The sequence below is a fragment of the Sinohyriopsis cumingii genome, chromosome 16 (genome assembly GCF_028554795.1).
Source record: "Sinohyriopsis cumingii isolate HCF-2022 chromosome 16, ASM2855479v2, whole genome shotgun sequence".
In the NCBI taxonomy this organism is placed as follows: Eukaryota; Metazoa; Mollusca; class Bivalvia; order Unionida; family Unionidae; genus Sinohyriopsis; species Sinohyriopsis cumingii.
Genome location: NC_142976.1, coordinates 66,401,974 through 66,546,152, shown reverse-complemented (window position 1 = coordinate 66,546,152; position 144,179 = coordinate 66,401,974). Strand labels below are relative to the sequence as shown.

At 35.0% G+C, this 144,179-nt stretch overlaps 1 protein-coding gene and 2 long non-coding RNA genes across 10 annotated transcripts; 2 read left to right on the top strand and 1 right to left on the bottom strand.

The window, feature by feature from the left end:
* The first annotated feature begins 37,261 nt into the window (after positions 1-37,261).
* LOC149780701 (uncharacterized) lies at positions 37,262-45,425 on the top strand. Of its 2 annotated transcripts, XR_016415118.1 has the most exons (4): positions 37,262-37,470; positions 38,817-38,894; positions 41,760-41,823; positions 44,936-45,425. It is a non-coding gene; the product is annotated as an uncharacterized LOC149780701 (long non-coding RNA). The 2 variants fall into 2 exon arrangements; XR_016415117.1 differs by lacking the exons at positions 37,262-37,470; positions 38,817-38,894 and having other exon boundaries at positions 40,528-41,823.
* Positions 45,426-46,703: 1,278 nt separating this feature from the next.
* On the bottom strand, positions 46,704-88,824 carry LOC149780700 (MARVEL domain-containing protein 1-like). Its single transcript, XM_089937735.1, has 5 exons — positions 88,669-88,824; positions 78,636-78,780; positions 68,840-69,007; positions 59,660-59,758; positions 46,704-52,246 (listed from the first exon to the last, which is right to left on the bottom strand). The coding sequence occupies exons 2-5, from the start codon at positions 78,750-78,752 to the stop codon at positions 52,094-52,096; spliced, it is 537 nt and encodes a 178-aa protein (XP_089793861.1). The 5' UTR covers positions 78,753-78,780; positions 88,669-88,824; the 3' UTR covers positions 46,704-52,093.
* Positions 88,825-88,990: 166 nt separating this feature from the next.
* Positions 88,991-103,144, top strand: LOC149780699 (uncharacterized). 7 transcript variants are annotated; one of them, XR_016415115.1, is made up of 4 exons: positions 88,991-89,050; positions 95,836-95,995; positions 97,325-97,373; positions 100,813-103,144. It is a non-coding gene; the product is annotated as an uncharacterized LOC149780699 (long non-coding RNA). The 7 variants fall into 7 exon arrangements; XR_016415111.1 differs by lacking the exon at positions 88,991-89,050 and adding an exon at positions 89,282-89,385; XR_016415113.1 differs by lacking the exon at positions 88,991-89,050 and adding an exon at positions 89,443-89,884.
* Positions 103,145-144,179: the final 41,035 nt, after the last annotated feature.

Genomic DNA, 144,179 nt, shown 5'->3' with positions numbered 1-144,179 from the left:
TTAGGATTTTAAAGAAAAAGAATGTCCCCGGCTTTCCTCACTGGTTATACTGGCTATTTAAAAAAGACCTTGTATATCTTAGGTATAATGCAAAGAACCTTTAATTCCCTTTATTTTGGTGTATGATTGATGGGTGTACTATGGGTTATAGAGTATACAGCTTGGCCTTACTTCAAATGTGCACCTTTCAAAAAAGTGCTAGCTCTACTTGGTCATTTTCACTTCCTGAACTTCAGAGGTCAATTGTATAAAAAAGAGCCGATAACTTTTTTTACATTTTATATATTTGGTAATTCATTCATTGCACTTTCAGAAGCTGGTATTGTCTAGTCTGGCAAAATTCATTTTCCCTATTTTAATAGCTGCTATGTATAGTGTACTTTAGACTAATTCAGACTGATTTTTTAACACAAGGGAGCAGTCATTTTAGTTAGCAGTGTGCTTAAATCATGTAAAATTTCCAAAAGTACAATATCCAAAAGAAATATCATCCACATTACATTAATGTAGCATAGAGGTATGCAAACATTCTCTCCACTGTGCATGTTTTAAATGTGAACTACTTCACCTTACATACGTCACTCTCTCAAAAGTACATATTATCTGGTGAGTGCCACCATAAAGAAGATGTAGGTATTATTTTTTTATGATTTAATTATGTTTATATGGCTGAAACATTTAAGTCGCAAGCATCAAAACAATCCTTATGAATAATTCTCCTGCCTTTTTCCCCACAGAACAGTATTTATGAGTGTCAGAGTCTCTAACAAGTCCAGCCTACCCCCCCCCCCCATGACAAAAGTGAGCTATTTTAAGAATGCACATTACATTTTGTAAACATAGCAACCAGTGTTATGCTGAATGACAGGAACATGAAACTAGCCAGAATTATTTCTGAGATATGAACAATGAATTTTACAATTAGAAAAGGGAGGTAACTCATCAGCTTCATAAAGGTCAAAGGTCAAAGTGTAAAATATTTGCCAATTGTTTAATATGGAAGAAGCGAATTCACTTTCTCTTCATTTATTTTTTTATTTCATTGCAAATAAATGAAAAGAAACATTTTCACCATATATTTCTGTCACTTATTGCAACAGTTTTAAATTTAAGTTGACTCTATTCCTATATTCTAAGTCTTCTAATTTCCCCATAATTAAGGTCACTACTCACACAAACATACCTCATGGCAAATTATGTAAGCAAGAGAAAAAATGATCATAATTAGCTCATTTTCATGCTTAAATGCAATATGAATGTACCATTTTATTCAGAACATCATACATAATTATATGAAAATAAAAAAAAATAATTGCAAACATTTTTTTATTTTCTTTAAGGTGGCGCTATACAGTTTCGCATTTTGCATAGGGTTAGGATTTTAAAGAAAAAGAATGTCCCCGGCTTTCCTCACTGGTTATACTGGCTATTTAAAAAAGACCTTGTATATCTTAGGTATAATGCAAAGAACCTTTAATTCCCTTTATTTTGGTGTATGATTGATGGGTGTACTATGGGTTATAGAGTATACAGCTTGGCCTTACTTCAAATGTGCACCTTTCAAAAAAGTGCTAGCTCTACTTGGTCATTTTCACTTCCTGAACTTCAGAGGTCAATTGTATAAAAAAAAGCCGATAACTTTTTTTACATTTTATATATTTGGTAATTCATTCATTGCACTTTCAGAAGCTGGTATTGTCTAGTCTGGCAAAATTCATTTTCCCTATTTTAATAGCTGCTATGTATAGTGTACTTTAGACTAATTCAGACTGATTTTTTAACACAAGGGAGCAGTCATTTTAGTTAGCAGTGTGCTTAAATCATGTAAAATTTCCAAAAGTACAATATCCAAAAGAAATATCATCCACATTACATTAATGTAGCATAGAGGTATGCAAACATTCTCTCCACTGTGCATGTTTTAAATGTGAACTACTTCACCTTACATACGTCACTATCTCAAAAGTACATATTATCTGGTGAGTGCCACCTTAGGCGATGACTTCTTTTCGGTCACGCTTTGTAATTCGTGCAAGTAAAATGTTCCTAGTAACTTTTCCCCGTTCATTTATTCCAATTCTTAGACGGTAGGATGACGGCCACGTACTCGTCCAGTGACACAAAACAATTCGGTGGTCTAGTTGGGAATTAGGTATGTAATCTTTGTCGAACGTGCGTTTGGTTTTGCCAATGCCTACCCAATCTCTCGTCGTCAACACTTCACCTTTCTTGGGGATAGCCACAGTCGGCGACATACTAATCAGCGGTAACACGTCGATGTTCTTGAGAGTGTCTTGATGTGTCAAATATTTCCACATGCGTTCTTTCAAGGTGCATTGAAAACGTTATACAATGCTGGCTTTGATTTCGGGATTCTTGGTGGTAAAAAAAGAATGTATCGTTTCTTTAATTCGTTTTTGAAAGCTTGGTTTAGAAATTCTGTGTCATTGTCAGTTTTGCCATCTTACAGGTTGATTGATGACCGCGTTGTTTCAACACATGTTTTAGGGATCGCACTAACTCGATTAGGAAGTCAACAGCACGATTCAAGCAAATTGGAAAATACGTCGATGACATAAAACAAATATTTGTAGCCACGATATTAGGTGGTCAAATGAGAGAACATCGGCTAAATCGGCTTGCCATTGATGATCGATGTTCTCCACTAGGATGCGACTTCTGGAAAATGTTCGTCGAATGGGCTTGTGTAAGGTGTACGTTGCTTGTTCTTTTGACCATCGTTGCACTTGAGTTAAACGGAGACTTTTGAGTCGGGTTTTGGCAGCACGATACAATTTCGGAACTCCTCCGTAACCTGCAGGATGGGCTGGATCGTACGTAGTAAATGTTAGCTAACACATTTTCCATCAGACCTTTTTTAAATGAATCACCCACTCTTTGCTGATGCTAATCTTGTCTTTATGTGGTATTTTCTTGGCTTGTAAGGCTTAACGTGTCCGACGAGCAATAGGTATCGAGGAGGATGTCTGAGCAAGGGTAATCAGATCTTGTTTAACTTATGTCTCCACCTTCCGTTTCTCCTCTGAGGAAGAAGGGGTTGTCATCATCTTTTTTATTCAACAAATTCTGAATGTTGGTGGTGTTGGTAACTTGCATGCCTTGTCTGGTGGAATTTGAAATTCTTCTCCGTTTTCTGTCTTGGTCACTCGGGACAGTGGTGGTTGTGATGGTGATGGACTATTCATCAGGACCTTAAAGTTTTTTCAGAGTCGCTGAAGCTGTTTTGTCTAAAGATTTCTGATGAAAGAGTTGAAGTCGTTGCAACACTTGACTGTATGTTGCGATTTTTCCGTTTCTGACAAATCCCTGAGATCCATCAACGATTGAAATTCTTGTTGTAAATGGGACATCTCGGTCAAATGAGGATTGGGAGGTACATGTGGGGTCCTTTTGTTCTTTCCAACGATGGAATTTCATCCGTCGTTTGTAAGGCAATAAAGTCAGGTTTCGTCCTTCCACCAGATTCGAGAGGATACATCTGAGATCTTTCAGCCCCAGGTGTCCCCTTTATCTTCTTGATCCCTTTTAATTTTTGACCTACCGATTATGGAATAACACCTCTCATGAGTCCTGTAATCAGAGGTACCAACGTGGCTTTTAGCATGAGTGCTAACAAGAGGTGCACAAATCCACCGCGTTGTAGCAACATCTTTTTTTTTTAACGAATGGTATTTTTCTTTTGGACCATTTGGCTAAGAACGTGTCGATTCTTTCTGATGGTAATACAAATGTATTTTTCGTAGGAATGCCTTTTGGAGCACTGGGATCCCATTTTAAGAGGGAGCGAATGATGACACCTCCTAGAGAACCTAGGTTACAAAATTATTTGTGTTGGGTTGGAGTGTTGATTCGGGGATTGGCCAGTTTTGTTAAGGTTACTTTGTTTCTCTCAAGAAAGCGTTTGGTTTGATGTGGAATGTGAATGATACCTTGAAGTAATTGACGTGGTGTCAATGTAAACTATCGTAAGACTTCTCTGAGACTTGCTTCTAAGACAAGATTTCGTTTTCGACTGATACCGTACAAGGCACGAATAAATTTGATGGGAAGATGAGACGGAAGGGACGTCATGCTGACGATGTGTGATTTAGAAAAATAGTGTCATGGCTTTTTATAGATTTATTTTTTATGTTGATGGGAACGTGTAAGTGACAGGTTCTCTGTCTTGGCACCAGTGGTGAAACAGATGGGTACGAAATCGCAAATAATCGGGAGTGGTAGGCTTTAAATCGACGAGTAAATAGACATTAGGGGTTTGAGTGGTATCGTCGTACACATGAGTCAGCCAAGGTGTTCCTAAGTGTTTGGCTAACATTTGCACTTGCGATTTATCTCTAGGACCTTTAAGTAAGACCACGTAATGAACATTGAGACTGATGGTTCAATGGGTTTTGCTTTGTTGAAACACATTTATGGTGATGTAGATGACTGGCATTACGATGCTGCCCTTTGCGCGTAAACCACAGTTTAATTTCTTCTTCATCTTCTAACATTTCGTCGAAGATGACTAGATGAGTTTTACTGTGGTCCGACATGATCGCGTCGTCTTCGTCAGAAAAGCCTTCCACAAACACAATGGAATCACTTTGAAATTCTCGCAGGAGACTGTATGCCATTTGCAACTGTTTGTAAACACCACAGGATATTCTGAGGTGGACGATTGATCAAATGATTTCTATGTTCGATCAAACGTTTGACAAATTCGGTTTTGCCTGAACCACTCGGTCCAGCAATGAACATGTTAACGGGATGGTAAAGATACAAGGCCTCCTAAATAGCACGATTTATGTGTTCGTCGATGACTTTAAACGTAGTGGAAGAGGGGAGTGAGGTAGCAGTGGTAGCCAATGGTAGTCATAGTGCAGGTTATGTCACTTTTGAAACTAAGAGAGACAAAACAAAAGCTGTTGCACTTTCGCAGGACAAATGGTTACATACATCGATGAAATACACATCAAAACGATCAAAGTGGAATATAAACAAGTCACTGTACAATATATTTGGTGACGAAGGTGTGGTGTCCTAGGGACAGTTTGTAATGTCATTAGAGTCTCTATACCACTTGGTAGAGTAACACAGGGGTCCCCCAGAATGGCTTTTCGGTGATGTCGATGTCGATGATAATCGTATCCTGAATAGGGTGGTTTTCTACGATGTTGGGGTTTTCTTCTGACATCGTGGCTAACACAAGTTTAAAAGATACTGTTTTCACTGAACGTTTTACTTTATATTCACAAATCTTGGGTATAGCTTACCACTTCTTCTTTTGTCCAAGCCTCAAAACCAACACTTTTCCAGTCACGTAGATCTGTCCAGTGAGGGTGAAAGTGACAAGCTACTCATAAATGGTCGTGTACAAAAGTTGACGAATATATTTTTTCTCGTATAGGTCGAGAAGTATCAAGATGAAAGCGCAAGGCTTTTAACAGAATGAGTCTCTCATGTACATCTAAAGATGTCACTCTCATGTTTTTGTGGTGGTAAGTACTGTTCGTAATGAGCCCACAAGAAAGCTGGCAAGCGAAATCCCAGAAAGCAAGTCACTAAGACAAACACCACACGTCGACCCCAATTCAATAGACATAGTTTTCGTAATAAGTGTTGATAATTCTCCACAGTCTGAATAGTGTCATTGATTTCCTTCCACGGAATTTGTTGTATCATGACTGATAATGGTAGTGACATGGTAGCCAGTTTTTGTAACCTCTTTTGTTGAAGGTAATAAATATACTTAAGAACACAAGCGGCTTTACTGCAGTTCCGTACCAAAATGGTTTAATCACTAACTCACATTCCACACCGCAGGTTTTTCTTGAACCAAGATTTGTTCGTGTCAAAGATTATGAAATTGTTCAACTTGTCCTATGGAATTCGGTGTAGTATGGCTATAGCTAGCTTGTAAGAAGTAGGATGAGTAGCAGCCAAAGTCTTCTGGTCCTCGTCCAGTTGATCAATGTTTGACCATTGCAATATTTTCAAATGAATCAGTCCACTGATATCATTCAGATACCAGTGGTTCCAACATTGGTGACGTAACGGATGCAATTGTTCTTTGCGTCGGACTTTTGGCAAACTCTTGGTAAATGCTTTCTCTCAGTTCCAGAGGTAGATTCTGTAAGTACTCTTCTAAACTAGACATTCATAGCAATGTCTTTCTTTCTTATTTTTGAGACAATAAGTGTACTGTCTGCACGTACTGCATTGGTGAATCTAAATTGGTTAGACACTAACGTGGACTCCACACACCATACAGAAACTTCCTCTACGGACAATATTTTGTTGTTGTAAAAGATTTTGGTAATCCACTAACTATTCTTCTGGAATTCGTTTCAGAAATTCTACCTTGTAGTAAATAGTATCAGTAGAAAACCAACCCCTCCCATCCTTGGGTAGCTGATCAGTCAGTCCTCTGATAGCATTCAAGTACCAAAGATTTAAGCACTGGTGACGTAACGGACGCAACTGTTCTTTGCGTTGGACCTGCATTTTGACAAACTCTCGATAAATGCGTTCTCTCAACTCCGCACGCAAACCACGAATGTTCTCTTCTAAAGTATTCATCAAGGGATTAATGAGGGCGTTCAACTAAAGGTAGTTAGTGACAGTGTGGAGACCATTGAGCATGTTTTAGGTAAGCCGAATCTTTCTGGTCCCCCTGGTGTAGCAGCACACCGCAACTGAAGCACTTGACTTTATCACTTTCGCCCAAGTAGATAAATCCGGCTCCGGCTAATTCTTCGGGGACAGGTACTCCCAAATATTTTGGCCACATTACAAATAAGGTTTAGAAGCGACTTTCAAAGTCGCAGTGTTCAGACAAATGCAAGGGGAACGAATATTCTTCTTTGACAGATTCATTTCGATGAGAGTACGGTGAAACCCTCAGTAGTTTGCTCAATCATGGATGGTATCCGTAGGGTGGTAGCCGCATGGTTTCACGTGGAGGAGAACACTGACACTGAAAACCAGGAAGTGATAAAGAGTTCTGTAACGAGTGACATAGCTTTTGCATCTGTCAGGTTTGACACGCACAGCATCACTGAAGTAGTCATAACGAAGTTTCCATGATGTCGAAGTGAATCAATGAGGTCACAGCGTACGGAATCACTGTCATCGCAAGGTACACCATCGCACTCCACTTGAGAATCACTTAACTTGAATGGTGTCTGTTTGTTATGATTCATCTTTCTCACTTTGTGTTGGTAGTTACAATAAACTATTGGTCTTGGGCGTTTTCCCTTTCTATATGCTGGTCAGTATCAACGTGTTTATAAGGGAACGTGAAGTAGTTGGAAAGCAGCACTCACTTCTGGTACACGATTTGTTACAGTTTTTCCAAAGATCGACTGACGATTTGGTGTGTGAATAAGCGTACAATCTGACGTTCGTAGGTAGTCACTTTAAAATTTTGATCCTCTCCGGACTCCAAGACCTCTTTCATTACCCTAAACTTCGCCACATGACTGGCGCGATTATTGAGAATTAATCCTTTCACTTTTCACCCAGTGTTCACTTCTCCTTGGGGGTTACGGTATTCGTATCCTTAATTGTTAGGACCGCCACTAGCAAAACGTAGATTTTGTCATCGGGGTACTTGTTCGACCAGGCTCCTAAACTGTCTCCTTCGATGTCAGGGCGATTGATGAAGATGCAAATGTCCGTGTTAAAACACAGTACACGATCTCGTAACAGTTTTGAATCTTCGTACAATTTTAAGCGAGCTTAGGCTATCACGTAAGCCACAATGATGACATTTCCAAATTTGTCAGCCTATACAAAATCAATTTCGTCTTCGTAACTGACCAGGATCAAGTCCTCACGAAGGACGTCTGCGTGTTTAATGTATTTGGTTTTGTCGTGAATCATCTGGAATTAGCGTGAAGGTTCTGTCAAGTACTCCGTCTTTGGTACACACGGCCAATTTTCCCCACAAATAATTTGACATCACACTGGCAAACGATCGCGTTCCTTCGTTTTCTCGATGTGGTCTAAAGTGATGCCCTCCTGGTTCAAGTATTTCTCTTTGAATTACTCTTGATCTCCTGTGTGTGGCACCAGGAAGGATAGCAACTGGCTTCTTATTTCAGTTTCAAAACGTCATGTACGTAGTCTGCGAAAATGCCTTTCTGAGTCTCGTCGCCCTTGTGGTCTTTTTGTCTCTTGGGAAAGTGGTAAATTTTGTACACTTCTAACAGTTGGTATCCCAGGTCGAGAGCTTGAAACAAGTTCACGCTAACCCGCGTTCCTGTCAACGTCCGTTCTTCCTGGGTGTGCTGACAAAGTCGGTCTTGGTTGCACGTTTCGGCACGGGTACTGCACACGGGAAACCTCCGTTTTCCTTGGCAATGGTGAGGTTAAAAGGGATGAAACAAGTTTGTGGGAGGCAAGACTTTACATTTAATCAATCCTTTGTATTGTCGAATATTGTCCAGGTTGATGTGTTTCGTCAGCATGTGTGGGTGGCCTGCGGTAAAATGACAATATTTGCACACGTAAGGATACAGTGAACACACGTCCAAGTTTTTGATTTCTTCTTCTTTCTCCTCGCCCGAGTGGTACAGCAAACAGGTAGCATTTGTCCGTCCTCCATACCAACTATCCCGATTAATCAGAGTGTCCACCAGCTCGTAAATTTCCACGATACCTTTAAACTAGGGATCGGTAATCGTAATCGTGTTCACATATTTCCACCACATGGTATCCGTACTGTTCCAACTTCAATCGCCGTTGTCAAGTGACCTCGTACAAGTCTTTCATGGCACGTTGTAAAAACTGATATTTAGTGTACTGCTGATGGTAACAGATGGGTCATCCGTGAAATAAGCAACAGTAATAGTCAGCATCAGGCAAATTGGGTAGAACGGCATGCTGATGGGCTTCGGTATTCTTTTGCCATTTATCTCATTCCAAATGTTTTTGTTTTTTCCTTCGTCAAGACATTGCTTAGAGGCAGAATATATCTCGCATTTCGATCCACATCGATTGTTTTGCGCTCGATTGATATACACGCAGTCACATTTCTCACAGAAATAACTGTATCCCAGGAATCAAATGATAATGGTAATGACATCGAAATTTTCATCGTGATTATAGATATGAGTGAACTTTCTATCTTTGAAATTTTCGCTTCGAAACAACAGAGGGCTACTTTCACAGTTTAGCCTAGAGCCAAGACAGTTTTGCAATTGTTGCACTTCAGGAATGCCACAAGCCAAGCGATGTCCTTGGGCAGGCCAGCTTGCTGTAACAGAAGTTCTGCTTCTCTTCGTCACTTGGTTCAGTTCGATTGTCGAATGTTCTCCCAGGCTCTTTTCCATTCTATCGTGTCGTTCATGTTGGCATACGTTCTTACCACCACGAGGACCCTGGCTGAACACATCTGGTCTTGAGGGGTGTTAATTCGAGCGATTTTGTGTTTAGTTCTGCAAAGGTCGTTCACCAATAACACTTTTTTTGTGTCCGGTCCATTTCGAAAGAGAAACGTTGGCGATATACAGTGTCGCTTTTCCATCAGTGATGTGAAACTTGTCATTGGATTACTGCATGTGTTGAATCCTGTCAATGCCTTTGAAAGGTGTCAGTTCTGATGGTCTGCAAGACTCGATCCAAACTGTGGACTTCAGACTGTCGTGGTAAATGGAAAGAGTCAAACGATTGTCTTTGGTAGTTAACAAAGAATCCCACAAATCGGTGATGAACACTCTGCTTTGTCCAACTGTGCGTCGGATTGTTTCTTTGAACTTCACTGTGTACATGTAGGTCGTGGTTCTACATTTTCTAGAGGAGCGGATATCCGTCTCTAGAAAGTGGTAATACTTTTCAAGGGTTAATGGGGTAGACTTTGGCTTGACTTGGACTCTCTGGGTATGGATTCTGGATCACTGATGTCATCTTCAAAATCGCAAGCGTGGATTTGTTGATCTAAGACCTCAGCTACTGTGCGAGGCGATAGGTCACGTTTCTGCCTCTTACTTATTTCTTCTTTCTTCACGAAATGATACAATCGATTCATCTTGATTGTACACAGTCCAATGCCTACTATATATCAATGTAAGGCCAATGTTTCCCTATATAAAGGGTCAGTGTCTTTCCTCAGAGTATTCATTTCACTCTCAACCCGACCAGAAAGATGGAGCGAACACAGATGGAATTTCTGATCAGAGCTTTGCGAGGTGTCGTACGAAGGTTTCATTCAGAGAAGCTGACTCACTACTCCCCATCCTTTCGAGATACAAGTTAAGATACTTGCTCTGTCTGTAAGAATAAGGGGCATTGGTCTTCAGAATGTCTACAGCATCAAAGTAAGACAAGTGTCAAAAGAGACAAAGGCCAGGAAACCTGTTATCATAGTCAAGAGAAAGCACATTGCACCTAGACACGCACAGAAAGAGAAGAAAATAAGACGAGAAGAAAGTGAGGAAGAAGAAGACCAATCTGTGACAGTGAAAAAATTTCCAAAAAGGAAAGAGCGAAAAGACAAAGAAGAAGTCTATAAACTTTTCAAAGTGTTGTGTCATTTAATTGGATTGTAAATCGTTACAGAGAATATACCAAAAGAAAAACGTAAGCGTTTCTCCGTTTTGATTTTTATAATAGGAAACTACACTCACGCTCTCACACGCGTTCATTGTGGGGGAAAATACGTTATTTTGATTTTTAATTTATTTTGGCAAACATGGAGTAGTCTCTTTTCGAGAGAAATGGGTGACCCTGAAAAGGACCGTTGTGTTTTCATTTTATGAAAACTGTAGGAACGGGAAATAATGTGATTTAACTGCCTTATCCCTTTGCCACGGTCAAAGCCTACTTCTGGACCTTGTACTGTCGATGATTTGGTAAAAATCACTAGGGTTGGTACCTCTGGCGTAGTGGGACTATGAACAAGGGTGGAATGTTTGGCCCGGAAAGGATTTTTTCTCTTGGGTTGTATTAAAGAAGTCTGTTACATTTGTTTGAGACTCCTTAATTCTGCCAAAATATCTAAGAGTACAGTTACCGTTTGACTTTCACTGGCTTTCTTTTCTCCTAGACCTTGTTTCTTCTCTGCTTCTCCTTCCTGTCGGTTTTGTATCTTCTTCTCGCTGTTGCCGTTGAATGAGAAAGGCTTGTTCTGCTTCTTTTTCTGCTGTAACAAATATTTCTCCAATTCTTCTTTCTGTCTCTGTTTAAAACCCTTGACGTACCGTGAGGAAGGAGACAGCAGAGAAGGTACTAAATCAGGAACAAATCCTTGTGAAGAGAGAACATCCGCTAAATCTCAATTCAAATCGTTCTCTTCTGGATGTAGAATTGTGGTTGTTTTAATAGCCCCTACTATGACATCACTCCTCGTCTCCACAGCCGGATCACCCCAATTCATGGTCTTAGTTTCCGTCATGTGCTAACAATGTCACATTGATTCACTGCACACAGAAGCTAGCGCACCTACATAAGGAATGTAACGTCACAGGCCACTCTCTTAGGATTAGAAGACGGATCCCTCACTGTCACTGAATTTTGTGACGCGTATCAGGATTGGTGAAAAAAACTCAAACTTTTTCGATGCGCTCTTCCACTTTAAGTAATCCCGATTCAGCTCATTCCAATGACCTGTTCTCGACACAAGATGTGGAAAAAACGTTTTATCGTCCATGTTGTTCAACCAAAACTATCCATGTTAAATCATCACGGGCTATTATCCAGATCCCAGAGACAGCCCTTTGAAAACGAATGATCTATCTGGAGTGACAAGGCTGTCTGAAGAGAGTCAGACGAAATTTGAGGAAGAGAAGAACGTGTTAACAAAAGAAGCCAAATTTCCTTTTCAGGGCCATTTGATTGCCTTGAAAAGATATATATTCTCTGTTACCTAATTTATTTTAGTCGGTTGTATAGCTGTTTGTGTGATAGATGTATGTTCATAAATCTATGTTTGTATACTATGTCTATGTCTATATGTCTCTATCTCTAATCCTGTCTCTAACCACGTTTCTATGTCTATGTCTCTATTTCTTCTTCAGGAATATGCGTCTTCGCATTTGTCATTGTTTAAATGGGATCATGAGTTTCTAAGGTAACAACCATTGTTTTTCGAATATGAACACATTATTTATGAGCGTTATTTATATAACTCAAAAGCGATGTCGACACTTTCAAACTTGGAAGTTTGACTTAGATTATCTATGTAAATCCAAAACTTTGATATGTACATTTTGGAGAAGAACGTTGTATTTTTATAAGGACAATACTCCTTCTGAGTTTCCTGAACTTTTTTCTTACTATTATGTAGTGGTGCTACTTTAATGTCAGCTATATATATTCGAAATTATATTCATTACATTTAGCAAACAACCAGGTTTTTCTTTCAAGCATCAAAATAAAGAATGTACGTGTCCTAGACTATTTGATCAAGCTCAATCTGTTCTAAATCAGACAGACATATGTGCAGTTTAAAATCTCGTATTCCAAAATGAGGAAATGTCGGGACCACTAGTATTTCTTTTTAAAAGAAAAATACTCCCAAGTCCCTGGACTATGTATTACATTCCCGCATTCAGAGTAATGTTTGCACTTTAAAATATCCTCTCCCATTACAAGAACATTCTGGCACGGTCATACCCTAAACCAGTTCCGAGTTGAAACATTGTAATAGTTGAGTGATGCACCGGCTAATATGTTATCTTTGTACAATACTACAAGACCACAAAAGAATTTCTTTCCTTTTCTAAATTCCGGATATGTCAAACTGAGGCCTGATTTTTAACAAAACAAAGCATACGGAAAAGGGAGATCAGTCTTGGAGTATTTACATGCTTTAAGAAGTTACATCACTGAATCAGTGATGAGATCCAAAAAACAATTACTTACAATGTATATGTAAATGAACAAAGAACTCGCATAGTTCTGCCACCAATCAGCAAGACAATCAAATTTGATCTGGTACACAATTTAAATTAAACACAATGTTTTCTACAAATGGTCCAAACATGTAGTAAATTTTACTGCTCGAATGTACTAAATATTACTGCTCGAATGTGCTAAATATTACTGCTCGAATGTACTAAATATTACTGCTCGAATGCAGCAAATATTAGTTGCTCAAAAGCACTAAATATTACTTATATGCATGCATGTGCTACAGCAGTGTGTTCGATTAAAAAATTAAATCATTATGGTATCAATACATTAACATTGCATTATATATCGAACAAAATATGATAATAGACTTGCTACTTCCCCACGCAATTTACTGTGCTGGTAAACTTAAAGACATTTTATCAAGAAAGACGTCGTGTGCCATTGGGCATACTTATTGCTCTATGATAACATCGAAACTGCTCGAGATTGTTGTCAAGGTCGTGCAGGGTACGATCGATATACGCATTGACATATAACACAAGTGCACGAATATTTACTCGTGTTTTATCTAATTATTAGAAGAATGGTAAAATGAGTAAGTTTGCGTTGTCTAATGTTCTACAGTATTTCCAGGCTGAAGCAGTTAGAGCAGTAGTATCATCCAGGTTATTTAAATTCCTAGACACCAAAAATCATAAAATGCTGAAATTATTTCTTCAAAGAAGTTTCATTCACTATCATTTAAATAAGCTTTCAAATTACACTGAATGAAAACGAAACCTATTTGAGTGACCTGTATTATGACTTTTATGTACATAGCTGTTCTTTGAAAGCAAATCAAGCAAGACCGTATGAAAATAAAGTACGCTGAGCCAAATGTTAATTCAGTAATCGATCCACACAATTCACAAGCATAAACGAAAATTATTCCCATTTGGTGGAAAGACGGAACCGGTCATAAAGTCTAGAATAGCAGGAACTGTGTGTGCGAAATAAAATAGTAATGTTTATGAAACCGTTTTTATTATTGGAATCATGCTTAAAATGAAGAGTCTATTTAAATTTCGCTCTGTAAAATAATTGGCAATGATTGATTTACCAATATAAAAGAGTGAAGAAGACGTATGCAATGAGTACTAATCCGTCTTCCGACTATAAAGGAAATTAAAGAAAACCTTGGCAGAGTCATACTCTATGAATGCAAGACATATTTAATCAAGCCGTTAATGAGAACAGATTTCATGGTGGAACCATACGGTCTGACTGACAACACGTAAAAGAAAAAATATAAATCACTACTCTCTCGCAACTCCATTGCATTCGAACAAATGACATGTTACGTCCAGATCAGACATATTGCTAACATTATCGGCTTAGTGAAGCCCTAAGTAGAATAGCCGGTAGCTGCATCATCAACCTGCAGAGACGATATTGCAGAAGACGAGTACAGCCGTCTCGGGATGAACGAGTAAGTCTCACCACAGCAGCATTCTATAGCTCAGTAAGCTGTGCGGAACCATTCACCTTTTTATCGCTCTTGCAGGATGCACTTCATGTAGATTTGTAGGGTTAAGCATGGTTCTTCTGATGGAAAAGGTAACCAATGATTCAAAGTCCGTTTTTCTATATCGTAGATGTGTTTTCTATCAGTCGCTGGTGATGGCAACGCCAAACGTGTGGCAGGTTGTGTGAACAATTTTTAGTAGTGTGGACGGAACACCCATGTCAATACATTTGTCATGAAAAGTTGAAAAGGGCCCTTCTGCAGGTTGCCAACTTGTTTGCCTCCGGAATTTGGAGCAGCACTGAGTCACCACTCATCATATATATATATATATATATATATATATATATATATATATATATATATATATATATATATATATATATATATATATATAGTAGGGATTACAAGCCAGGCACAGTAGTACTTCCTAAGTGGAGGGGAACATAATTGTTATCAGCCCACTTGAATGGGAAGTCTCGAGCGACCAAACTGAAAGGCCTGGGTTATATGCTTTCCAAGCATATTAAAGCCATAATAGACTCTTTCCACTTTTTGACTTACTAGTCGCTCTGTCCTTAGGTTTTCACTGAAAGAAATCGCTTTCTTTACATTGTGCTAGCCTAATAAGTATATGATATATCGAAGGTCAACCGTGAGAAATCCCGAACTGTTGTAAATCTACAGCTGTCGAGGGATTACCTCGCCGATTTGTACACACATAAATGTAACAAACTAGAATCTTAAATAAAGACGACCACTGCGAGCATTAAGCTATCTATGCCAGTATTGGTGGGAAGGACCTCACATAGGTCGCAAGACCGGTTGGGGTCTTGTCAAAACTCTCATCTGTGCTAACTTCTTAGCTCCAATTATCTAAGTTACACGAGGCACAAGAGACCATATAATGTAAATAATCATGATTTCGATCTCAATCCATGCTGTCCTACCATGCCATAAAGTAATCTGGTGCTCTTCCAACAACTGGATAGTTTTTGTTTTACCAAATCATTTATGAGCATTGAAATTATTAACTGTAACTAGTGAAATATTAATGTAAAAACATTTTATTGTTTATAATAAATACAAAAGGTGTTAACTGTACACTTTTAGGAAGCGTGACTGAATGAATTAATACATTATTGTAGAATAATCATTTAGAAGTAAAGTAAATAACATTAAGATTGTTATAATTGAAAAAAAGGATATAATATAACATCAATCACACAGATGCTTTTACGATGTTTATCCATAAAGTTTTTTTGCTTAACTGTAGGTGTGTCCATATGCTGCCATTTATTGATTTATAACACGGAATAACACATTTCTTTAAATATTCTTGTACTAAGTTAGTAAACAATATATTTTCAACATTGCAATCTTAAATGTCCAAAGCTTTGCAACATATTAAATTTATTGTCATTTATTGTTTCAGGGAAAGTGCGACATAGAGAAATAAACTGTTGTGAAGGTTTGCTAAACATGCATCATACTACGAATCTATGCTCTTAAAGCCAGCAAAAGAAATGAGCTAAAAACAACAAGTTTTGTACAATTCAGCAAACAATTTATTTCTCTAGAATACAAATTTAAAATTTAAAAAGTATTTACAGTATTGCGATTCAAGTTCTAAAGTCCCAAAATGTATATCACCATTCGTAATGTATAAAGTTCTAATTCAATTTCAGTATTATTCGAAATAATATACAATACTAAATGTGTTGATGTGACTTTAGTAGTCTGTAACGTGGAAATGTGCAAAAGTCTTTTGAGGAATCACAATAATTTAATGTTTCTGTCCAATAACACTATTGAAAAGCATTTTGTATTTCCAGTAATAATAACTTAAATAAATAATTCCACTCTAATGAAATACAGAACACAACAATAAGACCAATGCTACCTAAAGACGTTAAAGCAAGAATGCATAACTTTTCAAGTAAAAATATTATATAAAATATTAATGAAAAAAAAAGAACCAGAAAAATTGGTCCACATTTTATTTCTAGAAAACTCTACGTGGTAAACAGATCAAATATGTTACTAAATTTATAATTAAGAATGTAGTAAACAGCAGGTGCAACAGGTTATTTCATGGTGAGTACCAATGTCCTAGACCAAGACCCAAATAAACATGTTTACATTTATTGATAATGATAATGATATTTGACTCTCAGTCCTAGGGCAATATTGACTATGTACTATTTATTAACATAATGACTGTCTCTAGTCAGATACACAATGAACTTGATTCTGGACAAAATCAAGTCCAAAATACACTTAAATATAACATAAAATCATGGATTAAAAGCTAACGTTCAGTACAAATTAAATATACATAACAAGCCATTTAAAGGTGCAAGCAATAATTGTGATTATCTGTGACTTGAGAAAATGTAAGTGAAACAGATTTAGACACTGCGATATAAATACTTCAACAACAAAAAGAGGGCAACGGAGACGATTTTTGTTCTAGGATAATAGCAATACAACAATATATCCTCATTGTTGAAAAACACTTTTAGATGACTTGTAACAGAAACAAGAAAGTCATCGTCAGTTCAGGTCCCACAGGGATAGGAGAGCGTAATGACTTGTAAATTGTGTCTGTAAAGTGTCTGGAAGACTATGTTACATATAATAATGCAGAAATGAGAGAATCCATAAAGTTCGCATGCCCAACCGTTTGCGAAACAGTAATAACAACAGTTTGTATAAAGAACACGTTTCATATATACATGAGTATCTTTGAGGAAATGTGATGGGGATTTTTCACCAACCACACATAACAACATTCTACCCCACAAATAATAATACTGCATAGTTACAGAATGTAACAAGAGACCCAAGTGGGACTAAAAACACTCATCGGGAAGAAATCTGCCTACCGGTAATTGCGAAAATAAAAGGACAGTTTGACAATAAACACGGGTCAGCTGTATGACGTTTCTTCCAGCTCTATTGACTGCATAAGTTACAAAACAATGTTTTTCTATCTTTATATCGTTATCTATATTTCATAGCAAATCAGCATCAGTTGTCTAGTAATGAAATGATTCTATACAAGAGCACTTAGTGCCAACGTATGTCCAGTTCTGATAAATATTTATGTAGCAACAGTAGTGTAAATATTTCTCTAGGTTTAGTAAGGATAGTCATATTTGATGGCTGAATAGTACCATATTATATAAATATGAAGGTGCTCAAGCTATAGCACATTATGTCAGGTTCGTTCCAGATGTGTTAAGTGGTTATTTGGTGAACGTTATGCACATTTTTTGAATAGTGTTATCAACGGCATGCATATCAGCTTTCCACTTTTATGCAAAATTGAAAGTCCTCAAAGCCATGATTCTTTTATGGAAAATTTGTTCGAATTCGTTGAGGTGTTTTTGACAAGAAGTCGTTTAATGGCAATTGGTAATGCACAATTCAGTACAGGTGGGTGGGGATGGTCATCTGATTGTGAATAAATTAATAGAAAAGTTACGGTAGTGATGATGTCCCGTTTATTTCACTTAAGTATAGTGTAACATTTAGCAGTGTGTGAAAGAATAACTTATGATCAAAAATTCCATACCGTTTCGTTGACAAACTTTAGTGCAGTGTACATCAATATGGAGTCTGTATGCGATGAAAATGAAACATATAAATGTTTCTTTTAGTGGCAATGAGAAGTGGATTTTGTATAAAACTTGGATAAATGGGTCATGAGCTATTTGTCCACAAATACTGTTTGCAAGACAATAGCATAACTCATCACGTATTTCGGTAATAATAATTTGTGGTTTCAAACATTGTCATCCACAAAATTAACAGTCTGGAATATTTTCAAACTCTCTGTTCATACTATCTTTTTGTACATGATGTACATAAACCTATTTACAAAAATTAGTAATTAAGTTATATATACTTTATTAATTAATGAATCTTGAATTCTAACCACTTTCTTGGTATCCAAGTAACGAGTCCATGACAAAATGTACAAATGTAATACTTTGGTCCCGTATGTTCTTTTCATGTCCCCACCAGCCACGCTAATCTGCTCATGGCTTTTCAAAGCACCCCACGTCTTTGCAAATGACTGCACTGTCCAACGATAAAAGCTAATTTACCCACTGTGCAAATATCATACACAAAACAACATAAATAACTATTTATCACAAATATAGAATAATGTCACTAAATCACCACTACTATGTATATAACTAACTATACAAAAATGTCAACTCTTTCCCTATATGTGGCCTATTCGACACATCGTAGAATCCACTGTAGAAAACCACATGGATAGATATATAGATATATACGTCATATTCATCCTCACTAACCATTTTGCGCGATACTTACTTCAACACTCTAGATCAGTGACACTCGCAACATCCAACAGAAGTGAACGAAGTACGTTCTTCTAAAATATGTAACTGTACCTAATCAGTTTACAATTTCGTTAAAATTTGTATTTTTCTTAATTTAAATCACATTCTTACTTTGCGGAAAGTGCTGCTCGCACACTAGCGGAAACACATACCACTATTACGACGGTTCTCATACGTACAAGCCAATTCAATTATTACACCATTTATGCATATATAATGTTTATTTAACATAAGTAGCCAATGGCAAATACTCTTCAATATCTTTAGAAGAGTATAACGAACGAAGGACTGATGATACCTGAATTTATAAACTTTAGTGGATTAATATTTAGAGAACTACGTGCAGTAAAATAAGAGATGGAAAGAAGTTATTGTTATTGTTATTGTTGTGGGGTTGAACTCCATTTTTCAGCACACGATAGGCTATGCATGGCGGCCAGTATTAATGGCGGAGGAAGAACCCGGAAAAATCCCGGGAAGAACCATCGACCCACGAGAAGCTACTGGCAAGCTTTCTCACATACCCACGTTAGCCGAATCCTAGACTCGAACCCACGCAGACAGAGGTGAGATGGCAGTGATCCGTAACGGAGAGCGCTTTAGACCACTCGGCCACTCGGGGCCCCTGGAAAAAAGTAAGATGTAAACCAGCAAATGATAACTGTATAGTATGCATTTCATGAAAATTTCGAAATTCTCTTCATTAATTTCAGTACCAAGTGCAATTGTAAATTCTCTGTGGAAAGTGTGATAGACTTCGGGTTACAGGTATGCATGTAATATTACCGTTAGTCAAGGAACAGTGATGACTGAAAAATACCAATATGGTAGCACACATAGCATATCATCATGGTGTTTACCACGTGTAATTAACACAAGGTCCAACGTATATGAAATATATAACGCTCGTGTCATATTGCTGCGTTTTCATACAGCACGGTAATTACAGCGCAATAGATCAGTGGTATCACAATACCACGATTACATGCGCGTAAAATGCAATATCAAATTGCCTATGTTAGCTCATATCTGAACATTTAAATGACCGCTTATAATAATATTAATAATAGTTAATAATTTATAACTTTTCAATTATTACATACTATACGCGATATTTGTCTATACCACACCCATCCACCCTGTTAAACCTATTCGTATTACTTACAGTACTTGAAGGTATACCTTTCTTTAGTAACAGCCAATATATTTGAATGCGGATCGATATCGTTTATAGAAACATGTAAGCTCTTCGTGTTAGGGTATCGTTATCAGGTTTTCCAGTTTGTTAAGTCATAATCAGCTATTTTGAATAAAACGTAATTTAAAGGTTGATGTTTTGACAATATATCCATATTTATGCAGCAGATTGATATCCTTTCTACAACGTATACAAAGTCGCCATGCCACGGTGCTTACTCTTAAATTTGGTCGAATTATATTATGGGGTTTTAGAGAAAGAATCATTGAAAAGTTGTTTAATTTCAGTCCCAATCACCTATATTACGCATGGCATCATTTACACAAACATGAAAGGCCTGTATTCCACGATTCTAAGTTTGGTTAAAACTGGTCAGCCGGTTTTTGAAAATAAGAAAACAAGTTTTGAGAGATAACGAACGGATTGTCTCGTGTTTAGAAATGGCGGCCATACTTGGTACCACATCAACATTGTTTATAAAACGTGAAAGGAATTCATTGCAAAACTATTTACGTCAATTCGGTCCAATACAAGGTTTTGCAATAAGATTACCTGGACTTATGGCCAGGTGAACTTAAAACATGGAAATTGTCCGATATTTGAAGAAAACTCTTGAAGTCACTTGCTGGTCTATCTGAATCCAAAGGAATACCATGCATACAGTTTAAAAACGACTTAGTGGAGATCTGTCCACATGTAAATCAGAATCAAAATTGTTTTCACTGAGTACAGCACACTGTCAAGGAGTGGGCTATTGGGATGCAACACAATGTATAGTAGTCAGTATGGGCTCCGAAAAAGGCTAAACTCATGTCTAATATTGGTGGATACTGTTTTTTGCAGAATATGTTTTGTGTCATTTTTTTAATGCAACTATTGAAGAATCAATTGGTTGTTATATCAAATATTTCATTTAAGGGGTGATGAAATACTTTATATTTAGTTTAATTGTACAGATAGTGTAGCAATATATTATATTTAGATTTATTTTTTTTTAGTTTTTCAAAATCTTTTCTTGCTAAATCTCTAAACTAAACCACATAAAAAATAATTGCAAAATTTTCTTTACTATTTAATTTTCATTCAATCTTAAATAATACGACCTTCTCAAGGTTTCGCCTTACATTTAATGCATATTAGAAGCGATCATAAATCAATCACAGACGGTTACTAGCGCATATGATTTTGTAACAGTTGCAACATGTTTTATTGGATAAGAATTTATTCAGGTTTGTTGGCAATTCTGGATATGAAAGGTTTTAGTTTTTCCATTATTAAAAGTCCCGTTCATCCAACTTAATGATTATTATCGAAAACATTCTGATTCGCAAGCTTATAATGGTTTTTGGATTTTGCATAAAGTAGTATCAGTTTTTGCTGTGATGGATATATTATTTTAACTTGCAAACATAATTTCAACTCTTTGTCCCTTTTCTTCAATGAATGCGTAGAGTCGTACTCTTAATTTACAAGCCGAGAAAAGTGATATATTTTCTAGTCAGATTTGTTTTGAATTGGCATTTCATTCAATAAATGCTTAACATATGTAAATATTACACCATTTTAGAATGAACCTTTTCTATCCGGAAATTAGCCCTTTTTTGTTTATTGCTGTTATTACTGGAGCTGGGTGGAGTTTGTTTTTTATATATACGTTTTCGAAACAGTACATGTAGTTTCTCAAGTGCTATCTAGGGTAATAATTTTAATTGCAAGTATTTTATAGTGCTTACTTTAAACATTGAAATAAAGACTAGTTTTGTTAAGAGGTAATTCTGTTTTCATCAGAAGACATAACTTTACAAAAAGGATATTTCTTACCATAGAGTCTTTTTCATATTTTAACCGAAGTAAACCTTTAAAATTAGTTACTCCCGCTTGGAGCAACATTTTCTTTTATCAACGATTTAGAAGCAAAGCGTGATAAACAAACTGTTACTGGAATACCGCCGTAAAAAAAGTATGAAAAGCAATATGGTTCAAAATACTCTTTACCTGTATCATAGAGTGTCATGAGATGGATATACATTTGCATATTAACTGAAAATGTTAAATAAGGCGAGAAAATTATTACTATCAAACTTGTTGTCAGTAACATTTGAAAACTGCATGTTTAAATGTATAACTCGGTGTTTTCAAAATTTACAAAGAAATAGCTAAAATAAGCGAATTTACAGAGAGTGTCGATAATGAATACTTGCAATCTGTCCTATTATTCGTTACTAGGCCTACTTTAAATGAGCAAATAAAGGAAAACGTAATAAAGCAAGTCCAAAATTTGTATAAAATATATTTTAGTCTTGTCCCAAATATCATCAATTAGAAAAAAACAAATTTGGATTATCTCTAAAACCCTGCTATCTGGCTAACCTGGGATCAATCATCTCACAACCGATGCATAAGAAATCAATTCCAGAAATCCCCCATTAGACAAGCTTGGGATAATTTCCAACAATTATGTTCTTGCAAAGTTTGTATTGACCATAAAATGTATTTTCAGGCAAAATTGGGATAAATTTCAAAGATCGCTCAACAAATAAGCGTCCGATCGATCCTGAGATTATTTCGTCGGCATAATCCTCTAAATGTTTTATTAGATGAACGTGTGATCGATTCAAATTTTTTCACCATAGGGACTTGGAAGTCATCTAAAACAATGCATTACTTGACAGCTAAAAGTACGAATTAAATCTGGACATTTAAAATCTATGTATAGTATCAAAGCAAAATAGATCATCTGTATTGGCGACAAGCATTGGTGGCAATATCGATAATTGTATTTTTTAAAATATATATCTTTTAAAAATCAAAGTACATTTATAAATATTCAAGGTCATAGTTTTTAAAATATGCAAATGCAGACAATGAATTAAGGGCTTTTCATAATTTAAAATAATGCGGGTTTTACGTTTGCAAGCATTTAGAACATCAGCCAGTGTAAGTTCTCCAAAATCCCTGATGTACAATATCATGCTTTTTCGGGATTATTATCAAATTAGCGTTTATTTTTATTCATTTATTGATCTCCAATTATCAAATTATTGTAAATTATGTAGTGTTTTTCAATTTGACTATATTTTTTATATCTAAGATAGATGTGATATCTATATGTTGATTTTATTAAATCTGGTATATTTTTATCTGACAAACGTCAATACAATATTCTACATTTTGGTGTTGTCATCCATACTGTCCAATTCATTTACTTTGCCAGAGCTTCCTAGCACACTCCCCCCAGTATATGTTATTTGTGTTGTCAACGCAAAACTGTAAAGTGGAGTTATACAAAATATTTCGTAGTCTGAAAGTAAAATATGTGTAATATATAGTTTCATTACTTTATACATAATCGTGCTAACAAGATTGAGACGTACGTAAAGGCGGAGAACAGACAACACGTACTCCAGAACTACATTAACAGTTGTGGTGTTACACATATTTGATTTAATTTATATTTGATTTAATTTATATTTGATTTAAATTTGTGTTTGATTTGATTAAACACTTGATGTTAGGTTGTTTTCTTCTGTTGTGGCAGGTATTTAGTTTGTGAGTTTTTGAGTTTAATTTTAATTTTTCGGATTCTAAAAAGATGAATTCGTTCTCTGAAATTATTTTGTGCTCATACAGAACTTTTGAACAAAGACATTTCTTAAAAACTGTATTTGGATTTCCAAAACCGGAGGATTAATTATTGTGTTTCTACAAGGAACTGTAGACTTCAACACAGTACAGGTTACATCATACGTCATCGCCTTCCATTTTGGATTCTTCGTCGGGACTCGAACTTGAATTCATTGGAACATTTCAATATTAGGACTTCTAAAATATTATTCGTATATTATTCTTGGATTATATTTGGATTTGAGTCTTGAAACCGTAATTTTTGTTTCATTTTTACAGTATTTTTCCAGAGAAATAAATTATTTCTTAAATTTTGCAAAGCTTGTTGTTTTCACCCATTCTTATGTTGCTGTTTATTCGAGCCTAAACACGTAACATAAGAGTGGCAAAAGGAAATGTAAGGCATTTCAAAGGAATATCACGAATACGAAGCAAATCTTTTGGGTAGACAATGGCAGGACTCTCTGACTATCTTTCTTGTTCCTGCTCAAAATGGACATCAGTTTGTCTGGTCCTTCTGTGTAGATACCTGGCATTTTTATCTTTATGTTATCTGCAATTTGCTTCAGCTGAGCTAATGTGGTTGTAATTTTATCCAGATGTTGATGGAGCTGTCTACCAATTGCCTGATATTCTTAAAACTGCGCTGCACAGTGTAGGAACCTTACTTTAAGTTTTTCCCCGGTAACTAATATTTGTCAGCGAAGTCATTGTATTGCTGTGACGGGTACAAGGTACATCGTAAATCCAATACAGTGTTCATCAAATGTCATTTTTTTTAACTGAATGGAAACCATGGTTATACAGGAATATCTCCACAGGATTCCAATAAAACATGTGACAAAAGATCCTCTGTCATAAAGAGTTGTATGTGTCAAATTTATACTTGAAAACCTCTTCTTGCTTCCTTTACAACAACGACAACACCCGTTTCAATGCATTGTTGATTCGGACTTACATTGTTTTCAGATAGGGTCAAATAGTTTATTAAAATGACGAAAAATGTAATTTACTGTGACACATTATGTCAACCCAATCTGGCCGCTTTCTTAAATCACATGTATTTATTAGATTAAGCTATGAGAGTGAAGTGAAGATACAAAAAGAGGGTTGGGGTGCGTGTTGTGCCGAAGAGTAAGTTTAATCTTCTATATATAATTAATGGATCAGAGTTTGGTAAATAATAAAAAGAAACTTTCTTTTCCTACCTTAATACTGGATATATTTCATCTTGTGTTACCAAAAACTATATATTTTAACTCCTGGCTTCGCCACTCGTTAAAATATCATGTTTTGGTACAACACGACAAAATATATACGGATTAACGTACGAAAAGAAAATTTCCTCTATATATTGTTTCTGATGCTGATAGTCTGTGGGTTTCTGAAATTCGCATGATGTTGAAACCAAAAGATCTGAATTCATTTTTTTAATCAATTTTCAAATAATCATCTTGTCTGGAAAGAAACGCACATGGAAGCGATGTGATGATTTATGTAAAAATCATAATTAAAAACATCTAAATGAAGTGATTTAGAAATTAATTCAACAAAGGTTATCTCGATTGACCGCCAGGTGCCTAAATCATACCATATTTTAGGAATGGGCTATATTCTCCGCTCGATTTACGGTGTAAATTTATTGTCCTATTAGCTACAGTTCGTGATATTGCTGATAGATTTATTAATTTCAGATGCTTTAATTATGATCTACAAACAACACCGAAAGCTTCTGACCGATAAATGTTTTATTGGAGAAATGAAATTTACGTAATTTAATTACTAAACTTAAACGCATTAGTCATGCCGCACGTTCACTCCTAGGCCTTATTGTGGGACCTAAAACCGACCATGTCATGCACAGCCATAATATCGAAACTTATAGAAGCAAAAGTGATCATGGTGCAAGTTATATGACTTTTCTAAACAGTTTTACATCTGATCAACGTTATTTTGAGCTTTTTCGGTACTACTGGAAATCAGATTATGTGTCGCTTAACAGTTTATAAGCTGAAGACAAATTGGTTACATTATTTAAAGAGCTTCCATTCCATAGAGACTGCTCTGTTCGCGAATATACTGGTATTACTTAATCTCTATATGAATCAGTGCATCCTTTCATCGCTGGTAACAATTCGAATCAATGCTAAGCTTTGTAACGACTTTCAGTTTTGACGTGTGGCTAAATTACAGTATGAATCGTCACTTAGAAAGGTTGCCAAAAGGACTGGTTGTCTGACAGTTTGGAAAGATTAGAACACTTACTTGAATGCTAGAAAAACATAGTTAATACAATACAAAAATACGTTGAAGAAAATTGCATGGAAAATCTTGACCTACTTTTGGTTCAAAGTTAGAGCTAAGATCGCAAACTATATTGGAAAATTATGGAATATTTGTCCAAAGAAAATATTAATTCAAACAATATTCCACTTGTTGTAAAGTTCGATTCTTCAGTTTTAAAACTAGCGTGTATGAAGAATTCGACAAAGTAAATCTAGTAAAGATTAAATTGAATTCGTTTCTACTCTAGATAGAGGTATTGATTTTGTTCTTGTTGCGCCAAATGTCACGAAAATCATACTTGTATACCGGTAACAGTAAAGGGAATAAACGATTACACGCGTACATGATGCTGAAGAAGCTGTTGATCCTGAAGAATAAGTCAAAAGTTATTAAAAGGTGGATAAAATACAGTAAAATCTCTCATTTTATCACCAAGCTTTTAATGAGATCATCCGTCCATCTGTCTGTCCACAGGGTGGAATTTCACGAAACGTTGAAGCTATATTGCCCATGTGGTAGCCATCTTAACAAACTGATATTGGTGTGTCATCTTTGGTTCCCGCCCCTGGAGTCCCTAGGAGGTGGTCAGATGTCGAACATAAAACAAAAAAGCAAATACAATTATAGTTTCAAGAATGTTCCAACCAAATTTTGCCTATGCAAAAAAAGCAGTGAGATGAATAGAATATGTGGCATGTTTTGCATTATCCATTGGTAACGGTCAAAGGTTGTGAGTAAGTATGAAGTAGGGGTTTATATTAGTCAGTAAAATGCATTGGGTTTTGCTATTTTAGTATGCGCTTAGTTTGTACTATTTAATATAAGCTATCTTTGTAATACGTTCTAAACGTTTCATTACCATGTCCTGTACGAAAACACAACGGGCATACCTTGTACTATTTTCTAAACGTTTAATTACCATTTTGTGTACGGGTATGAGAACAAAATGATGATACCTTTTACTATTTTGTTCTAAACGTTTCATAGCCATCTTGTGAAGGGGTGTGAAAACACAACGAGCATAATATTGTACTATGTTTAACATTTACAAGGGTATAAGGGAGTTATCAAGCAACAACTCTTGCTTCCAAGACACAGAGAAAATACAACGAGTACACTTGTAATTTCATTTTGCAAACCAACAATCTCAGACTTTATAAATAATGGTCAGCAGAGGTTACATCTAGCGTGTTGCATTTGCTATTATGAGATATCCAGTTCTGTTGAGACAAACACTTTTCCCAGCGGTTTTTCAAAAAGTTAAAAAAAAAAATAATTTAAAAACGGTAAACTGATGAAATAATTGTTTCTCTTCTGCTTATAAAATATCAAAAGAGCTTGCATGATTTTAAAGATATTTGACAATTTTTTTAAAAAGATTTATTTAAATTAAGCACATATGATTCTGAAAATAAACTGTAAAAGCCTACTAAAACAAAAAGCATGAAGATGCATAAGAAAAATTGGAATCCTTAAAGTTCTGACCAGTTATGTATGATGGGACAGGGCCGGGGGCTGTTCCCAAATACAAACTTCAGATAGCAAGGTCATAATTTCGATATAATTCTTATACCTCTGAAAAAAATCTTAATGAGGATACATTTGCTGTATTGTGAATTTTCGGTAAAATACAATATAACTGCTTTCGCCCAACCAAACCAGGTAATTTTGTAACTTCTTTTCTGCACACCAATAACCTCAGTAAATAAGGTGGGCTCGTATGGAGATTTCGAAAGATCAACATCAGAACTTAATCTGGCTTTTCCCAATCAAGCCAGGTGGTGATTGTTCGTTTCTGATGCACACGAATGACCACGGTGAGCAACATGGGCTCTTGTATTAGGGATGTGGAAACAGAAAATATAACAAATAAAAGAGAACAGCCATAAACCCTTAAATCGGGTTTTTCCCAGAGAAACCAAATGTTGTCTGTACTGATCCTGATGCACACCAATAATCTCAATAAAAAAGTTGGGCTTTACATGGAATTCTGAAGAAAGACCAGGGACACAAGTAAGGCTTTGCCCAATTAAAACCAGCTGTAGTATGTGACTCTGATGCACACCATTAAGCAAAGTTTAAAAAGTAGGTTTATGTGACATAAATATACACTAGAGATGTACACAAAAATAGCTCCCATTGTTTGGAATTATGAAACGGAATACAAAATCAAAAGTTGTGATGTGAACGCCTGTAGCAACGAAAACGCTGGTGTCAGCGGGGAGAGGCTAGATCTTGTACGGTGAGCATGAACTGGAGCTGGTAAAACTGAGTAGACTTCAGCGTCTATCCATCAGCATGCCATGTATGTTTTCGAGAAAAAAGACAGCAACAAACAAAATAAATATTAGGTAGCCGAAACCATCTTATTTACGGACGGATGGAAGCTATGGTTGTATTCCTGTCCCCGTGGCCGAGGATTACAAATTATACTAAGAACACAGGGAATAAAATATCGTACAATATATGCAAATCACTTTATTATCAATTCAGACTCTAAATAGCATTCTTGTAAATTTACACTTATGATGTATTTAACAATTAAATAACTGGAATGAATCTAACTTATACTTCAGCCACCAGTATAGCTAAACCATTTTTTTCTAATTGCATTATATTACAAGAAGACCCATAATAATATAAATTTGTTATGAATTTCATTGTGGAGATATTGAAATATATAAGTGACATACAAAAGATAGCTCCACAGTACGATAAGCATGTGGTGAAATTACTTCTTGTCGTCATTTACGAAATATATTTGTTTTTATTTTCTTCTTGATATATTAAATATACATCTTTCGTACTGGTATTAAAATAAAATATCTTTCAACGCTTCGAATGAACTTATTCAAAGTTTGTAAATCAAACAAATGTTTTAAAAGAAAGAGCAATCTACAAGTCTTTAGTCATTTATCAGTCTTTCTAATGTGTTATGTATATGTAATTTACATTCTATGTTAGTTAGGTTTTTCAATTTTGTTATATAATTTCATCAAATGCTATTGATAAAGTAACATTTATTGTTGGACTTGACCTTTTCGAAAACCAAGTTTATTATCCACCTAACCTGATTCCTTGATTTTGGTTTCGTAAACAACATGTTTATCCCAAACTGAGTCTAGAACGTTGGAAATTCCCCATGAAATGTCCAGTTTACCTGTTGTTTACAACGTTTCGTGCTAAAATGTTAGTAATAGACTTATTATTATAACTAACATTTTATTTTGTCAACATTATGAACCTTCCAAAAAGGAAACATTCCATTAAATAATTTTGTTTTTTAGAACATGGTAACTGTGACCTGAGGTCAGGTAGAGGACTATATAATCGTGCGATAAGATCTTGAGGCCGAATAAGTTGTTGATGTTGCCGTGTTCAGAAGTTATCTTGGGCTATAATTTATTCATAAAAATTATTTGTTCGCTGGAAACACACAGTATTCATCATCAATAACATTCTTGGAAACAGAGACTGAAATTTATAACTACAATTCAAGTAAGGATTTACTTTGTTGATAGACTTGGTTGCAAAGAAAATACCTGGCACTTTCCAAGAACGCATTACTAGTCACATCTGCAGAGATCATATATAAATGATGATATATCTCCAGATAAAGTTCGGCTCAATATCAAACCACGGAAAATGCTATTACAGTTATTAATAAAAATGGTAAAGTTTTTGTTATGGCTACAAAAGACATACCTAGTGCCTTTAGAGCTTTTCCAGTTTGTCCCACATGGTACTATATTTTTGGCTGTACTTTGAATAAGATGTATTTTTAGGGCAAGTGTCTTCTTATAATATGTAGCTCCACGTGTCAAATTTTTGAATATGTTAGCACTGCACTACAGTGGATGGCGGCTCAAAATTTGGCATTCTCCACATCGTAACAATTTTGGATGATTGTCTGATTTTGAATTCCAAGTACAACACCTGTAAGGAGAAATTCAACAAATTCTTAATACTTTGTAACGATATTGGTATTCTTATGCCTGCATAAAAAGACTTTCCTTTCCAGTCCAATATTGACTTTTTGGACTATGAACCGGAGTTCCAAAAGATGGTTGGTAGACACCCTGTAGATAAAAAAATGCAGAAGTGTTGCAACCAGCTGGCACTCTTCCTCCAAGACCCCAAGCTTACACTTCAAAATCTCCAATCCATAATTGGCACACTCAGCTTTGCATCTGCAGTTGCCCTGCCTGGAAGAACTTTCTTGAGAAGGCTGATTGATCTAACAGTTGGTGTGTCAAAACCACATCACTTCATCTCACATTACATTCATTTGCACAATGATGCGTCCAGCACGATTGGCTTTGGAAATGTGCAGGGAAGCAAATGGTTCTATGGTACATGAGATAATGAATGGCGAGACCAAAATATCTCTCCTAGAACAACATCCCATTATTCTAATCATCAATCTTTGGGCACATCACCTTGTTAACAATTGCTTTTCCTTAACACAGACAACAAGACTGTGGCTGATAATTATTAATAAGGAAGTCCCAAAACCACCTGCCATTATAATCCTGGTTAGAGATCTGGTTCTTGCATGCCTCAGTTGTGACACTATTGCAATACTCCGTCATCCCGGGAAAGAAAAATATTCTTGATGACGCTCTTGCACGGTTGCAGGTGCTAATATTAAAAACTCTAACTCGATACGAAGACCCAGAACCAGTGCCAATATAAACACCTCCAAACTCGATCCACTAACTGACACACTTAACACTTTATTTGATAGTACAATGACATGAATGCCGAAAGCAGCTGGAATCTATATCAAGCTTTCGCTATAGACTATACACTGGAAATCTCAATACCAGTCTCTCAGACTAATTTGGCACTTTTCATTTCTCATCTGGCAAAAACGTAATGTGCCCCGACTACAATATCTTCATGCCTCGGCAACCAAATCTTCCTAGATGTATTGCCATTGGTTTTGTACACAAAATTAATAATGATGCAGACCCCACTAACTCGTTTCTAATACAGAAGCTGCTGCAAGTATGCCACACGATGAGTTTCTTGTGATGATAGATTGCCAGTTGACAAGTGTATTTTAGTTAAACTTGCAAATGCTATATTTTCCCTGTCATTCCATGCCTTCTTGAAAATTTAGGAACTCACAGTGAAGTCCTTTAGACATCATAACCTAATCTGTTGCACATTGATAGTTAGTCCTGAAAAATTGTTAAAGCTACGTTAAAAATTCAATCCAATTCAGACACAGTTTAATAGGAACATTATTGTTGTTGTCTGTCCATTCTCAAATCTCCATAGATACATGCAAATGCGAGGTACCGGAAGCTTACACATGCCCCGTGCAAAGTGGGTGACTTGCATGGTTTATGGGTTATGGTGTTTTCAGCTACCAAATAAAGAGTTTTGTTTTCGTGGTAACATACATTTACATTCAGGTTGGGATAGGTTGGTTAAATCTAGTTAATCGCCTATTTTTCTGAATTTCCTATGTAATTTCATCGATGTCGTGTTATTTCATAAGTTAAAAAGGTCATTTTGAAAACAAATTTACGCCTTTGATTTTCATATGATATTGTTTGCAGTATAATTGTTAACTGTGTGGCATTCATCCACAAATCGATTTCCAGCGTTATCCCTTGTGATGAGATTCTTACCTCGTTACTCTCTTCAACCCAAGCTTTGAAAATTATTAATTTTATAATCGTATTGCTAACATAAATTCTGCTTAGATTTCTTGCTATTCTTTCATACAGACTTCGTTATAAATAGATCTTCTTTGTTTGCATGAAAACGAAATCTGTAATGATTTCACTTCACTAACGATTTGTAATGATTGACGGCTAAATATCACGAATGCAGCTTATTAAAGTATTTTCAATCTTTAATAGTTCTTGGATATTGAAAAGGAAAGTTCTAGTACAACTAGATTATCACTTACACCACTGCAATTTTCAGCCTGAACAGCGTATTTAAGTGACTTTTTGTTGGCGGAAGGATCTTTGGAAGTAAACAAATCAGTAGGAGGACCTTGTGTGTAATCGCAGGTAAATCTAGCGTTGATAGCTCCCAGTGCTGGACTAATAATGGAAAAAATGTTCAAATGTCAAATGTGTATCCAGTGATTAACATAATAAGAAATATGTCGATCCAGTGAGCAGAATTAAAACTTTCGATTTGAGCACTAAGTAGCAATTATTTCGTGTACCATGAAAATTGTAATTGTTTAGATTGACAACAACGCCATATCTAAGATTGAAATTTGGAATTTAAAGATCAGTCTAATTATAGGATAATATTCTACCACGTATAATATTGTCATATTATTAAATTGCAGATTCTCTGGGGTAAACATGTAGAGTTTATATATTGTATTGCTGGCAAGATTTTCATTTCGCGGTACTTATAGGTTACTGCATTTGTATGGGAAAATATGAATGAACGAGTTTTTCGAAAGGAAATACTGCACGACCTTAGCACTGCAGTATATCCATCCGACAAAACGAGTTCGTATTTTCCCATACAAATGCAGTAACCTTTTTATTATATGCTCATTTTTTTAATTCTACCTAATGCTTAATTATTTAACAAAATACACTACAAGAAACAAAGTAACTGAATGTATGCCGTGTTCCAAACTAAATACACAAGCGCAGATTCATCATTACACAACAACAACATTATTACTGCGCAGATAACTCCGCCCAGATACATTTGAACTTAGTCGCGCGCTCGACATAACTTTCGAAAGAAAATGGCGTGCGTAGTTAAAATTGAAATTTGGAGTCATATTGCGAATGAATGCGCATTGCAACTTTTCCATTTGATCTGGAATGAATAGACTTTTCCATTTGATCTGGAATGAATAGATTTTGGTATCTTTTTACGATTCTACGAAATTTCGTGATTATGGACTGGATTTATCTGTGGCAATTCCACATGAAATACATCGGATTGAAGAAGCGAGGGAGAAGCGTGTTGACATCTGCAAATGTGTCTCTGTTTCTGTCATTGATTGTTTGAAATCATAATGTGGGAAAAATATGAAGTCTTTCAATTGCAATTATCAAAAAGACGCCATGGAATTTAATGCTTATTTCATTTTGAGTGCAGTAAAGAGGATGTAATTGCACTTATATTCGAAATTGCAATACAATTTCGAAATGTGTAATCAAGATTGAGAACTTATGACATGGCTCATGTAATTCGGATGTGCAGAACCAAGAAAGTACATTTTGTGAAAATTCATGATGTAAAACTGTAAATATATGTTTTTGCCATTCTTGTCACCAGCTAAAGACGACAGTATATGTCTTGTCACTTGTATGTCATTTGTAAGGACTCTTTCTTGCGTCTGATGTATAGCTAGCCTAAATCCGAAACATTTTATCCTAAAGATTAACGTGGAATGTGCCAAAGCAGTTTGTATGTAGCAGACCACGAAACATCTGCTTTACTTCATTCAGAAACAAATTTAAACAACCACAACGTAAAGCGCCTACTACGCGAGTGTACATGATTTGTTTACAAATCAAAAGTGCTGGCGCCTGCGTCCATTGTTTGTTTACAATAGAAAGTGGTTCCTTTATGCACGTGAATGCAATATATGTATTTGCACGCGAGTTCAGTATTGGGTAATATTGCACTATTCTGACAATATAAAGTTAACGGAGAAAAAAATGAGCGTATAATAACAACATTTCTCGTTGAGATCGTACAACTTTTGCCAGTGCTCTTATTTCACAATATTATCCATCAAACATCTTTTGGGAGGTCAAATTCGTTTTGTTTTGTAAGAAATTTTCAGAGTTGTTTTATATTAGCTGAAAATTGATTAATCGCTAATATGCAAGATTAAATCCGTGCTATAATGAGCAGCAATAAAATGAATGATAATAATATAATTTATTCAGTAGTTTAGGCCACCGGCCCATATTACAAAATACAATACAAGTAAATATGTGCACCATGGTGTAAAGAAGTTAAATATGGTGTTCATCATGAGTATACCTGAATAGTTTTCTATAATCACTGCATTATATTATAAAGATGTTACTACCTCTAAGTATATTATTCGCCATTCGTTTGAGTTATCAAAGACTGTCTAAGACAAAATGCCGAAATAATAAAGTAAGTACGATTTCATATATTTAATATACAACTATGACTCAAGAGGGATACAATTTTTCTACAGACTGATATAGATGATAGACTTCATTACTGTATTTCTTTCTTAAATGGTCATAAACTAAGCAAACACAAAGAAAATGAAATTCAACTTCTACCGAAGAAACAATATTTTTCCAGCATAATTCATAGCACATATTATTATATCTCTCAATCATGCTATGCCTACCTGTCTCTAACTTCAGACTATGTGCTGAGCACCTAAATTACGCAAGTAACTTCCTATGACAATATATTAATCCACATGGGATGTTTTTTGCGGTACTAATTTGGTTATATACATGCTGTAATATACATATTTATGACAGTTGTTGATATCACTTTGCCAGTTCTGGAATGTTGAAACCATAATTCTTTGCAAAAATAGTGAATAAAATGTTTATCGTATCCAACATCTTGATTTAGCCAGACATACCCAAAACCAAAGCGAAGTGACATGCCTAGTTTCAGCTAATATTTTCAACACTTAAATAACATTGGTGTTGGTAGCGTATTGAAGGCATTCTGACATCCTTCAGCCATTATTTAATACGAGGTAGAAAGTGGGTATCGTCCGCACTCCCCTAACACAATCGCAATATTGGTAGTTTTAAGAACACCTAAATACTGTCTGCAAAAGCTGTATTGCACAATTTCAATATGTCTACCACATTTATATCCCCAAATTTCGGACCCCTCGCAAGCAATTGGTTATATTACCGAATCAAAGCTTATAACAGCATCGTCTACACTAAAGCAGCCAAAACATTTTTGATAATTTAAAATTCTTGTAACTGTTTTCTTTGCCGGAGACTCTGTTATCTGCTTAGTTTTCGTTCAAACCAACTTTTTAGTGAAATGAATATACAGTGATGATTATGTAGATAATTATGTAGATGGTTATATAGATGATTATGTAGATGCTAAACCAAATATATATGAACCATCCATTTCCCGAATGCTACTTTATAACTTCCATGTTTTGAAAATCTTGGTTTCCTAAACACTTGCATAAAGAAACAACAAATATTTCTATATAATTATATCGACAAATTGAAAATGTCAGTCACCTCAGTAAACAAAAGTTATGACACTGAAATTTATATTTTTAAAATCGTGATTCTTTTTTCCAAGAGTTTCAATCAAGCAAACTACATTTTGATTTGTTGACATAGACGCCATTATGCAATTATGGAAGGGCATCTGCTTAATTTGTTGAAGAAAATTGTCTCCCTTGTTCTGTACAAATTATTGTTTTATAAATTGAGAGATATACTTAAATTTTACTGAAAACTATTTGTGTTGTGCCGACTACTTTGATTTCATACAGGAAACTTTGAATAAATGGGTAAAATAATCAATAAATCCAATTTGTAGGCTGTGATGCGTTTGCATAAATCCTGAGCAAAAAATTCTGTATTTGCTAAAAGTTTGAGCTATTAAGACCACTTAATGACTTTTTTTCAATTTAAAACAGTTTATTACCGAGATTTCTGTAGGAAACTCATCTCGAATAATCCTATTTTTTATGTCAGTTTAAAGCCTTAATTTAAGACTGTTCATTCCTACCATGCATTCCCATAATCAAAACAAGAACTGTTTTCCGGAGTGAAAGAGTAGCTATCTGAAAACAAAAGTATTGGAAATGTGAGTTTGTCTCGCTCTGGGTCTGCTAGTGTAATGTTGCAAATATCTGCTTTGTGAAGAAGAATCTCTATCTGGCACCGCTGATAAATATGCATTTCTTATTGTGGATGGATTAAGAAATTAAAAGTATCTTTGCATACAGTGTGTATTTTTACCCCTCACCAAAAAGGTTAATATTCAAGTCAGTAAGTTTAGTTGAACATCGATGATTTTATTTGTTGAAACTTGTGGTCAGGGTTGTGCGTTCTCCTTAATATATATATTATAAGACTTGATTAATGCATTGACTCTCGAACCTTTTGTCAGTATTATTATTTTCTTTTATATTAGTCATAACACTGTATAATTATATCAGTTGCATTAGTGAATTTATTAATCTTTGTTAACATGAATTTCGATGAGAATTAAAATATGGAGTCATTACAAATATAGGTTGATATCAGCCTTTTGCACTTCTGTAAATTAATCCTTGATACTATACTATTTTATACTGCAATGAGGATTTAGATATCAAAGACCACAGGAAAGTACATCTGCTTGTATTTTGTTGAAACAACACCAAGTTTACAATATCACAGAGATTTGTCTTACTGGTGGTGTCTTGCATATTTTTGTCGATGAATTGTCTGCACAAATGTGCTATTATGTTGTAATGTAATGAAAATAGAATGTGTCCCGTACGCATTACACGTAGTGTATGATTAGTTCTGTTAGATGATCGTGACATGTATAGTTTTACTCATATGGTCGATTGACCTACGTGCAAAGTGATGGCAGTAAGAGTTCTCTTACCTCATATTTACCTGTGGTGAATCCCACCAGGTACGTACCAGTATACATAGTTATAATTTTTCAGTAAAGTCGCGTTTCACTGATGCCTTTCAAGATGCCGTTTCCTTTACGACAACAGTCTGTTTGCTGTAAGGGTATGTCATACTTGAATCACATGATGCGAGCATGATGTTGAGAAAAAAATCTAAAGGAAAAAATCAGAGTGACAAAAATACCTTAGATTAACCCCATGACCCGTTTTGACATAGGACCCTCTCTATCATAATATATAAGAGAGAAGGTACGGAACTTCCAAATACTTCGTTCCGCCCATGACCCTCAATTTCCTTCTGCTATTTCCGTTTTGTAAGGCACACGACCATACTATATGGCTTGTTTTACTCGAGATATTTTGCTATCGATCAAGCCATCATTGACTTCTCTGCGTTGTACCAAACTGAAGTTACGGGCTCCGAAACGTGCGATTTTCGCGAATTTTTTCGTTTTGGACAAGTGAGTGACATATGAAAACCGATGAAAAGAGCTACATGTACCATGTTTTCAACTCTATGGTGCATCCCTTCTTGAATTACAGAACAATGGTAGATGCAAAAGTAGGTTTTTACTTACCATTAACTTAGTTCAACTTTAGGAATCCTGTTCCATGCAAGAATTAGGCATTGTCTTCCTCACTGCACATACATTGTATACATGCGACTCTATTTTCAAAATAGGTAAACCATGCGGCACACACGTCAACGCCGAAATATGATTGGCTCAAACGGTTATACTTATTATCACATGAGCTTGGACTTGTCTCAGAGTAAAACATCGCACGTTTCGGAGCCAGTAATTTCAGTTTTGGTACAACGCATAAAAGTCAATAATGGCTTGATGAATAGAAAAATATCACAGGAGTAAAACAAGCCATATAGTATGGTCGTGTGCCTTACAATGGGTGGAACGAAGTATTTGGAAGTTCCGTACCTTCTCTCTTATATATTATGATAGAGAGGGTCCTATGTCAGAAAGGGTCATGGGGGTAATCTAAGGTATTTTTGTCACTCTGTATGATTTTTTCCTTCAGATTATTGTGTTTTTTTCCTTTCTTCTCAACATTAAGCTAGCGTCGAGCACCTGTAACTTGAATACGTTATCTTTTCTTCCATCGTTTGTGTTTGATAGGTAGCTATTATTACACGTAAAAAGTAAGTAATTTTATAGATCCATCTTTTTCATTTTATGCCTCCGCACACTTCAACGACGGTTTCCATATTTTACAAGATTTTTCAATTCAGCCAAACGAAATTGTTAATTTAGAAACGGAACGTTAGTTAAAGGAAATATATTGAATTCACTGTCTGGAAACCGTTTGTCTAAAAGGTTTAAGTTCTACAATTTTGTATAACATTAATTAATAAATTCAATGTGTGTTTATGTTTTTCTTGTATTCGTGATGTTTTATGCATAATGAGAAACATAGCTTATTATTATACTATACTGTACTGAATTTTTATAATTCTATTATTTATCTGCATAATACAGACAATAGTATAAATACAAAGGCAAATACAAAAGGAAAATGAAGATTACATTCTATTTTTTTTAAATATTCATTTGTTAAATATATTATTAAAATAATATATGCAATTACTTTAATAGTTTTGTATTATTTTAATTTGTAATTTATAAATTACAACAATGTTGGATTTCTTGTAAAGGAATTGTACAAGGGGACATAATTCAAATTTGAAACTTTAAAATAACATAGTTTAAGGAACACAATATATATTGCCTCAACTACTTAGGCACTGGCAGCTATAACAAAAGTAATTTGGATATAAAGATAATGTGAAATCTTCATTATTGTATCGATATAAAATAAATAATGCATTATAGATATTTAATGAGTAATAAGTTGTTTATCTCTGTTCGTATATTTCTACTTTGATAGGTAGAGTGATTAGCCACATTAGATGATTAGGAATTGTGGTCTAAAATTCCATTAGGTCACACAAATTTTAGGTAACACAATGCTGTCAGATTTATTAAAGTCTGATTCAGGTTACAGCCAGAGCATCATTTGAATTGATAAGTTAGGCTGAATTATGTACAAATTGCCATAACTAGGATATTTGGGCCCCTGTGCAAAGCCTACCAATGAGCGCCTACCTAATCTATAGAGTAAAAAAAATAAAAATTTGTAGGCCTCTTTGATTTGCATGCTCTCTCTATATATATATTTATCTGCATGACCATTGGTCATCATGCTATACCATACAATTTTTCTTAACAGAAAACAGTTTAATTGTTCAGCCATGTGTTTGATTGTGTATGCATGAGGTATTGTGGTGTTTCTGGCTCTTGTATTACATGGTTAAATCTTGTGTATTTTCAGTTGATATTGTACCGGTAAACTTCATTGAAACCAGCTGGCCCAAGGAAGGCATGAATAATCTGGCTAGGAGTTTTAAGGGTCAGTGTATTATGGTGTTGTCTTTGGGTGTGCGAAACTGAGGTTCCGGACGGTTTTTCGACAGACTGGAACGTGAAGCCATATTACAGTGCAGTAGTTCGAATTCTTATTCGTTGTATGAACGACGTGGTATAACAACTTCATGTTTATTATATAAATGATGCGGTATTGTGATTTCATTTACATTATTTAACGGCTTATTTTCAATACGTTGTATGTTATGTGTACAATGCATGATCACATATTCACATGCATTATCTGAACAGTACAGTTTCATAAATGTATAGCTCTTATGTGAATAGCACAGGTTTATAATTTCGTGTCAACATCATAATTCACGTGTATTACATTCACAAGATAATGTTCAATGTAGAATCGGAAACTTCAAAAACTGGATACTTCATTTAGAATTCAACGTAATATAAGCTATGATATGATAATATAAGATTCTTTTAACGTCGGCTTTACTGAAAACAATAATTCAACATAAGCTCGTAGTGAGCTTTTTTACCGTATCATTTTAGAAGCAGTAATTAATACATGTGTAGACCATTGGTAGAAAGTGTTTACTTACTCTATAGTGTGTGCTACTACATCGTGTACTTGATGCTATTAAAAGGGATAATGTAACAGAACCTGGTCTGAACTATGTTGATAGTTCTAAAACGTTTAAACACAACATAAAGATAAACAGGCATACAAAATGTTGAACAAGTTAAAGGGCAACGAAACAAGTATAAAGAGTATTGGTGTGGTTGTGGAGGTATTTAAATAATTGCCAGTTTTGTTCAAATCAGACTAAGCCGTAAAATATCCATTCATTTTGGACAAAATATTCGCTATATATGATATCATCATGTTTATAAAATCGTCCAACAATCAACTCATATGGGATGAATTTCTACGTTATGTCTAGGCTAACCACAATCAACTCATATGGGATGAATTTCTACATTACATCTAGAATAACCACAATCAATTCATATGGGATGAATTTCCACATTACGTCTAGGCTAATCACAATCAATTCATATGGGATGAATTTCTAGATTACATCTAGAATAATGACAATCAACTCATATGGGATGAATTTCTACATTACGTCTAGTCTAACCACAATCAATTCATATGGGATGAATTTCTACATTACATATAGAATAACCACAATCAATTTATATGGGATGAATTTCTACATTACATATAGAATAACCACAATCAATTCATATGGGATGAATTTCTAGATTACATCTAGAATAACCACAATCAATTTATATGGGATGAATTTCTACATTGCATCTAGAATAACCACAATCAATTTATATGGGATGAATTTCTACATTACGTCTAGGCTAACCACAATCAATTCATATGGGATGAATTTCTAGATTACATCTAGAATAACCACAATCAATTCATATGGGATGAATTTCTACATTACATCTAGGCTAACCACAATCAATTCATATGGGATGAATTTCTAGATTACATCTAGGCTAAACACAATCAATTCATATGGGATGAATTTCTACATTACATCTAGAATAACCACAATCAATTCATATGGGATGAATTTCTAGATTACATCTAGAATAACCACAATCAATTTATATGGGATGAATTTCTACATTGCATCTAGAATAACCACAATCAATTTATATGGGATGAATTTCTACATTACGTCTAGGCTAACCACAATCAATTCATATGGGATGAATTTCTAGATTACATCTAGAATAACCACAATCAATTCATATGGGATGAATTTCTACATTACATCTAGGCTAACCACAATCAATTCATATGGGATGAATTTCTAGATTACATCTAGGCTAAACACAATCAATTCATATGGGATGAATTTCTAGATTACATCTAGAATAACCACAATCAATTCATAGGGGATGAATTTCTACATTACATCTAGAATAACCACAATCAATTCATATGGCATGAATTTCTACATTACATCTAGAATAACCACAATAAACTCATAAGGGATGAATTTCTACATTGCGTCTAGAATAACCACAATAAACTCATAAGGGATGAATTTCCACATTACGTCTTGGCTAACCACAAGATAAATAGCAGACAACTTTTACGACACAGAACATTTTTAAAAAATCTTACATTCAAATAGTGCAAGCTATAAACAGCATTAAAATGAAATATGAAAAAAGAAATGCATCACATCATACATACAGAATACACAAAGACAATGATTTTAGTGACAAATCAGACACGTGATTTGAAATATGCAGCAGTGTTTACCAGGGTATCAATGCGTTTTTTTATTTCTGACAGACAGTTGTGATAACAATGAATGTGTAAAAAATAAAGGCAACCAACATAACGTTGGCATTAAGTGGTAGTTATTACTATACATGTGGTTGATAGTAAAGAAATATAATTCTGGAATAAATGACATGGGTTAGTATGTTTGGTTTTCAGTGGTTGTTGAGGCCATAGTTAAAAAGTCGACAAAAAATATATCTGAGAAAATAATGATGTATATGTGGTATTGAAAGATGAGATAGATGAAAGGTTGAAACAAAACAAAAGAAATAAACTTTTAAGACATATCCTCTATCCATTTGACTACATGGTCATAGAGCATCCATCTGAAGAACAAGATCATAGAATATCCATTCAAGTATAAGGTCTTTTTTCAAAGACTTTGATTGACTTTTGTCTTACAGTGATATTCATTTCGATGCGAGGTTTCAGCCAAGGTTCTAGATCATATAACATGGCTGTATGCATAATTTCTTAGTTCCTAACGCATGTTTTATTTGTTTGCCCATTTAAAATTTCTAAGGCATCCGATGAATCATTATGTAGCTTTTTAAAATGTTATTTTTGTAGTAAGAAAACGACCTTGGAGTCTGAGAGTTGTTAACTTAGTTTCGAGTTTGGACGGGTCTAACATGTAAGTAAGTAGGTATTTTATTCTAGATTGTGAAATATGATATAGGCATTAATTTTTAATTCTGCACTATTTAATTTCTATATTCTTTTTCACCCGTCTTTATACTACAGCCTCAATACCTTTTAATTTGTGAATTACATCTAATCAGGGCTGTGGATAGGGTAGGACAACTAGGACACAATTCTGGGGGCCCAGAATGATCAGGGGGTCACCCAATGAAGAGATTTGTTTTTTATTCATAGAAGCCTTTTCATAGGGCCCACAAATCCTTTTAGCAGCCCTGCCTCTAATAAAGTTAGTGTAAGAAAAGCAATGTACATATAAAATCCATTCAAGTTCACTCAGTACAAAAAGTACTCGAATATCATTTCCCACTTTTCATCAGCAACATATGTATTCAAAATCTATCACAACAGTTACAGTTCAGTCAGTTCATTTTTTGAAGGTCATATAAAATGCACTGAATAAACTTTTGGTTATTGTTCTATGCAGAAGTCTCCCAAGTCTCAACTGCTGTTTTCATTAATTTCGTCATTGTCCGGATGAAGTCCAGACTCACAGTCCAAAATATAAGCCAGTCATACTCAGAAATTAAACTGTATTATTTTAATACAGAGTACTCGTGTTCTATTATAATATACATCCCTGCAAATTGCAAGATTATAGTTTTATATTGGAATCATACACACTGTTCATGCACTCTGTGGCTGTTCTACCTGGAGATCATTTAAAATTTGGATTGTACATATCAACCTTTGTGTGCAAAATATTTTCCAGATTATCAAACTTCAACTAAATCATGAACAATAACACATTTACTGCTGTTTAATTTAGTCTTTAATTGCTTTAGGTAATTTCTCATTGCCTTTATTATTGCCCCATTCATCTATTATTCTTTTGGTTCTTAATTTCAAGTTTTTTTTTGTAATGTTCTCTAAGCTCTCTTCCACATACCTTTGGTGTACTTTTGTTATAGAATGTTTTTCATCAGTGATTTACGGAATGTAAAATTTAAATACATGTAGTCAGTTGCCACAATTAGTTTTGTTTACATGCAATATGCAGTATGCATATAACAAATGATCATGCATATTCAATGGCTTATTTTTACATCAGAAATCATTGGTGATGAAAGGTTTATATGCTGGCATCTTCGACAAGATGTGTGCTTTCCTAGTTCTTCTATTTTCTTCTGTCTTTTGCAACTGTCACAATAGAAAGACGGGTGGGGTCTATTATTTCTAAATGTCATGCCAAAATATCACCAAAATGCATGAAAATTGCACATTACATTTGCAAACCCTTTCTTTTTCTTCATTAAATCTCTTCCATATTCAGAAAAATCTTTTTCTTTTCATCTGGAGGGACCCTCACACCCAATGCAAATTTTTAGTTCTAGAACAGATCCTGGTTAGGTGATGATTACCAGTTACTGTCTTGATGCTGACACACATTTGTCTATAGAGGGCAAAACCAGCAACCTAAAAATTGACTCAAGCAGCTTAAGAAAGGTGGCCAGTAAATATCACTCATCTAACTGCTTGTATCTTGCTTCACAGAGCAGCTGGATCAGGCTTATATCCTTAACAAATCACAATACATATTATGTTGGGTCAGGCTTATATCCTTAACAAATCACAATACGATTAGGTGGCAGGGTCCAGTTTCGTAATTTGGCCCCTGGCAAATTTCTTAACTTAAGGCTATGGTGTGACTTTTTCAGCTATTATTGTTTACTATTTATAGATATGGATATATTTGTGAACTAGGTGTTTTGGGCTTGTGTTGTTCTTGAAATTGATGTCAGTCATGTACACCTTCCATAGTTGCTCTGCAGTATGTTGATAGTGAAATACCAATAGTTGGCTAGGAAGAAGAGCTAGCCTCCCATAGCAGTAGACACGTGGGTTCAAGGCAAGCCGAGTATCTCAAAAACGGCTTGGATGACAACTATTCTGAATTGCATCAAACTATTTAGTAGACAATGTTTTTCAAAAGTTTCGTCCAGGGAAAGGGTTTGCGTTTGCACTGTGAGTACTACATGCTGTCAAAAATGGCATTTGGATGTGAAAAATGCAGGTATAAAATAGGGGTTGGGGTGCATAAACCTCTTCTGCTATGAACTGCCATTGACTTCTCTGGTCAAGTGAATACTATTCTTATGCTCTGTTTTAATATAGGTATCTAAAAATATGGACCTTTTTGACCTCACTTGTGTATTTGATTTTTTATGATTTTTTATACTAGGTCACTGATTGCAGCATTAAATTTGTACATAAAAACTGGACCCTGCCCCCTTAAGGAAAATTGATCATTTTTTGATGGTGCAGTCAGCCACATCTATTACACTTTTCTGTTTCTTTGTGTATATTTAAATAATTTTTATGCATTAGCTTTATTATATCTCCTTCCTTTTTCCATATATTACATAGTGTTGTGTGTGATGCTCTTTGGAGAGGGAGGTAACTGTGTTTTGTACCTCCATGTGAGGACTGTTTACATCATGACAAAGTAGCATATTTTGGATATAACTTACTAAATACGAGAACAAAATGGTAACCATAATGTATAGTCTTGCACTTTCTGTAGCTGTCAAGGTTTTGCACCTCTATTTTTATGAATACTATTCACATTTCAATACAGACACACCTAAACAATTGCATAGCATGTCAACATGTATTCTTTAAAGTAATTTAACTCCACAGGAGCAGATAGAATTCAGAGGAATCATACATAAACATACTGTTGTGAATATTGAATGTCACCAGTGGAATAGTCTTAGAAATAATGATGCATATGGCATATTACTTGGTATATTTTGGTGAGAAGAATGAAAGTTTTAGCACACCGACATAGTTTCTACCTTCATGACCCCACTCTGAAGTTGACATAAGACATTCATATCTCACACTTGGGTGATAGTAGAAAATGTTTCAGTGTTATGTATATATCTTGAAATTTCTAGGTTCAGTTAACAAAGGGGGAAAAGCTTAAAATTAAGTGGCAGCTTCATGCATTTGACAATGCACATACAGTTTCTCCTCTGAAAGTCTTATGTTTTCACTGAATGTTAAAAGTACATCAGTATCACTTGTTTCTTTTCTTTTTGCAGGTGTCAGTTTGCATAGTGAGAGATTAGGATTAATCAGTTAGTCATGCTGAAAGAAACAATAGCTTCAATCTCATCCAGATAGTCATTCTGATCTAAGTGCACAAGAGAGTGACTTTGACGGACAGACTTAGCTTCTGCAGTTGTTTTATGGTACGTGCTTATCAAAAGCCAAGCCGGTGATATGCTTTTTACCTTGAACTGGATTTTCCACTATAAATATTTGTTCTATACCTTATCTTATTATTTACTATGATTTTGTAAACTCCAGAAAACATTAAAGTCAGTTGTAAGTAAATTAGTGTCTGAGAAGAAATTTCTCTGTTAAACTGTATTGAGTAATTTGTATATGTATGGTCAATTTCATTGGCTATGTATCAATGAATTTATTTGATATGTCACTCCTTGTAAGTTTTAGGGTCCTACACATCAGTATATCAATATTCCAGCATTGTCTAATGTTAATTGATTAAACTTTGACTTTTCCAGACTAGCTAGACTTGTGTTGCGATTACCCCCCCCCCCAATATACACTCACACAACACTGATGTTGCTATTAGCATCTCCAGAATGATAATGAAAAGTTAGGAACCACTTCTTTTATATCAGTCTAAGAGTACTTCTAAAGTTCATGATTTACTTAAATGTGTGATTTCTTTAAGTTTGCTAGAAGAGTTTAGAGAAACTTTTCACTTCTGTCACTGACACCTAACATAGCATTTCTGTTATTCCCTCCTAAAATGTATAACTTCCAGATCTCTTCCTGACATTCATGAAACATTGTAAAGGAATTTTGATTTTGTACTGATGCTATGGTGGTAAACAAAGACCAAGAGCATTGTAGGTTGCAAACAATTTGAAATCTTTCAAGAAATGCAGTCAGTCATAATTCACAATGTAAATAATGCAGTGCTTTTTGCCGCAAAGAGGTAACTTTTTTAAAAGCATAATACCATTTTTAGTTTTGTGCACAAAAAGTTTTCCTTTATACCATTGTACTAGATAATGTCTAAATATGTGATATGTACACAACTTTTGACATAAGCCATTTTGAGCCAAACCCTTAAGGTGGCAGGGTCCAGTTTCGTAATTTGGCCCCTGGCAAATTTCTTAACTTAAGGCTATGGTGTGACTTTTTCAGCTATTATTGTTTACTATTTATAGATATGGATATATTTGTGAACTAGGTGTTTTGGGCTTGTGTTGTTCTTGAAATTGATGTCAGTCATGTACACCTTCCATAGTTGCTCTGCAGTATGTTGATAGTGAAATACCAATAGTTGGCTAGGAAGAAGAGCTAGCCTCCCATAGCAGTAGACACGTGGGTTCAAGGCAAGCCGAGTATCTCAAAAACGGCTTGGATGACAACTATTCTGAATTGCATCAAACTATTTAGTAGACAATGTTTTTCAAAAGTTTCGTCCAGGGAAAGGGTTTGCGTTTGCACTGTGAGTACTACATGCTGTCAAAAATGGCATTTGGATGTGAAAAATGCAGGTATAAAATAGGGGTTGGGGTGCATAAACCTCTTCTGCTATGAACTGCCATTGACTTCTCTGGTCAAGTGAATACTATTCTTATGCTCTGTTTTAATATAGGTATCTAAAAATATGGACCTTTTTGACCTCACTTGTGTATTTGATTTTTTATGATTTTTTATACTAGGTCACTGATTGCGGCATTAAATTTGTACATAAAAACTGGACCCTGCCCCCTTATGTTGGGCCATATTTATATTCCTAACTTAACAAGTGAAAACACAAAGACCAACACAATTTAAATATTTAATAAAACTGACAAGAGAAAATAAAGAAGAAAACTTACAGCCATATATAAAGTTAAATAAAAGCATATATCACAAAACATTTATGGCAAAATGTTTGTTTTTTGGCTGTTGCTGTTTCATAGGTCCATGAACTTCAATTAAAAATCTGAACATATTTTCAGTAATTTATTAACTTCAACATATTTCAGTAATGTATTAACTCACAATACCTCAGTTTTTAAATAAGTTATATCTTTTTAGCTGTTATTTTGTTCACAATCAACCTAATGAAGCTCTACTCATCACTATCATAGTACTGATGCAGTATAAACCAAAACAGAAATGTCAAGGAACATGCATGCCACACTGCTGTGCCTGAAGAGTCACATAAATGCAGAACTCAATGATAATCAGATTGATAGACTCGTGTAAACAAGGATAGCATTCTGCACTACCAATGTTGTGCTGAGGCATAAAATCTGAGACAAAACAGTTCCTCTTTTTTATAAAGATTTCATCCTGCGTTCATTTAAAAACTTCAACAAAATCAACTGAATTATTAATTACCTGGAAAGTTTGCATCATACTATTTTAAAAAGAAATAAAATAACAATTGGACTAAAGAGTTTACTATCTATAGTAGTATAATTCAAAAGAACGTGTTTGTTTTTAACAACAATCCTTTGGAACTGCCAATGGAGAAACACACTCATTAAAAAAGCCCCAGCAAATTAGGTCAAAATAGTGCAAAAACTAAACTAGCTGGACTTTGATTTTGTTACTGACATGTTCTAACCCAAACCTTAAATTTAAATTACTGACTGGAGTAATTATCCATGCTAAATTACTGACTGGAGTAATTATCCATGCTAAATTACTGACTGGAGTAATTATCCTTACTAAATTACTGACTGAGTAATTATCCATGCTAAATTACTGACTGGAGTAATTATCCTTACTAAATTACTGACTGGAGTAATTATCCTTATTAAATTACTGACTTGAGAAATTATCCATGCCAAATTACTGACTGGAGTAATTATCCTTACTAAATTACTGACTGGAGTAGTTATACTTTTACTATATTACTGAATGGAAATATTATACTTACTCACTAATCGGATCCAACTGCAAACTGCATGGACCCAGATCTGCCATCACAGTATTCATTGGCAGATCTGGGTCTATGCAATTTGTGAGAAGTGATCAGTAGAACAAACAACACAGGCCTTGATTTACCAGTGCAATACATGATGCCAGATCTGGGTTTATGCTGTCAAAGGTTATAAATACATAAAGGTGGTAATTTGGACTTGTTTGATAATGAAAACAGCACACTGCAACCAACTGATTGTTCTTTGGTTTGTACATCACAAATAAAGTTACTGGGACACAACTAATATGAAAGCTATTACTACCCATAGTGGGTGGTCCATTTTATACCTGTTTTGTGATATTTCAATTCAATATAAAGTTGCAAATGGGTATGGATGCACTAGTCATAACGTGAAATCATTAATTTGTCTTCATTTCATACTAAAGTAATGAAAACTTATCATGACACTCAAATTTAACTGAAGTGGGCAGCTTTTATTTGCATGATCATTTACATCAAAAGCTTTTGTGTCCCAGACAAAGATGAACTATGTCAGACTTCAGCTGGACAAATTACACTGAATTTGATGAAACAGAAATGGTACAGTTTCAAGAATTTTGATAAGGTCTGAAACAAATGAACCACAATCTATAAACTCAAAAATGCTAACAATACTAAAAGAATATAACAAAAAGGCTGACATTTTTAATATTTATGCTGCCTTAGATTTTACATCATACAAATACAGAGCAGTTAGCATAATGCCCACCTAACAAAAAATGGAAAAAGTCAGGCAAAAGCTATCAGTAAAAGTAAAGAAAGAAGCAAAAGGAATTAAACACATAAATAAGGGCAAATACAAAAGCATATGAAAGCATACATGGATACAGAAAGTATATGTGTGACACAGTCTCAATCCCAATGTAGCAACACTATGGCTGGAAGCCTATTGTGCACTCATTCCTTTACTGAAAGATACATAATGTATTTAAAAAAAGAAATCTAAGGCATTTCAAGCATTGAACTTTTCATGAGATTCAGAAAATACTGGAAGGCAAAATCTAAAGAAAAACAAAATGAGTAAATTTTGTTACTTTTGAGTATTACATTTTTGTAAATAATCAAAGAATTTAACATTGCTCACATGCTTCTGTACTCTCCAAACATGTATATAGTTTTGATACAATGCATATTTTTATTGTATTTGATCATTAACTGACTAACTTGTTTACCTGCATGGTATGCTGTATACAACTGTGCCAAACAACCCCAAAACAATGACAACAGCAGTCCATAGTGATTAGCTAACCTGGTCAAAGGACATTTTGCTCATAATAATGCCAGCAACTGTCATACACTGTGTGCTTTCTGTTGTATCTCTATAAACGTTCACATTAGTGATACCTCCAAACTGCTGAACCAATTTCAGTAGCACTTTATAGGACATGTGCAATTAAAGTTGTGTTTTTTTAATAAGTTTCCCTTACATCTTTAAACAAGATCTTGTCAGCCACTGTGCAGCATGTTTGTGGGCAAATTGTATAATGCTATTGCCTTGGCACAACATAACTTTTTATGTGTTGATGTGCTATTAAACTCCAGAACAAACAAAAGCCAATTTCTGGCAACTTTTAGGTTTCCATAGCAATTGAAAGTAAAACTTATTTCAACAGTTCCAAAAAAAAAACACAACCTCGCATTATTTTGTAAGTAAAAGTTCAGATCTAAGAAGTACAAAACTATTGTAATTAAAAATGTAAAATTACTTGAATGACATCAAAGTGTAATCAGGTCATCTATATAGTAGTATACCTATAAATATGCTTAGTCATTTGCCTAGATTATGAGGCTATGTAACTAGGAACAAAAAAATGCAAAATTTTTCGCAATATTTAGACACGTATTTTCTGTAATTACTAAACATTCATATCTCAATGCATATGACGTGTTCGAGCAACAAAGTAAAATATGATGGTGAACCATATCTACTCCAACAAACTGCATAGACCCGCATCTGCCATCACAAAATGCACCAGCAGGCATGGGTCTATGCAGTTTGTTAGGAATAATCTGCAGAACAAAAAATCTGATCTGCCAGTGAATTATCTGTTAGAAAATCAGGGTCTATGTTGTCGGCAGTCGGGCTTGACTTATAAACAAGTACATGTGGTATATTTTCCACGAAGACCAACAGTTTGTTATGCAGACACTATTCAGCAGCTTTATACAGTATTATGAAAATGCCATGGACATAAAATGCATTTCTTTACCTACCCTGATTACATTTTTGAAGATGATGTCATATACTATAGAGTTATAACAATAACATAACAGCATAATTGCTTTAACTTTATTCCTAACGGTAACTGTGTCCTTAATGATCTGATGTAAACAACAATTAGTGTAAAGTACTGATGCTATAATTTAATTACTTGAACTGCAGATAAAATGACTACAAATAACTATCATATAACCACTTATAAGTCAACTCCAAACAACACAGACCCTGATTCTGCCACTGCATAATGTGCTGGCAGACATATTCCATGGAGTTTATTCTACAGATTATCCCTAACAAATGCATTGACCCAGACCAGCCTGCACATTATGAAATGCTTGATCTGGGTCTGTGTGGTTTGTACCTGGACTAGACTTAGAAGTTGGTATATACAGTATACAATCCATGAAATAAATATTAATATATTGCAGGGATGGTCCTGGCGTTTAAAAAGCTGTCGCAAAAAAAATCGCCAACCTCAATATTTTGTCGCCAATTTTCAAAAAGTGTCGCCAAAGCAAGTAGTGTACATTTTTCCAAGTGTTAATTTAGTCTATTAATGTAACAGGCAATGAAAATTACAAAAGATGGGTTAGTTAATACTTTAATTACAACAAGCATTAACAAAATGTTACAAAGTGTTACATGAAGATCCGTCGCGATTTTAGGGCTGCCCACTTGTTGAATGCAGTTTCAAAGTCTAATTTTTCACATCTGTACATGCTGATTCTCATTAAATTCTCGAGAGATGAGATGCAGAGCTTATTTCTGGTGTCAGTTTTTATGAGGTTCATCATACGGAATCCACGTTCACAGTCTACAGTGCTGACAGGTGACACTAGTAGTCTCTCAGCAGCACCCCCCCCAATGGCTAGCTTCACAAAGCTTGTAGCGAATTGCTTCCTAACTCCCAAGAATGATCACTGAATGCTGTATAAATTTTCTCGACAAGAAAAATAGGATCTCCATTCCCACGAATGAAATGTACACGAGTCAACACCTGGCAATACTGGACCGTATATATAAGCATAAATTCACACCCAATTTAGGGATTCTTTCACTCCTGTATTTTGAGAAATAAATAATTATTATCAATTATGCAAAACTGTTTTTTTTTTTTTTTTTTTTTTTTTTTGCTATTTCTTGTTGCGGAGTTTAAGTCTCTGCAGCCGTAACACGGGACTGATCGCAAAAGGAAAAGATCAATGAGTAAAATGCTGCACTGGCGACAGATGTAATTGTGATTGAGATTTTTTCCATTTGCTTTGTATTTATACACAGTAGTCGGTACTTCAAAGGTTATCAGTTTTCTATGAAGGTTCAGCAAAACTATTGTATTGGTATATGTATAAAAAAAAAACAGAAGGATTAGCCATACAATTAATTGTATCTGTTCTATTCGCGTCTTCAGAAGTCGGTCAGTTGTAGGTATAGTGCGGTAGCATGATTGACTGTATCGCAGCATACAGTCCTCAGCCCAGATGTCAGCGTAAGCAGATTATGATGTAACAATGCACTGTAAAGATGGGGTTGTCAATAAGAACAAAGGATCGTTTGTGTAACAGATTGATTCCAATGCATTGCTTAGTCAAGTTTGTGGCTTCCTTTCGTTCTGCCTTTTAATTTATCCAGTCCAAATCCATGATTGTATGTACAAGTTAAATAACCAAAAAGTATGTCGCCAAAAAAATCGCCAGATGGGATATTTTTGTCGCCAATAAGGAAAAAAAATCGCAATTTGCGACATTGGCGAAGCCCAGGACGATCCCTGTATTGTAAGAAATTTAACATCAAATATTTACCCAACAATCAATAAAACAGAACACAGAAAATATCCCTTCCTAAAAACAGTATATAGATGAGATATATCTATAATAAAACATAGTATACAATCAGATCCCTTTCTAAAAGTCTAAACTAGAGACCCTAATATCCAAATCAGGTGTCATACCAGATCAAATGTGCAGGAATTTGATCCCCTTGATCAGTGCTAGCAGTTTAAATATACATATATATACTAGGTTAGTACTGTGTTCTCGTCTCGTACGTAGTCTGTGAAGTGGTTGTTGCTGATGCGGTAGTTGTTTCTCTAGTGGTACTGCTAGTAAAACGCCACCCTCGGAATAAGAGGTACGTGTCCACACAATAGACAACGAATGCAGCAAATGTGAAAAACTACAAAAGAAAAATGTGGAAAGTTGTAAAAATGAATTACAAGAAATTTGTGAAAATTTACACAACAAAACTTTAACTTTTAGCCATATCATTACGATGTCTGCAGTGTGGCTGTTTGTAGTAATGTCTAGCACTGGGACATCATGCCTCAGGCATGTAGCATGATGTCCCACCCAGTCACATTATTCTGACACCAGGCTGACCAGTACTAATACTTACCTCTTAGTGCTGAGCACAAAGCAAGGCAGCTGTTAAAACCATTTTTTATAAGTGATAAGTGTTTGGTATGACTTGGCCTGGGATCAAACACATGACCTCCTGAATCCAAGGAGGATGCTCTCACCACTAGGCCACCCGTTTAAACATTAGTGGATGCAGAGAACAATATAAATTTTGATCTTTAAAGCTCTTTTGTTCTAGATGAATTTTTCATAAAAGTTTCCAAGCATATAATATAAATCTTAACAACGTATATTATAAGCCCACCACAATAAATACATGTAGTTATGTACTTCTTTTATGTAAAACCCTCCTTCATTGGTTGGATGCTTGTTCTTAAGCATCTGAAATCTATGTGTCTTTCTTGTCATAAATGTAAGCCATCTACAATATTCAGTCAAAGTAAAAGACACAAAACTCAAGGTTTTTTGAAGAATCAAGTTTCTTTGTACCTTGATACCTAACCCCAAAATAAATAGGTGCCTATTTTGTCTCAAATGCAAGCATTCACAAAGTTTGGTCAAGGACATCTCTTAATTTTACCATCACAAAAGAAATTATTAATTAGAAGCAGCAAGGAAAAACAAAAAAGGTATTAGTATTGATTTGTTGTTGTTGGTGCTGTGGGTTTAATTCCATTTTCCAGCACACGTTAGGCCACAAATAGCAACCGGTATAACTGGTAGAGGAAGAACAACAAGAAAACCTAGGTAAGAACCATTGACCCATGTGAAACTACTGGCAAGCATGAGAGAGGGAAAATAGGTTGACAGATCATGAAAATGTATGTGTGTGTGTGTGTGTGTGTGTGTGTGTGTGCATGTATGTATGTATGTATATGTGTGTTTGTGTATGTATGTATGTATGTATGTATGTATGTGTGTGTTTGTGTATGTATGTATGTATGTATGTATGTATGTATATGTGTGTGTTTGTGTATGTATGTATGTATGTATGTGTGTGTGTTTGTGTATGTATGTATGTATGTGTGTGTGTGTTTGTGTATGTATGTATGTATGTGTGTGTGTGTACATGTATGTATGTATATGTGTGTGTTTGTGTATGTATGTATGTATGTATGTATGTATGTATGTATGTATGTATGTATGTATGCATAAGAATATTTTAAAAAATAAGTGCATGTATATAACCCCAACATGTTCTGTTTTCTTTCTTTTCTTTTGATGCATGGTATAAGTCTTAAACAATAGCTGAAGCAAATATAATAAATTTCAAATTAATTCTTATATCTTATGACATGAAGGCAGCAAAATAAAAGAGTTATTCTCACTACTGTTTTTGTTTTACAGTCCACAGCACTGTTATGCTAAGGGCAATAAAAAACAAAAAGGTTTAATCATGGATTGATGCATACGACTGGGGTACATCTGACCTTTACCTGTCCTTTTATTGCCCAAATCAATCGGTGTTTTCCTTGTTTCATGACCTCTAAAAAATGGAGTGAATGCAAGAGGTAGAGTAATGTGTAATTTTGTGGAAACTATTTTTCCTTCTTTTGGTCCATGTGACTGATTCCTGCCTCAAACGCACGCCTTCCACAATCTGGTCACAGTATCCTGTATACATGTACAGCTTAAGTTATTGCTTGGAAACATTTCTCCTCTTCTTTCAGTCGCTCTGACTTGGATCTTGGAAAAATGTAGCCCAAAACTGTTAATTCGTTTTTATTGCAAATGCAAACTACTTACAAAGTGTGATAATGGCAGATGGCAGGGAACTAGAATCATTGTGCAGAAAAAACATAGGAAATATGGATCGATGGAGAGAAGGATGAATGGACATCATAAAATGGCAATTTTAATGAAGATTTTTACAGTTGTAAGACCCTATACTGCTAAGAAATGCATGTGTGTTTGGCACTTCGAGCAAAAACAACTTACGTGTATGTGCAAATTATCATTTAATCCTGATATTGTAAGTGCAAAAATATGATGTGATGACACGAGATGATTACACGATAAAATTTTGAAAGCCCTCATTACTAGAATGCTTTCTATCAAATTTGATAGATTTCTGTTGAGAAGTTTGTGAGAAGAAGCAATTTCAGGTTTATCTTTTAGTAATAGCAGCCATAATAATGGTGACCCTATCCGATAGCATATCAACATCAGGTGTATTAATACGAAAGCGCTTTCTGTGAGAATGCTTTCTGTCAAATTTGATCTAATTCTATTAAACATGTCTTAAGAACAAAGTCATTTAAAAGTTTTTCAATTTTTAATAATGGTCGGCATTACTGATGGCATATCAGCAACATTTGTAAAAACTTCAAAGCTTTTCATGCCACGATGCTTTCTATCACATTTTGACGAGTTTTATTCAACAATTTTGGAGAAGAAGGTTTTTCAAGGTTTATCTAATTAAGCAATGGCAGAAATATTTGATAAACAATTGGTATCATTTGAAAAGAAATGAAAAGTGATCATACTAGGATGCCTTCTATCAAATTTAGTGACATATTGAGACTTTGTTTTTGATGGAATTCCACCAATAATCAATTGGAACATTTCTATACATTTTAGAGATAATGATTTCTTACCCAGAAATCATCACAGCAACCACATTGTCATTATAAATTTGAATGTTGAAGTTGATCCTTCATGGATTTTGGAGAAGTCATTTGTAGGTTTTTCTATTCTTTGACTGAAAAGTCTCCATGATCATTTCTGCTAAAAAGTCTGTTGCACTGTCTGGAGAAGTCTTTTACAGCATTTTCTATATTTAGTAACAGTGGCCATACTATAATGGTGGATTAAGGATTAAGCATCAAGGGTACAAAATCTGAGACCCCAATCTTCCATGATGCTTTCTGCCCAATTCTAGTCCAATTTAGAAGAGAAGTTTTTGTGTTTACGTCATTTTAAGGTAGGCATCACTGATTGCAGATCAGAATTGAAAGATCTTCATGACAGGATGCTTAACTGACAAATCTGGTCAAAATCAGCTTAGCAATGTTTGAGAAAAAGTCACTTTTTCAGTTTTAACTTTATAGTAAGGGGCCATCCATTTACTACGTACACAAAAATCTAGCAAAGCTTGACCCCTTTCCCCTCGCTGTACACATGCATACATTTTTACATCTCCCAACCTGCATATGTATGCTTGACACACTCCCCCCAAATTGTATAGAATGGTCTATATTTAATCCACACAGAAACCATAAAGGATTAATAATATTAACCCTTAAAGTGCGATATTGTTTTGCAGTATAAGATCCCTCAGTGCTGAATTGTTTGAGAAAAAAAGGAAGAAAACTGCACAGTTTTTAAACTGCATGCATTTCAATAAATATACACAACAGATACACAAACCCTATATGAAAAATGATGGTGGATGTATAAACTTTAAGATTAGCATCAAGGTACATGTGCAAGTTCAACATATTTGCATGTACAGGTGCAAATACAGGTAAAATTACAAGTTTTGACTGTATTTCATCTGTATTTTTGTTTGTTTTTTAATGAAAAAGCTCCAATATATCTAAGAAATGTTATATTCTTTTGTAGTTCAACCATGTACATGTACATGTTATGTCTGTCACAATGTTATATCTAAATTGTGAAAATCACAGGTAAAGAAAAGGTAACAGTTTTGTAAACATGCAATCCATGAATGTCAGAGGTAAATTTAGACGCCTAGAGTCAGTAGCAAATGTTCATGAAAATTTTTCACCTGTTTATTCTGATATATTTCATGTCAACTTGTGCACTTAAAAGAGTCACCCATTGTGTTTATTACCTGTTCAGGTATTATTCTAGCTCATCTGAACTACTACATTCACTCTGTTGGTAATTTACACGAGTGTGGAATAACCTGAAACAATCAGGTACACAAAGTGCCACTTGGCATGTCTCACATCTGAAAGATGTTTGCTTTCTTTTGAATCCCTCATGGTCCTTTCTTCTCTTATTACAAGCAACACAATCACGTGCAGGGTGTGCTCATTTAGCTCCAGGTGCAGCTGGAATAAATTCAGGGAAATGCCTCCCAACGAGGCGTTCAGGTTGCTCACCAGCAAATTTTCGTCCTCTCCTAGTAGGTTCTGACACACCTCCTGCTTCCAGAACCAATGACTTCACTACTGAGACACGGAAATCATGGTGACTTAGTTTCTTCTGCACAGGTGAGAATTTCAGGTACAACTGATAAGCATTTACAATACATACATTCAGTAGATGAAAAAATAGTTTTCTCCACCATTTCTTGGATTTCCTTACTACAAGATTGTACTGGTTAAATTGGTCACTTAAATCTGCTCCTCCTAAGTTTTTCACATAATCCACAATACATGTGGGTTTCATCACAGGTGTGTTTGTAGCAAAATTTGTTTTATTGATCACTGCTACCTTAGCTTCATGAAAACTTGAGATCATATTTACATCTCGTTTGTCATATTTCACCAGTAGCAAATTGTCCTTTCTGCGAAAAATACACTCACCCTGGTTTAGTTTTTTTTTAACCTGCATTGTCTCTGCAACACCTACTCTATTTGTTCACAAGGTTCCACATGCAGAGGTATTTAGCAACTCAAGTTCGTTAAAAAGTTCAGGTAATGAGTAATAGTTATCCATATATACTCTGTGTCCTTTGTTCAAAAGACTAGACTTGCAAAGCAAACCAATCACAATTTTTGTTGTTTTACTCAGCTCATCAGTGTTTAGTTCTAGTCCTTCACAATAATTGTCAAGGTCTCCACCTGTTTTACCAGCATAAATGTGGTAGCCAATACAATATCCACTGCTTTCCTCACACACCTGGAACAGCTTTATGCCAAACTTGTTAGGTTTGGCAGGGTTATAAACTCGAAATTTCAGACAACCTTTCCAAGGGCAGGTAGCTTCATCAAAACTGAGGTTCATTTCTGGTGAATAAACCTCAGCAAATGCTTCAGTTTTTCAATCATTGGGTGGATCTTGTGTAAAGTGTCACCTTGATTGTTCTCGTTGTCTGCCAGGTGTAAATTGCTTAAAATAGCTAGAAATCTATCCCTACTCATTTTTTTGCTGAAGTATGGGGTTGATATCACATCATCAGTAGCCCAGTATGAATCGAGATCAGATTTATGTACCAAACCCATTGCTATAATCAATGAGAAAAAGAGTTTTAGCTGCTCAGGTGTGTCAGGTTGCCATTTCTTCATGCGACTGTTCTCCTTCAAGTCTGTTCCATGAACTCTCTGATCTGCATAACGATTTGTTTGATCTACTATCAAACGCAATAACTTGTCATCAAGAAAAGTCTTAAGTAGTTGATAGGTTCACTATTTGCCATTTAAACATTTAATTTTGAAGTACCAGTGAATGGGGGGTTGACAGGCGTGCCATCTTTTCGCGTCCAGCCAGCATGTACATCCGACTCCAGTTCCACATCTATTCCTGGCTCAAAATCACTCATGGGTATTTCCATCAACACTTTGCCAGCTCCAATAATTTCATCCTCCTCAAATCCTTCAAAATCATTGTCATCATCACTATCAGAATTCAGTATTTGTTGATAGAAATCACCACTGTATTCAGCGTCAGAGATTTTAATTTTTTTTCAGGTACCATGTGCTCAAAAGCGAGTATTTGTAAAACTTCTTTGTTCAATGTTTAGTAAAGTACAACAGAATGCTTGTTACGGACCTTTATAAACCAATCAAATATAGTTTTACAAGCAGTCATGGCAAGTTGAAGTAATAGGATGCGTACATTGTTGCCTACCTGGAAAACAACTTAAGTCGCGACAAGCACTACGAGACCTCGAACATCAGCGCGACTATTGTCGCGACTAGCACTTTAAGGGTTAACATGTTTAATAAAACAGTTCACTGATGTTGAATGTCTGGTCGCATCAAAGAAATAAGCTGCGCAACTTTAAACAGTTTGTCTAGTGACCACTAAAATTCAAACGCAGATGAATAGGTTACGTATTAGACAAATTATTATCGAGGTTTTATCCCACCCCCGTTTCCTATGTGTACGTACATTATCAGTAGACGCCCCCATACGCAAGTGTATGGATTTGGTTTACCCACCCTCCAAGCGTACATACTAAAAGGATGGCCCATTATGGTGGACATATCTGATGGTGAATGATGATCATTTGTACAAAATGAAACTAGTCAATTTCTGTTCAGCAGTTTTTGAGAAGAAGTTATTTAAAAACTTTTCTATATTTAGTAATAGTGGCCATTTCTGATGGTGGATCAGCATAATTTGAACAAATTTCAAAGACTTTAATGCCAGGATGTTATCTTTTAATTTTGGTTACATCTTGCTGAATGTTTTTAGTAATGGCAGTCAAATTTGATGGCAGATTGGCATCATTTTTTAAAAAGAAATCAAAATCTGGTTGAGCGATTCTGAGAAGAATTTGAAAATAATATCTGTAAATAAATGACAGACAATGTATGAAAGAATAAAGACCATATCACAGTACATTTGGCTGTAGGCCAGGTGAGCACAAAATGTGGGATGAGTTACCAGCTTGACCAACTTGTGCTGACAAGTTACTAATTGTGCTGACAAGTTTCTAGTTCTGCTCACTAGAGTGTGTGCCACACAGAAGGATGGACAGATGGACACAAGAATTCCTATATACCCCAGTACTGTAGTGATTGGGATATGCAAAAGACTTTCATTTCTCCATCATTTATCACTGACTGTCAAATAATGGGATGTTTTAGATGATTTTTTAAATCAAATTTATAAATAAGATTAACTGTGGATCCCCATCTGCAACATTTCATTCTATCACTTCTGATAGGCTTTGAAAACATATTTATATATAAATAAAATGTATGCTATCCAAAACTGAAAATATGTATGAAAACAACAACCACACAAAGGAATCATAATAATTTCCTGTCCACTGAATTCTAATTTTCAAGACATAGGTATCTGGGTTATCATAATACAGCATATCCTGGATCCTAAGTAAATACAGTTATAAATCCAATCAGTGCATTATGGATGCACTTACTGTTTATCTGCACCCATTGTGAGTGAATTTGTTTTTGGATAAAGCTACCAAATTTAACAGTATGCTATATTATCCTGGTGTTGCAATATTGCTTTATTCATCAATGAAGACAATGTACCTGATTTCTTTCCTTCACTTTAAAACAGAGTTAATACAAGTTTAAAAGTGGATGAACATAAAGTTTTAAACCTGATAACACAAAATACTCACAGCTGTGGCTCCAATGGCAGAATGGTGTATAGCATTGGCTGCAGCTACTATTCCTGCAATCAACAGCATTACACTGTAGAGAACATAGTAGATCAGCTCCTGTAATGACACAACAGTAGCAGCAGTAGAAGTGGCAGTTTAATTACTAATGATAATAGTAAATGTAGTTCCAATATCAATGAAATTATTTTTTGCCATACTAATGCTTTTTGAAGAAATTCTTTGATAGTTGTTTAATGTTAGTTTTTGACATTAATATATGCAGATGTCAAAATCATGCAAACTCATGCAAGATCTTGATATTAAACAACATAAGCTAGCATGCAATACCAACTACACTGGTCAACAGTGAAATCATTACTGACTTGAAAAGGCCCTAATCTGTAGTATTTTGGTGTGCCGAACACGAATATAACCGTGAAAAATTTGTATTGGCTCTCGTTTTGAAGATATTCATATACCTCATTTTCTATGTTTCACTGTGTAAATTTCTCCAGTAGGACTGCAGCAACATCCGGAATAATGATGTAACATTGCATAATACCATCATGCTCACATCATCCACAGTTGATTGCATCATTTTCTGATGCAATGCAATACTAATGCCATGCGGCTGCTGAAGTAAGTTGACGTCAGCAGTGTACTATACATGTGTAGGCCTATTATACTAATGCCAGGCGGCTGCTGAAGCTGACGTAAGCAGTGTACTATATAAAGCCCAATCAGATAGGTTCAGCATTTAAAATATTTTAGACGTTGTGCGAGACAGTTCAAGCTACTGTTACATAAAACTTATTATTTTATCCATTTACGTACAATAAAGAACAGTAATGCCTCGAAAGTGTGTTAATACCGCGGACAATTTTTGCTATATTTGTGGGGAAGTGACATTTGCCAACCAGAAGAAAAGTATCAATCCTCAAGTGAAGAAGGCATATCATCTTTACTTCGGATGCAAGGTTGGTGACCAAGACAAGCCTTGGGCTCCGCATATATGCTGTGCTACATGTACAACACAGCTTTCACAGTGGTTGAATTGCAAAAGGTCATCAATGCCGTTTGCAGTCCCAATGGTGTGGAGAGAGCCAAGCAACCACCTAAATGACTGTTACTTCTGCTTGGTTCCTCCTCTTTCCGGCGGAATAACGAAGCGAAAGAAGTCGAGAATAGTCTACCCAAACATTCCGTCTACATTGAGACCAGTTCCACATGGTGAGGGACTTCCTATTCCAGAACCTCCAGCAGAATATTCTCTTGATTCATCTGACGAAGACAAAGGTGAGTCGACCTGTTCTTCTCCTGGTCCATCAGCATGCAGTGATCCAGATTTTCACTGTGGTGCATCATCAACCCCACACAGAATAACACAGGAAGAACTAAATGACCTGATTCGTGATTTGGACTTATCAAAGAACAAGGCAGAATTGCTAGGATCAAGACTCCAACAATGGAATCTTCTAGAAGAAGATGTCACAATTACTGCATATGGAAAGCGCCACCAGCAATTGGAGCCTTTCTTCAGAAAGGAAAGTAATCTGATATTCTGTTCCGATATTGAGGGCCTCATGAATGCTTTAAAAATCACTCATGACCCACAAGAATGGAGACTATTTGTGGACTCTTCGAAACTGAGTCTCAAGGCTGTGCTTTTGCACAATGGAAACATTCTTCCATCTATTCCAGTAGCGTATGCTGTCCACATGAAAGAGACATACGATAACTTAAGGCAGCTACTGAATTCCATTGAGTATAACAAGTACAGCTGGCACCTCTGTGGTGATTTGAAGGTAGTTGCCCTTTTAATGGGACTGCAGCAAGGATATACAAAATACATGTGTTTCTTATGCGAGTGGGATAGCCGAGCAAGGGAAATGCACTACATGAGGAAGGAATGGACTCACAGGCAGAATGTAGCCATTGGAGAGAAGAATATCCAACACCCAGCTCTGGTTGAGGCTCAGAAAATCTTGCTACCACCCCTTCACATCAAACTAGGTTTGATGAAGAACTTCGTGAAAGCCATTGACCGGACTTTGCCAGCATTCCGATACCTGTATGAAAAATTCCCTCGACTCAGCGAAGCAAAGATTAAAGAGGGAGTTTTTGTGGGTCCTCAGATTCGAGAGCTTTTCAAAGATGACCGGTTCAACAACTTGCTGGAAGGTGACGCGAAACAAGCATGGAATGCTTTTCGCCTAGTTTCTACAAACTTCCTCGGAAATGTTAGGGCAGAAAACTATAAGGAACTAGTAGAAGACATGTTGATGAAGTATAAGAAACTTGGCTGCAATATGTATCTAAAGATTCACTTCCTTCATTCCCATTTGGATTTCTTTCCTAGCAACTGTGGTATTGTTAGTGATGAACACGGCGAACGTTTTCATCAAGATATCGCAACATTGGAACAAAGATACCAGGGAAAATGGTCCACTACAATGCTGGCTGACTACTGCTGGACACTCCTCAGAGATGCTCCCGAACAGCTGTACAAGAGACAGGCGAAGAAATCTAAGATGTAGTCAATGACTTGATTTTTTATAGGTAGGCTATTACAGTTGACCTTTTACTATTGGAATGCATTTCGTTATGTAAACATTAATTTCTTGCAGATTACAAAAAAACTAGAGCCAATTTTGCAATTTGACTGTCATATTCGTGTTCAGCACATAAAAATTGATAAGAATTGACTAATTTTATTTCAGTAACATGACTTTTGTAAAAATTTGTTGTCCAGTGCTATTTCCCAGTTTTTAAAAAATAATTGAGTCAAGCTACAAACAATATAGACCCTGATATGTCACTGTATAATGTGCAAGCAGACTGGGTGATCAAGCTTAGGCTGGTGATCGGCATATTCCATCCTACATTTGCAGATTTTCAGTAACATTTTACACTACCAGTCTCCCTCTATTGAGTGACTTCTGCCTGCATCAATGCACTTTATGACTCTTTCCAGATGATTTAAGGAATAAAAGACACTTATTTCACTGTACAGGAACAAAAAGGAAATACCAAAAAGGTCCAACAGGCTTTAGTGTCACACATATGACCAGTCTGTGGCTAAAAAGAATTGGTCCTGGACCTCGGACAACTGTAATCTGTAAGCCCTGTATATGACACATCTTTATTATGAAGTATAATAGGCTTAATTCCTTAATCTCTAACAACTTTAACGACAGGGATTCTGAAGGGAAATGGTGATGTCAAAGTTGAATTACTGAGCCATAATGAGCTGTGATCATGGCCTTGCCAATAACAATGTGCTTCTGGTGCAACTATGATCATAAGATAAACCAAAATAATCATTTGAAAATCTAATAAACTTACTAAAAATGTTCAACTTGACTTCAATAATTTCATAATATATATTGTCACATGAATTTAGTTCTCCAATACTATTGATGCTAAAGTTATTTCATGTGTATGTCAGTGTTCACGTCATAGTTAAGTCACAACAATTTGTAAATTTTTGCAGCAAATATATTATACTTCTCTCTTTTCATGACAAATCTATCAAATAAACACCCAAGTAAATCAACTATATAAAAACAATCCCGTACATTCACTTTTTCTCCAATGGACACAGCCTGTTGATATGCCAGTTGAGCTTTTTTTGTGGCTTTGGCAAATATTTATTTAGCCTTCCTTTTTGTCACCACTGACTTTTTTGGCTCAATGTGCAATCATTTCTTTTCCTTCTCAATGACAGCCTTTTTACTTTCAAGCTGGTGCTTGTATTGGCAACATGCAGTGTGCATATTCTGACAGACGGCTACATCTGTTCTCTCATGCAACAAATCTTTCTTCTTATAGTATTTAACTGCACTTTTTCCAGATGCCTTCTGAGCTTCAATTTGTTTGTATGCAGCTTCTTTTGTAGGTGCTGTTCCAAACTCTTCCAACCACGATTACCATAATTCAGATCTTTCTTGCAGAGGTCACAAAATGCTAGTCCTCAAGTGTTCAGTTTCTTTTACAACGACCAACTAAATTTTGATTAACTTTTCACTCCAACCATTCCCATTTCCATATGTCATGGTCTCTCAACAAGTCGGGATGCCATGTTTTGCAAGCTTGCTTCTTCTTTTCATTGCCATCAGTTTCTGTTACATGAAGATTCATTGGATGAATTTAAGCCTTGACCAATCAGAATCTTCTTTACAAGAGTCGTGTGATAACTAATATATGGAACGAATAATTTACAATTATTGTTGCAGAATGGGACAGAAGAGACCATTTTTTTTAAAAAATGGATTGGAGATGATATAAAAAAAACAAACACACTACATCAAGAAAAATCTGATTTAAATCAGGAGAAAAGTGGAATTCCACTTTAAAGTGGAGAAAAATCATGTCTGATATCAGGCAGAGAAAATAATATGTATTTGTCTTTTCTGTCTATAGTATTTAAAGGGCAATAACTCTTGTCCATTACCTCCCCTCGCCACCTATGGCATTAGTTTTATGCTGAGTGAGGCATCATGTAATGCAATGCTTGCACTGCAGGGAGGGTGGAAAGGTATTAAAGTCATCTGATTGAGTAAGTATTCTAGGAGAAACATAATTTACTGTAACATTTTCTTTTTTGTTCATTATGTTCCATGATTACAATAATGTTAGGTTGTTATGTTGTTGTTATAGGGTTTAACGCCATTTTTCAGCACAAGATAGGCTATACATGGTGGCCAGTATTAATGGTGGAGGTAGAACCCAGGAAAACCTCGGAAAGAACCACCAACCCACGAGAAGCTACCCGCAAGCTTTCTCACATATCCAAATTGGCAAAGCCCCGAGACTCTAACCCACGTAGACAGAGGTAATATGGCAGTGATCCATGACAGAGAGCGCTTTTGACCACCCGATCACTTGGGGCCCCAATAATGTTAGGAGAACACATAATAGGCAAAGGGAATGTAGAGCATCCTACCTATATCTCAGTTAACATCTGCAGGAAGATGAATGGATTCTAAATATGAATGTGTGTGATTTGGAATTTTAACATAGCTTTTAACAATTTCTCAGTCATAACGCTACGATGTATGCAGTGTGGTAGTTGATAATAATGTCTAGCACTGGGGTATCATGCTATAGATCACATTATTCTGATACCAGTCCGACCAGTCCTAACACTAATCTCTTAATGCTTAGTGCCAAGCAAGGCAGCTGATAGTACCATTTTTATATCATTGGTATGACTTGGCCAGGGTTCAAACCTGCAACCTCCCATATCCGAAGCAGATGATCTAACCACTAGGCCACCAGAGCGGTCGATTCCCCATGTAGTTAACCCACTCTCCTAGCTTGTGAGAAGTACAATCAGAAACAATGTGATTAAGTCTGTGAAGAAGAAATAATGAGATCATCTTCCCACAAAATCTTTTGGTGAATCTAGTTAAAAGTGCAGAGTGTTAGTCCAGAGTTTGTTCTGATATCAATCAGGTATTGTAGTCAGTTGATGGTCAGGGCAATGCTCACAAAGACTGCTCTTATCTTAAGAGTAGAGATCTTCATGAGGTGATTCTGTTCAAGTGATATATTAGAGTATGCCATGAGCATTATACACTTAAACCACAACGAAAGGGCTTGAAGGGTATGTCCTCTTCTAAGGTTCAGGTGGGAGAAATGAGGCATCTTTGAGTTCCACAAACTGGTTGAGTCCACTTCATATCATGTTTGAGCATATGTACCAGAACTGTCTGAAAGCCTCTTGATTTGTGTCAATACAGTAGTGAGGTCATATGATGACTTCTTGATTACCCTCTGATGGCAACCTATTCATGAATATGAAACTGGGTTGCATCATAAGCATTGCCAAACCATCTATCTGATCAAAACTGACGGTAGGCTGGATCAAGAGACAAGGCATTTAATTTGCTGACTCTGCATGTTGAAGTGAACACTGTGTGGAAACAGGTTTTGAATGAAAGGAGATTCAGTGAGGTCCTAGCTAATGACTTGAATCTGATTTAATTTGGAGAAGTCAGAATCCAGGAAAGACTCCACTTAGGAAAACAATTTAAGTGATCTAGGCCTATGCAAGTGACAGCTGGACAACAAGTCAGAGAGGACTTTGTTATGACCAGGATCCTTTCTATCATGATGATAGAATGTTTCCAAAATCACAGAGTGAAGCCCTTGACAGTAATCCTAACCAAGTTCCCCCCTCCAAAAAAAAACAACCAAAGAAAAAAAAAACAGCTACTTGTGAGATAGGGGCTCTCAAAGAGGAGTGCATTCTAGCTTCTGCAATTCTTACCATTATTTATGCTGAAAGACTGTCTGGACAAGAGATAAATGTGAATGAGAAGATGGTCCAGGCTAAGATGGAACACATGGGTCTGAGGTTGTTTGAGAAGATTTGGTCTGTCTGGGATCTTCCTGGGCAGATCTACTGCTAGATTGAGATGATCAATGATCCAGGATTTGTCTCAGAGGAGAACGGCAATCAGAATCATTTTGTATATATGGCCCATCAATTTATGAATATTCTTTGGAACTATGATTGTGGGTGGGGAGGAAAAGGCCCACAGACCCTACCAACTGAGAGAAATAGTCCCAATGGACCAAAACTCAGGATCTGATACTGAGGGAATGAAGGTGGACATTTTGTGATTTCACCTGGTTGCAAAAACATTGATTAATATCTGTCCCCATAGCTGGCACATTTGATTAAGACCAATGCATGGAGGGACACTCTGCATGGAGTATGTCCCCTCCTTGAAAGGAATGACAAGACAGTGAGTCTGCTGGGAATATAATGTCTCAACTGGATGTCAATTTCACATTGTGTGCATTATCACCAGAATGTTGAGTTATGGTGATTTTGTAATCTCTGTTCGAGGCACTACATAACTATCACTGACTTGTCTGACATGACCTTACTCTTCAGACAGTCACTCCAAAAATGAAAGACTTTGATGATAGCAAGAGACTGATATGGAGACCTGTGCTCTTTGGACCCCAATGGCCACTGAGATTGTTGTTGAAGTCTGGTACCAGATGGACTCCCCCAAAACAGGTCCATTGCATCTTTACACAGGGTCACAGCAAGCTGCAGCTGCTCAGGAGGTATTCCTGTTGTGAGTCATCCTTGTTTGTGCTACTGCGTACAATTAGAAGCATCATTAATATGTGTGGATGTTGCTCATAATCAAATTCATCTGAGGGCTTGATGATATAAGCTTACATACCATATCTGAACAAAACCTGATCAGATATACTGCTCCGAGAATGTTCAAATGCTCAGGCAAACTGGTGCAAACACCTCATTCATATTCACAAATGTTGATCATAATTGAAGTCTCCCACAAAATCTTAATGATACAAGCTTACATTTGATCAAGATGTGATAAAAAACCCAGCTTGCAATCTCAGCCAATCAGATGCAAGATCACTTCATCATTATGTGCTTATGTTGCTTGTAATCAAATTCCACTGAGATCTCAATGATATAAGCTTTACATACCAAATCTGGTCAGAATTTTATCAGAAATATAGCTTCTGAGTTATTCACAAGCTCCACCAGTCATATGCAAGATCACCTTATTAATATGCACACATCTTACTTATTAATAAATTTGTCCAAGATCCTTTAGAAATAAGTATATATTCCAAGTAGGATCAAAATTGGATCAGAAATAAGAATCTCAGATTGGCAAAAATCTCAGTCAAACAGATGCAAGAAGATCTGCTTAATATGTGTCGATTTTGTTCATTATTGACCATGTCAGAGCACATATTTCAAGTTTAATTGAAGTCAGATAAAAAATATGACCTCCAGAGTGGTAACCAGCACGACCAATCAGATACAAGATCTTGCTCTTTACATAGCCAACATTTATCCATGACTCTAAGTTGTAAACAGAATGTTTACAAGCATCTGGGTTCAAGGTCAGCCTTGTTTATAATTAGACTAGGTTTTCTGTTCAAATGATTCACATCTAGGTCTAAATATATCCAAATAGGGACTTGATAAACAAATACTTCATTCATGTTGTAGGTCAATCAGTGGGAATCCATCCTGATCAGAATATACAGTTGTGTTCAGATATAATTTGAGCAGAACTATTTATTAAACTATTCACTGGAATTATTAATATGCTGCTAACTGTTGGAGTCATAAACATTACTTTCTGATTATTGTGAATGCATTCAAAGACATTCTGGATTGCATCACCGTATTACATCAGGACATTCGGGATTACTGGAATTCATTCAGAAGATTCTATATTTTTGGAACTGTAACAGGTCATTTCAAATCAATTGAGATTTAATTCACAATGCTCCAAGCATCTTTTGCATTTTCACTTTTTATTGTATAGAAATAAAGTACTTGTTGACTTTGCTAAAATTGATGGTTTCACATATTTCTCTTATATAATTCAAAATGTAGATTTGTAATAATGAAATAAAGCTATAATACAAGTCTGATAGAAAAAGGATATATAAAATGGCTTCCACAGTGGAAATAAATAATTGTCGATGGAGAGTTGCCCCTACTGTAAGCTCACCAAAAAGGGTTAAGATTCATGCTGAACACTAATCTGTAATGAACTTCTGTAAAATCTAGGCAAAAGTTGTTGTTTTCAATTACTTCAAAACATTGACATTTATTTTGTTTTTGATTGGTGTTTTACAACAAGTCAGCTGGAGAAAAGTGCCTTGGCTAATGATACACTATGGGAGAATTTAAACTTGCACTTTTACAACTTCTAGTCCAGCATACTAATCGATGATCAAATCTATCGTCTGAAAATATAATATCTGTAAACATTACAGCATTATTAGCTATGAACAAGATCAAAAAGAAATTCTGGAACCAGAAAGAACTCTGTGTGATGCTGGAATGTGTCTGACTGTGTCTCTACTCACCATATGCCCCAATGGATCAGTGACTGTATCCCTCTTACAATCAGTTTGAATGGACCAGTGACTATGTTTCTACTTACAATAATTCCCCATGGGCAAAGGGTGGTGTCCATACTTTCAATAAGTCTGAATGGACCAGTGAATGTGTCCCTACTTACAATAAGTCTGAATGGACCAGTGATTGTGTCCTTACTTACTATAAGACCACATGGACATGTGACTCTCCCTACTCACAATAAGTCCCCATGTACCAATGATTGTACCCCTACTTATAATAAGTATGAATGGACTTGTGACTATGTCCCTACTTACAATAAGTCCCCATGGACCAGGCAGCTTGTAGATGATCCTGAACAAGTGGAAGAAGAAGAATATCAGCGTCGTGATGAAGGCTGACATAGTTACAAACTGAACCCAACCTCCACCAAGGGTCACCCAGTACACCCATACGGCACAGATAAAGGCAATTATATCCAAAACCTGCAGTGAAAAAAAACAGAAGCTAAAAAACATGAGTCTGCTCTGCAATGGATTTGATGAAATCAATTATCAGTTTTAACATCTTCATCTACAATTTCTTATCTCTTAACATAGAAGTCATCATTTTCCAAAAATTCAAACTTGAGACTATTTAAAAAGTAAGCTGACATAAAAAAATGAGCTAAAATTCTCATTAATGCCTTTTTATCTGAAAATCAGCCAATTCTGAAAAAGCAAAATAATTTTTTTTAATTAATGGATATATATCTGGAGAAAATGAATGAATGGATGAATAAATGAATGAATGTATGTTTACATCTTTTCTTGACACATTCAATCTTGCATACAAAGACTACCTTTGGGACTGGCAAATTCTTACCTTTATGAGCAGGTAATCTTTACAATAGAGGTAAACTACACCATAATTATTTTCACATGGAATGTGTTGTTCATGATTTTTATGTAAAGGTGATCAAATCAGTGAGGTGACTGCCATAGCAGGGTTGAATGAACAAGATACATTTCCTACTAGGCACAAAATACAAAAAAATATCAATTACAATTTTAAAAAAGATAGTCAGCCTGAGGAACATGAACACTGATGATTCTTCTAGCTTCTATTTGATCCTTCTAGCTTCTATTTGATCCGTCCAGCTTCTATTGACTCATGTGGACATCAAACAAGAATTTCTCAATGGGATTGAAATGTGACTGCTTGAGATGTATTATTGAAGATTTTATGATGCTGACACAGTGGTAACATTTTATTTTTCATTGAAAATCTGACAGATAGCAATGGTAGGCCAGAATGTTGTACCTTTAATATTTCACTGGAGCAAATCTGTACAATTTTATTTTCACTGGAAGTAGGACATATAGTAATGACAGGCCAGAATGCTGAAACATTAATATTTCACTGTGACAACTGTAAAATGTTCAATGATAATCAGACAGATTGCAATGGTAGGCCATAATTCTGCACCATACATATTTCACTGGTAGAATCATAACATTTTATTTTTACTGAAAATATGAAAGGCAGAAATGGTGGGTGAGAATATTGCATCATTAATATTTCAATTCATTTGACAGTCAGGCTAGCTGGGAAGGCAATATGATAAAATGTGAACGCTTCTCTACTTGAGCAAACCCATCAACTTTGCAATAACTTTTTTTCCCAAACATGATATTATTGATAATAATAATAATAATAATGTTATGAATAATAATGTTACTATTAGTATTAATGATCATAATGGTTTAGTTATTTAGAAGTAGCAAAAACATGATCTATGATGTACCATTGTGGTCGTATTGAATGTCAATGTCATAATTCTCACCTAGTATAAACTGGACCACATAATAAATCATACATGTGACATCCCCCAAACATAAAAGTTAGAATCTTTTGCAAAATTGTGGAATTTTCATCTATATCAGTCTCTCTAATTTTTTTCTCTAAATGTTCAACAGTTTAAATTGTATTGCTTTTTATTAGCAATAGGGGTTCTTTTTTTCTCCACATTTCTAATTTATAGTAGAAATGACCTCAAGCAATACCCATCTCTCCTACCAGAGGACACTTCATGGATGCCATCAAAAATGCTTCCTACTTGGTAACAAAGACTGAGTTTGAAACTGTTAGTAGCCTTTACACAAAAGATCTATTCTATTTGATATTTTGTTTTCCCACTGAAGATACATGGTGCGTCTAGCTATGCACAAAAATACACTACATTCTTTGTTTATGTTGGGGGATAATCCTCACTGACTATGGCATCTCATATAAAATACATGTAATATATCTCCATTCTAAACTTGTAGCGGGCATAGTTTCAATATCCCATTTGTGTAACATTTTTGAATCCTAAGTTAACAATGTTACAAGTATTGTGTTATCATTTTTTTTGTTAGACATATCTGTTTGGGCACGGGTTCGTTCAATACAGAGACCCCTGTCTAAATAAATATGATGATATGTGCTCAATGTGAGTTTTTTTCTTTCTGTGTTAGACATATCTGTCTGAGGAAGACAAAGCTGTCTGGGCACTGGGTATTTAAATACTGTAATCCCTGTCTACAAAAATATTATAATGATATATGTTCAACATGATTTTCTTCTTCTTTTCTTAACTGATAAAATTTTAATGGTTTTTATAATTTCCTCCTGTTAATTGGTAAAATAATAAAATAAACTAGAGACAAACAGTCATACATATAATTATATTGTTATAAAGGATGTACAATATATCAATGTAAATTATACAATTTTATATAATGCATTAGCATTAAGTCCATTAGGATACAGAGTATCTAACTTATGAATTCAATAAGTTTCTTTTATGAGTCTATTCATGTCACCATGCACAATATCTATTGGGATGAAAGAAAAATCAAGTAGAGAGTGATTATTGGTGTTAAAGTGTGTTGAAACATTAGAGGAAAACTGAGGATCTCTATAATTTTTTATATGAAAGCGATGATTATTCATTCTCTTAGAGACTTGTTGTAGCTTTTGTCCAACATATTGCATGCTACATTTTTTACAGGTTATTAAATAAATCACATCAGTTGATATGCAGTTAGTGTTATCGCGTAGAGAAAATACCTCTTTTGTATTAGCACTACTGAAAGAAGTACTTTCTCTTATGTTTGCACATTGAGAACACCGGTGTCTGTTACATTTAGATGACGAAAAGTGTATTTTTTTATTTTCTGTCTGTTTAGTTCTGATTAAAAAATCTTGCAAATTCTTGGGTCTTCTAAAAGCGAGAACTGGTTTAATTTTGAAAAGTGATTTGACGCTAGTTTCATTGGATAAATTTAGGAGACTATAATATTTATTAATTATACGACCTATATTAGGTAATGAAGGATTATATTGTATTGTGAAAGGAATTACATCTCTCTCTATTTTACATTCTGCTGTGTTTAAAGCCTCATGTTGAGTAAGATTAAGGGCTTTGTTCAGTGCAGAATCAATTATGTATGTAGGATAATTTCTATTTTGGAAATAAGTTCGTAATTTATTCAAAGAATTTTGTAATTGACAATCATCTGAAATAATGTGTCAGTATCTTTTGGCCTGGCTATATGGTATGCCATTTTTACATCACATGGGATGACATGAAGAATATTCTACATATTGGTGGATATTAGTTTCTTTGATATGAATATTTGTAGAGATAGTGTTATCAATATTTTTTATTACATTTACATCTAAAAATGAAACTTGAGTACTTGATGCAGTATAAGTAAATTTAATTGTCGGATGAAAATGATTCAGGCGATCAATAAATATTTTTAGTTCTTCAGTTGAATGGTTCCAGATCATAAATATGTCATCTAAAAATCTAAACCAAACAGATGGATTAAACTTTCTGTTTTGACGAAAATCTTTTTCTAATTTACCCATGAAAAGGGAAGCGTATGAAGGAGCCATGGGACTACCCATTGCTGCACCCATTATTTGTATGTAATTCATATTATTGAATTGAAAATAATTGTTTTCCAAGATAAGTTTTATTATTTTACATATATCTTTACTAGATAGTGTGTTATTATTAAGATTGTTATCAATAAAATATTTACATGCTTCAAAACCATTTGCATGTGGAATGTTGGTATATAGTGATGTTACATCTAATGATACAAGGATTGAGTTATCCAATAGCTGTGGAATAGACTTCAACTTTTTAATGAAATCAGTGGTATCTTTAATGTATGAAGGAAGTGATTTCATTAAAGGTTGTAAAACACTATCAATAAATTTGGATAGGTTTTCAGTATATGAATTATAGCCTGATATAATAGGTCATCCTGGATAATTCAAAGGTAAATTATGGTCAGGATTTTTATGAGTTTTGGGTAATATGCAGAATTGAGGTGTACGTATGTTAAGAGGGAAAGTATCAAACTCCTCAATTACGGAATTATTATTTTTAGCAATCTCATTAATGCATGTTGAAATATTTGATTTAATTTCTATTGACAGGTTTTTGTCAATATGTTTGTAGTATTTTTCATCATTTAATTGACGTTCAACTTTTTTAACATAATCATCTTGATTCATAATAATAATAGTGTTTGATTTATCAGCCTTTTTAATAATTATACTGTCGTCATTCATTAGATTATGTAAAGACTTAATTTCGTCCTTAGAAATATTACTATGATATTGCTTTTTATGATTATCAGTTAATATCTCTTTTGTGATCACGTCAATATAAAAATCTAAATATGAATCACGTCCACTAGCTGGTGTAAAAGATGATTTAATTGTGTTAAAATAACCCATTTTTTTAGAATGAAAAGAAAACGATTTACGCTCTGAATTATTGCATGCTTTATCATAAAAAAATTCTTTTAATTTTAAGCGTCTAGAGAAATTAAAAATTTCTTCAGCTAATTTAATTTTATTGTGACATTTTGGTTTATGACAAAATTTTAGCCCTTTGCCTAACAATATATAGTCATTGTCAGTTAATATTCTACGTGAGAGGTTTAAGACTGTTTCTTTACCTCTCTTAATTTGTTTACTTCGCTTTGTTTCTTTTTTCCACTCTCTTCTACTGTTGAACCTGTGGAACCTCCTATATTGTTGTCTTGTGATGTCGTCTCTATTAGACTTTGCAAAATCTTTACCAGGTTTGTCAGCGTCTTTCGCATGGTCACTGTTTCCGATTCCCCCCATTTTACGGTTTCTGCGTATGTCTTCTTTGTTGTGCCCTGGGAAGTCAAGTTTTTTCGCTGTTGTTCATTCTGTTGGTTCTTATTTGAATTTACATAATTCCTACTTATGTCGACTCTTTCGGTTACTGAAATTTTGGGAGGTGCTATAGGAGTATTACTTTTCCTTACAGTAGTTTCTGTGGGTTTAGAATACTTCTTTTCTTGCTGTTTAGTACTCTGTTCTTGTGTTAATTTGTTGTTTTTATGCTGCTGTTCATTTTTCTTGCGTGATACTGTGTTGTTTTTCTGCTGCTGTTTTTTCGGTTGTTGATGGATTATATGCTGTTCTCCATTTTTTTTGGCTTGTTTATTTTTCTCCTCTTTACTCTTTCATAAATTGTTCAGTTTTTCATTTTGCTTCAGAAGTATATCATTTTTCAATGAATCTGTTTTTTGATATATTTCTTGGTCGAAACTGAAAAGTCTTTGCCCATCTATTTTCTTCCTCAGTTCATCCCTAACATTTTCCATCTGTTTTCCGACATTTTGTGATATTATTTGTTGTTCTTCTGCTAATCTCTCAACTATGTTTAGCGAGACTTTATGTAACAGTCTGTCGATAGAATCTTGGAAATCTTTATTTCTGCTTCCTATGTATATCTTCAGTTTCAGTCGTAGACCTGATGGAATGATCCCCTCCTCAACACATCTGTTCAAGAAACTGCTGTGGAGGCTGCTTTTCATTTGTTTTTCAGATAGTTTCAATATTTGATGTATCATTTATGACATTACGTAATGACGTAATTGTTGTTTTAAAATAAAAGACGTCATCCGTTACTTTCAAAACATTTCGTGCCTGAAGAAGCATACATTAAATGCGAATTATCGGCGTTTGTGTTGTTTTTTTATCACAACTCCTGTTAATTGGAGTTTATCCACCATGTTGGTCATAGGGTCTCCTCCCCCTCACCCACAATCTGGTAATAATTATTACTGACTACTGGTTCCTTTAGAGTAAATTGTATTAAGCTTTGTTAGGTAAGTCTGTCTTAGTGTAAACCGTTGATATGTGGACATATAACATCTCATTCAGGTGGGGGCTTTTCTAACATGTGAAGGTGAGTGTGTGGGGGGTGACCAAGACTTCTAGACATGATCTTATTTTGTGCGAAGATGATATTTCCAGCATGTGAGGACTAAGTATGCCCCCTTGTGTGGCCTCTATCATGCTTACTAATGAACTACCACACCTCAACAATTAAAAGCTTTTCTTAGCAGAGAGTTCAGCAGACTGAGTTTCTTCCATTATGTTTTTAGTTTCAAAATCTTTTGCAAGCGATTTTTACAAAAAGTCATTATAATACTATTTCACTGTAGCTTTTGTTGAAAATTGTCATCATTGTGTCAAGTTGAGTATTATAAGGCAGAGATTTTGAATATTCCAATGCAGCCCGAAGGATGGACTCAGCATGCAAAGTTATACTTAATGGGTGTTAATCTACATCAATAGCCTCAACAAGAAGTAAAATAGCTGCTGTTTAATTTCAGGGGAGTTAACCCACAGCAATAGTCTCAACAAAAAGTAAAATAGCCACTGTTTAATTTCAGGGGAGTTAACCCACAGCAACAACCTCAACAAGAAGCAAAATAGCGGCTGTTTAATTTCAGGGGAGTTAACCCACAGCAACAGCCTCAACAAGAAGTAAAATAGCTGCTGTTTAATTTCATTACTGTGACCATCTGAGTTTTACAGATACAAGCTTTTGATTAATCTGACTCTCACTAATGCAGTCCTAAGAAGTCTGAACCCAGAGTATAAATATGTAATTAAGGGGAGTTAACCCACAGCAATAGTCTCAATAGAAAGTAAAATGGCTGCTGTTATTTACTGACTGAATTATGATCTAAGGTCATGAATAGTGCAGAAATAAAGTACAATTGCTTAGTCTGCCAAATTGGCCACCAGACATGCATTGGTATTGATGAGTGGTTTGGAATCTGATCTCACCTATTCCTAAATACTGAAATTATTGTAAATAAATCTGTCTCCAACACATCAGTGCATGTTTTGACCATTATGAAATGATAATATCACTTGTGGCTCTTCAGTTATGATCAGCACGTAAGCAATCTGTACAGCATATTTTTCCTCATCAAATCACAACCTTGTCTCCTTTCACCATTTCTATATACCAGGCAACAGTAGAAAATCAGCTGTTCAATCAATATCAAGGAACCAATCAGGTGTGACTTTGCTTCATCAAAATGATCATTTTCTGTGGTTGTCTTGAGCATCTGTGTATTTGTCATGTGACTATCATGAGATAAATATCTCATCTTATCACAGTTGAAGAATGTATTAAATTATCAAATCTGATCAATTTTACATTATAACCCAAATTACTCAGAACACTGTCTACTTCCTCAAAACAGACTGAATAGCCAATTATCCACTGATGTAGTGCAGTAATTCTAAATGGTGACAGGAGGTAGCAGTGTTTTTTTTTCTACATGGACTTTCAAATGGTCAAACACAGGATTTGATGTGGAAACATGCGCTAGGATTGCTGAAAGTTCCCATCAACTGACTAATGCAAGAGCCATTTGAAATACGTGTCTAAAAATTATCAATATGTGTACTGATGCATTTTTGACAGATCTGTTTGCAATAATTTCAATATTTCATGCATAGCTGGGATCATACCACAAATCACCCATCATTATCAATACAGATTCAGTGACTGATTTATCTATCAGAAATGAAGCTTCTACGGCAGAGTTGTCAAACAAATTCATTGGTAAGGCCAGCACACCAGTTCTCTTGTTAGTGTCTAATTTATATGCTTATAAATAGTCCATCATACGTATGGCCTGAGTGAAGTATATGAATATCTAACCTGGCCTGCCAAAGCCAATGGGTTTGACAACACCACACTTGAGTGTTTATAAGCAAGTGCTGACTGACAACTGATGCATGATGGACACAGGGCCACACTATAAGCTCATTTAGCATTAAGGTGGTGGGGAGGGGTGGGTGGGTACAAAAACAGGAATTTATAGAAAAACAAGACTTTCTTGAAAGGAATGACATTTACTGGCTGATAATAATTTCCAGGAAGTCAAGATAAAAACATTTCTTTTCTTTTAACTGCTGATGTGTGTTCAAATCATTTCTGAAATCTTTTAAGCAACAAGAAGTTTCTAAGTAGCTGCCATGGCAGCCATATTGCACGTAAGTTTGGCATGATTTTCTCTAAAGGACAAACTATACATCATTGCATGTCCTTTATTTAAAACCCCATTAGAATGTGATTATTAATACAGGGGAAGTAACAATAACAAGATTTTCAATATGGCTGCTATGGTGGCCATACTGGATATCAGATCAGCACCATTTTAATTTATACCAAGTAAACATCATAAGATGTCATTTGGTGAAAACTTCATGTTGATATGATTATACATCTAGCAATAAGATGGCCACCATAATAGCTATACTGGCAGTCTTATCAGCACATTTAAATTTAGAACATACTAGTTGTCACAAGAAGCTTTTCAGTGAAAACCCAATATCAATATAACCTCCCAATGAAAAAAATAGAAATAAGATTTTCATGATTCCTGCCATGATGGCTATATTGGATGCCAGATTAGCACCTATTATTTACTTCCAATTAGACATTAGAAGAAGTCTTTTTGTGGAAAACTCCATATTGATAATGCCATCAACACAGAAGGAGTAGTGTAAAAGATTTTCAAGATGGTTGCTGTGGCTGAAATACTTCATATCAGATCATTGCCATTTTGATCTGGGGCCAACAAGACACAAGTACTTTTCCTCTCAAAATCCCATTTTGACAAGACTTTCCATTCCATACTTGATGTGAGATTGGCACCATTTTTATTTATTACCAAACCAGATATTTATAACATGTTAGATGAAAACTCCAAGTTTATATGATTTTCCATTCCGAAGTATTGATAACAAGACAGTCAATATGGCTGTCATAGTGGCCATATTTAATGTTAGATCTTCACTATTTTCATTTGAGACCAACTAAACTAGTGAAAACTTCATACTAATAATTCAGGAGTAGCAACAGAACAGCTTTCAAGATGGCCATTGTGGTAGTCATACTGGATGTCCACGTGTCACCATCTACAATTAGGCTGAACTATTCAGTCAAAATAAGACTTCTGGCGAAAGCTGCACACTGATATAATTTTCTGTTCAGGACAAGTAGTTATTATATGCTCATTGTTTTCTCTGCTAACTTTACATTGTCATAATTGTGCAATATTGTTTACCTCTTAAGTCCAAGGAACAGAGGGATGATAATCTGAATGAATGGATGTGACTAGGACATTATACCAGGACCATGTTGCTTCTGTTCTAGACCTCTAATGATTAATTTTAGTCCCACCCAAGGATGGATATAGCAATGTATAATAGGAGACCATGCATTCTGAAAAAAAATTGTCACATAATTTTCTATACTCATACACACACAAACATATATATATATATATATATATATAACTAGTTATACAAATATAGAAAATTATGTGCCCCTAAAATGACCCAATAACACGGGTGCACAACCTGTGGCCCACGGACCAGATACGGCCTATGAAAGTGTTCTGTCCAGCCCTCAGGGCAAATTAAAACAACACAGAAATCTGGCCCGTGAACAGTAGTTATATTAAAGTAAGTAGTGTTTGTGGCCTTCAAGTGATCTTAGAAAATGCAATCTGGCACTTGGCCAAAAAAGGTTGTACACCCCTGCAATAAAAGTTCATGCACTGTATGCAATAACAACTTCAGTCCATGATTCTTTATAACACTACATGTAGTTAAGCAGACTTGAAATACAGCATGATTATGTGTGTCTTTTCCCCCAAGATTCCAAGCAAGTAACTAGAGATTAGAATTACAGTTCCTTAACATAATACTAACCACTTCAACTATTTTCAGGATTGCCTTCAAAGACCTAATATACAACCTATCCAAGCCAATTCCATCTCCTGAGGAATGGGTAGTAGTTATGGTTGTATTCTGCTCATATGTTGCCATGATTCTCCTGGGTTTCAAACAAGCTGATCTGAAATTCAAAAAGAAAAGTTGAATCATTTTTGGGTTGTTTTATTATCCAACAAGAATTTGTTTCTACTGACTTTTAAAAGATTTAAGTACCATAGTTGGTGATACATTATTTGGATGAACAATAACTAGACTTTAAGTAAGAACAAGTTTAATTGGGTTTCAGATTCCTCCCCTGGATGTTATCTGCCCATTAAAAACAGCCGGCCAATAAATCTGAGCCAATCAGATGCTTTCTTTATCAATTTCACTTCCAATGCCATTGGCTGAATGTTACAAAACTGTGACAAATGTTTCAGTGTTACTCTTTATTGTGTATCTTCATACATATCTAATGGCACATTAGCATCATTTGTGAAAGTTTCAATGGCCTTATGCAAGAAATCTTTTTGTCAGAGTTGGTCTTCATCTCTTGAGCAGTTATATTTACATAAAGTTGTGGCAATGTTTTTATTTTCTATCTGTACAATTAAACATGACTACAGAGTATATTTGATGGAGGATTTGCATCAGTTACATGAATTTTTATTATTTGCTTAAAAAGGTTTTCTTTTCTTGGTAATAGCAGCCATATCTGATGGCATATTTGTATCACTGTATCAACAATGAAGTTCTTTATGCCAGTGCTTTCTGTCAATATCCCAAAAAATGCATCCAAATCAAACACTCACAAAGATAAAGCCAGAAATCCATGAAATTCTTGAAATACACAAATCAGTTCTATATAAACTATACTCTTTTAAAAGTTGAACACCATCTCATCTTGAAATCACCACATTTGTAAAATGTGAAATCAAACTTCAAACACACAACTACCAATGTAGAAATTAGACTTGCATTTTTGAGAGTTTTTGTATTTTAATGTTCAAACACACAATTACAATTAGTTGAGCAGATTCAACATCATTTTATTTAGACTCAATTATTGAATGTAAGATATTCTAATGCTATTTAGGTTACAAAATCTCTAGTTTATCATATATGTTATTACGTATATTGGATTTAATTTATATTTGATTTAATTTAATTGTTTGTAAGTTTTAAATTTTTATTTTTATATTTTTTCTTTACATGTCAATGTAATGTAATTTTGTTTACTAGATATTTTCCTGAAAATTCATTTTGACCTGACTCTTTTGTGGAGGCCTAATAATAGAAACTGTTTCTATTTTTTTACCTAGTTCCTGGCCTTGATTGAGGTTCAAGTAAACAACTTTTTTTAAATTCATTTTTAGACTAAATTAGTGTGTGAATGGTGGTGGTGAAATCGAGGCTGTACTGTGCTAAATGCCCTTAGACTTGTAGATATTTTCTAAATCTTTATAGATTTTGATCATGTGACCCTCATTTGGGAATCTTGTTTTGCATCTTGAGTTACTGTATACTCATTGTTGATAGAGATTTTTCTCAGTCTGGGCTTAAAACATTTGATGTCAAGATGTTCATTTGTTTGTGACCAGTCTGGCAATTACATTTTAATGTTTATTCAAATTATTTGGATTCTAAGTATAATCCGTTTTCCTTGAAAAATTTGAGTGTTCATACAGAATTCTTGGACAAAAGACATTTCATTAATTCAAACATCACTTTACAACACCACAAAGGATACAGTATACGTCATTGCCTTCCATCTTGGATTTTTCGTCAAGACTCAAACTTGAATTCATTAGAACATTTTATTATTAGACTTCTAAAATTTATTTCGTGGATTATTCTTGGATATGATTATTATAAAGGAAATTCTTATTTTTTCATTTTTACAGAGTTTTCGAGGGTAATAAATTTGTTACAGTTTTCAAGGCTTGTTGTTTTCACTCTTTCTTTTGTCACTGTTTATTCAAGCCTAAACAAGTAACATAAGAGTGTAAAAATAAAAAAGTTAAAAAAAATCATTTGGATATTTTTGGGATGAATTTTTGGGGTGTTTATTAAACCAATGAGTGAAATCATCTAATTTGAATCAAACACACCCGCTTTTAAGTCAAATAATACGTATAACAATGAACCCAGACTCTGACCAGCCAGTACATCATGTGTATGCAGAGCAGGGTCTGTTCTATATTATAATGATTACCCCCAACAAACTGTATAGCACTGATATAAAACATCATCTACTGGTATGTAAAGAAATATCAATAACAAGTTTTTATATGATAATATATGTGAACTAGGTAAACTGTGCTAACTTAACATTTGAACAATATATTCAGGGGCATTTCCAGACAATAAGTTTGCCTGGAAAATATTCAGCCTGTCCATGCACAATGTGGAAATATCTGACCTTTCATGGATAGGCTGGAGTATGTCCAGCCTATTTCATAATGACACAGGCATTTTCCAGTCTTTATTTTCTGGGAATTATTTCAATATTTACCACTGACAATATTTCTACTGAAATATCTTAGTAGCCACATAACAATAATGAAAATTACAGAGCTGTGTCATTACAATATTTATTCCAGACAATTATACCACTTTAGGTATTATATAATGGGCTCTAGAACACTAACTTGCATCAGGATGAATGCATCTTAGCATCAATTAATTAATATCTTCAGTTTTCAAACTGTAAATAATCATCCAAACTTAAAATCAACATCAGATTGTTTACAGTTTGTTTCTTTACTGGAATGTCTAGTCACAATTCATTTTGGTAGGTAACCTTCGACTTACACAAAATTTGCATTAATGAGATTTCATATGAATATTTTAATTTTGATTATTAATTTTTAAAGATGAACAAATATTTATTTGTCTAAAACAAAAGAAAAAAATCAGTATTTGTCTATGGATAAAAGGAAGGGTATTAAAGTTAACTGAACTACCTGGTATGTATTTTTTCATTAAATAAATTAAAGGCAATAAAACCAAAACTGTTGAGTATGCATTTATGAGCTCTGTATCTACTCTTGAGAAGAACACTATCATGTAAGTCAGAGGCTGCCTTTATATATCAAAAACACAGTTTTCATGAAGTGGAAAAAATGTAAGCAATGACCTTTGAATTTACCCCAAGGTCAATTAGGTATTATCATAGGAAGCATTTTAGTGGAAATGATATACATATCTACATTAAAATATTCATACCTTCAGGAGAAAGAAAGATAACAAAATTTACAAGATGACTGCCACTGATGGCAACATTGGATTTAGGACCATTTACATGTCCTAAGAAGTCTTCAACTGAAAATGCCATATCAATTTGACCATTTACATGTCCTAAGAAGTCTTCAACTAAAAATGCCATATCAATATGACCATTTACATGTCCTAAGAAGTCTTCAACTGAAAATGCACCATATCAATATGATGAGTTATATGTCCTAAGAAGTCTTCAACTGAAAATGCGACATCAATATGACCATTTACATGTCCTATGAAGTCTTCAAATAAAAATGCCATATCAATATGACCAATTCAGGAGGTATGCAACAGAGATAAAAAGACTTTCAAGATGTTGGCCTATGGAGCCATAATGAACGTTAGATCAGCCCAGACCTGCAATTATTTTCAAAAGTAACTAATCTAATAATGAATTATTTTGAAAACTTTTGATAACAATTACAATTTTAATTTTGTGTAATGTAATTCACTTACTCAATGAATTATTTGGTTCATATCTTTTATATACATTAAATGACACAAAATGTGCAATTTGTGTTTTAACAGTCACTGAATAATATAATTATTTTTATAAAAAGAAAAACTTTCCTTTTTCATAATGAAATGTATTTTACACTTTGAAGAAAAGCACAATAGATACTCCAAATTAAACTTTATTTATTATTTAAATACCTACTAACTTACTGTTACTTCCTTTCATTTTTGGCTGGGACTGTTATTCATGAGAGAGGAGACTACAAAAAGTTTTTGACAGCCAATCACTCAAGATCTTTTTAACTCAACATTAATATAATTAAGTTAAAATGTTATTATACCATGTTACATGAATCTTACAGCCATAGCACATGTGATACTGTACCATTCAACTTCAAATACATTTTATGTTCATGCTTAATGATATGGTTTGGAATTTCTCTGACTATCAGGAGGATAAACTATATGTCTTTAGTCTGTTTCTTAAATAAAACAAGGCCCTTTAAGAAACTGCTGTATAAAACATGTCTTACTACATGTATATCTGCATAAAATGTAAATGAAATTTGTCAAAAACTATGTGAAAATATAATTTATGTTCATGTGTAATTATATTGTCTGTAACTTCTCTGATTAAAATCCTGGCAATCTTTAAGAGATGGAAAAGCAAAACATTCTGAAACAAAACATGGCCAATTATAAGACTGCTGTCATAAAAAATTCTATATAATGTAAACACATAATTTTTTCTTATTATTATATACCTGTTCCTTACTGAGATTTTAAAGAACTGCAAATCAGTTTTGTTCGACTTGACAAGATATTTATGAAACTTAACTGTAATAATGCTATAATTAGAACAGAGTCTTAATTACAGGGTATTTGTTACTTTAATTGTTTACATTACAGTACTGGTAATCAAAACAAAGCATATTACAATTATTACAAATACCTGTCTTTACCTAGGAAATTAATCATTACAGATAATTACAATTATTGATAGCAATTAAACCAGGTCTGATCAGCTCCATTTTCACTGCAGAACAAACACATAGAAAAAACAGTGTTTCTGTGAAAACTCCATTTCAGTTTCACAATCTGTTCAGAAAGATAAATGATGACAAGGTCTTCATGATAAACACTGGCAGCCATGGGTGTTGGCAGTGGACACCATTATCCTCTAGGCCATCTGGACCACAACATTAATGTGTATGTCAAGTTTCAAGGCAATCCTCCCAGTGGCATAGGAAAAGTAGTGATAATCAGCAGTTGTCTAACAGATGAATGATGATGTAATCAGTTGACAGCCTAACAATAACCCAGATGACAAGCCATGGCATAAGATTTCTTGACCAGTAGAGCTAAAATTCCTTAAGGATTATAAAATATGTCAGAAACTTAAAATTACAGAATGTAAATGAATGCAGGCTTTCTACAAACTGTACATTAGTGAATAAGAAAAAGATGTAAAGATCAGCACAATAAAAGATTGTCTTTCTTTCTCACTCTTTTTAAAAATAAAACTGGAAGCATCTTCTAATGTTTGCTGCTGAATGTTTAATTCCATTTTTCCATGATGGCTCAAATAAAAATATGCATTGAAAATATGTTTCATTTTCAAGGTGAATTCACTTTAGGTATGAAATAATATATGCCAAACCCTCCTCAAAATTAAATCAAATCTATGTGCATTTAAAACTACCTCTCAAAAAGCCTCTATGTTGAGATGCATGAACCGTCATAAAATTAAATTCCCTCAAAGTACATCGATCAATATTCTGCAGTAAGATTTAAAATCTGATCTGTACACAATCAAACCCTAGTCAAGTTTAGATCATACCAAAGAAAAATCATTCTAAACTGTGCATATTTTGTTGTGAACTTAAGTAACAGGATATTTATTCACCTAATCACAAGGAAACATTAAGGATATACCATTCACTATATAAAACCACATACACAAGTACACTAGGTTTTATATGGACACTCTTGTATTTCAGTTTTTGTATGTTCTTGATGATGATGTTCTTAGTGATGAGTTTACAAAGTTTCCACAAGTAAATTTCTAGAAGTAGCAAAATTATGCAAATAATCTACACTTGTTTGTATTCCAGTGTTTCCCTTACCCTCATTTGCACTTCAGAGACCCCCAAATATTTAGCTTGACCCCAAGTTTTTTTTAATACTCAGTCTGACCAACAGTTTTGACACCAAGGAGATTTTTTACTTTCAGTCTTGCAACCCTAGGGGATATACTGGTATTCACAACATCTCTTTCTTACAAAGATTTCCATGACAGTAACCAAAGTAAATTTGTTCATACAATTTAGGTCCAACAGCCATTATGGCAAACACTAATGGGAACATAGCTAAAGAACAATGTCCTGCAATTGAAAATAGCCAAGTCCATCGGCAAAGAATCTATAATGGCCTTAAATACACAACAATCATAACAACAGAAGGCTAAAAAGTTCATCAGCTTCTTCCTGTTTTTTTTCTTCATGAATCTACTTTGACCAGTTATATATTAAATTTTTCACTAAATTAAAGACCAGAATGTAATCAATGGCTACATAGCTAGCCCTTAGAAAGCTCTGAGTACTGGTAGTCTCCAGCAGCCATTGTAAATAATAATTGTCACATACAGGGATTTCCTGTTATCGGTTTATCGTCCCAAGTTAAGACACACAGATATTGCAACAGGTTAGACATTATAAGACATACAACCACCTCCCCGAAAAACATCAAAATATCATAAGCATTATATAGTTTTAAAAATCATAATATCTTGCCATAAAAGAAACAAAATACATCCCAGTTCTACAGAAAATCCCAGACCCACCAATCCCCTATTGAAAATTAAATGGTCATGCCATAAGACTCTAATTGCATTATATAATTTCTCTGCAATGCAAGGCCTAATTGCTGGCAGGGGACGGCCATGGACCATTGACCGTCATGTGGCTTCCTATAGTTTATTTTGCTGTTTTTATGGGGTTTAATGCTACTTATCAGCATATGATAGGTTAGACATGGTAGCTGACATATTTTGTGAGGAAGAAGCAGGAAGAACCACCAACCCACATGAAGCTACTGGCAAACTTTAAAAAAAAGCATATTCATGTAGGCTGAACTGAGACTCAAACATGGACAGAGGAGACTTGCATGAGTGATCTATAAATGTGAGCACCATTTGGCCACCCAAGGACACTGGCTTCCAATAAACCAAACTGCAATTTCTAGCCTCAGTTCTTGTGATAATTAAAACAATCTCCAGGGGTACACAAGTTTATGGGGTAAATTTCAAAGGGTACACTAAATATGAACATGTCTTACCTATTTGATCATTTGTGCATTACCACTGCATAGAAATAACAAAAAAAGTCATTCTTCATGAATTTATGACAAAATCCATTAACTCATTAACCTTGCATGCCATGTTTTTGTGTCATAAGGATGTACCATACTTCTGACCTCTGTAATATCAACACCAAAATGGATGGTACAACAACAGAAGAAAGATGTAGTTCTGTATTGATATCAAATAAAATAGACTTTCAAGTGGCATTAAAAAACATACAGCATTAAAATACATAATGTTTGAGAGTAAAAAGTGGCCAGGACATGAAAATCATGGGTCCAATACACTAAAAAACAAAGTCCAATTTTCACCCTTCTGTCATCAAAGAAATAACCTATTAGGTGAAAATGAAAAGAATGTCCAGGGGACAATGAGTTAAGGGTTATCTTAATACCAATTGCATGGGTGTGACTGCTTGGGCATTGGGTTTTTCTTTGCTTTTTTTTGTTTTTAGACACTGAATAATATATTTCTGTATATTTTTGGCCACAAACAATGAGATTTTTTACATCTGCAGAAGATTTAGTACACATATGTACAAAGTTAGCCCCTATTATCCACTCAGGATATGTGCTATAAAACCCACTTCAAATGTCTGTAAAGAAGAACAGTTAAGATGCAGTTTGTTTTTCCTTGTGCAGCTGATGATACTGACACAAAAGATGGAGGTTGTTGTTTTGAGGATTTAATGTCATTTTCAGTGCATCATAGGCTACACATGGTAGAAAGTACAACCATTTTAGGAAGAAGCCAGGAAAACCCAATAAGAACCACAAGTCATGGGAAACTAGTGGTAGGCTTTCTCACATAATGAAATTGACTGAGCATGAGAATCGAACCCAAGCGGACAGAGGCGAGATGGTAGTGATTGGTAGAACCTTGTGATTTAGAGCAGGGGTCGGCAACCTAAGGCACATGTGCCATAGGTGGCATGCCAGTAAGTTTTTTGTGGCACGCAAAGGGCAGCCAAAAATCTCAATTTTAACAGTGTTACTGTTACTCTTTTACTGGTAGCATGCGCTTGTTCATTTTGTAATTAATCCAGAAAAAAGTGGCACACTATGTAAAAAAGGTTGCCGACCCCTGATTTAGAGCACTCTGCCATTCTGGACCCCAAAGCTGCAGGCAGAACTTTTTAAGGCATGCTAGTGATAGCTAAAATCATTAACAAAAGAATTATAGACTGTTATGAAGAGGTAAATTAATTTTGAATCCATTTAGGATGAATGATCTGTAGCATTCTCTAATTGGGAAAGGGGCGGCATACATTTTAGAGACACAAAGGAAATAGCAAATAGTACTTAATGCATTAACATTACAAAAAAATTAATGTCTTATTAGCTTTGAAAGTTTACAACATTAACTTTGCATTTTACTTTGAGCTGGGCATGCAAGAGAGGCTTCAGTGTGCAGAACAAAATCAAGACTAAGGGAAGGTCCAGAATAAAACATGAGACATTAACACAAATGATGTGAGTTAAAGAAGAGGGACCTAGGGTGGAAGAATACAATCCAAAGCCATGCATCAGACATTTTTTGAAATGCGACATAAACAAAAGTGAACTATATTGTAGTTAAAGAATATGATATTTGTACATGATAACAATTTTAATACATAGTTAATTTTAAAGAATAATAAATAATTGCAAATAAATAAAACTGACTGTGTCTGTTTATTACTGGCATTTTAATGGACATTTAGCCACTTCAGCATTGTTCTGAGAGGGGACTGTAACTTTTGCTGGTGGGACTCCTATCTTTATCAAGTTAGGAGTCCTAGCCTCCAAGTTTTATCAAGTTAGGAGTCTTGGACTCCTAGTTTTAAAATCCTAATGAAATCTCGGTGTACATTGTGAATGCAGAGCAATTATTTTCAACGAAATTTGGCTCCTGGTAAAAAAAAATATTGTAATGCATTTTGATGGTCTATATTTTCACTAATGGAGTAAAAATAATGCTGTGGTGAAAACTCTGATTGCTTGATAACTCTCTTTCATAATTCAGAATATGTAAGAAATCATTTTTCCTCTTGCATTTTTATCTTCCAAACTTCTGTTGCAACTTTGTATTTTGTCACAACTAAATAATCCTTGTTCTAAAAGAGATCTCCAAAGACTGATATTTTGAAGTCTAGTCGTTTACCATTATTTTCTCTTCTACATTTGTTCGTTTTTTTAGTTTTGCAATCGATCCCTCTTTTTCACCAGTTATTTACTGACTTGGTATTATTATTAGTCCACAGTCCAACCACAAGTTTGTTCTGAAAAGGAATTACAACATAATTCCAAACTAAACGTGTCAACTTGGGCTCAAAATATGTAAGGAAGACTAGATATTTCTGAAAATAAATGTCTCAGTCATCAACTGTAGTCTTGCCATAAATCAGCTGATTTATCAGTTGCACACGTGCTCAAAAACACACAACATGTATCATCTTATCACAAACTCTTATCACAAACTAAGAAAACAACATGTTGGTCAGAAGCTACTTGTCCACAGACAAACATATCTTGTGGTCATCTTGTATCTTGTGGTGAGCCGATGTGCCGTTGCAAATTAAAATCCATGCTAAATAATAATAATAACAATAATAATAATGTACTTGCATACCCAAATAATTTACTATGACATACAGCCATAAATGTATGAATCTGGCCATAGAAATGCTAAATGACACAACTTTTGCTAGTCGTTCTCCAAATATTTTGAATTAATGGCGAAATAAAAAGAATGGAGGAAAACAACTAATCGGCCTGATGTATATTTATATGCATACATGATTTATAGTACGGCCCCACAAACACTTGATTCTGTGGAAACTAATGTGTACACATTAGTTTCCACAGAATCAAGTGTCTGTGTAGGGCCCCGCCCTCCACAATACATTAATACAGCAAGTTCCCAAATGCGGCAATTCAAAATGCAACTTACCATTAACTTTTTAAATAACCCTTAATGCTTCCAAACTGACACAGGAAAAACAATAAACTCCAGCCGAAAGATTATCGCCTAAATCTGCCAAATCTATGTTTACTTGATGACGTACAGGTAAACCTATTATATTTTGTGTTGATGTCTCTTTCAAGACACGAGAGAGCAATTTCTTATCAGACTGTGCTGCTTTTTTTGTACAGAATTATCCCGCTTAATGATATGAATCAGTTATTTAGAAGGTGTACCAGGCAAGTAATTCGCATCTTTTAAGTCAATCATATTGGTGTCTCGCAGAAATAGCAGAAGATCTTCCGAATGCCGGAATGCAAGCAGTCGAAATAGCCTCTGTTGCGTATGCGGAAAGAAATATGTCTAAAATGTATGACGGCACAGTAGTTTACAGAAAAACAAAACATCAGTTTTAGAATATACCGGAAATTTATCTCCAATAAAAGAAACCTAAAATATTTTTTTGAGCTACTTCTTGGATCAGATTGAATGTAGGATTAACTGTGGGACTACGAATGAGGGAAAATGTTAGTCTGGTTCCCAGAACACTTTTCCCTCCATTTTGTCTTTACTAAGAAGAGTAATGAAGTGGAGAGTGTCAGGGAACCAGACTTAATAAAAAAGTTTGTTCGTTTCGGTCAATTATTGTTTAGTAAGGGGCTATCTACCAATATTATGAACTTCTGAGAAAGTGGTGGATGTAAGGTAAGTTGTTTGCATTTGCAGCATGCACAGTGGAGCAAATGTTGATATACCTCTATGTTACTTTCATGTATTGTGGCTAAAATTTTCACTCGATTTGTGGAAATTGTACATGATCTAATCACATGGCTAACTAAAATGACTGCTCCCTTGTGCTAAAAAAAAATCAGTCTGAATTAGTATGAAGTACACTATATTTAGCAGTTATTAAAATAGGGAAAATTAATTTTGCCAGACTAGGCAATAACAGCTTCTGAGAGTGCAATGAATGAATTACCAAATATATAAACTGTATAAAAAAAGTTATCGGCTCTTTTTTTGTTGTTGTTGTTTAACGCCATTTTTCAGCACAAGATGGGCTATACATGGCGGCCAGTATAACTGGTGGAGGAAGAACCCTGGAAAATCCAGGGAAGAACCACCGACCCACAAGAAGCTACTGGCAGGCTTTCCCACGTACCCACGCTAGCCGAGCCTTGGACTCGAACCCACGCAGACAGAGGTGAGATGGTAGTGATCCGGAACGGTGAGCGCTTTAGACCACTCGGCCACTCGGGGCCCCGGCTCTTTTTTTAAAACAATTTAAAATCCAGGAAGTGAAAATGACCAAGGGGAGCTAGCAGTCTTTTTGAAAAATGCACATTTGAAGTAAGGCTAAGCTGTATATTCAACAACCCATATTACATCGATCAATCATAAAACAATATAAAGGGACTTAAAGGTTCTTTTAATTATACCTAAGATGTACAAGTCATAATTAAATAAACAGTGAGGACACCCGGGGAAATTTTTTTTTTTTTAAAATTCTAACACTATGCAAGAAACGAATGCGGTGAGTGCCACCTAAATGAGGTATAATAGCAACTCATTTCTGGCGATCAGCCTCGAGCGATCAGCCTTAGCTAGATTTGCCTCACGAGTTCTCGTATTGGCTGAGGGACCGATCATTCTAGCTTAGTAATATGCATAGATAAGAGAGGTATAATAGCAATTCATTTCTGGCGATCAGCCTCGAGCGATCAGCCTTAGCTGGATTTGTCTCGCGTGTTCTCGTATTGGCTGAGGGACCGATCATTCTAGCTTAGTAATCTGCATAGATAAGGAGCTTCTTTTGAGATAACTAATATACATAATGCACCAGCGAACGTACTAAGTAAACGGAAGAATAATAATAAGAAGAATGCATTTGTAACAATGAGTAAACAATTATTTGCAACTATCCAAACACGATACAACAAGAAACATATATTGAATTACCACTTAACATTACTTTTTTTCTTGTAACCTTACATCAGTATCACTATGTATCATGATATCACTTTCTTTCTTTAAATTTAATTAGTAAACTAAAATAATTAAATGACATTAATAATTAATATGCTGACATATATCAAGAATGCTGACTTTAAATAAGCTATATTCAAAAATCAAATTTAAAATTATTTACAATCAGCTTGAAATTAAATATTTACATTCATTTAAACATGCACAATTTTAAAATTGTAGACTGAAATAAAATAAGTTGACTTACTGGTTTGCGATTTGTCTCACAAGATAACATTCAGTGATAATGAAAGAGTAAGTATTAACACTGCAGTACTCATTAACAAGTCCTAAAACAATATTGATCATTTTGTACATGATGAGGTTACTGTAATTAAAAGGTTGCATGAAGAAACAACATGGGAATTTCAAAAGGTGCAAACATGTAACATGTCTAATTAAGGTGAGTGAAGACATTTGTATAATCTTTATTATCACTTGTTTATAAATAAAATTATCATGCTTTGAACATGAAACAATTATTCCTCTTTTTAATCCACTTTAATTGAATTTGTTTGCTTTTGATGTCAGGACAAGTAGGATCAATTAGGAAATAAATAATTAAAATCACTTGTTATGAATAAATACCCTTAATGTATTTGTAGTATAAATTATATATTTTTAATGAAATTATGTTATTATTGTTATTATTTAATTAATTAATTAATTAATTAATTAATTAATTAAAACATATGAGATTAGTTAGGATTGGATTAATTAAATGCGGAATGAATTGCCCACTGAACTTAGACACAAAGACACAGTGATCACATTCAAGAGTGCTCTCAAAACTCGCTTATTTCGACTGCAAGAACAAACTTAAAGACCTAATAATGTTTCCTACTTTAAATATTCTCAGCATGTTTTTTTAATATTTTCTAATTTCATGGTGTTTGTTTTTGTGATCTTATCATTATATGTTTTTTATCTTATAGTTGTTGTCTAATGTTGTAAAGCGCTTAGAGCTTCTAAAGATTAGGCGCTATACAAAGTCCTCATTATTATTATTATTATTATTATTACTGAATATAATCACTTGGGATAATGGAGAAATTCTGCCAGTCATTAAATATTCATTTATGCAAATATGCAAATGAATTTGGTTGAAACTTTTGTTTTCATTGAACATTGTGGTTTTTTAAAAATGACGTTGACATTGAGACTTGTGCTTCTAGAAATTTAGTATTATGTTATCAGACCGGTAGTGTATATACTTTAACCGTTACTAATAATTCCATTGTAGGTTTCATTTCAGTGCTGATTATTACATTTTATTTTGTTTAATGTTACAATTTTTAAAGTACTATTTGAAATTAGACCGCCATTGGTGGCGTTATCAGTTTTCATGGATTGGTTGAATTGCAAGGTTATTTCGCTAGTAGTTTTATTATAATTATTATATATTATTATAACCTTATCTATGAATTCTTTGTATGTTTATATTTTTTTTATAGACACGTTTTTAAATTAGAATTGAAATTAAACGATACATCATTATACGCCTCATACCCATTTATTACCGTTATCAGTTTTTGTGGTTTAGTAATAAGATCGCATTATTTTATCTGCACGGCAGTACTCGTAATAGTATCTATACTGACACCGTTACTAAGATATAAGTTACATTTTATTTAGGTACTAGCAATTACATTTCTTTCTTATTAATGCACGTTAAGTTTATTACTGTTATTAGTTTTCGAGGACTGGTATAAAAAAAAAAAGTCATTGAAAAACCTGCTGGGGCTCGTATCATTACTTACAATTGACCTGTCATACATGTGCTATATAGTAGTTATTATATAGTACATTGGTCCGAATTTCCTCTAACCATTGCCACCCCATTTTTGATATTTGGACAGTTATATTGGGGAGTAGGGTCCCTACACCCCAACATAAATATCAAAATATCAAAAATGGGGTGACAAGGGTCAGAGGAAATTCTGACTAATAGTATACGTATGACAGGTCAGTTGTAAGCAGCGATACGAGCCCCTGTGGAAAAACCAATATGGTGTGGCCTAGCTTCCGATGATATTGGTTCATTGGTATCTCGATATTTGAACTTTTCGGTTGGTATTTATTTCATCTATTGCACTACATATCATGTACTTATATATACTACGTGACCATAGCCTAGGTTACTAGTTCTGCATCACCAGTTTATTTTGGGAAAATGTCAGGATTGCTGACAAGTACATATTTTATAAATAAATCCATGAATATTATTGTTTCTAAATAATATCCATAACCTATGTTTTTAGATAGAATCAAAATCTTCTTAAAATTGCTATCACTGTAACAAATTGTTTAGCCAGTTTGTTGTCTGATAATGTCCAGTGATGTTATACAAGAGTTAGATCACTTGATTACTGTGATGGTCAAGGACTAGTAGATCGAATCTGTGGTAGTATATAAGAGTCAAAATGTGAAGCATGTTAATGTCGTATTTTGGTGGCTTTCGCAGTTAACAGGTGTTGACTTGAAAGCTGCATTGTACACGATTTATTACTTTTCATTGGAACACCGGTTGTTGTTCAAACAGTCTTAGGTTGATATGTACTTTCATGCTCATGTTGAATGTTCGTTCTCAGCAACAATCCCAGAGCATCTCCAATCATTATGGGTGGTTATTTGCAAATGCATTTCTTTAATTCTTTCTTATAAGTTTATGTTGCTGTATGGCACAGGTGGCATAATGAGTGCCATATAATTAGCATCCATATATATGTGATATCTTAGTAACTCCCCTTTCATAACTAGGACTGTACATAACATCTGTTTATTGTTTGTTTCCCACAGTTATCTGATTTATAGTGGAAAATAAACTCATTTTAATACAAACAACAACAACCAGACTTAAATTATATCTTGAGGGTCATTGTTTTTATTAACTTATTTGCTGATTGCAGACTTCATGACCTGAAATATCATAGCACTCATGATAGTAGTGAACAGAAAATCAAAATAAAATGAAAGAAATAATTCAAATTTTGAATCATTTTAAATAAAAAACAATTGACTGACTCTCATAAATTCTGTGAAATAACTACACAAGTTTTAAGACCCTTTTTGATCGGCTTAAATGGTAAATAATAAAAAAATACATTATACATCTACATTACTCAACTGTGTGTTACAGTAGTAGTTGTAAACACTTTGCAGGGTCTATATACTGGTCCAAATCTGCCCATATCCTATATGTACCAAAATCCATCAAAAAATCTCCTAAAACAAACATTTTACAACCTTGATGGTAGTCGTATTGATATTTTACAGTCAGCTGATCATTCTCATCAGAAGTCTGTTCAGCGGATGCATTAAGTTGAATGATAACTTTATCAGTGCTCATCTATATCTGGTGACAATAACAATCAGTACTGTTCGAGTTTTACGAATAACAAGTCCATATAAATGTACATTTGCCTGTATATTATAGTATGTGTTTTAGATTTTTAACATAGCTTTAACAATTTTTAAGTCATATCGCAAAGATGTCTGCAGTGGCAGTTTATAATGATGTCTAGCACTGGTGCATCATTCCCCAGACATGTAGCATCATCTCCCACCAAGTCACATTATCCTGATACCAGGCTAACCAGTCCTAACACTAACCTCTTAATGTTGAGCGCCTGGCGAGGCTGCTGTTAGTACCATTTTTTGAAGTCTTTGGTATGACTCAGTCGGGGTTTGAACCCACGACTTTCCACATCCGAGGCGGACGCTCTAATCACTAGGTCACCAGAGCGTCACCAGTATAATATATAATAATGTATGTACTGGTAAATCTTGTGATAATGACATGATTAGTCGCTTTATTTTTTCTGTGACATTAATAGGTCATGCATAAAGTATGTATTCATTGAGTGGAGGTTGGGGGTGTTGAAAAAATTCAAAAAGCATTAGCCTGTGTATGTGGCAGTGTGACTGCTAAGTATGTTCTGCAGCGGTAGGGGTCAATATTCCTTGATAACTGTGATGTTTATGAAGAGTAGACAAGTCAGAAACATAACTAGCAGATGAGTTAGATGCAAAGTGGCTGGTATGCCATGTCAGGCAGAGCCAATATCTGCTTAAAATTATGAAGTGTGATATGTTGTAGTTTTATTGCCAATGGTGCACTTTGTGGAAGACATATTTTCCTCTTCATTTTCTGACATGACCAGTTATTTTATCTCATGATTCCGACAGATTATGCATTCCAGACCCTGGTGCCTCATGCAAATTTGTGAAGCCATACTTTACCAGACTGGGACAGTATTGTATTTGGATAGACACATGGATTGCCTTTTTGACACCTATTATCCTTTACTTTTATAAGAGTGAGATTCAGAAGCATGTCTTAAATTTATTACTCTACCTAGGCCAACATGAAATGTCACATGATCGCACACACCTTACAAAAATTGTCACCCGAGAAAAGAACTGTTATTTTTCCTGATTTGGATGATATTGAAGCTGATGATAAAAATTTGAGGTCCAGTCATTCCAAATGATGATAAGGTTGATTATATTCCAATTTTCCACTGTTGATATCAAAATTTTAGTCACTGGCTGATATTTGACTATTAAAGTTAAGGTCAAATAAATATTAGCTGCTGTCACTTGTTTAAAACTATTATTAGAGATAAATATTTACATTTGCCTTAGGAAAGCATTGGTTACGATTTCTGTAAAATTCAAGCTATGTATCACTATTATAGTTGATGTTAATACTTTCCTACTTTCATTTTCAAAGTTTGTTTTACATGGTATTAATTTAAACCTCTGCTTATTTTTAATGACTGTACTAATAACTTCATCTTGTAAAATTTAATTGTCCCAGCTATTCTTGGAAAGGGGGTGGTGACTCAGCAGTGTACATACACAAGGGTGGGATACAAAAATGTATGCTTTGCAATGAGTAATGGGAAAGGGGGTAAAAAATCACCAATTGTTTGCATATGTGCTTTATGGACAACCCCAACATCATTATCAGAATATTATTATTGCCAGTGTAACTGTTCTTGGGTAAAGTTATTGGATCGATTAAATGTTTTAACAGCTGACCATAATGTCATTAGTTCATTTGTGCATGAAATATCATTCTACATTATAACTATTTTCTCTTCTTTTTGTTAACTTTGTTTGCAGATTAGTGTAGATTTTGGCTGATTTTGGTAATTATATGGACTTTTACAAATGGGCCTTGTTACCTGATAGTCAAAAAGATGTTAACATGACCATTCCTCTGATAAAGGTGCATAGATGAGTCAGCGGCTAAGGACAAGCTGAAAAATGCGATGCTGCAAAGGTATATTTTCCATTTGCAACTAGAAGTATGGGTGTGACTGACTATCCCATATTCTGCATGAGACAGAAAAAACTATCTAACGTTGTCTGCCACATCTCATAACATATATGCTATACATTAATGTGTATAAGGGGAAATATTATTTATTTTGTATTAGAGTGGGAACATTTTAATTTGTCATAAAAAATGGTACATTTTCCTTAAGCTATGGATCGGCATTTTGAATTATGTATTATTTTTAACATTAACATGAAAATTTGCAATATTTTTGTGATTACTCCAATACACTAAATCATTTAACCTTCTATGAGCAACAATTATTAATTTTTCCTACAAACACTAAAGGTATCACATGCTGCATTTCTGGATTAAACACATTAATTCCATTATGTCTTAGATATTTCACTTTGAATTGTTTGCATGTAAATATAAGTTATTGCACACATATTGTATTATTATGTGCAGTATTAATTTTAATCTTCATTGGGGGGGGGAGTATTCGTAGTGATGATTTAGTATCATTTAATATTGAGCTTTACATTCTGGGTATGCAGATGAGTTTGAATGTTTATAAACTACTGTTGCTTTTAATTACTGCTGTTCTTGTTTGTTGATAGCCTCTGTATCACAAGTAGAGCAAACTTTTACCTAAAGTTCGGAGTGAAAGCAATTTTTCATTGTAGGTAATAAGTACAGGGAGAGAAAGAGAGAGAGTTAGTTCACAGGCACTTTACTGAGAAAAAAACTTAGTATGATGTATCCTAAAAGATTACAGTCTACCAAGGAATATTACAATTGCCAGAGACAAAGAACTCTTTCGTCCTGTGTCCAAAAAGCTTAGAAATAATATTGTAATAAGTCCCAAATGAAATCAAAGCACAAAATACTGTGATAAAAGTTCATGTAGCAACACAGTTTTGATTCAAAAAGATGATTTGTCTCTGACTGTGCACAGCTTCTAAGTTACAGACAACTGTACCAAAGTGACACTGTTACAAAGGGTAACTAAAATACTTTCCAATCAGTAAACAAACAATATGAGTACACTATTGGGCCAGCAGGAGGGGGGTATTTGTTAAGAAAGGTAGGGACTAAATTCTGAGTACTGACTTAATGTTAACTGAGATGTAAATATTAATCACCTAAATTTTCTGATAGTTACAAATAGGCTTGGTACCTCTTTATGCAATTAAATGTGACCTTTGCTTTATGTTGGTGAAATAAATTATGTAAGATGGGTATGTTTTGATGCATTTTTGTTTCCACCAATGGTATGCAAGGTGTTCAGACATCTAATGCGAAATGTTTCTTTTTCTTTCATTTGTTCAGTGATCCAATAAAGGCAGTGGGCAATTTCGGAAGGATTACAGCATCAAAGGTAAAGTGAAATGCTGCGATAGCAGATTACATTCAGTTTTTTGGGTAAGCTAATCAGAATGACGAATGTTGATTTGGATGTTAAGATTTTTGTTTCTTGAACATACTGGATACTGCACTTTTTCTGCAATCATTCAGGTTCAGTTGTATGGATAACACTCCAATTTCATGTATTTGAATGCAGTTAAAGCAAGTTTTGGCCTGAATTTATATTATGCAAGTTAGAGGCATCATTTGTCTCATAGCAGTGTAAGGAGCATTGTTGACAGCACTTTGATTTTAGTTTACTTTTATTACATCAATTTTTATAGTTTAAACTGCTGAAAAAAATTAGTTCAGTTTATCAGTGTTCAATGTTGCTTCATTACAAGGTATATATTTATGGGATACTTTTTGTCTTAGTATTATATAATCAAAAAATTAAACTAACATTTGAAAAATCTACTACATTTCACAGCATTTTAGAGAGAAAATTGGGGTGGTTCTAATAAATGGATGATCTATTTTGAACATTTACATTATTATTATTGCAGAGGCTTCGTTGTTTATCAGTATTGCTATAAATTAGTGCTACTTGACTTTTAATAATAACTGTATATATTGGACCCAATAAAATAATTATTTCCTGTATATGAACTTATGGTGAAACTTTTTTACAACTAGGTCATATGTTCCAAGACTTAAAAAGTGAAATAAATTTGTGTTTAATTTGTACCCCCATGCTGCATTCAAATTGATAAACAAAATGCTTATTTGATAATAAAATGAAATAAGTTAACATTGTATTGGTATCACTTATTCCTCTCTTTTTTCCATCATGAGCATTAATGAAAATGTATCCACAAAGTCCATATATGTAGCGTAGACATATATACTGTAGTATGTTTCACTTGCATCAGATTACACAAGACACAATGTTTACTGACATGAACATAGAGAAACAAATCGTGTTTGGTTGTGCTCAGAGGTTTGAATGTGTTATCTGATTGAAAACTGGATCCATCAAAATCACAAGTGAGAGTGAAAAAGTGAAATGATTGCTTGAAAGAGTGTGCCATTCACACATGACGCAGTGTTATGTGCAAAATATCCAAGATTGTATTACATACAGTTCAATTATATGACAGTATCTTGCAACTAAAATCTTTATTTGTCACTTTGCCAACAGGATATTAAAGACAAGGATTATTTTTTATTGCAAAGCAAGCTGACCTTGGAAACCGACTTTGGATACTTTTAAGCCGATCATATTTTAAAGGATATCAATAAAAAGGTTTTTTTTTCTTCAAAGCAAGCCGACTTTGGATTCTTTTAAGTGTGCTGATTTTATATATATATATATATATATATACATATATATATATATATATATATATATATATATATATATATATATATATATACACACACACATTCAGCGCACATAGGGAAACTACTTTGCTTCCATTTGACCAGTATTCACAGGAATTTTGGAAATACAATAAAGAAATGAAACAATTTTTAAAGTGACATAATATAGTACTTCGTGCATGGACATCAATGATCCAGGGTCACTTAGATGATTTGAGAAAATAAAATCATTTGATGAATTTGTGAAGGCCAGAAGAGAAGATGATATTGCAGATAATAAGATCATTAACATGGATGAAATTCCAGTGTGCTTTGATCTCATTCCTAGATGGACTGTCAATAACATGGTGGTTGAAAGTGTGAGAATTAGCATGACTGGTGCAGATCTTAAATAAAATGACTTTAGTCCATGCAGTTTCTGCTTAAGGAGAAGTGTTGCCTCCAACTATAAATTTTCACTGTATGACAAAGCTAGAAAGATATTCATGCACTGAAAGAATGGATCATATATGTGCAGGAGAAGGGTTGGGTTAATGAGATGATGCTGCAATGGATTTAAGAAAAGTACGCAGTTTTATATTTTTTAAAATATAAATTTAAGTTGGAGTGCATTTTTCGACATGTAATTTTCAAATGATTTAAAATGTGCTCACAACTTAAGACTGGAAAAGAAACTATGTGTCCCAGAACATACAGTGCACAAAAATATACATTCAGAATTGAGTTGTGTTGTCTCAACATAAACGGTATATATAACTTTATGAATAACAAACTTTTGATTGAGTTGCATAGCTAAATGTAAGTGAAATTGCCATAATGCTTCCATGCTGTTACATACAAATATCAATACTATTGTCACTGTATGAATTGTTTGCTAGTCATTTAAAGAGTGACATATTTATTTCATGATCTTTATATTATTATTTGGCAGCATAAAATTGATTTTTCAACACACTTTGATGCAGTTCACTAAGCTCTATAACTGTTAAAAATTTCACCAAAATGTTTCCAAAAGTGAAGAAAAAATTTGCTGCAATTATACTGCAGAAAAAATGTTTTTCCTTTTCTTGATGAAATCCACACTAAAATCTGTTAACATACAAAATTCCTAATAGTAACTTTTCATCTGAAATGTTAATTGGCATAACTTTTTCCATTTATTATGATATTTTTAAAAAGAAAACTGTTCTGGAATGATTTGGAAAAAAAATCTTTTAAATCGATTCATTCCTTCATAGAAATTCAGAAAATAGAAATTCGTTTTCTGTTTGTTAAATAAAATCATTCTTACTTCGTTCACATTATTTTCACCCATCCATTCATCTTTTCTGGGAAATAGATATAAAATATATGTTATGGTTTTAACTGTGACAAGTAAATCCCAGTCCAGGGGTTACATTATTTGTTTCCCCATAAGGCTTGCCGAGTGGGGAGACATATAATGTAACCCCGCAACTGGGATTTCCTTGTCTCGGTCCAAACCCCAATGTAGATTATTTTTCTCACCCAATATTTTCCTTTAAAAAGAACTCTTCATTAGTGTAATAGTTCATGTGCAAATGTTTACATGTGGCTCATTAATACAAATATGTTTATGAGGGGTGAGGTGTGACCATTGCATCCAAAGTACAGTTTATGTGGATGTTATGTGAAATTGACAATAAATAATTAATATTTATTACAAGAAACTTTCATTTTCATCAGTTTCAATTTTGAAAAGTTATATTGTAAATAATGAAACAATACTGGCTACTCAGCTCTACTGTAGTTATACTTAGCACAAGCTGAATCGAAGAGTAACATCTTGCTTTATTCATGGGTAATTAGAGATCTGTATCACTATCGTATATAACTCTTCTTTTCTTTGGAGGAGGTGAAACTTTTGTGACGTGTTGTCCTTAGTATTGATTGTAAAATTACCCCCATGTATAAAAGACCCTCCAAAACTTTCAAGTTCATGGATTCTTTGAAAATTTATTCTTGTCTTGGAAATATGGCAAGTGATACAGTAAATTTGCTTATGGATTAACGATTTCTTCTGGCTGGTAAGTGCATTATTTGTCATTAAATATTGTAGGTTTATCTTTCAGATCCAGTGCTGAATGTCATTCTCATGATTGAGAGGAACAAAGTTATGCTCCACTGAAATCCATTTACCTGCTACAGATTGCAGATTTACACCAAGAATGTGACCTCTACTTTGTCTGTCAGAGCACAAGCAGAATTCTAAAGTCTTCAACAGCACAGATTTCCAAGAATCACCAATTATTAGTACTAAACATGTTATTTGTATTGCTAATTCACTATACAGTAATACTGAAAGGGATGTACATTTCTGACCACACTTTCTGTTGTTCCCATGATTTCACTCTTCACAAAGCAGTACTGGTTTACTTATGTTATAATGTTGTTCTTTTGCAAGAGCAATTAATAGAGCTCCATTTTTCATTATTGTTTACCTTTCTTGTTTAGCAAAGGCATCTGCTCCAACTGTATTTTACATGATTGTGTTATTGAATAATGGTTAAAATGTTGCTCATTATTTCAGCTTGGTAAAGAAAGTAAAGGAAATATAAAAACATATTACAGATTGCTTTTGATTGCTGATTAAACTTAAATGATGGCAGCCAGATTAACAACTATTCCATTAAAACATACATGGGACCCAGAAAGGCACTTTCAAAGTGGGATACTCACCCATTGATGCAGTTTAGAATTTTCTTATCATTTTAATATGATATCCGTGAAATCAATGTACATATATTTTGTTTTAAACTGCCTTCCGTGGGTACTATGTATGTTTAAATGGAACAGCCCTAAAAGCAAAGCTTACAAATATGGAACATATAGTGAATAAGCTAAATTTGAAAGAATCTGGGGGGGAGCTCCATTATTTAAATAATTAGATTATTATATGTACATGCTTTATATCTTGTACTTGTGTCAGTAATTGGCTTAAAGCACTAAATATGTATATATGTTCATAAATGTATGAAACATGAACAGGCATCAAACCATGGGCAATAATTGTTGTCCAAAGAGTATTCACATAAAATATTTTGGTGGCTATCTGGGTAGAAAGTAGTTGCCTATGGGCACGAAACGGTGGGTAGTGGACGTGTTCCTCCTGTCAAGTAACAAAGTGAACAATATGTACATGCATGATAGAATGTTGCCTTTGCAACAGTAAACCACTTTTGGATACCATAAATTTCATTTATTGAGTTTATAAAAAAATGACATCCAAATGACCAGCATTTCATGGTGAAAATTTAGTCTGATGAATTTCCCAGAAAAATTGTTCTTTTGGTAACAAAAATCAGTTGTGTATAAAACATATACACTGTTGTTTCATAATATACTTACCTAGTTTAACATGTTTTGAAATGTATATATTTTCTGTATTCAGTCCAGACAATTTCATTGAGATTTTCTAATCATGACTGCAGGCCATTTGCAATCGCATATTGTACAGTTCTTTAATGTAAGAGTACAGTATACGTAAGTGTTTCGACTGAACTTTTTTAATAATGGTACAATGTACCTCTGCAAACAAAAAACTTGTGCAGATTAAAATTATTGAGGTACATTCATTGTAAGTGTAAATTTTCTTTTCAGTAAGTATACAGTATTTGGCTTTTAATTGCTTTATAGACTTTAAATCTCTGCACAGTGATGCAGTGAAAGTTACAGTGAGTGTTTGCAAATGAATAATTGAGGAATTTGGCGTACAATATTTATACCCAATAAATGCAGAAGCTGTACTCCAATTTTATGATTAGAAATATTTAGAATTGGCTTTTTGTCATAGCCACCATTATATGGCTTCCCTGGACACTATGAAAGGCTTTTTCCCAGCCTACAAATGCATACCATATCTGTCCTTTAGGTCTACAACAGTGATCTATATGAATGGCAAGTTGTACTGTGTTCTTCATAATTTGCTACCATTTCATTCAGTTTATGCTTTAATAATGTTTTCAAGTAGATAAGATGCTGTACATAAAAGATGTCTTAATTTTCAAAAACTTTTTACCAGTCTTCACCTGCATTGACCCCCATTGTGTTCCAAATCTTATTCAATAATTTACACACCTGGACAGCCTCTGACGAGGCTATGAGTTATATTGTGATTTGTAAACACCATTAATTTCATTGTAACCATAATTAAAATTTATATACTAAGAAGTTGCATTTTTGGTGCTTGAGCTTTTGCATTTAAATAAAGACTTGTTTCACATGTTAAGAGGTCTTGTAATAAGTATTAAGGGAAGAAATGAAAAAATAGCAAATAGCAATGTCTGTCTTAGTTATATTTGAAATCTTTTTAATTGCATGATTTCAAATTCATTTTGTATTCAGATGTTGTGGTCTTTATTGTTTCTGTGAGAAATAAAAAAATTAATAAAACATTTAACATCATACGATATTTCTTTATTACTTGCTTGTTCATATGACCATACTTATAGGCCACACATTGTCATAATTCTAAGCATCCACAATATGTTTCTTCAGATAGGGCAATAATTGAATCAAAAGAAATTATTTTCTTTGAATTATCTGTTTCCATTCTAGAATGTATATCTACTATCTTCTCACAATTACCTTCTCACAATTATCAAATGTATTTTTATCATCAAAATTAAAATAAGTATTAGTCACTATAGTACACAGGCCAAGAAATAAAATTACTAATGGGAAATGATAATTAAGGCAAAATAATTTACTTTCGTTAAATTATTTTCCATTTCAGGAGGTGTGTGTGTGTGTGTGTGTGTATTACAAGACTACTATTTTCTCAGACTACTCTGGTGCTCTGGTTGCCCAGTGTCAGGATAATGTGATTGTGATGCCCCAGTGCTTGACACCACTATAAACAGGCCCCTGGTGGCTGATTGCTTGAAGACGTCACCATACAAGCTCTGGGTTTATACACTCTCATTAATATTACCAACACGTAAAGCCCATAAAGCTACAGAAACCCTAATAACTCACAGAAACCCAGGTAACTGTAACTATATTCCATCAGTATTCAATTCCTACATTTGTATCATAGAAATTATTGTAAGTAAAGGGTTCTGTATTATTGGAGTGAGATCCTCATCTGATTTCTTGACCTTCTCGCATATCATTCTACCATTATTGTTTCTATTCCCCACCCCACCCCAACTGGCACTTCATAGAAAGTCTTTTGACAAAATAATTTCTTGTATTATGTTGGATTGGTAGTCTGCATGCATGACTATAAGCAAAATTCCCATGCTAAATTCAACGACAATAACTGCATTTGTGTTTTCCTCTCCACTTCAGAAGTTACAAATGTAGAAATGGCTAAAAGAACAGCACACTCCTTTCCCAACCACAACCCCCAAGTTGAAACTACAAAACCTTAACTGTCTAATTCTCCCAAGTGCAGGTCCTGTATTGAGGAAAATATGTTGTCTATATCAGCAGCTTCATACAATGTATATATGCTGTCTTACTTTCATGGTGAGAACAGGAAAATGACTCAAACATGAAGGCAATCAACATGCTAACCGACTTAATATTGAGAAAATATTATTTGTTGACTAAGTGAATGACATTAATGTCAGTCAAAAAGAACAAATAATTGTGGTTATTTGTTAAGTGAAAGAGGCTTGACGATTTATTCAACAAACTAAATGTTTCATAGAACTAATGCCATGTTTTTGTGTAACACTCAAGTTCGGCTTTACTATATCTATATATATCCTGAATTTTAAGTTCAACTCCATGTGTGTTTTGATGTAACACATCTAATGGAAAAAAGTTGCCATAAACGCATAAACGTCCACATGATTCGGGGACGACAGATTCTTTAATATTTCTTACATCATCTGTGTAAAACATTAATATTTAACTGGGACACATGCGGCCAAAGTTCAGTCCCATCCGTGTTTGCATTGACTTAAAGAAGAAGGCTTCATCTTTCCTTCAAAACACGTAATACACTAAATGGTGAGCTACCATTGTACTAATAATGAGTGGTTAAGCAGAGAAGAGGTTTTGAAAGGATACATAAATCATCTTCCAGTTATAAAAATCTCTTTTAATCTAAATAGACTTTTAACATAAACAAGATGACAATTAGTTCCATTAAGATCTTGTTAAATAAGCACAAAAAATTACATTATACACAAAATAAGATAACAGTGTAACATGTAAAAGACACATACAATGCAAAGCAGAAAGGTAAGTATAATACACAAGTACAACTACTACTACTACTACTGCTAATATCATAATAATAATAATAATCCAAGTATTAGTATAGTCTGGATAAATGTATCAATGGAAAATACCACATACTGAGACAAAAATGCTTAAGAAAAGAATACAGGTGAAAAATAGCTCAAGTTGATTCACTGCAGAAAAGGTGAGCTTTCATGAATCGTGTTGCAGTTACATTATGATTAAGTTGAAGAGGCAGACTATTCCAGAAAATTGGGCCATGGTAATCAAAAGGATGCTTTCCAATATATTTGAATCTAACATTGGGAATAATGATGATATGAATACAGGAGATGAGTGCAATTGTCTGGAAAGTGTGTATGCACGATGAACTCAACGATGTACTTAGGGTTTGACATATTAAAAATGCTGTAACAAAGAAGTCACTTTTTATTTAGTCCTTGATATAACCAGAAGCCTGTCAAGGATGCTACACATAGAAAATAAGTACTCACTGATAGGAATTCCTTGACAAAATAAGGAGCATTTTGCACCTTTTTCATATTTATTTTTTACTATGTACTGGGGAAAAAGCAGAGAGACTGGAATCGAAATAATCAAGTAGAGAATTTATAATGTAAAGATGCATCTTGAGGAGACGAATCCAATGATACCTCGTTGATAAAAATCAGCTGAGGCATTTTTGAGAAAATTGTGTTCTTGTGACAGGGTTAGGGTTACGGTTTTCCGAACAGATAGTGCCATTTTGGATACCGTATTCACTGAAATACTTGTCTCATGGAATCCGATAGAGAGGTATTTCGTTCATGAAAATCGGTCGAGTGGTTTATGAGAAAATTGAATTCTTGTGATTTCCCATATGTTTATATAGGTTATTGTTAGGGTTACGGTTTTCTGGTATAACGTACGAATGGACCCGGCAATTCTGATGCGCTTTTTGCTGCAGTACGTGTGTCATAGAGCCCAATATATAGGTATTTCTTTCATGAAAATCGGTCAAGTGCTTTGGGAGAAAACTGGATTCTTGTGATTTCTCTTATGTTTATCATAGGTTAGGGTTAGTGTTGCAGTTTTATGGTAATACGTAAGAATGGACCCTGCGATTTTTATGGTCTTTTCACTGCAATACGTGTCTTATGGAGCCCGATAGACAGGTACTTGGTTCATGAAAATCGGTCGAGAGATTTTGGAGCAAAACAAATATTTTTTGTTGTTGTCATGTTGTGATAGGAATTAGGGTTACCCATGAACTTTTTCTGATTATCTCGATACCGCCATGAAATTGTGACATGCAGTTTGCTTTGCTAGATCGGCCTTGGTGAGACAAACATAAGGATGGTTCGTCCGCCTGTCTGCGACCTACAATGACCCCATAATAAAAAATGAGTGTTTGGTACTAAGGTAGCGGACGGATCGTCGGAATTCTATGATACTTATATCCAAAGATGCGTCTTCATGAGAGTAACCCAACAATACCTCGTTGGTGAGAACCGGTCGATGCATTCGTTAGAAAATCGGATTCTTGTGACTTAGGGTTAGGGTTTAGGGTTAGGGTTATGTGCTTCTGGTAATAACGCAAGAACAGACACTACGATTCGAATGCCATTTTTACAGCAATACGTGTCTCATGAAGCCCGAAAGATCAGTACTTGGTTCATAAAAATTGTTTTTAGTAGTTTGGGAGAAATTCAGATTCCTGTGATTTCCCACAGATGTAGCATAGGTGAGGGTTAGGGTTACATTTTTCAGTTAATAGCCTACGAACGGATGGGACGATCTGGATGCAGTTTTCACTACGATATATGTCTCATGGAGCCTGATGGATAGGTAGTTACTTCATAAAAATCAGTCCTGAGGTTGGATAGGAAAATGGATTTTGTCATTTAGAGTTTGGGTTATATATGAAGTAACATCAATATTTCGGTAACTCATGGGATTTTGTCATGTGGTTTGCTTTGCTAGATCAGCCTTGGCGAGGCCTAATTAAAAATGGTCCGTCTGTATGTCTGTACAGCGCCCCCATAATGTGAAATGAGTGTTTGGTGCTGTATCGGGCAGACGGATCATTGGAGTTCTACGATACATATGCCCCTTTTGTCATAAGAGGTTTCCTATGCTGGATAAAGGTAAATCTGTAATCATAGTCAATCATATGGAACTAAGTTTTATCCCTGGTATCGATGACACGTCAAGTACTAGTTCACACCAGTTACACGTATGCAATGTTGTAGGTGCAGAGAACGAGCGAGCGAGACGCAGAGCACGAGAGACAGAAAGCGAGAGCGTGAGAGCGAGCGAGACAGAACGAGAGAAAGGCAGAGAAAGCATGAGACAAAGTGATACAGGGAGAAGATGGACAGAAAAAGCAAGTTGGACAGAGCAAGAGGGAGAGAGGGATTGAACAAGAGAGACAGAGCACGAGATAATGAGCAAAATAGACAGATATAGAGAGCACGAGACATACATATGGAGACAGAGTGAGAAAAAGACATATATAATCTATGTTGGGGTTTAGACCGAGACAAGGAAATGCCAGCCAAGGGGTTATATTATTTGTCTCCCCACGAGGCTTGCCGAGAGGAAGACAATATAATGTAACCCCTTGATTGGGATGTCCTTGTCTCAGTCCATAACCCAACGTAGATTTTTTTTTCTCACCCAGTAATCTCCTTTAAAGTAAAAAGGAACTTCTCACTTTTGCAATATAGTTTACGCGCAAATATTTACATACGGTCCATTAGTACAAACATGTTTATGAGGACTGTGGCGTGACCGCGTCATCCAAAGGACACAGTAGTTATGCGTGAGCCCGCAAGAAATAATAACAACATAAAATGTTGCATAGTATTGAGGTATTATTACATTTAACATATGGATGTTGTATGAAATTAACAAGAAATAGCTAATATTTATTATAAGAGAATGTTTCATTTTCATCAGAACTGATTTAGAAAATTCCGTTGTAAATAATGGAACGATACTGGGCCCACACCTCTGTTGTAGCAGTAGAGGCTATTATTATAACGAAAAGTAACATTTAGCATGTGTTCATGCTTGGGTTATTCACGGGTAATTAGTAATCTATGTCACTATGGTACATAACTCTTCTTTTCTTTGGAGGTGGTGAAACTGTTTGTGACATACTTGTGTTGTCCTTAATATTGATTGCAAAATTACCCCCGTGTATAAAACACCCTCCAAATACGGACCCAAGCGGATAATCATGTGCTAAACTTTCAAGTTCACGGATTATTTGAAAATTTATTTTTCTGTCTTGGAAATATAGCAAGTCCTATAGTGAAATTTGCTTATGGATGTGTCGACGGATAAATGATTCCTTCTGACAGGTAAGTGCAATATTTGTCATTAAATATTGCAAATTTATTTTTGATTCAACTGGGGCACAACGGATATGCTTAACAAAATTAGAATAAAGCATGTTTTACAACACATTTCTGTCTGTTACTAAGTTTTCCGTAGTTGTTAAGAGAGTTGCGAGGCTATGAAGTGTATAGGTCTATAGTCTGTGTGCATAGATCAATGTTTTCTGTCATAGTTCATTTCACACAGCATTGAGAATTTTGTCCTATCTGTAGCACAGTAAATTTTCAGGTCAGCGTCATAATTGTTGCAAACAGTATATTTTTCACACGAAGTATCTAAAACTAGTTAGGTAGCTTTAGCTACATTTAATGACGCTGACCTGAAAATGTACCGAGCAATGCGTGGAACAAACTAGCATAATATCAAAAAGCTCGACATCATATGCATGTGTATCTCTGTCTCTCTCAAAATGGTTTTGTACGGTGTGTTCTCAACGATGGATTGACATAAGTTACTATGTTATTTGTTATATATTTGTTGTTGTTTGATTTTAAAAGAATTACGTCAGGCACAGCAGAAGACAACAAGGGTTTCTTTTTTTTTAAAGTAGTTCTGAGCGCGTGGACACCTTGAGACGACTGGTCTGAGATAAGAAAAGTAAGGTTAGCAAACAACTATATTTTTCTGTTGCATGGGTGAGAAAAACAAATAATAGAAGTTTGAAACTTTTATTATGTATTCCCAACCACAAGAACAACATAAAAGAATTATAAAACATTAATAATTTTCAACAATGATAACATCAATAGAGCGGTTCAAATACAAATATTGAAAATAAAGTTTTACAAATGTTCATCTCATGAAGACGTTTGATGAATTTCACTAAAAACCGATACAATAGATGACAGCTGATAACATGAAAAAGAAACAGTGGGTTAGTATTTGAAGGGGAAATAGCTCTGGTCAATTTCAAGTGGACATCATATAACAGAGCAAAATCAAGACCCATTTATTGATGTGATTGAAATGTAAATAAAAGTTTGGGATTAACAAAAGAATTACTATATACCATGATGAAAAGAGGGAAAAAAACCCTAATACTGTGTAGACTACCTGCAGTTTAAGGAGCCGAGCAGTGAGACCCATTAACTATGTCATCATGTCCAGTAGGAACTGACATGCAGTCACTCTAGAATTAGTACTGGAAGACAATAATAAATAAAAGGAAAACAAACTGTCCAATATACGGAAATATTCTGAACTGGAACAGCTATCAAATCTATTACATCAAAGAAATGAAAAGATTTCCGACTCTCTATTAAGTTTTTTGTTGATTAATACCACAACTGTTGTGTCAGTTACAATCATGAAAATAAATGAAAAAAAAGACATTAAGTGTAAGTGTTTTAGATTTTTAGCGCATCATTAACAATTTTTCAGTCATATCGCAATAATATCTGCAGTGTGACATTTTGTAGTGATATCAAGCACTGGGGCTTGATGCCGCAGATATGTAGCATCATGCCCCACCCAGTCCCATTATCCTGTCACCAGGCCGATCAGTCCTAACACTAACCTCTTAATACTAAGCGTCAAGCGTGGCAGCTGCTAGTACAATTTTATAAGTCTCTGATATGACTTGGTCAAATGTCATTCATTCTTACCAGCATGTACAATACCAGTGCATTGTCTATTTACTGACATGTATTGATTAGGGCTGAAAGCAGCCACAGGTTTTGTAGATACAAGCAATGGAAGCAGACAGTGCTGTTTTACACAAGAACAAATTTCCCTGACTGGAGGATAGGGTTTCCCCCAAAGAATCTGCTGTTTTGAACCAGTCAATTGATTCCTTGAAACCATTTTATGTGCGACTATGATGGCTTTTCCACGGAATGCATCTGGATGGATTGTTTTCTTATAAAGCCTGTGCAAGATGAAGAAAAGTTGAATAAAATGTTATATTAAAAATGGCTTAAAACTAAACCTGACTCTAACATGGAATATGATAAATAAAGAAATGGAACTTCAAAGATTCTTGGCTGCAGATGTTTCTGTGGCACGATGCCAAGAAAGATCAAACAATTGCAGCTTGTAGGGCATGTAAGAAATGGTCCTGATACCAACAAAAACCAGTGGATTGTTTGCAGGACAGGTAATCACAAGGAAAGATGCACTGTTTACAAATCAAAAAGTGCAAAGCACAATACATGTGAATTAAAATGTTTCAGTGAAATAAGTCAAATCTGATAAAGATGTTGTGGGTGATTTTTAGATTGAGTGATCAATAAATACAATTTGAGCCAAACTAAGTTTTAGAAGAATCTGTTTAATTAATTAAAAAAATGCACAACTGAATTAGTTAAGTAGGGTTTTCAGCACAAATAGGAAAATAGTGAAGTAGTACAAGTTTCCCTCATTCAAAACTGGTGATGACAGCCAAGGACCGAAAATAAATATTTTTAGTTCACATTTTTATGTAACAGAATCATGTATATAATACATAATACATTGATATTGTATTGTTTCGAAATTAATAATTCACATTTTCACATTCTATTCAAAAAAGTTTATATGGAGGAAACAAAGAGGTGATTAGTTCTTTAAGAAAAAAAAATACTTTTGTACTTATACTCAAAACTGCAACCAATAAAACTTTGTATCACAGAAAACACCAAATATATAATACAATAAAATTCTAATGCATGTATGGTGCCGAGAAGAAGCAAATTAATTGGGCTAATTTTGAACAGTGTCAGACTTGTTTACCCATACATTTTCTTGTCAGTATTTTAAGCAGTGTCTGTCAGTATTTTCATTCAGTGTTTCTAGCGTCTTAGCACATATCACCTATGAAAACAGGGCACAAAATGTAGACATTATAAATACACTATAATTACCACTATGTAGTATTGCATGAGCTACTGATGATACACTATTTTGTTGTTGTTGTTGTAGGGTTTAACGCCATTTTTCAGCACAAGATAGGCTATACATGGCGGCCAGTATATATGGTGGAGGAAGGACCAGGGAAAACCCAGGAAAGAACCACCGACCCACGAGAAGCTACTGGCAAGCTTTCTCACATGCACACATTGGCTGAATCTGAGACTCAAATCCACGCAGACACAGGTGAGATGGCAGTGATCCGTGACGGAGAGCGCTTTAGACCACTCGGCGCCCCACACTATTCTGTAAAAAACTCCTAGTTTGTAAAGACATTGATATTCAGGCACCTCTGTGTTCTAAGCAAAATCTGCAGATATTGACCATTGAATTAAACATGTTTATATTACAGTGATAAAAACCCACAAAGGAATACCTCCACACACCCAAATTCATGCTGTTATTTACCTCTGTTACTTTCTCTAGAAAATCTGTTTTATCAGCTTCATACATATCCGTAACATTTAAAATAAAGCCAAATCTCTACATTTTACACGCTTAAGGAAGACTTAATACAAAACATTATGACATAAATTGTTACCACCACCCATCCTCTCAGAAAATAATAAGTTCAACTAGATATGTGAAGGCAATCTTATTTATTTCATAAAATCTGATATCAGCTTTGTTAACATTTACAGTAATGGATTGCTTCTAAATAAGTTGTGCAATTTTGGAATCTGGGAGCATATTTGTCATTGCTTCTGTTAACTTGTCAGCTGTGCTCAATGACAAATTCATATTTATGATCAACTCACAGAGAATCGCCTCAGCCCGTGTTATTTGCTTTTGAAATATGTGTTGATCACTGACTTCCTTTCTCTTCATCATTGACAAAACATTTATATTTCCCTTCACTAATGATTCCAATTTTGCATGATTTTCTGATTCCACATGCCATGAACAGTCATACTATCCACCATGTGCACAGGAAAAGTTTATGTTCTCTTTCAGACGATGGTTTAAGGCATGGCCACACAATATTATAGACTGGTAGAAAATGCTGCTTGCTATTTTTAGACTTTCTATTTTCATGCTATAACTTTCTTATCATCGACAATTTTCTTTGTTTAAACAACCGGATGCAGAGAATGTTAAAATCAATGATGTGGCACAGACTGCAGACACGGACGAGGATTGAAGAGATGATACAACAAAACAAAATGGAATAATAACCACTTACAAATTAATTCAAAAATATTAACAATAAATGCATCCTCAAATCGTATTTTCCGATCAATGACCATACCGAAGGACTTTATTCTGTACAAATACAGTAAAATATGGACGGGTAAACAGGTCTGCAGTTATTTCAGATTTTGCAATAAATGCTTCAAGAAACATACAAATCATCTCCATTTTCTTTCTATAAGGAACATGTCTGCACAATTAATGGTTCAAAATAAAGTCTTCGTTAGTGAATTTCACAGGACAACCAGGACAGCAGAATACCTACAATGAAAGAACAGTTTCAACAGTTATAATGTTACTGCAAAAGGAAAAGTATATACATGTTACCCATGCTGCATTTAAAAAAATATAATAGCTTATTGTTTATAACAATTCTAGCATAGTGATGGATAAAATAATCAAATCTAAATATCAGATTTTACCTTCACTGGTCAACTGTAAAAACAGTAGTTACAAACATGGTTCCCATGCTTTTCAAAAGATAAATGTTCAGGTCATTTCCAGGATGAAATTACTTTGTTCAAGATTCACATATGACCATTACTGAATGGAATTAAAGAACATTTTGGATTATAAAACACGCATTTTCTAAATCTAAAGCTGTTTATCATTCAAGACTCTCCAAAATAGTCAGATAAGATGAGCATGTGCAAAACCATGAAATGTATCACACAAAACAAGTTTGACTATACTCATATAAATTGGCATGTAAGTCATTTCAACGTAGAGAATACAAATTCTAATTTTACCATGTTGACCTGCACTATGTTGTTATGTGGAAACAACATAACGAACATCTTCATGTTATACAATGTAAACATTTCCTATCACAGGAGGAAAATAAAATAAAAGCTAAGTATTAAAATATTTTCTTGAAACGAAAACAGTTTAACTTTAAATTTACCTGTTCCAAAAACCCAAACAAAATTTTTCAAACGACCTAACCTCATTAAGATGATCTAGTTTAACATCAATCATTTAAAAACATTTACAAAAAGGGTTGATTTAAATTTTGAGAAAAAAAAGCCTTCAAAATGATAACTGCTGCATAAACAACTGAATTTCTTTAAAATCAAATTGTCTTCTTGTAATTGATAAACCAGTCCCCAAACCTTTACTGATACAGGGGCTCATTTTGCTTTTGAATATATGATAAAAGGGATGACAATTTCTCATTTCTCCTGTGTTCTATTTAAGATCTGAAACCAATGCTTCAAGCTACATGTCACTGTGTAATAGTTTCACACCAAAGTTCAGCTAAGCAATTCAAAATTTTGGACAACAAAATTTGGCTTAAAATGAAAAGCAGTCCATTTTCTAATCCGAATTTCCTATGAATATACAAATCCTATTTTTTACATTTGGTTTTCTAGGTTCAGGTGTGAGGTCCGAGCAATTGCATAAAAAAAATAGGTACTTGCTGCCACTGTGTGGTAGCGGCATATGGTAGTCACTTACCAGTAGGCCTAGCAAATTTAAACTATGTTATATAATCGATAGGAAAATGATTTATTTTCTCAAAAATGGCAAATATGGCAAGTATTATAATCATTATGTCTTTAATCCGCTGACAGACTAGACAAAACTATACCATAGATGAAACATGACCAGGTACTTTCCATTTGTGTTACTAGTCAGATGAATTCAGCCATACATATAATTCTCAACATATCTAATTCAAGAACAATGACAAGAAACCCGTCAATTTCGCAGCAATCAGGCCAGTCTTAAAAGTGAAAATTTTCATGAATTGTGCAGACAAAATGTCTTACTTTAGTCTTTGCAGTTTCCACTTCAGGAGATGAGTTGTCACCAGTGGTAATTTTAACAGCATGAGGAAGCTAAAAAACATTCATGCATCGAGAGCATGGATCGAATGTGTACAGGAGAATGGTTGGGTTGATGAGAAGATGCTGCGGTGGATAAAAGTGTTTTATCTCAAGAACACACTTTAATACATTTTAAATTTGAGTGTGTTCACTGACATGTACTTTTTGAATGATTTAAAAGATGTCCCACAACCTAAAACTCATAAAAACAAACAGTTCACCAAAACATTATTTTAAAAATTAATTTAAGCTGTCCCAATGTGTACTGTAAATATGGTATATTCAATGTTTTTGAAAAGAATATTAAAATAAAATTGATGTTGATAGGTTTTTCACTAACCTGCCATGACAGAACTTTAAATCCACTTGCAGATTCAGCACAATGGCGGACACTGTCAGCCTAGGGGATATTCTCCCAAAACAAACTGCCAGTGTTCAGCTAAATAAAAACAAATTGTAATACATGAACATCTTGGTCATTAATGGAGAAAAAAGATACATACATTGTCCATCTTATAGTTAAATCAATGTATGGCCACAATATTGAAGCCATGACTGATATCTGGATAGGTTGACAAAGGAATGTAGAACTAATATTGTTTTATTATATATATTTATATTTATTCACCAAGGCTATTCAATATTTCCTTTTCAATTTAATTGGAAAAGACAATTCACGCCTCATTTAGAAAGTCTATTGAACTGGCCACCAAGTATATAATTTACATAAAGCTATCTGTATGGCTACCACATACTTGAACTGCAAAATATACTAATTGTTGCAAATGATTACATTTTACAGCAACACTTTCCTTATGTGAGAAATCCCTTTTTATAATCATAATATCCAAGAGTTCTGTTTCTATCTCTAAATGTTTGCACAAAGACGTACAGTAATACTGCAGGACACACACTTTGAAGTTTAACAGGAAACATGATTATCATATCTATAATTAACATCTGTAAAAAAAACATGCATTAAAATGGCCAACTGATTTGATAGAACAGAGACCTCTGGTAAGACAATGCTGTTACACCTTGCTAATGACAAAATGCAGGCTTACTAAGTAGTTTTTTTAGCATGATTATTTAAGTAATGTAATTATCCAAATACTAAATGCTAAATTCGGACCTATCTTAGCTTTTCCCCACTACATCTGGATGATCATGAAACCGGCTTAATTGCTTAAGCATGTTAGTCTTTCAGGTTTCTGCAGGTCACTGTTGTTAAAACTTGCACAATGTTACAGTCCTTTATCTCCTCCAGAAACAGACATTTTAAAATAGATATTGAGTAAATATAATGGGTAAAAAATCCAATCATGATCTTTTTCTGTTCTTCACTCAAAACAAACAAATCTTTTTACGTTATGTTCAAACTAGTTGGCAAAAAAACTGTATTAGAAGTTTGAAAGTGGATTTCTTACATAATGTCACATGTTTACTGTTTATTTCCTGCAGTGTTTTGTGTACATCTGCACAGTATCATCGACTGTCTTAACTTTGCACCAGTCCATGATTTGTTACCCATGTCTCTCGCAACCTTACACCCTTGTTTCAAAATCATTATGTCACCAACTGAATCAACACCTTTTTTTTAATGCTGATAGTAAGTGCTGATTAAGAAATATTTGACAAAATAAAATATAAATATGTACCACGATTACAATAATAGAAAACAAAATGGAAATGTCCAGTTTAACTAATGCCATATTTGCAACAAGTTTGTTGCTCTGGAGCGCGTGTTGGCTGTTTAAGTCAGGGCATATGGTTGTGTTGGTTTTCTTTATCTTTTTATTTGAGGAAAGCCATGACGGATATTGTTTTGAAGGCAAAGGCAAATCAAAACATCTTTAGTATAATATACACTTTTTATACCATGTTATAGTATTCTTGCACCATCCCATTTGTTTCTACCACCTTTTAATATTAAAAGGCATCAAGAATATAAAAAATGCACAGAACCTAGTCATTTCATTCATTGATTTATAATTTTTAATCTGATCGTCACTAGGTGGTTCCCAAACAGTCAACTTATTGGCATTTTCAATCACCGCTCTGGTGGCCTAGTGGTTATAGCGTCTGCCTCGGAATCAGGAGGTCGTGGGTTCGATTCCCGGCTCAGTCATGCCAAAGACTTAAAAAATGGTACTAACACTTGCCTCGCTTGGTGCTCAGCATTAAGAGGTTAGTATTAGGACTTGTCGGCCTGGTGTCAGGATAATGTGACTGGGTGGGATATCATGCAACATGTCTGCGGCATGATGCCCCAGTGCTAGACATCACTATAAACTGTCACACTGCAGACATTATAGCGATATGACTGAAAAATTGTTAAAGCTACGTTAAAAATCCAAATCACACGCATTTTGATTTTGAATCTCTAGCAACATGGTCACCATCTCCTTAGGCCAGTCAATGTTCACAAGCAATGTATGTGATGTAGTTCATCCTCTTTGAAATAAAATAATTCTGTAAATTTTGGATTTACATCTCTTTGAACAAATGTATACAAGAGTTCTTCCTATTTATGGGTTCAATTTGTTTTAGAAATATTAAAACTAGAAATTGCAAATATTGGATATAGACACAGCTTTGGCTGAAATAGAGTATTCTAGAAAAAAGAAATGGACACAGAGCAGTCTGTTTGTTTACATCAGAAGCTCCTGTTTGCATTGAAATACCAATAATCGGACAGTGTTAGGGACCCCTTGGTGTCAATCAGGTTAGAAATTATAAAACATTGAATGAAATGACAAACTTTTGTGAATTTTTTATATTCTTGATGCTTTTTGTCTTTAAAATTGGTAGAGGTTACAAACAAATGGGTAAAGATGCTAACAGGTACACTGGTATTCACCCATTGATAATAACCCAGGTAAAATAATGTATAACCGGGTACCCATTAAAAAAAATAAGTTTTCCAAGTTCAAATCGAGACACAGAAAAATGATTTCAGTTTGAAGATTGTGTTGTGTGCTCATTTATTCATCATCAAAGGGGCTCGTATGGTTCCTTACAATTTACTTATCATACATGTACTATATAACAATACAAGGGAAGACACTTCTCTCCTTTCTCATGCGACCTATTTAAAAAGCAACGCTGATATTTCAGATTGTGTGCCATTTTTCTGACGACCTAAATGCACCTGTTTTGAGTTCCAGATGACACCTACTCATCAATACTTCTCGTCAACAGCAACAGTAAGTACTGATTAAGAAATATTTGATGAAATAAAATTAAAATTAAAAAAAATTAAAGAAAGCACAATAAAAATGCCCAGTTTAACTAAATGCCATTATTGCCTCAAGTTTGTGGCCCTGGAGTGAGTGTTAGCTGTTCAAGTCAGGGACGCTGCTCATATGTTTACTGTGTTTTTTTTTAATACCAGGAAACCTAAGTCAGATATTTTTTGTCACGGCAAATGTAACACAAAAATGTGGTTACCATAACATACACTTCTTATATAATGTTAGGAAAAATTGAACAAACTATACAGAATGAAATTTTTCACTGAAATGTTTAAAATTAAGGGTAAAAAATCTGTTGTTTTAAAACACTGAGAAAACAATTCAAATAAAAATTCATATGTGTAAATGTGTAATTTTTGCGTGATTTTTTATATGAAGCAGTTCCAAGAAAACAGGGGGTTTCTCAATCGAAACAACGTCAGATTCATTCTATTTTTATACTACATACATACTGAACCAGACTAGATTGAAAATAAATGGTGCCAGACATTAATAATAATGATAATAATAATCTTTAGAAGCTCTAAGTGCTTTACAACATTAAACAATACCTATAAGATAAAAAACATATAATAATATTATTACAAAAAAAGTACCATGCAATTAAAAAAAAAATAAAAAAATAAAAAACATGCTGAGAATATTTCAGGTAGGAAACATTATTAGGTCTTTAAGTTTGTTCTTGCAGTTGAAACAAGTGAGTTTTGAGAGCCCTCTTGAATGTGATCACTGTGTCTTTGTGTCTAAGTTTAGTGGGCAATTCATTCCATGTTGGTGGGCCCTGGTATGCAAAAGAGCGCTGTCCATATGACTTTGTTTTCATAGTGGGAATAATGAGTATACGATTATCAGAAGAGGAGCGTAAGTATCTTGCTGGTGTGTACACATGGGTGAGATTGGATAGGTATGTTGGACTAGAGTCAGACAGTGAAATGTAGCACAGAGAACAAATTTTGTGTTTGATTCTGGATCGAATGGATAGCCAATATAGGGTACAGAGCAGCGGGGAGGTGTGCTCTGATCGTGGTACTCTAAGTATGATCCGAGCAGCTGTGTTTTGAACTTTTTGAAGTTTCTGGAGTAGATATTGAGATGAACCAGACAGAATTGAGTTACAATAGTCCAGTCTTGAAAGTACTAATGAATACACAAGTGTTTCAGTGGCAATATAATAAACCCCAAAACTGGGATGAATAGATGTGACTGATGGATGTTATACGACTGAAAAATGTTAGGAGAGGGATTTTGTTAAACTTAAAACCATGTTGCACTGGACTGCCGTTGAGGGACGAACCATGGCAGGACGAGTATAATACAACAATCATCATTTTAACTTTACAACTATTCACGAAAGTTACTATAGACATGTAGGCTAGTTAAAGTGAGTGTTACGCATAAATAATCTATCAATTTCTTTTGTCTCTATTATTGTACCATCCATAACGAAATTACCGTTAGCTCACATGATGACATGCTGCCATAAAGAAAAATAAGTACTTTGTCCAATACCATGGAAAGGATAATGAATGAAAAACAGGTGTGTGTGTGTGATTTGGATTTTTAACGTAGCTTTAAAAAAAATTAAGTCATATCGTTACGATATCGGCAGTGTGACAGTTTAATAGCAATGTCTAGCAAAGGGGCATCATGCCGATGACAGGTAGCATGATGTCCCAACCAGTCACATTATCCTGACAACAGGCCGACAAGTCCTAACACTAACTTCTTAATGCTGAGCGCCAAGCGAGGCAGCTGTTAGCATAAGATGTAGAAAAAATTATAGTGGAGCAAGATCCGAAAATTACAAAGCATATAAATGTTATATTTACCCCCCCCCCCCCGAAACGGTGTCCAGAAACAAACTGTAAATACAGTGCAACTACTAATCCAAATGAATTTAGACGATTTGAGATGAAACTTTAACCGCTGATCCAGATAAGTAGCAGACCCACTTATAACATGGGGTCAGTTGTAGAGTCCATTTTATTTTACTAGAAAGTACCAAAAATCTGACCCGTATTTGTTGAACAGAGGAAATCGTGATCAAAGTTGGTAATTGAAACCTGTTGGAATTGTTATCGATCTCTCAGTGGTTGGGCATCTTGACTATAAAGGTCATTTTTACATAAAAGCAAATAACTTAATTACACAAAGCACTTTATTGACAGTTATTGCCAACGAGATATTAAAATGAGTATTCAGCCATTAAACAGACCAGCTAGCCCTACCTCCCTTAGAGGCTTTCACAGTGTCAAGCAAGGATGGCATAATTTCATATGGTTATGGAGGTCCCTCGATAAATTACACCCTTGCCTATAGCGCAGTCTGTTTTTGGACCCGTGGTGCGCGAGTTATCAAGGGAGTGGTGTATATCGCTCTTTTTAAGCTCATATTATGCTTTTTTGCAACTTATATTAGTAATAATTATGCTTATGCCTTTATAGGGGGTTAGCACATGTGAACCTACAACAAAGCAGTTCAGGTTAACATTTAATACAATTTTTGTTTGATTGGGTACCCAGGTAACTGATTGATAGGACTGACAGGTACCTGGTAGAAATTTCCCAAAATTTTGACATCTCTACATATGGGCGGATATGCAAATAGTTTAGGAATAATTAATCTAATTGAAAACCATACATAATGAAATCTTTCATTTAAATATTTTAATCTAAGAGGAAAACAGCTCTGTTGTAACATAAAAAAGAATCATTAAAAACTTCACTTGGTATTGTATTGTCATTTTTGGGGGATAATTTTTATAATTCTTACTTATAAGTGTATTATTGCAGATAATATGTGGTTGAAAGAAATAAAATATATTAAAGATGCAAATATTAATAATACAGGAACATAAAAAACGATCCATTTATATACCCTGGACTAAATGTCGCATCTTATGTCATGTGGCATTTATTTGGCGAATGGAGAACTTACCAATGGAGAACTCGCTTAGGGAAAACTAGCCCTAGGTTGATTGGTGAATTCACTCCAGGCTGACTGAAGAGAGAGCTAGAGTTAGAGAGCTTCTCTGGAGAAGTGAGAGATCTTACTTGTATACTGATTAAGACTGTAAAATTTATACCTTAAGTGTTCACAAAGAAATCAATCAGTTATCATTAATAATATCAATTCTCAAAGAAGATGAAATTGTCAATAAATACTGGCATAGTTATCACCAATTTGCTTCATGTACCAGTTGCATAAGCTCCAGCAGGTGAAGCTTAAAACGTAGGTAACATTGCATGTAGAAATAAAAAAGCGCTGGATTTTACACCTCAAAAGCATCTTACATAGTTGATTGAGGGGGTAGGGGTGCTGATGCACATCTGTGAAGTTAGTGGACAAACAGATCGAGTGAAGCCTTCAGATACTCATATTTAAGTTATTCTAAGCCAGGTTTGTTTCTATAAAAAAGGGTATTTGGTGATATAATTTCGTTATTACTAAAAATATGAGGTAAATATTAAATTCCAATGAAAATAATTGGGATCATTTAAAATAAATAGTTAAATAGACAGTTACAATGTTTTTTTGGGATGGAGACAAAGCTTATGAGGTAAATTATCAGATATATGCTGAAATAAATGAGGCTGCATTTAAGTTGTTACTATCTAGGATACCACAAAGATTATTATGTTATCTTGTTTTTGGTAAGTTTCAAACAAACAAGTCTGATATAATGATATAACACCACACAATGGTGACATTACCATAGTACAAATCACATGGGTCATGTATGCACATTTACTCATTTTTAATTAAATATAAATTCTTTTAAAATTTAATACTAATTTTATTTAACCAAAGTCTATTCAATCCTAATTACTGAATGCTCTGCACCTTAACTGTCTCCATGAATCTTCCAGACAAATATCTATCGCTATGGACTTTTACAATGGTGGCCATGTACTGAACTGGGGTCAAAATAAGAGCATGTCCAGTGTAATCATCGCAATCGAGGGTAGTACGAATTTGTTTATCAATATGTGTAGCTGTCATTGTGACATCACAGTGCGCACCATTCAATCCAGATTATACTGGATCACACCTTTAGGTTCATTTTGTCAAAATATATACGTACTTTAATACTGATTTTGCCGCTGGGACCTCTTGGGGCATCAAAATAATGTCCTTCCAAAGGAATATGGATCAATAAGAATCTAAATGAAGTGAATACTTGCTACTCAAAGGAATGTAGAATCAAAGTATAAAAAATGGCACCAATTACTGAAATAGCTGGTGCTGAATGCCTATATGTCTTATGTGACTTGTACTATATAAACAAAATCAACAACAGCAAAAAGTTATTCTGCAATGACCGGCAATAATAGTCCAACATACACAGGGCATAAGTAAACACTTGCTATAGAAATGAACAGGTGTGTGTGTGTGTGCGTGTGTCTGAATTTAAGTGTGAGTAAGTCCTAAATGATGTATGTATGTGTATATGATATGTCTGCATGTGGCAGTTTATAGTGATGTCTAGCACTGGAGCATCATGCCTCAGACATGTAGCATGATGTATCTCGGTTATTCGGTAACTGAACAATTCAAGAGGCGATCATATAAAGCGGTATCCATCATTTTTTCAGTTGTATAACATCCATCAGTCACATCTATTCATCCCAGTTTGGGGGTTTATTATATTGCCACTAAAACACTTGTGTATTCATTAGTACTTTCAAGACTGGACTATTGTAACTCAATTTTGTCTGGTTCATCTCAATATCTACTCCAGAAACTTCAAAAAGTTCAAAACACAGCTGCTCGGATCATACTTAGAGTACCACGATCAGAGCACACCTCCCCGCTGCTCTGTACCCTACATTGGCTATCCATTCGATCCAGAATCAAACACAAAATTTGTTCTCTGTGCTATGTTTCACTGTCTGACTCTAGTCCAACATACCTATCCAATCTCACCCATGTGTACACACCAACAAGATACTTACGCTCCTCTTCTGATAATCATATACTCATTATTCCCACTATGAAAACAAAGTCATATGGACAGCGTTCTTTTGCATACCAGGGCCCAGCAACGTGGAATGATTTGCCCACTAAACTTAGACACAAAGACACAGTGATCACATTCAAAAGGGCTATCAAAACTCACTTGTTTCAACTGCAAGAACAAACTTAAAGACCTAATAATGTTTCCTACCTGAAATATTCTCAGCATGCTTTTTATTTTTTTCTAATTTCATGGTATTTTTTTTGTAATAATATTATTATATGTTTTTTATCTTATAGACGTTGTCTAATGTTGTAAAGCGCTTAGAGCTTCTAAAGATTATTATTATCATTATTGCTATTATTATTATTATTATTATTAATGTCTGGCACCATTTATTTTCAATCTAGACTGGTTCAGTATGTATGTAGTATAAAAATAGAATGAATCTGACGTTGTTTCGATGCGAGAAACCCGCCTGTTTTCTTGGAACTGTTTCATATAAAAAAAAAGCACGCAAAAATTACACATTTACACATATGAATTTTTATTTGAATTGTTTTCTCAGTGTTATAAAATAACAGATTTTTTTGCCCTTAATTTTAAACATTTCAGTGAAAAATTTCATTCTGTATAGTTTGTTCAATTTTTCCTAACATTATATAAGAAGTGTATGTTATGGTAACTACATTTTTGTGTTACATTTGCCGTGACAAAAAATATCTGACTTAGGTTTCCTGGTATTAAAAAAACACAGTAAACATATGAGCAGCGTCCCTGACTTGAACAGCTAACACTCACTCCAGGGCCACAAACTTGAGGCAATAATGGCATTTAGTTAAACTGGGCATTTCTATTGTGCTTTCTTTTATTTTTTTTAATTTTAATTTTATTTCATCAAATATTTCTTAATCAGTACTTACTGTTGCTGTTGACGAGAGGTATTGATGAGTTGGTGTCATCTGGAACTCAAAACAGGTGCATTTAGGTCGTCAGAAAAATGGCACACAATCTGAAATATCAGCGTTGCTTCTTAAATAGGTCGCATGAGAAAGGAGAGAAGTGTCCTCCCTTGTATTGTTATATAGTACATGTATGATAAGTAAATTGTAAGGAACCATACGAGCCCCTTTGATGATGAATAAATGAGCACACAACACAATCTTCAAACTGAAATCATTTTTCTGTGTCTCGATTTGAACTTGGAAAACCTATTTTTTTAATGGGTACCCGGTTGTACATTATTTTACCTGGGTTATTATCAATGGGTGAATACCTGTGTACCTGTTAGCATCTTTACCCATTTGTTTGTAACCTCTACCAATTTTAAAGACAAAAAGCATCAAGGATATAACAAATTCACAAAAGTTTGTCATTTCATTCAATGTTTTATAATTTCTAACCTGATTGACACCAAGGGGTCCCTAACACTGTCCGATTATTGGTATTTCAATGCAAACAGGAGCTTCTGATGTAAACAAACAGACTGCTCTGTGTCCATTTCTTATTTCTAGAATAGTCTATTTCAGCCAAAGCTGTGTCTATATCCAATATTTGCAATTTCTAGTTTTAATATTTCTAAAACAAATTGAACCCATAAATAGGAAGAACTCTTGTATACATTTGTTCAAAGAGATGTAAATCCAAAATTTACAGAATTATTTTATTTCAAAGAGGATGAACTACATCACATACATCGCTTGTGAACATTGACTGGCCTAAGGAGATGGTGACCATGTTGCTAGAGATTCAAAATCAAAATGCGTGTGATTTGGATTTTTAACGTAGCTTTAACAATTTTTCAGTCATATCGCTATAATGTCTGCAGTGTGACAGTTTATAGTGATGTCTAGCACTGGGGCATCATGCCGCAGACATGTTGCATGATATCCCACCCAGTCACATTATCCTGACACCAGGCCGACAAGTCCTAATACTAACCTCTTAATGCTGAGTACCAAGCGAGGCAAGTGTTAGTACCATTTTTTAAGTCTTTGGCATGACTGAGCCGGGAATCGAACCCACGACCTCCTGATTCCGAGGCAGACGCTATAACCACTAGGCCACCAGAGCGGTGATTGAAAATGCCAATAAGTTGACTGTTTGGGAACCCCTAGTGACGATCAGATTAAAAATTATAAATCAATGAATGAAATGACTAGGTTCTGTGCATTTTTTATATTCTTGATGCCTTTTAATATTAAAAGGTGGTAGAAACAAATGGGATGGTGCAAGAATACTATAACATGGTATAAAAAGTGTGTATTATAGTAACCAAGTTTTGCTTTGCCTTTGCCTTCAAAAGAATATCCGTCATGGCTTTCTTCAAATAAAAAGATAAAGAAAACCAACACAACCATATGCCCTGACTTAAACAACCAATGCTCGCTCCAGAGCAACAAACTTGTTGCAAATATGGCATTAGTTAAACTGAACATTTCCATTTTGTTTTCTATTATTGTAATCGTGGTACATATTTATATTTTATTTTGTCAAATATCTCTTAATCAGCACTTACTATCAGCATTAAAAAAAAGGTGTTGATTCAGTTGGTGACATAATGATTTTGAAACAGGGATGCAAGGTTGCGAGAGACATGGGTAACAAATCAAGGACTGGTGCAAAGTTAAGACAGTCGATGATACTGTGCAGATGTACACAAAACACTGCAGGAAATAAACAGTAAACATGTGACATTATGTAAGAAAGCCACTTTCAAACTTCTAATACAAATTTTTTGCCAACTAGTTTGAACATAACGTAAAAAGATTTGTTTGTTTTGAGTGAAGAACAGAAAAAGATCATCGATTGGATTTGTTACCCATTATATTTACTCAATATCTATTTTAAAATGTCTGTTTCTGGAGGAGATAAAGGACTGTAACATTGTGCAAGTTTTAACAACAGTGACCTGCAGAAACCTGAAAGACTAACACGCTTAAGCAATTAAGCCGATTTCATGATCATCCAGATGTAGTGGGGAAAAGCTAAGATAGGTCCGAATTTAGCATTTAGTATTTGGATAATTACATTACTTAAATAATCATGCTAAAAACTACTTAGTAAGCCTGCATTTTGTCATTAGCAAGGTGTAACAGCATTGTCTTACCAGAGGTCTCTGTTCTATCAAATCAGTTGGCCATTTTAATGCATGTTTTTTTTTACAGATGTTAATTATAGATATGATAATCATGTTTTCTGTTAAACTTCAAAGTGTGTGTCCTGCAGTATTACTGTACGTCTTTGTGCAAACATTTAGAGATAGAAACAGAACTCTTGGATATTATGATTATAAAAAGGGATTTCTCACATAAGGAAAGTGTTGCTGTAAAATGTAATCATTTGCAACAATTAGTATATTTTGCAGTTCAGGTATGTAGTAGCCATACATATAGCTTTATGTAAATTATATACTTGGTTGCCAGTTCAATCGACTTTCTAAATGAGGCGCGAATTGTCTTTTCCAATTAAATTGAAAAGGAACTATTGAGTAGCCTTGGTGAATAAATATAAATATATATAATAAAACAATATTAGTTCTACATTCCTTTGTCAACCTATCCAGATATCAGTCATGGCTTCAATATTGTGGCCATACATTGATTTAACTATAAGATGGACAATGTATGTATCTTTCTTCTCCATTAATGACCAAGATGTTCATGTATTACAATTTGTTTTTATTTAGCTGAACACTGGCAGTTTGTTTTGGGAGAATATCCCCTAGGCTGACAGTGTCCACCATTGTGCTGAATCTGCAAGTGGATTTAAAGTTCTGTCATGGCAGGTTTGTGAAAAACCTATCAACATCAATTTTATTTTAATATTCTTTTCAAAAACATTGAATATAGCATATTTACAATATACATTGGGACAGCTTAAATTAATTTTTAAAATAATGTTTTGGTGAACTGTTTGTTTTTATGAGTTTTAGGTTGTGGGACATCTTTTAAATCATTCAAAAAGTACATGTCAGTGAACACACTCAAATTTAAAATGTATTAAAGTGTGTTCTTGAGATAAAACACTTTTATCCACCGCAGCATCTTCTCATCAACCCAACCATTCTCCTGTACACATTCGATCCATGCTCTCGATGCATGAATGTTTTTTAGCTTCCTCATGCTGTTAAAATTACCATTGGTGACAACTCATCTCCTGAACTGGAAACTGCAAAGACTAAAGTAAGACATTTTGTCTGCACAATTCATGAAAATTTTCACTTTTAAGACTGGCCTGATTGCTGCGAAACTGACGGGTTTCTTGTCATTGTTCTTGAATTAAATATGTTGAGTATTATATGTTCTTTCTGTATCTGTCTTTCATTTAATATTATTTAATATTTGTACAACAACATTAAAAAAAGTATGTTGTTGAAATCGGATGAATATTGGACTTCTGATATTGTTGTTGGAGTTGTGAAGTGAACACAAATGGCTGAATTCATCTGACTAGTAACACAAATGGCAAGTACCGGGTCATGTTTCATCTATGGTATAGTTTTGTCTAATCTGTCAGCGGATTAAAGACATAATGATTATAATACTTGCCATATTTGCCATTTTTGAGAAAATAAATCATTTTCCTATCGATTATAACATAGTTTAAATTTGCTAGGCCTACTGGTAAGTGACTACCATATGCTGCTACCACACAGTGGCAGCAAATTCGTATTTTTTTTAATGCAATTGCTCGGACCTCACACCTGAACCTAGAAAACCAAATGTAAAAAATAGGATTTGTATATTCATAAGAAATTCAGATTTAAGCCAAATTTTGTTGTCCAAAATTTTGAATTGCTTAGCTGAACTTTGGTGTGAAACTATTACACAGTGACATGTAGCTTGAAGCATTGGTTTCAGATCTTAAATAGAACACAGGAAAAATGGGAAATTGTCATCCCTTTTATTATATATTCAAAAACAAAATGAGCCCCTGTATCGGTAAAGGTTTGGGGACTGGTTTATCAATTACAAGAAGACAATTTGATTTTAAAGACATTCAGTTGTTTATGCAGCAGTTATCATTTTGAAGGCTTTTTTCCTCAAAATTTAAATCAACCCTTTTTGTAAATGTTTTTAAATGATTGATGTTAAACTAGATCATCTTAATGAGTTTATGTCGTTTGAAAAATTTTGTTTGGGTTTTTGGAACAGGTAAATTTAAAGTTAAACTGTTTTCCTTGCAAGAAAAGATTTTAATACTTAGCTTTTATTTTATTTTCTAACTGTCATTGGAAATGTTTACATTGTATAACATGCATATGTTCATTATGTTGTTTCCACATAACAACATAGTGCAGGTCAGCATGGTAAAATTAGAATTTGCATTCTGTACGTTGAAATGACTTACATGCCAATTTATATGAGTATGGTCAAACTTGTTTTGTGTGATTCATTTCATAGTTTTGCACATGCTCATCTTTTCTGACTATTTTGGAAAGTCTTGAATGATAAACAGCTTTAGATTTAGAAAATGCATGTTTTATAATCCAAAATGTTCTTTAATTCCATTCAGTAATGGTCATATGTGAATCTTGAACAAAGTAATTTCATCCTGGAAATGACCTGAACATTTATCTTTTGAAAAGCATGGGAACCATGTTTGTAACTACTGCTTTTACAGTTGACCAGTGAAGGTAAAATCTGATATTTAGATTGGATCAATTTTTTCCATCACTATGCTAGAATTGTTACAAACAATAAGCTATTATATTTTTTTAAATGCAGCACGGGCAACATGTATATACTTTTCCTTTTGCAGTAACATTATAACTGTTGAAACGGTTGTTTAAACAAAGAAAATTGTCAATGATAAGAAAGTTTTAGCATGAAAATAGAAAGTCTAAAAATAGAAAGCAGCATTTTCTACCAGTCTATAATACTGTGTGGCCATGCCTTAAACCATCGTCTGAAAGAAAACTTAGACTCTTCCTGTGCACATGATGGATGGAATGACTGTTCATGGCATGTGGAATCAGAAAATCATGCAAAATTGGAATCATTAGTGAAGGGAAATATAAATGTTTTGTCAATGATGAAGAGAAAGGAAGTCAGTGGTCAACACGTCTTTCAAAAGCAAATAACACGGGCTGAGGCGATTCTCTGTGAGTTGATCATAAATATGAATTTGTCATTGAGCACAGCTGACAAGTTAACAGAAGCAATGAAAAATATGCTCCCAGATTCCAAAGTTGCACAACTTATTTAGACGGAATCCATTACTGTAAATGTTAACAAAGCTGATATCAGATTTTATGAAATAAATAAGATTACCTTCACATATCTAGATGAACTTATTATTTTCTGAGAGGATGGGTGGTGGTAACAATTTATGTCATAATGTTTTGTATTAAGTCTTCCTTAAGCGTGTAAATTGTAGAGATTTGGCTTTATTTTAAATGTTATGGATATGTATGAAGCTGATAAAACAGATTTTCTAGAGAAAGTAACAGAGGTAAATAACAGCATGAATTTGGGTGTGTGGAGGTATTCCTTTGTGGGTTTTTATCACTGTAATATAAACATGTTTAATTCAATGGTCAATATCTGCAGATTTTGCTTAGAACACAGAGGTGCCTGAATATCAATGTCTTTACAAACTAGGAGTTTTTTACAGAATAGTGTGGGGCGCCGAGTGGTCTAAAGCGCTCTCCGTCACGGATCACTGCCATCTCACCTGTGTCTGCGTGGGTTTGAGTCTCAGATTCAGCCAGTGTGTGCATGTGAGAAAGCTTGCCAGTAGCTTCTCGTGGGTCGGTGGTTCTTTCCTGGGTTTTCCCGGGTCCTTCCTCCACCATATATACTGGCCGCCATGTATAGCCTATCTTGTGCTGAAAAATGGCGTTAAACCCTACAACAACAACAACAACAACAAAATAGTGTATGATCAGTATGTGATGCAATACTACATAATGGGAATTATAGTGTATTTATAGTGTCTGCAGTTTGTCCCCTGTTTCATAGGTGATATGTGCTAAGATGCTAGAAACACTGAATGAAAATACTGACAGACACTGCTTAAAATACTGACAAGAAAATGCATGGGTAAACAAGTCTGACACTGTTCAAAATTAGCCCAATTAATTTGCTTCTTCTCGGCACCATACATGCATTAGAATTTTATTGTATTATATATTTGGTGTTTTCTGTGATACTAAGTTTTATTGGTTGCATTTTTGAGTATAAGTACAAAAGTATTTTTTTTTCTTAAAGAACTAATCACCTCTTTGTTTCCTCCATATAAACTTTTTTGAATAGAATGTGAAAATGTGAATTATTAATTTTGAAACAATACAATATCAATGTATTTAAGTATTATACACATATTTGTGTTACGTAAAAATGTGAACTAAAACCATTTATTTTGGGTCCTTGGGTTATGGCTGTCATCATCTGTTTTGAGTGAGGAAAACTTGTACTACTTCACTATTTTCCTATTTTTACTGAAAACCCAACTTAACTAATTCAGTTGTGCATTTTTTTAATTAATTAAACAGATTCTTCTAAAACTCAGTTTCTCATATTGTATATATTGATCACTCAATCTAAAAATCACCCACAACATCTTTATCAGATTTGACTTATTTCACTGAAACATTTTAATTCACATGTATTGTGCTTTGCACTTTTTGATTTGTAAACAGTGCATCTTTCCTTGTGATTACCTGTCCTGCAAACAATCCACTGGTTTTTGTTGGTATCAGGACCATCTCTTACATGCATTACAAGCTGCAATTGTTTGATCTTTCTTGGCATCGTGCCACAGAAACATCTGCAGCCAAGAATCTTTGAAGTTCCATTTCTTTATTTATCGTATTTTCCATGTTAAAGTCAGGTTTAGTTTTAAGCCATTTTTTAATATAACATTTTATTCAACTTTTCTTCATCTTGCACAGGCTTTATAAGAAAACAATTCATCCAGATGCATTCCATGGGAAAACCATCATAGTCGCACATAAAATGGTTTCAAGGAATCAATTGACTGGTTCAAAACAGCAGATTCCTTGGGGGAAACCCTATCCTCCAGTCAGGGAAATTTGTTCTTGTGTAAAACAGCACTGTCTGCTTCCATTGCTTGTATCTACAAAACCTGTGGCTGCTTTCAGCCCTAATCAATACATTTCAGTAAATAGACAATGCACTGGTATTGTACATGCTGGTAAGAATGAATGACATTTGACCAAGTCATATCAGAGACTTATAAAAATGGTACTAGCAGCTGCCTCGCTTGGCGCTTAGTATTAAGAGGTTAGTGTTAGGACTGATCGGCCTGGTGACAGGATAATGGCACTGGGTGGGGCATGATGCTACATGTCTGCGGCATCATGCCCCAGTGCTTGATATCACTACAAAGTGTCACACTGCAGATATTATAGCGATATGACTGAAACATTGTTAATGATGCGCTAAAAATCTAAAACGCTTACACTTAATGTCTTTTTTTTTCATTTATTTTCATGATTGTGACTGATACAACATTTGTGGTATTAATCAACAAAAACCTAAATAGAGAGTCGGAAATCTTTTCATTTCTTTGATGTAATAGATTTGATAGCTGTTCCAGTTCAGAATATTTCCGTATATTGGACAGTTTGTTTTCCTTTCATTTATTATTGTCTTCCACTACTAATTCTAGAGTGACTGCATATCAGTTCCTACTGGACATGATGACATAGTTAATGGGTCTCACTGCTCGGCTCCTTAAACTGCAGGTAGTCTACACAGTATTAGGTTTTTTTTCCCCTCCTTTCATCATAGTATATAGTAATTCTTTTGTTAACCCCAAACTTTTATTTACATTTCAATCACATCAATAAATGGGTCTTGATTTTGCTCTGTTATATGATGTCCACGTGAAATTGACCAGAGCTATTTGCCCTTCAAATACTGACCCACTGTTTCTTTTTCATGTTATCAGCTGTCGTCTATTGTATCGGTTTTTAGTGAAACTCATCAAACGTCTTCATGAGATGAAGATTTGTAAAACTTTATTTTCAATATTTGTATTTGAACCGCTCTATTGATGTTACCATTGTTGAAAATTATTAATGTTTTATAAATTCTTTTATGTTATTCTTGTGGTTGGGAAAACGGCTATTATTTGTTTTTCTCAACCATGCAACAGAAAAATATAGTTGTTTGCTAACCTTACTTTTCTTATCTCAGACCAGTCGTCTCAGTCAAGGTGTCCACGCGCTCAGAACTACTTTAAAAAAAAGAAACCCTTGTTGTCTTCTGCTGTGCCTGACGTAGTTCTTTTAAAATTAAACAACAACAAATATATAACAAATAACATAGTAACTCATGTTAATCCATCTTTGTGAACACACCATACAAAACCATTTTGAGAGAGACAGAGATACACATGCATATGATGTCGAGCTTTTTGATATTATGCTAGTTTGTTCCACGCATTGCTCGGTACATCTTCAGGTCAGCGTCATTAAATGTAGCTAAAGCTACCTAACTAGTTTTAGATACTTCGTGTGAAAAATATATTTTTTGCAACAATTATGACGCTGACCTGAAAATTTACTGTGCTACAGATAGGACAAAATTCTCAATGCTGTGTGAAATGAACTATGACAGAAAACATTGATCTATGCACACAGACTATAGACCTATACACTTCATAGCCTCCCAACTCTCTTAACAACTCTGGAAAACTTAGTAACAGACAGAAATGTGTTGTCAAACATGCTTTATTCTAATTTTGTTAAGCATATCCGTTGTGCCCCAGTTGAATCAAAAATAAATTTGCAATATTTAATGACAAATATTGCACTTACCCGTCAGAAGGAATCATTTATCCGTCGACACATCCATAAGCAAATTTCACTATAGCACTTGCTATATTTCCAAGACAGAAAAATAAATTTTCAAAGAATCCGTGAACTTGAAAGTTTAGCACATGATTATCCGCTTGGGTCCGTATTTGGAGGGTGTTTTATACACGGGGGGTAATTTTATATTTAGGGCAACACAAGTATGTCACAAACAGTTTCACCACCTCCAAAGAAAAGAAGAGTTATATACCATAGTGACATAGATTACTAATTACCCGTGAATAACCCAAGCATGGACACATGCTACATGTTACTTTTCGTTAATATAATAGCCTCTACTGCTACAACAGAGGTGTGGGCCCAGTATCGTTCCATTATTTACAACGAAATTTTCTAAATCGGATCTGATGAAAATGAAACATTCTCTTATAATAAATATTAGCTATTTCTTGTTAATTTCATATAACATCCATATGTTAAATGTAATAACACCTCAATACTATGCAACGTTTTATGTTGTTATTATTTTTTGCGGGCTCACGCCAAACTACTGTGTCCTTCGGATGACACGGTCACGCCACAGTCCTCATAAACATGTTTGTACTAATGGACCGTATGTAAATATTTGTGCGTAAACTATATTGCAAAAGTGAGAAGTTCTTTTTTACTTTAAAGGAAATTATTGGGTGAGAAAACGAATCTACGTTGGGTTATGGACTGAGACAAGGACATCCCAATCAAGAGGTTACATTATATTGTCTCCCTCTCGGCAAGCCTCGTGGGGAGACAAATAATATAACCCCTTGGCTGGCATTTCCTTGTCTCGGTCCAAACCGCAACATAGATTATATATGTCTTTTTCTCACTCTGTCTCCATATGTATGTCTCGTGCTCTCTCTATATCTGTCTATTTTGCTCATTATATCGTGTTCTGTCTCTCTTGTTCAATCCCTCTCTCCCTCTTGCTCTGTCCCACTTGCTTTTCCTGTCCATCTTCTCCATGTATCACTTTGTCTCATGCTTTCTCTGCCTTTCTCTCGTTCTGTCTCGCTCGCTCTCACGCTCTCGCTTTCTGTCTCTAGTGCTCTGCGTCTCGCTCCCTCGTTCTCTGCACCTGTCTCACGCTCGCTGTCTTTCACTCGCTCTCTTGCTCTGTCTCAAGCTTTATTTCGCTCTGTCTCTCGCTCTCTCTCGTGCTGTTTCTCTCACACACACATTGTCTCTCGCTTGCTTTGTATCTCACACTGTCTCTCTCTGCTCTTCTGTTATCTACATTTTGAGCTTCTGTGTACTGTATGTTGTGTCCTGTTAGTTCTAGTGTATGTGCACATTGGTTTTGGGTTTTTCTTTATCCGTATGACCCAGAAAACATAGTTGACACCAATTCTTCACTAATTGCGTTGCACCTAGGTAAATACCAGCTCACGCCTTCCAAGTGATAAGGTGCGTAGACAAACTCTGCAAGCACGTACGTTCAGAAAATGACTATCATCCAACCTGTATTCGTACCCTTCATTGGCGACTGCGCCGCCCCCTCCTGCCCCGGTCATATAAACCCGTTCACTTTTCTAGCCGCATGGCGAAAAAAATCATTTTTTAATTCAACAGACGGGTAATCTCAAGGTCTAAGCCCCTGTACACTAATCATTTACAAATTCTCCAATAAGTAATTATTTGCATTTATTCAATAAAATAATGATATTTATTCATAACTAATATCGATACAACAAACATCCGATCAATAATGTATTTTAAAATTTAATTTCCTTACAAACACGCATAAACATATACACATATGTCCAATCACTATATATATAGGAAAGTAACTGATGCAATAATTTTCTTGACAACATCGTATTCCTGAGTCCTGGGAGTGTTGAAGATGTTAGCAGAAGACAACATTTAATGGTCAGTAATTGTATGTTACATATTTTTCAATAGGAATTATCAACTGCAGATTAATTGAAATTTTATAAAACAAAAACATTGCATACGTGTAACTGGTGTGAACTAGTACTTGACGTGTCATCGATACCAGGGATAAAACTTAGTTCCATATGATTGACTATGATTACAGATTTACCTTTATCCAGCATAGGAAACCTCTTATGACAAAAGGGGCATATGTATCGTAGAACTCCAATGATCCGTCTGCCCGATACAGCACCAAACACTCATTTCACATTATAGGGGGCGCTGTACAGACATACATGAATTTCTCCCAAACTACTAAAACCAATTTTTATGAACCAAATACTGATCTTTCGGGCTCCATGAGACACCTATTGCTGTAAAAAGACCATTCGAATCGTTTTGTCTGTTCTTGCGTTATTACCAGAAGCACATAACCCTAACCCTAAACCCTAACCCTAAGTCACAAGAATCCGATTTTCTAACGAATGCATCGACCGGTTCTCACCAACGAGGTATTGTTGGGTTACTCTCATGAAGACGCATCTTTGGATATAAGTATCATAGAATTCCGACGATCCGTCCGCTACCTTAGTACCAAACATTCATTTTTTATTATGGGGGCATTGTAGGTCGCAGACAGGTGGACGAACCATCCTTATGTTTGTCCCACCAAGGCCGATCTAGCAAGGCAAAACGCATATGAAAATTCCAAGGCGGTATCGAGATAATCAGAAAATAGTGATGTGGCAACTTGGCCAATTTACCTCAAGCAGACTGTCTTACGGTGCTAGTTTGGAAGAGGGGCTTTATTCAAATTTATGTCATACAGGGTCTGTTTGTCACTTGAATCCAAGTAACTCCATAAGCCCTCAAGCTACCTTCATAGGCTAGGTGTCTCAGCATGCGTTTTTACCGGGCTCATTTGGTAGGGCCAATGTCAGCAAGCAATTCAAAGGGGTTACCAAGATATTCACCAAAAAAGACGAAATTCATCTAAAATCCACGGAGTCAAAATTTTATTAGAAAGACTATAACTTAGGAAAAAAATCAAGCTCTCTATCTCAACAAAGTATCAATAGATTTATCTCCTTTAGATCCGTATTTGGATACAGGTATCCTAAAACTCCGATGATCCGTCTGCTCACTATAATACCAAACACTCATTTCGCATTATAATGGGCGCCGCAGGTCGCAGAAAGACATACGCACCATCTTTACATAGGTTTACCCAAGGCAGATCAAGCAAAGCACACCGCATGAAAAATTCCCAAGATCTTGAGAAAATAGTTACTTCATGGGTAACCCTAATTCCTATCACAACATGACAACAAAAAAATTATTTGTTTTGCTTCAAAATCTCTCGACCGATTTTCATGAACCAAGTACCTGTCTATCGGGCTCCATAAGACACGTATTGCAGTGAAAAGACCATAAAAATCGCAGGGTCCATTCTTACGTATTACCATAAAACTGCAACACTAACCCTAAGCTATGATAAACATAAGGGAAATCACAAGAATTAAGTTTTCTCCCAAAGCACTTGACCGATTTTCATGAAAGAAATATTGGGCTCTATGGCACACGTACTGCAGCAAAAAGCGCATCAGAATTGCCGGGTCCATTCGTACGTTTTACCAGAAAATCGTAACCCTAACAATAACCTATATAAACATATGGGAAATCACAAGAATTCAATTTTCTCATAAACCACTCGACCGATTTTCATGAACGAAATACCTCTCTATCGGATTCCATGAGACAAATATTTCAGTGAATACGATATCCAAAATGGCACTATCTGTTCGGAAAACCGTAACCCTAACCCTGTCACAAGAACACAATTTTCTCAAAAATGCCTCAGCTGATTTTTATCAACGAGGTATCATTGGATTCGTCTCCTCAAGATGCACCTTTACATTATAAATTCTCTACTTGATTATTTCGATTCCAGTCTCTCTGCTTTTTCCCCAGTACATAGTAAAAAATAAATATGAAAAAGGTGCAAAATGCTCCTTATTTTGTCAATGAATTCCTATCAGTGAGTACTTATTTTCTATGTGTAGCATTCTTGACAGGCTTCTGGTTATATCAAGGATTAAATAAAAAGTGACTTCTTTGTTACAGCATTTTTAATATGTCAAACCCTAAGTACATTGATGAGTTCATCGTGTATACACACTTTCCAGACAATTGCACTCATCTCTTGTATTCATATCATCATTATTCCCAATGTTAGATTCAAATACATTGGAAAGCATCCTTTTGATTACCATGGCCCAATTTTCTGGACTAGTCTGCCTCTTCAACTTAATCATAATGTAACTGCAACACGATTCATGAAAGCTCACCTTTTCTGCAGTGAATCAACTTGAGCTATTTTTCACCTGTATTCTTTTCTTAAGTATTTTTGTCTCAGTATATTATTTTCCATTGATACATTTACCCAGACTATACTAATACTTGGATTATTATTATTATTATTATTATTATTATTATGTTAGTATTAGTATTAGTACTTGTGTATAATACGTACCTTTCTGCTTTGCATTGTACGTGTCTTTTACATGTTACACTGTTATCTTATTTTGTGTATAATGTAATATTTTGTGCTTATTTAACAAGATCTTAATGGAACTAATTGTCATCTTGTTCATGTTAAAAGTCTATTTAGATTAAAAGAGATTTTTATAACTGGAAGATGATTTATGTATCCTTTCAAAACTTCTTCTCTGCGTAACCACTAATGTCATTATTAGTACAATGGTAGCTCACCATTTAGTGTATTACGTGTTTTGAAGGAAAGATGTAAGCCTTCCTCTTTAAGTCAATGCAAACACGGATGGGACTGAACTTTGGCCGCATGTGTCCCAGTTAAATATTAATGTTTTACGCAGATGCTGTAAGAAATATTAAAGAATCTGTCGTCCCCGGATCATGTGGACGTTTATGCGTTTATGGCAACTTTTTTCCATTAGATGTGTAGATGTGTTGCATCAAAACACACATGGAGTTGAACTTAAAATTCAGGATATATATATATATATATATATATATATATATATATATATATATATATATATATATATATATATATATATATAAAATAAAGCCAAACTTGAGTGTTACAGACAAACATGGCATTAGTCCCATGAAACATTTAGTTTGTTGAATAAATCGTCAAGCCTCTTTCTGTTAACAAATAACCACCATTATTTGTTCTGTTTGACTGATATTAAGGTCATTCACTTAGTGAACAAAAATTTTTTTCCTCAATCTTAGGTCAGTTAGCATGTTGATTGCCTTCATGTTTGAGTCATTCTCCTGTTCTCACCATGAAAGTAAGACAGCATGTATACATTGCATGAAGCTGCTGATATAGACAACGTATTTTCCTCAATACAGGACCTGCACTTGGGAGAATTAGACAGTTAAGGTTTTGAAGTTTCAACTTGGGGGTTGTGGTTGGGAATAGGAGTGTGCTGTTCTTTTAGCCATTTCTACATTTGTAACTTCTGAACTGGAGAGGAAAAAACAAATGCAGTCATTGTCATTGAATTTAGCATGGAACTTTTGTTTATAGTCATGCATGCAGACTACCAATCCAACATAATGCAAGAAATTATTTTGTCAAAAGACTTTCTATGAAGTGCCAGTTGGGGTGGGGTGGGGAATAGATATAATAATGGTAGAATGATATGCGAGAAGGTCAAGAAATCAGATGAGGATCTCACTCCAATAATTCAGAACCCTTTATTTACCATAATTCCTATGACGCAAATGTAGGAATTGAATACTGATGGGATATAATTACCGAGTAACCTGGGTTTCTGTGAGTTATTAGGGTTGCTGTAGCTTCATGGGCTTTACGTGTTGGTAATATTAATGAGAGTGCATAAACCCAGAGCATGTATGGTGATGTCTTCAAGCAATCAGCCACCAGGAGCTTGTTTATAGTGGTGTCAAGCACTGGGGCATCACAGTCACATTATCCTGACACTGGGCAACCAGACCACCAGAGTAGTCGGAGAAAATAGTAGTCTTGTAACACACACACACACACACACACACACACACACACACACACACATATACATACATACATCTCCTGAAAAGGAAAATAATTTAACGAAAGTAAATTATTTGCCTTAATTATCATTTCCCATTAGTAATTTTATTTCTTGGCCTGTGTACTATACTGACTAATACTTATTTTAAGTTTGGTGATAAAAATACATTTGATAATTGTGAGAAGGTAATTGTGAGAAGATAGTAGATATACAATCTAGAATGGAAACAGATAATTCAAAGAAAATAATTTCTTTTGATTCAATTATTGCCCTATCTGAAGAAACATATTGTGGATGCTTAGAATTATGACAATGTGTGGCCTATAAGTATGGTCGTGTGAACAAGCAAGTAATAAAGAAATATCGTATGATGTTAAATGTTTTATCAAATTTTTTATTTCCCACAGAAACATTAAAGACCACAACATCTGAATACAAAATGAATTTGAAATCATGCAATTAAAAAGATTTCAAATATAACTAAGACAGACATTGCTATTTGCTATTTTTTCATTTCTTTCCTTAATACTTATTACAAGACCTCTTAACATGTGAAACAAGTCTTTATTTAAATGCAAAAGCTCAAGCACCAAAAATGCAACTTCTTAGTATATAAATTTTAATTATGGTTACAATGAAATTAATGGTGTTTACAAATCACAATATAACTCATAGCCTCGTCAGAGGCTGTCCAGGTGTGTAAATTATCGAATAAGATTTGGAACACAATGGGGGTCAATGCAGGTGGAAGACTGGTAAAAAAAAAGTTTTTGAAAATTAAGACATCTTTTATGTACAGCATCTTATCTACTTGAAAACATTATTAAAGCATATACTGAATGAAATGGTAGCAAATTATGAAGAACACAGTACAACTTGCCATTCATATAGATCACTGTTGTAGACCTAAAGGACAGATATGGTATGCATTTGTAGGCTGGGAAAAAGCCTTTCATAGTGTCCAGGGAAGCCATATAATGGTGGCTATGACAAAAAGCCAATTCTAAATATTTCTAATCATAAAATTGGAGTACAGCTTCTGCATTTATTAGGCATAAATATTGTACGCCTAATTCCTCATTTATTCATTTGCAAATACTCAATGTAACTTTCACTGCATCACTGTGCAGAGATTTAAAGTCTATAAAGCAATTAAAAGTCAAATACTGTATACTTAGTGAAAAGAAAATTTACACTTACAATGAATGTACCTCAATAATTTTAATGCACACGTTTTTTGTTTGCAGAGTTACATTGTACCATTATTTAAAAAGTTCAGTCGAAACACTTACGTATACTGTACTCTTACATTAAAGAACTGTACAATATGTGATTGCAAATGACCTGCAGTCAAGATTAGAAAATCTCAACGAAATTGTTTGGACTGAATACAGAAAATATATACATTTCAAAACATGTCAAACTAGGTAAGTAAATTATGAAACAACAGTGTTTATGTTTTATACACAACTGATTTTTGTTACCAAAAGAACAATTTTTCTGGGAAATTCATCAGACTACATTTTCACCATGAAATGTTGGTCATTTGGATGTCATTTTTTTTATAAAATCAATAAATGAAATTTATGGTATCCAAAAGTGGTTTGCTCTTGCAAAGGCAACATTCTATCATGCATGTACATATTGTTCACTTTGTTACTTGACAGGAGGAACACGTCCACTACCCACCGTAGTGCCCATAGGCAACTACTTTCTACCCAGGGTGCCACCAAAATATTTTATGTGAATACTCTTTGGACAACAATTATTGCCCATGGTTTGATGCCTGTTCATATTTCATATATTTATGAACATATATACATATTTAGTGCTTTAAGCCAATTACTGACACAAGTACAAGATATAAAGCATGTACATATAATAATCTAATTATTTAAATAATGGAGCTCCCCTCCCCCGATTCTTTCAAATTTAGCTTATTCACTATATGTTCCATATTTGTAAGCTTTGCTTTTAGGGCTGTTCCATTTAAACATACATAGTACCCACGGAAGGCAGTTTAAAACAAAATATATGTACATTGATTTCACAGATATCATTTTAAAATGATAAGAAAATTCTAAACTGCATCAGTGGGTGAGTATCCCACTTTGAAAGTGCCTTTCTGGGTCCCATGTATGTTTTAATGGAATAGCTGTTAATCTGGCTGCCATCATTTAATCAGCAATCAAAAGCAATCTGTAATATGTTTTTACATTTCCTTTACTTTCTTTACCAAGCTGAAATAATGAGCAACATCTTAACCATTATTCAATAATACAATCATGTAAAATACAGTTGGAGCAGATGCCTTTGCTAAACAAGAAAGGTAAACAATAATGAAAAAATGGAGCTCTATTAATTGCTCTTGCAAAAAAGCAACATTATAACATGAGTAAACCAGTACTGCTTTGTGAAGAGTGAAATCATGGGATGAATAGAAAGTGTGGTCAGAAATGTACATCCCTTTCAGTATTACTGTGTATTGAATTAGCAATACAAATAACATGTTTAGTACTAATAATTGGTGATTCTTGGAAATCTGTGCTGTTGAAGACTTTAGAATTCTGCTTGTGCTCTGACAGACAAAGTAGAGGTCACATTCTCTGTGTAAATCTGCAATCTGTAGCAGGTACATGGATTTCAGTGGAGCATAACTTTGTTCCTCTCAATCATGAGAATGACATTCAGCACTGGATCTGAAAGATAAACCTACAATATTTAATGACAAGTAATGCACTTACCAGCCAGAAGAAATCATTAATCCATAAGCAGATTTACTGTATCACTTGCCATATTTCCAAGATAAGAATAAATTTCCAAGAATCCGTGAACTTGAAAGTTTTGGAGGACCTTTTATCATCATCATCATTGGCGACTCGGTCTCGAAAGACCATGCGAATAGCGCCCTTGGGGTGTTGCCTGTCTCTGTTGGCAACGTCTGCTGTGGCTGTGCAGGCCTATACGTGAGTGACAGTCCCTACTGCAGTTGGTGCAGACATACTGGGAAGTCTGCATTACTGTGGTTGCTGTTGCGTTCTTCTTTCTCTTACGTTTCTCTGCCACCAACTGGCCTCTCCTTGCATCAGCGACTGATATGCCATTGTTTACCATCAGTCTCCAGGTGCCTCGGTCCTCAGCCAGCTCTTCCCAGCCATCGGGTGAAATGTTGCATGCCTTCATGTCCCTCTTGCACACATCTTTGAAACGGAGTGAGGGGCGTCCGACTCTTCTCATGCCAGTGGCCAGCTGTCCACATAAGATGTCCTTTGGCAGCCTTCCATCCTCCATGCGTCGGACGTGACCCAGCCATCGAAGGCGGCGTTTAATTAGCAGGGAGTACATGCTGGGGGTTCTTGCACGCTGTAGGATCTCGCTGTGTGGAACACGGTCTTGCCAGCTGATTTTCAGGATGCGTTTTAGGCACCGTATATGGAAGGAGTTGAGCCGGCGTTCTTGCCTCATGTAGGTACTCCACGTCTCACTTCCATATAGAAGGGTGCTGAGAACGCAGGCCTGGTAGACTTGGACCTTGGTGTGCTCTGTCAGCGCGTTGTTTTCCCAAACCCTCTTTGTTAATCGAGCCATGATGGTGTTTGCCTTTCCAAGCCTTCTGTCCAGCTCCATATCAATCGAGAGAGTGTTGCTGATGGTTGACCCTAGGTAGGTAAAGTTGTTGACTGCTTCCAGGGTGACACCGTTGATTTTGATTGAAGGGGCAATGGTGGTATCTTGCACGCTGACATTTGTTTTTTCCAAGCTGACTGTGAGACCAAAGTGCGTGCAGGCAACAGCAAAACGGTCTCCCAGTCTCTGGAGGGCTTCCTCGGTGTGGGCCACAAGAGCTGCGTCATCTGCAAAAAGCATCTCCCTGATGAGCACAGCTCTCACTTTGGTCTTTGAGCGCAGTCGTGCCAGGTTGAACAGGCTCCCATCAGACCTGGTGTGTAGATATATGCCATCCGTGGACGTGTCGAAGGCGTAGGACAGGAGCAGGGAGAAGAAGATCCCAAAAAGTGTTGGTGCCAGCACGCAGCCCTGCTTCACACCACTGTTAATTGGGAAGGAAGTTGAGGATGATCCATCATACATGACTGTTCCCTTCATATCTGCATGGAAAGAGATTATCATGCTGAGGAGTTTTGGGGGGCAACCGATCTTACTCAGAAGTTCAAAAAGGCCCTTCCTGCTGACCAAGTCAAAGGCCTTGGTGAGGTCGATGAACATCATGTAGAGTGGTTGACCTTGCTCTCTGCTCTTCTCTTGGAGTTGTCGTAGGGAGAAGATCATGTCTGTCGTCGACCTGCCTGCTCTGAAGCCGCACTGTGATTCCGGGTACACACGGTCTGCCAGCAACTGCAGCCTGTTGAGTATGACGCGGGCGTACACTTTACCAACAATACTCAAGAGCGAGATACCTCTGTAATTATTACAGTCACTGCGGTCGCCCTTGTTTTTGTAAAGGGTCACAATTGTGGCATCACGCATGTCTTGGGGGACTACTCCTTCCTCCCAGCAGCGGCAAAGTAGCTCGTGCAGTGGTTTAATCAATGCTGGTTTTCCACGTTTGATAGCTTCGGGTGGGATGCTGTCACTACCTGGTGCTTTGTCGTTTGGAAGGCAGTCGATTGCTTTGCTGAGCTCCTCTAAGGTTGGCACTTTGTCGAGCTCTTCCATGGTGGGCAGATTCTTTATGCTGCTGAGGGCTGCATCAGTGACTGACGTTTCTCGGGAGTATAGTTCTGAGTAGTGCTCCACCCATCTGGCCATCTGTTGCCCACGGTCTGTGATCTTCTCTCCCGTCAGGGATTTCAGGGGAGCGACCCCTTTCACTGTAGGGCCTAGAGCCTTCTTGATGCCACTGTACATGCCTTGGATGTGTCCGGACTCGGCACTTCGCTGGATCCCTTCACACAGTTGTTGCCAGTACTCGTTCGCACACTGTCTAGCAATGCGTTGGGTGTTACTTCGGGCACTTCTGAGAGCAGCAAGCGTCCGTTCATTAGGGCATTTTTTGTAAGCTATGAAGGCTTTTCGTTTCTCCTCGATTTGTGGTTCCATCCTTGATAGGTGTGCATTGAACCAGTCCTGGCTGGGTCGTTCCTTCTTGCCAAACGTTGACATAGCTGTACTGTAGATGGCACCCTTCATGGCGTTCCACTTGGCTGTAGCGTCATACTCAGGCAGGTCCTGGAGAGCCTTGTTCAGGGCAGACACATACTCCTCCACCTTGGCAGGGACTGACATCTGTGCAGTGTTTATGCGAGGACATCCTTTTGGTTTTGTGCGGTGTAGCACATGTGGCTGTAATCGCACTCTGCTGCTCACAAGGGCATGGTCGGAGTCACAGTCTGCACTGTGGTAGGTTCTGGTGGAGAGGACGCTGTTAAGGGCAGAGCGCCTGGTGATGACCAAGTCGAGTTGGTGCCAGTGATGAGATCTGGGGTGTTTCCATGACACTTTGTGTTGTGGCTTACACTTGAAGAAGGTGTTTGTGATGCACAGGCCATGGTAGGTGCATAGCTCCAGCAGTCTCTGGCCGTTTTCGTTGGTCTTTCCAGTGCCATGATATCCGAGGCAGGTAGGCCAGGACTCGTGGTCCGCACCTACTCTGGCATTAAAGTCGCCGAGGAGGAATAGTGGTTCATTTTTGGGGCATCCTTTGATCTGTTCGTCCAGCTGCCCATAGAACTGATCCTTCACGTCTTCTGATGACGTGAGGGTTGGGGCGTAGACACTGATGATGTTGACAGGACCTGAAGTAGTGGTGAGGCGGATGGACAAGAGACGCTCAGTGCCCCCTGTTGGAGGTTCAACCGAGGCCAGGAGATTGTTTTTGATGGCAAAGCCCACTCCGTGCTGACGGGGCTCCTCAGGTTCTCGACCCTTCCAGAAGAAGGTGTAGTTTTCCTCTCTGAGGGAGCCACTAGAGGCGAGCCTGGTTTCCTGGAGGGCAGCTATGCTGATATTTAGTC

What these genes read in the sequence shown, in the direction of transcription:
- LOC149780700 (XM_089937735.1), bottom strand. Translation starts at nt 78,752, where the DNA reads ATGGCAACATATGAGCAGAATACAACCATAACTACTACCCATTCCTCA. An exon ending in TCCTGAAAATAGTTGAAGTG is followed by an intron (nt 69,008 to 78,635) that starts GTTAGTATTATG and finishes TTTTCACTGCAG; the next exon opens with GTTTTGGATATAATTGCCTT. An exon ending in CTGGTCCATGGGGACTTATT is followed by an intron (nt 59,759 to 68,839) that starts GTAAGTAGGGAC and finishes GTGTCATTACAG; the next exon opens with GAGCTGATCTACTATGTTCT.